General features: G+C 42.1%; 5 protein-coding genes across 11 annotated transcripts in view; 4 read left to right on the top strand and 1 right to left on the bottom strand.

The window, feature by feature from the left end:
* Nucleotides 1-6,098, top strand: part of cyyr1 (cysteine/tyrosine-rich 1) — a 6,276-nt gene extending 178 nt beyond the window's left edge. Inside the window, exons 2-4 of one of the 2 annotated variants that reach the window (XR_014568861.1) lie at nt 1,221-1,381; nt 4,908-5,712; nt 6,049-6,098. Coding sequence is in view for 1 of the 2 variants with exons in the window: in XM_083758630.1 (XP_083614756.1) it covers nt 1,221-1,381; nt 4,908-5,044 (298 nt within the window). In the remaining variant the exon portion in view is untranslated. Of the gene's footprint in view, nt 1-1,220; nt 1,382-4,907; nt 5,714-6,048 lie in introns of those variants that run through there. The other variant, XM_083758630.1, reaches the window with a different exon arrangement.
* A 3,038-nt stretch (nt 6,099-9,136) lies between these two features.
* Nucleotides 9,137-64,095, top strand: LOC310854268 (amyloid-beta A4 protein-like). Of its 4 annotated transcripts, none has more exons than XM_083758858.1 (18): nt 9,139-9,426; nt 37,140-37,307; nt 40,289-40,418; nt 41,346-41,458; nt 41,640-41,830; nt 42,571-42,676; nt 43,419-43,710; nt 44,176-44,343; nt 50,691-50,824; nt 52,779-52,853; nt 53,929-54,087; nt 55,150-55,278; nt 57,185-57,284; nt 59,279-59,512; nt 60,237-60,290; nt 60,906-61,000; nt 61,846-61,992; nt 62,155-64,095. In XM_083758858.1, exons 1-18 carry the CDS (start codon nt 9,361-9,363, stop codon nt 62,254-62,256), a joined length of 2,463 nt encoding a protein of 820 aa, XP_083614984.1. In that variant the 5' UTR covers nt 9,139-9,360; the 3' UTR covers nt 62,257-64,095. The 4 variants fall into 4 exon arrangements, with proteins under 4 accessions (XP_083614987.1, XP_083614984.1, XP_083614985.1 ...); XM_083758859.1 differs by having other exon boundaries at nt 43,422-43,710; XM_083758860.1 differs by having other exon boundaries at nt 43,425-43,710.
* Nucleotides 64,096-70,086: 5,991 nt separating this feature from the next.
* LOC310854180 (ATP synthase-coupling factor 6, mitochondrial-like) lies at nt 70,087-73,613 on the top strand. Of its 2 annotated transcripts, none has more exons than XM_083758714.1 (4): nt 70,087-70,186; nt 71,394-71,577; nt 72,529-72,653; nt 73,509-73,613. In XM_083758714.1, exons 2-4 carry the CDS (start codon nt 71,396-71,398, stop codon nt 73,532-73,534), a joined length of 333 nt encoding a protein of 110 aa, XP_083614840.1. In that variant the 5' UTR covers nt 70,087-70,186; nt 71,394-71,395; the 3' UTR covers nt 73,535-73,613. The 2 variants fall into 2 exon arrangements, with proteins under 2 accessions (XP_083614840.1, XP_083614841.1); XM_083758715.1 differs by lacking the exon at nt 70,087-70,186 and adding an exon at nt 70,323-70,355 and having other exon boundaries at nt 71,392-71,577.
* Nucleotides 73,614-105,158: 31,545 nt separating this feature from the next.
* On the bottom strand, nt 105,159-119,888 carry LOC310854204 (UDP-N-acetylhexosamine pyrophosphorylase-like). 2 transcript variants are annotated; one of them, XM_083758745.1, is made up of 7 exons: nt 118,240-119,888; nt 117,771-117,934; nt 114,641-114,807; nt 109,240-109,321; nt 107,952-108,161; nt 107,501-107,636; nt 105,159-106,369 (listed from the first exon to the last, which is right to left on the bottom strand). In XM_083758745.1, exons 1-6 carry the CDS (start codon nt 119,630-119,632, stop codon nt 107,520-107,522), a joined length of 2,133 nt encoding a protein of 710 aa, XP_083614871.1. In that variant the 5' UTR covers nt 119,633-119,888; the 3' UTR covers nt 105,159-106,369; nt 107,501-107,519. The 2 variants fall into 2 exon arrangements, with proteins under 2 accessions (XP_083614871.1, XP_083614870.1); XM_083758744.1 differs by having other exon boundaries at nt 105,161-106,557; nt 118,240-119,884.
* An 11,461-nt stretch (nt 119,889-131,349) lies between these two features.
* Nucleotides 131,350-135,283, top strand: LOC310853878 (uncharacterized protein; the record flags this gene model as incomplete). The annotated part of the gene is made up of 4 exons (XM_083758352.1): nt 131,350-131,376; nt 132,171-132,333; nt 132,949-133,077; nt 135,111-135,283. The coding sequence occupies 4 exons, from the start codon at nt 131,350-131,352 to the stop codon at nt 135,281-135,283; spliced, it is 492 nt and encodes a 163-aa protein (XP_083614478.1).
* Between the last annotated feature and the right edge of the window lie 6,496 nt (nt 135,284-141,779).

Below are 141,779 nucleotides of genomic sequence, written 5' to 3' on the forward strand. Positions count from 1 at the left end.
CTTTGAAGCCTGTTTTTCTGCAACCCGGAAAATGACTGCTATTGACCACAATAAGAACTCAACTCAGTAGAATAGAACCAGCAGAAGCGCCATATCTTCAATTAGAAATGAATGGTCCCCATTATCTACAAAAAACACTTGTTATTGAACGAAGACTTTATGTATCATTTTATGTATTAGTTTGTGTTTCTGGCAGAAAGTTGTGTTTCTGGCAGAAAGGAGCTTTCTGACAGACACTTTCTGTCTCTCACTCACACACACACATACACACACACACACACACACACACACACTTGCACAAGCTCAGCATTCATCTAGAAACGCTGACAAACACACACCAGCTGTTGGGTCACTTGGTTGTCTCATCACCTTTGACCTGTGCATGTCACCCTTTCAGAAAGCTGTTCTGATCACTTTCTTACAATACACCTTGTCTGGACTCTGGAGTTAACAGCTTCTTTTTTTGTACACCTTTTTCTCCTCAATTTAGAGTCGTTATGCCAATTGATTACCTTCCTCCACACATTTGTGTGTTGTCACTGCAGTTATAACCTACTGATTTGAGGACCTGCCAGTGAGGACCGAGGCACCGAGTGCCACGCTACGAGCTTGTAGATCTGCATTTTTCAAAATGTGGCGCAAATCTTTGAATATATATTCTTTCAGAGCAAACGTTTTTAACTCAAATCTTTGCTTCTGGGGGGTCCCTGAAACAACATATTTTCAGATGGGGGTCCGCGGCCAAATACAGATAATTCTGAGGGTCCTTGACATGAAAAATGTTGAGCACCACTGACATAGAAACATAGGTTTTTCAACTGTTAGGATTTAGAAGACATTTTGTAGAATCGGCCTCAGGTCTAAATGGGTTAACGTTGAATAGTGGAATTAAACTGTTGTTTATTTTGGTGCCATTGCGCTGGGGGGTTCCTGCACTCCTCCCCTCTCTCTCTCTCACACACACACACACACTCACACACAGTCTAACATTATTAGCACGGGTGTCGATCAATTGATTGTTTGTTCAAAGGAGACGCAATGCCACACCATTGACGTGTACAGGAAACAAACTAGTTCACAGGAAATTGGTATGAGACAAGACACAATCAATCCCATTTTCGGTGCTTATAGACAGACAGACAGACAGACAGATTCCTGTTGGGGAAATATATATATATATATATATATAATTTATGTGTGTGTGTGTGTGCACGTTGCAGGGGGACTGCCATCTCGGGCATTGTCTTCGGCGTGGTGTTCCTCATGGGGGCAGTAGCGGCCTTGTTCCTGTGTGTGTGTATGTGCATGAAGAACGGGCGCGGCGCTCGCGTGGGCGTGTTCAACAGCTCCTACATCAACACTGTGACCCAAGGCTACCCAGGTAGTGTCACACACACACACACACACACACACACACACACACACACACACACACACACACACACACACACACACACACACACACACACACACGTTTGTATAACTATACTTGTGAGAACCTCAACATTATTGTACAGCAATTTTATGAATTATGTTTTTGGGCTACCAAAACAAACAGTGAAAACACCAAAATACAGCGAGAGGGCAAGCAGGGTAAAGTTACTAAAACCATAACTACCATAGCCTTTTCATGCATATTTCTTAGCCATTTATCCAAGGCTGCCAGAAGATGAAAACAGCCTTTGCTTTAGTCTTATTGTCGGCTGCAAATAATAATAAGCAATTAATAAGTCAATAATTTAACAATGAAACCTAGCAAGGAACGATTCAATAAATGAACATGAATAACGCAGATGAAATACATTCTGATTATCTGGGATGAGTCGAACAATAATGGTTGTTTTGCTCAACTCAATAGCCCATTCTGATCAACTGGTAGCTCAAAATTGGTTGTTTCCCCAATCCCCACCCCCTGGGAAACAACCTATCATTCTAAATACTTATCAAAATAATATAGATAGGTCACAAGAGCCCTAACTTCCGTGTTCACAGCCATCTACTTTGCTGGGGGACCGGTTGGCGTTTACCGTCATGGACACGGCGACCCGCATGCCGCGCAGAGCGCTCCTGCATGGAGATGCACCACGGAGGCCCCTGTGCATCTATTCCGTGTTTGACGTGACAGCAGAGCTGGAAAACATGGTTGAATGATTGTTGATTGGAAATCGCATTTGATTCGATAGAGCTCCCATACGCGTGCGTCCTGCAGAGACATACCTTGCATGTGTCTTTTAGCACGCACGCACACATGCACGCAAGCACACAGTGGTGACTGGTCCAGGCTCTTTGAAACCTTAGTCGTAGTCCTCAGGCGATCCTGTAGCAGACATCTTTTGAGAACATGGACAGATGTAACACAGTAACAATATCTCTTTGGCCTCCAGCGTCAACCGCTGTTCTTTCTGTTCTGACTGGGATTTCAGCTGTAAACATTCTGAAAGACCTTGTGAAAAGAAAAACTAAACGGCATTGAGAAGTTTATGAGAACGATTAAAAACCGCAATTTAAAAAAGGGTGTGAACGTAAAGAGTGGTGCTTAAATATTATGCAAAAAAACCATTAAAACCTGAGGCTGATTCTACAATTCATCTGTCGGGAAGAAACCTCATCCTCATCCGTTACTTTTCAGGATTCATCTAACTATAAATGCACCAACTCGAGAACCTTTCGTCCCACCGACTTCAAATTCGACACACGCGTTCTACCCCACCAGAGGGAGTGCAGTGCCCAGTGTCGAGTCGGTCGGACCCACGGTTGTCCAGAACTGCCCCAAAAAGGCCTCTGCCCGGGCTCTGGGTGTCCATATATGGAGCTGGCTTGTTCTGATGAGTTCTGAAACTGAAATCATTCTGACGTCTGCATAGACTCCATATTTGGGCATGCCTGACAAATAACTCCATATATGGGCATAAAAGGGACACAGACATAATATCTGGGTGGGGCATGCATTTCCAACTTGCATCGTTCCAAGTCCCAATGGGCACCGCTATAGTATTCCAAAAACGGCAAAAGTATCAAATCGTCAAGCTCAATACGCGTAGCTTTACGCCACGTTTTGAGACCCCTGGGGGTCCCCGGACCCCACTTTGGGAACCATTGTACTAACTAGGGCATCCATTTACCAATTTTCTTTACAAAATAAAGAATAGAAGAATATGGAGATAAGGGGTTTCTGCTCGGCGGCAACGAAATGCCTTCTAAATCCTCCTGCACTTCTTTCAGTTGAACACTCGAAGCCATGCTGAACGGCTAGAATAGATTGAATGGTGTTTCCTTAGGCGTCAGGTCTCCATTTCAAATGACTGTGCTGAGGGTCCTCATGTTAAATGTTCACTATGCTCGATACATTTTTTTTAAATTAAAGTGTATTTTTTATGAGTTTGATTACACAGAGTAATAGATAAAGATCTGATACTATAGATGGGTATAGATTAAATACTGGCAGAATAGTGACATTTATTTGGAGACTGGTGAGAGACTATATTTGCTCTGTGCTGCCGGCCACATGCAGTTGCCCTGGCGCTACACTCTGCACTCACCCACCGGGACAAGGGGGGGAAGATTTAATTAAACTACCGGTACTCATTTGTCTGAGGGGCCTCAGAATCCCCCCAAAGGGGGGGTTCCCAGGAATACCATTGCATTTAGGCTACATGCCGGTACGTTTTCAATAATTGTGAAATGCCTGCTTAGACTAGTTTTCTGCAACGCTGTCAATAAAACTGCCGTTATTGCCCTCATCTTCATTGTGCTCATCACTGTGTAGTTCACCAATTCAACCACTAGAGGACGCAGCGTTCCTATCAAAGTTGTAAAATGGAGACAAGAAGCTTATTAAAAGTGAATACCGTCAATTTGTGTGTGTGTGTGTGTGTGTGTGTGTGGTGTGGTGTGGTGTGTGTGTGTGTGTGTGTGTGTGTGTGTGTGTGTGTGTGTGTGTGTGTGTATATATATATATATATATATATATATATATATATATATATAATGCATGCAAACAGCTGTGTATCTTGGAGTAAAAGTGGCACTAAACAATGAAAACAATGTACTGTATGTACAATGAAATGGGAATACTGAGGTCATTCCTTGTAAACGGTGCAGGAATACACACCAATGATTAGTAATCTTTAAGGTGGTTGAATCCCGTTAGATATCCTTCTACTGTCACAGCTGCTCACAAATCCTGCTGCTGTGGTTGCACATTGTTGTACTTCCTGTAACCGGACCGCTCACTCCAAAACACATGCTTGCTCTGCTCGTATTCTTCTTGTTTTTGTTTTACTGAGGTTATAAGGTTACAAATAAGGTTAGGTTTAGCTGGTTAGGCGCTTTACAGAGATTGTGCATTACATTCACCCATTCACGCACACATTCACACACCAATGCCGGAGGAAACCATGCAAGGCACCAACCTGCACATTGGGAGCAATTAGGGGTTAGGGATAGCGGATAGGGCATTCACTTCTAGTCATTTTTACTAGTTGACTAGTTGTCTAGTTTAACTACCTATTATGTAAAATAAAATAAAAAATTGTACATTTAAAAACTGTGTACGTTGGTGACTATAACTATAATCTACCTGATCTTGAGGCCTACAAAATCGAGAAAATGTTTTACTTTTTTTTCTTCTTATCAACTAGTTAACTAGTCGACTAGTTGAATAGTCGACTAGTTTCTTAATGCCCTAGTTCAGGACACTCCGAAACTTTAGAACATGGGAACCTTGAGGTTCCCAGCAGGTCACTCTACCCCTGAGCCACTCCGCCCCAAGGTTAGGTTATAGGCATACTGTAGTTTTAGCTACAGCTACAGTGTGTTTTGGGGGCGAGCGTTCTTGGATTCATACTCAGTTTTTTTTGTCATGAGTCTCAAAATCTCCTCTCTCGCTCTCTCTCTCTCTCTTGCAGGACCACCTCCTCCCTACGCCTACAACTATGAGATGTTCCCCTCCCCCCTGCACCCCCCACCCTACACCCCCACTCAACCCAGGGCAGACAGCTACTCCCCTCCACCGCCTTACCCTGGAGGCTGCGCTAACAAGTGACCGCCCTGCCGGGGGTGTTGTTGAATTTGGGTCAATTTTCAACCCCCTCGGTTACATTTAGAGGCATACAAATGCAATGGTTTAACGTTTTAGCAAAACAACATAACTGTGAAAGGCGTTTTCTTCCCCAGTGTGGGGTGTTTCACCCTCGGATTACAATGCTGTGCACATCAAAGTATGTGACGTGCTTTGATCAAGGTGAAGATGTAATTTGACTCAACACGTCGTGGACGTTTTTCTTTTCTTCCCCCCATTTTATTTAAGGGCAAAATACTTTTGAGGACAGAGAACATGGACTCCATGTCCCATGAGACACAGCAGAATGGATTTTGTTTTTGTCCTACTTGTTTTTTTTACGTTGTGTTTCAGGTCATTGATATCACTTGAAAGAGAACAAACCTGTTTAAACTTGAGTATTATTCTTGCCTACTGTACGGAGGACTTAATGATGATGAGGTGTGCTCATTGTTTTAACTGAGTCTACACAGTCAAATTATCAGTGTGAATTTAACTTTGAGAGTGTAAAAATGAAGAAAAATCACACCCGTGTGAAGTGAGTGGTGCAACTCTGTGTGGGGGTCCCCGGGGGGTCCCAGGAACGTCCAGACCCACAGTAATGCGCCCAGGGTGCGAGCCCAGTTCCGGCAAGCCGTCTCACGTCCGAAATGGTCGAGAAATGACATAGTTACCGTGTGGGGGTCCCTGGGTGGTCCCCGGAACATCCAGACCCCCTGGAACGTGCCCAGGGGGCCGGGCCGGTTCCGGTGGGGGTCCCCAGGTACTGTCACTGTACTGTACTGTCACACCTCAAATCATCATTACATACAGTGTGTGTGTGTGTGTGTGTGTGTGTGTGTGTGTGTGTGTGTGTGTGTGTCTGTGTGTGTGTGTGTGTGTGTGTGTGTGTGTGTGTGTGTGTGTGTGTGTGTGTGGCTGCGCAACAGTGACACTTGGTTGTGAAAACCAACCAAATGCTATTTTCGTGCTCGGACAGACCCAGCCAGGGACAGACCCAGCCAGCTCCATAATGGAGTCGTTGCACCACTCTTTTTTTACTGTTTTCATTGTTAATTATACACAGAGTTAGATGAACACTGACTGAAGCTTTTACTGGCCGATGGTGGATTATTGGCCTTTTTCTGACTTTACTTGAAACCAAGGATCATTGTAATAAGAACGGATAGTTGGAGTCGACTACATGAACCCATAAGGGACTACCTTTTTTGCGGATCCTGGGTTTCGATGGGCGCTGATGGGACGCTTGTTTTACAGCGCCAGCTAGGGGCGGGGTTATATAACCTCACAATAACTATGCCTAAACCTAACCCTAACCTCAGTAAAACTATGCCTAAACCTAACCCTAACTTGTAAAACACGTGTCCATCCATCGCGATCATCGATTCCCAGGCTCCGCAAACAAGACTTTTCACCTGAGGCCGATTCTACAGTTTTCTGTGAAAAATACTAAATAAAACACGTTTTATTTAAGGACCACCAACGATTATATGTTTTTGGCCGCCGACCCCCATCTAAAAATATTTCGTACCAGGGACCACCCAGAAGCAAACATTTGAGTTCAAACTATTTTACATTTTCACTTCAAACTATTAAAAAAACAGCACATCTACAAGCTCACAGCGTGGCAAAATGACAAGGATGCTTTCACCCTTTTTAATGGGTTAATCCAGTGGTTTTCAACCAGTGGCCCGGGGACCACCAGTGGTCCTTGAGGGGGTTCCAGGTGGTCCCCAGCTAAATGATGGAGTTGTTAACCAAATGGACCCTTATAGATATTTAACTCTTGACAGTGTAAAATGAAACCAAATGCACACGTACGGGTCCATTCGAGAATGTAGAATAATTGTTATTTTGATCAACGCCAAAACAAAATATTCTTTCGTTTTGGGTTGAAAAACCACTGGGTTAATCCACAAAGCGTTTTTTCTTCTTCCCATCAATAAAGCGTATCAGCCCGTCATCCTAGTTTTATGGAAAAGTAACATTTATGAAGAGACTTGTGTTGCACAAACATACAAAACAACTCTTGAACAGCTCTCAAAGCATTTGATGAATGCTAGAGTTACTCAGCTTTATTAACTGAAGGCTCACAGCCTCAGCCTGACGACTTCAAAACTCTAATATCCCCCCTGAGTCATTGGCAACTATAAATTGCCCTTGACTTGTCTTAGTGGTTAAGATGTTGGCTTTCCATGTGGGAGACCAGGGTTCGATTTCCGGCTGTTACACTCACATACAAAAGAAGACCTCAACAGCGCTAAGAAACATCTGATTCTGTGTTATTTTAACTTTACTAACTGTCTGACTGATGGTGCAGTGGTCTAATGATCAGGCTTTCAGTACAGACATTCCATGTTCAAGTCCCATTCCTCCTACAGCTCAATGCTGCAGTAATTTGAACTTTTCAAGGCTTGGATAAAAAAGAAAAACTCAAAAGCACCAGGAGACATCTGCTGTGTGCCCAAAGGTGCAATGGCTCAATGGTGTGGTGTGCTTGATCGGTTTCCTCTGCTACAGACAGTTGGCAGGTTCAAGTCCCATTGTCATCAAGGTGCTGGAGGACCATCGGGAGGGGTGCTCTCTCCCCCTGTTTCCTGAGAAGTAACGGTTGGGGCTTATGTCTGAAAGAACCCTGTCCAGCTAAACTTTCACCATGAAAATGTCCAATTTAACATACTCTTACCACCTCTCAGTGTGCCCTTGTCCAACTGGCCTGGAAGCCAGACATAAAAGAGAGACTTTCCCACCAAGTTTTGGGGCATCAATCAGTATGCAAATACACAGACTTTTCTGTCAGATGATGGGCGAAAACCATAATATGTAGTTTTTTCATCATTTTCACATTTTTTAAATCGTCGCAAAAAACAAGAACTAAAAAAACTACACACTATAGTAAAATCACACCCGTGTGAAAGTGGTGCAACTCCCCCCCCCCCCCCCCCTCTCCTCTCTCTCTCTCATTAGCAGGCAACAGTGCAGCACTATCTCTCTCTGTTTCTGACACAGCGACTCAAAAATCAAGGAGAATGACATACTCTAGTATGCCATTGTCGACGATTATAATCCGGGCCGGGTATGCAAATACATAGACTATTCTGTCAGATGATGGGCTAAAATGCATTGCTATTTTTGAGTGGTGCAACCACTCCAAGGAACAGCAATGTCCGTGTTCACCATATGTGTTCACCTACCTATGTGGCCATGAGCACCAGTATGACCAGTACCAGTAGGGGCGCTGTTGTGCCAGAAACAGAGAGAGAGAGAGAGAGATAGTATTAGTGCTGCACTGTTGCCTGCTAATGAGAGAGGGGGAGAGGGGAGTTGCACCACTCAGTTCACACTGGTGTGATTTTTTTTTAAACGTTTGACCTAATTCTGTAATCTGTAAAATGTTAGCTGGACTAAGTTCTTTCAGACATAAGCCCCAACTGTTACTTCTCAGGAAACAGGGGGAGAGAGCACCCTCCCGATGGTCCTCCAGCACCTTGATGACATGGGACTTGCCAACTGTCTGTAGCAGAGGCAACCGATCAAGCTCACTGTTTGTTCCACTCACATACAAAAGAAGACCTCAACAGGCTTGATCCAAAGAGAATGAATTCAGTTTTTCCCAGGTGTAAAGATAGTTTGTTATCAGCGAGCCAGGTACTCTGTTGCTGAGTTCAGAGCTGAGGGCCTTTTCAACCTGCAGTTTATTGTTCCTGGCCTGTGTAGTGCCGAGTCATCTGCGAACAGGAACAAGTTGCAGTCACAAGAGCTATCATGTCGTATGGAATGGATACGTTACGTCCATATGGAGGTTAATTTATATTGTGTAATGAAACACCAATATAATGTAGTCCTGAAAATGCGGAATGAATGAATGAAGCCTCCCATGGCTACATCCAGCTACCCACTATGATTACAATACAGCCACATACTGAGTCATCACACCTGTGTGTGTGTGTGTGTGTGTGTGTGTGTGTGTATGTGTGTGTGTATGTGCGTGCGCGCGCGCGCGTTTTGTGCACTCCCGCGTGCGTAAATCCTGCTCCGGTCAGGTGATCCCAGGCGGGCGGCTGACGGAGAAAGCAGCTGGTGTGGGATATGTGTCTATGGTTCAGCCCACCATCAAACGACACGCACAGGCACAGCACACTGACTGACTGACACATAACACACGCACATTAGACGTTAGACTGTTTCACCGGGATCCATTGGAACCAAGTCCCCAGGACCTCAAGATATCCCACTAATACTGCGTTTTTTGGGGGGGGACGTATTTCTTTTTCGGGGGGGATACAGTCACACAGAGCGGCATGGGGGGACACCGGAGCGTGGCGTTATTGTTGCTGGTGGCTGTAGCGGCTTGTTCCGCCGTGGAGGTAAGAGAGAGAGAAGACCCTGATTGTGATATAGATGTGGATGGATGGATCTCTGACTGTGTGACAGGTCCTGGATCGGTAGTGGGTACGTGTCGCCCCCCGACAATCAAGCGATTTGCGTGGTCGGCGGGCGACACCGATCCGTAGCCTACGTGATCACTGGTCGGAGCAACAATGGCTTTTTCTTTTAATATATTGCCTCAGCTCAGCTGTTGAACGTTTTCCAAAACATGCATAGGCCTACTATATAGTCTGCTTTATTCATAGATACCGTCTACGTTAATTTGAGGGGATCTTGTAGCCCGTACAAGATCAAATGACAAGATCCTTGTAACTGTTATTGTTTTTTCGGCGATCATGGAATTTGAGGCATTTGACGTTTTTGTTCTTTTAGAAAGAAGCTGCAAACACGACCCCCCCCCCCCTCGAACCCCTCTAATGTTGATGGATAAACACGCTTTTAAAACGTGCATACAAATAATGTATCTTGACGACAAATACTCCGCCGTCCCCCAACGACAAAATAAATAAATAAAATAGAATTTGACAGAAAACATGCATATTTCGGGGGGCAGCGGACGGTGCATGTCATTGTCTGCGCCATGGTTATTCTTCTAACAATGTTTATTATGAAAAGGAAAGGCATGCCCCCGTCTTATTTTTCCGTATCCCGAGGGGTAATTTAACCGGAGCGGGGCGTGTTGACTATAACACAGCTCCATTACTTGGACATTTTATCCGTCCTAGAATAAGCATTATAACGCCAGTCAATGTGTCTTAAAACTAAATGAATACGACGTCTATTTAGTTGTGGTGGTGTCGTGTCTGAGATGCGGAGGCTTTATTGTTTATGTATTGTGCTGGTGTTGTGCACATTAGAGGAGACGTACTGTGTTAAGATGGCGGCGGTGGGTGCACTGCAGACTGCAGCATTCCAACATGAGATGAGAGAGACAGAGAGCTCAGCTGAGCCATATGCATCCAACAGGCTCACTATAGTGCTCTATTATGACCAGTGGTTCCCAAACATGTCAAGGACCCCCAAATTGACACTAATTAGCCCGCGGACCCCCCCATTTGAAAAGATAACGCCAAGGACCCCCATATATGAGTGATTCTCAACCCGTATAATTTCAAGGACCCCCTGCAGTTTGACATGCATTACGGACCTCCATTTAATGGCATTTCTATCTCTGGGACCCTCAATTTATATTGTAAAATCAATGTTAATTTAACTCAAAGTGTACAAATATGGAACCCATTTGTACACTCAGAGTTACAGTCCCATTTAAGGGTCCATTTGGTTCCAAACTGTCAGTCTCAGTCTCAAGGACCCCTGGGGGTCCCCGGACCCCACTTTGGGAACCACTTCTCTATCATACACAGTGGTTCAATCTCAACCTTAAGCTACTGCGCCCCTTTTTTATTGTAGCCTATAGTTTGTTGATTACTTTTGATGCAATACTGGTCGTTTATTTTATATTTTTATATATTACTATTATTATTATTATTATTATTATAATGATTAGGTAGCCTATTCAAAAAGCTCCTTATGTCACTTCACTGTACATTCCATTACTCCCCCCCCCCCCCCCCCTCCTCATGTGAGGACCCCCGTGGGGGTCCCGACCCACAGGTTGAGAACCACTGAACTACAGCTGGCTGTGGGTTCTCAGTGAACCCGTTTGTTACATTTAAAGACGGTCTGTCCCTGAAAGAGCAACATGGGAGCCTAAACTGAGATAATTTCACACAATCACTGCCCATTCATTTTTTTCCAGCCGTGTTATCATAGGCTGCACTGTAAAAACATTATGGGAGGGTTAGACTACCCTCTCCGAGATAAGGAGTGGACCTGTGAGGAGCCTTTTGGTTAAATTAGAACTGTGTGTGTGTGCGTGTGCGTGTGCGCAGAGAGAGAATGTGTGGCCCTTGTCTGTTGTGAGAAAAATACACTGCGGTGTTGTGTAACCACCAAGTGGCCACATTGTTGCAGATATAATCCTACAATCGGCCCTTTGGCCGCTGCAGCCTTTTAATTATAGTGTCTTACAGTCTTGTTGTGTGGGAATGGTGGTTTGCGTCCCCATGACAAAACGTAACCACCACGACGACAACCCACAGACCCAAAGGTGCTGCTTGTAGCACGGCCATGGCACTGTGGTTGTAGTGTCGAACAATAGCCCTTACGCACCTGTCTTAGAGCAGCGGTTCTCAAACCCACAGGATTTCTTATGTGCAACATAACATTGTTTTCTCACAGTAAACAAAACAAACCAGAAAGTGTAGCCTATGCACATTTATATAAAGTAACAATTTCGATACGGTAGCATATCGAAGTCGGCCATATCGGCCATAAATATGCCATATCACTATCGAAGCAATCTCAAAATAATAATTATTTTCACCGATATTGATGACTCAATGATAATCAATGGCTTTTGGTACTCGCAGCCTACCTGTCTCTTTAAGAGCATCAGCTGTTGATGGCGAGGGCGGCTTACCATCTACCAGCAAATAAATTAGTTCAATATAAATATTATAAAATATGTAAAATATCGGTATTTGCTCGATATGAAATATAGCCGGAGATCGGATATCGTTCATAATTTCAATATCGTGCATCTCTACTTTTAAGACCTTTTTGATATCTGTAAAATTAAGAAATTGGAACATTTTGGTCAAAAGTGATCAAGAAAATCTACAAAAGAAATGGCCAAACATTGGGCAAATTGTCAAAATTCTAAGAGAGCGAGAGCGTTGTGATCTTGTATATCGGCTATTTTCACAATATGGATCTGTGGAACCGAGGCAAACAAATGTAATGCCTCAAAACTCCAATTCCTACGAAGTGCTTTATTTGTCAGGGTGCGGGTCCCAGTTCAAATGTGATTTATTTGGCACACTCATGGCCTGAAAGATTGAGAACCACTGACCTAGAGCAGTGATTATCAAACATTTTCATGTCAAGGACCCCCAACTTGATGTGTATCTTTTGGCCACGGACCCCCGTCTCAAAATACATGTGCCAGGGAGGGACCCCCATGCAACAAAGCAACCCATTTTGGTATTCACAAGAGAAACTGTGAAAAGATTCTCCTCATATCTTATTTCTCAAATTCTGCTATATTTGTGAGGACATTTGACCCTAACAAGTACGGTAATACTAGTGCACACACCATTCCCTCCAGCGCCAGCATGGCCTTGACCTGGCAGCGGGGGCTTTAGGAAGCTAGGTTTCCAGGCTAGGACCCACCCACCCACCCACCCCACTGCCCTGGATGATGTTAAGTCTCTGCTGAGCGTGGGAGCTGCATGCCAGCCTTTGTGCGTTTCCCTGTCCTTGGGAAACCAGGGGGGGGTGTCTTGGATGGGCGTAAAGGAGGTCTTGTTTGTGTGCAAAACTGTGCATAGTGCATACTGCAGTGTTTCAGCCTTCGGGGGGGGGGGGGGGGGGGGTTCAGCCCTCTCTCCCTCCCTCGATTAGTGTGCATTAATACCATTATGCCTCTTGCCGTTTTTTTTTTTCTTTCTTTTTCCTGTGGGTTTGTGCCTGGCACCTTATACTGCAGATCTGTCTTTGTGAGAGGCTGGGTTCTTCTTCTCTGTGTGTGTGTGTGTGTGTGTGTGTGTGTGTGTGTGTGTGTGTGGGGGGGGGGGCATTTCAATAAACAGTGGGGGTTGAAGATATCCCGAGGAGGCAGGAATGTGGATTATCTCTCTCTGTCTTAGAACATTCTGTCATCTCGGTTATGACAACACTGACTCCCACTTAAAATCTCATCATGATGTAGCGTCCCCTTATTCCATGGCGAATATTCAGTGAAAGTAGCACACAAAGGCTCCGAAATGCGTTGCACTGAGCTTGACGAGGTCAATGCACAGAAGGAAGGACTGGTAGGAAAATGCTAACAGACCTAGAGTCGAGCCCTGGGGCATCCCTTTCAACTGGGTGTATGTGGTTAAAGGACCACCTTTCAACCTGTCTTCACCTGTCTTCACTAATGTTCATGATAAAATAGCACCATTTCTTTTTCTACTCAGTGACCGTCTGTGTCTCATAAAAGGGCTGTGGGCAGTTCACAAACCGGTCCACCAGTGACATCATCGTTAGTCAATTGCTTTTAAACGATATTTTGATTTGTATTATCGTGAGAACAGAACAATGGCTTCCATCTTTGCATCGTAACTTTTCAGGAATAGAAAGCCTGCAGTTTCTTTTAGCTTGGATTCCCCCATCGATGATGTCACTGGTGGACGGGTTTCTGAACTGCCCACAGTCCTCCTATGAGATGCAGACGGAGTAGAAATTAAAACCAATGTGCTATTTTATCATGATCATTAGTGAGGATTGTAGATGTCGATGTAGATGGGTTGAAAAGTGGTGAAGTGGTCCTTTAATGTCACCCTTGACCCCACCCGTTCGTTCGTTCGTTCTTTCTTTCTTTCTTTCTTTCTTTCTTTCTTTCTTTCTTTCTTTCTTTCCTTCCAATTGATTCCCACACACACATTCCTTGTTGCCAGTGCTGTCGTATCCCACTGACTCACCCGCCAGTGAGGAATCCCCTCCGGGAGGACGTCCTACTCCTCCCGCCCAACACAGGCCGCCCCCAGCCCGTAAGACTATATGTTCAGTGACGCGTATCAACCCTCCAGCCTGGCTTTCCTCCCACAAACACGGGCCACTTGTGTTCACCACAACCCCACAGTCGTGGGCAGGCACTTTTCCAATTCCTGACCTTTTCCTGAGAGTAATTCGTTGTCGTGGTCGGTCCGTTGTCATGGCCGTAGGCTCTGTGGAACTGGGTCTTGACGCTCCATTTCACTGCTTCCATCCGAGTAGTGATCGCCTCAAGCCATGCGTAACTTCTCCCCCCCCCCCCCCCCCCATGTCACTTGACCTTGTGGATGTAATGGAAGTCAACTGCTCCCGTGCGCTTTCCTTTCCCTCAGGGAGGTGACAAACATGTGTGTGTGTGTGTGTGTGTGTGTGTGTATCCCCCTTTTCATTCAGTAGATCCTGTGATCATGTGTGGCCAAATGTAATTTCCTCTGGTCTAGTAGGACTATAGTAAACAATAATAAAGAAATCGCCATAACATTTTGTAAAAATATATGTATTTAACCCCATCTTCGAATGCCCCCCTGTCAGAAATAGCTAAAATCGCTAAAACGATAGAAAGCGGCAAATGAAAAAATAAATAATAACACTCATCTTTTACTTTCTCTAATAACCGTCCTAAAACATGAAACTTGGTTTAAAAAACTTGTTACCCCCGTGAAGGTTGCAATCTATTCTCTAGTAGGCCTGTCACCTCACTCGCCCGTTGAATGATATCAGAGGTTTAAAAGAGATAAGGCCAGAGCTCAGCTTGTGAATGAAACACTGTGTGGCCGGTTGATGGCCATGATTTCTCTGGGACCCGCCGAGCATCTCCCTGGCGTCGGTCGGCAGCACTCTGCAGCCCTCAGCTCAGAGGTGCTGCAGTGCCGTTACTCAACCAGGCTTCAATGTCTTCTAAATCCTGACAGTATGTTTTAACAGCGGGAGACCTTAGAGACGCCCTATCGTCGCCTAAAAGATGAATTATTTGTATCTTTTCGCCCAACGTTCCTCCGCCCACTTTTCGACCATTGCCTGTTCGCCTGCTATCGCCGGTAGTCGCCTGGTCCCATTGACAAATAATGCACTTCCGGAAAATTCGTCTGGCTGTCGCCCACTGTTAAAACGTACTGTGACAGTTTTCTGAAAAACCCATGTTTCTATGTCTGTGGTTCTCAAACATTTTCATGTCAAGGACCCCCAAAAATATGACATTGGCCGCCGATGCCCATCTGTAAATATGTAGTTCCAGGGACCCCCCCAGAAGCATAGATTTGCACCACATTTTCACGTTTTTTCAAAAATAGCAGACCTACAAGTTCTTGCACTTGGTGCCGCGCTATGAGCTTGTAGATCTGCCATTTTTAAATAGCTAAAGTATAACATAATGCTTAAAACACAAAGGGATTCCCGCCCAGAATGGGTTAAAGTCGCCTTTAGGGTTGGGATCTGGAAGCGGATCTAGCGTGTCTGACAAAAGTAGTGAAAATAGCAGATCTACAAGCTCTCAACGTGTGGTGATGCCAGTTTGTAGAGGCTTTTAACTTTTCTGATACAAAATTAACAGTCTTGGAGATGCAAGGTTTCCACCTGACAGCATCGAGATATTCTGTACCCGACAGGTTGACTTGGAGCTGGTTCATATTTGATGTGTCTGAAGGGAGGAGGGGGGGTTCCAGGGGGAAAGAGAGGAGGGGGTTACACATCATAGTTGTCGGACAGAAACCCTGTATCTCCATATTTCATCTTTTGTTTGTTGGTTATTTTCCCTACAAATCAATCAAGAGCGACAAATTAGCCGTCAAGTAAAACTTCAATAATGCGACGCGACAGCGTGGAACACTTCCTGTGAAAATAAACAGTCCTGCATGGACATCGGAGGTTTACGCCCGGCCGGCGGCGATGACATATGGGTGCGTTCCGATCTGGGAGCAGCTCCACTGGAGCAGATGGTGATTTAAATGCCTTTTGTGAAGGTCACATTTTGATGGGATGCCAAAGGATGCGGCGTGGAAGATGCTCCCAGATACTGGGCTGTAGTAGTTTGAGATTTTATCAAAAAACCTTTTTAATAAAACATAAATTTTGCTCGGCTGTATTAATAGGAACAAATACTGGACATCATCTATACTACAGGATAGTACTGGACCTATCATATTCTACTTGTAACTGAATGTTGATACCCACCTCCAACCCTCTCCGGATAGTTTTATCTAGGGATGCACATTTTTGGAAAAAAGCCAGAGCCTTGCTGTCTAGCCTTCGGGGCTTCAGAGTAACCCGCAAAACCACAACATTCCGTTGCATACGGGGGCTCTTTAGACGGATACAATTGCGGCCTCCTGACAATGAAGCAATGATCGTGGCGTGGCGTGGTATGTGACTCAGTTTCCTGGGTCGGCGGTGGCTGTCATGGGATTCGCCAGGTCAATGTCACTGCTGTTGTGACTTACTGTGTGAAATCCACAAGACTCCACAAAATATTTTGGCCAGCGACATCGTCCTTGTCATATTGTGTCATAGATAACAGCCTTTTGCTCAATCTGTGTCTCGGTTATCTCAATGCTTTCGTTGTCTGTCTTTGTCCTTGCCCTTTTTTTTAATCTGCGTCTGCCCTTCATATTTGACAAAATGTGCAACAGATGATATGCTTCTCAGGGTCCATTTATCAGGAGGAGGTTATGACATTTATTATTAATATTATATTAGTATTTATTATCAGGAGGAGGTTATGACATTTAGAACCCAACTGATGTATCACTGTTCTTTATTTATCAGGAGGAGGTTATGACATTTCGAACTGATGTATCACTATTCTTTTCTTTTCTGACAACACAATTATTGGCATCTATGCAGACAATATTTCCTGATTTTTATCTTTACCAATTTCAACCTGCCGTCCCCGTTTTGGAAATGTCATTATAGGTGAAAATTCTCTAACATTTTAAAATGCTTAGGGTTTTATTATAACATGGTACCATTTCTGTCTACTCATTTGTGTCTGAGAGGAGGGCTGTGGACAGTTCAGAGACCTGCCTGCTAGTGACATACCGGTAGGCTGGTTTGGTCATTTCAAACTTTCAATTTAAAAAAGAATGTTCTTCTATTTCAGCATGCTAACTTTCCAAGAAGTGAAAGGCTGCAGTTTCTATCATCTTGGAATCCCAATTGATGATGTAAGATAGGATAAGAGGAGACCTTGATTGACCCTGCGACGGGAATTCAGATGCCATTTGCCAAAGGCAGCAAATGACTTGGGATACAGATTTATATTGGCAAACTATACAACAAAACAAAATATACAACACCGACCATACACCACGTGCATGCATAGGTAAATGCTGGAGAACGTGCACAGTAAACATACATCTTCATAGCTAGGGGCACCAAAGACTGTCTAAGTCTATTGCTTGTCCCCTTTGGGAAGACTAATCTTATCACCCCTCCTGCTAGACCTTCCCACAATCTCCAGGTGGAGGGGGTTGAGGGGTCATTGGAGCGAAGGTTCCTGGACTGTCCTTATTCCATTAGCCCACCATTTGAGACACGGTGCGAGTAGACAGAAATGGTGCCATCTTATAATGGCACCATAATTGGCAATAATTAGATTGCAATGAGTTTTACTGCTATGCCCAGGATGAGTGCTCTATAGGAGTATGGGGAGGGGGAGTTGGGATTTGTTTGAGGAGAAAATATGCGACTCCCTTCCTCCCCTTAACCTGGGTGCAATCACATTTCCACACTTTGCTTGTCGTCACTGGGTGGTTTTTTTGTCCGTCTGTGCATATCAGCACTGCTCTGTGTAAGATGGAGAGCGCGGCGTTCTCTCCACTGCTGACCACGCAGCTGGCTGAGAGTGAGAGTAATCAGGCCAGCTGAGCTATCGCAGGCCTCCGCTCCGTCGCAATTACTCAGCAGCACCGAGAGCATGCACTGCACTCCCAGTGCCCGTTGCATTTAGCCAGGAAATAGCCTACGCACGTCTTATTGGTAGGGATGCAACAACTGATCAAAGTAATTGATTTTGAATCGATTAGCAAAACAAAATGATGCGATAAAATAGTTGATTAACTATATAACATAACTATCGATCAATATTCTCATCATATCATGGCTTCCCTCTCTCTCTCTCGCTCTCTCTCTCTCTCTCTCTCTCTCTCTCGCAGGCAACAGTGCAGCACTCTCTCTCTGTTTCTCGCACAACAGCGCCCCTACTGGTACTAGTCATACTCGTGCTCATTAACGTCACACGGACACATAGGTGAACAACGCATAGATAGGCGGACACGGACATTGCTGTTCCTTGGAGTGGTTGCACCACTCAAAAACAATGGCAGAAAATGTAAATGTAGTGAAAGTAACCTATCTACCGGTACAACCTTGTAAACTTGTAGATTTGCTATTTCTGATTGTTTATTCTGATTAACACACTTGAGAGCAGTTCTGTAGAAAATGTCTTGAAGTTTTCTGAAAAACCTCAAATTTGTATTCAACATTTTAAAATGAAGAATAATGTTGCTATACTGTAGCAACAACTATTCGCAGAGGTATGTTCCCGGCTTGAAAGGTATAACAACATACACCCAGAACAACATATAGGTTGTGTTCCAGGTTAAAATAATCGACAGAATAATCGCTGACTAAATAATCAGTAGTGGACTGGATGCATGTTTGGCCGTGTGCATGCATGACTGCATGCATGCATGCTGCATGACTGACTGCATGCATGCATGCATGCATGCGCGTGCAGTCCTGCATGCGTTGGCGTCGATGCTGCACGTCGGCACTCTCTTACATTTTTAATCTTTTGTGTCAGCGCTGCGGTCATTGCGTCACGGGGTCATGCACGTGGCATTGCTGCACACGTGTGCATTCATACATGTGATCTTTTTGCACACACACACACACACACACACACACACACACACACACACAGAGCCAGAGGTTTATAATCGACACACACACACACACACACACACACACACACACACACACACACACACACACACACACACACACACACACACACACACACACACACACACACACACACAGCCAGAGGTTTTATAATCGGACTAGAGGCGGTTCAATCAAGATTTCAATCAGTGTGGGGCCAGAAAGAGTGTGTGGCGGTGTGTGTGTGTGACTGTGTGTCTGTGCAGGCAACAGTGTTAAAGTCATTCAGCCATGTCATGGCAGTGTACACACACACACACACACACACACACACACACACACACACACATTTCGCATGATGCTGCAGCTGTAATATGAAATAAAAAAAACAGCGAATGCACTGTCAAGCAAAAGATGGCAATCGTAACAGCCACAGTCGTGTGCGAGCTTGTAGATCTGCTATTTTCCGGCATGCGGGGAGGCATCTGCAAGCCACGCTGCATTGTGGCGGTGCTGTCACAAACACCGTGGCTGCCACAGGGCTGTCGCAATAAACTGCAACATCGCAATACCCAGCGCTCTGTTGACAAGACCAGGCAACCCATCAGGGGCTTGTGGCAAACGCAGACGCTATCCTCAGCATTACTCTAAAACCCATTCAGGACGGGAACCCCTTTGGGGGTTTTAAGCATTATGTTATTCTTTAGCTGTTGAAAAATAGCAGATCTACAAGCTCATACGAGCTTGTAGAGCCACAGATAATTCTGGGGGTCCTTAACATGATAAAGGTTGAGCACCACTGACAGACACATAGGTTTTTCAGAAAACTGTCAGGATTTAGAAGCCATTTTCTTTTTAGAATCGACCTCGGCTCTAAATGGGTTAACCCATTCAGGACGGGAAGTCGGAAACCCCTTTTGGTGTTTTAAGCATTACGTTATATTTTAGCTATTGAAAAATAGCAGATCTATAAGCTCAGTGCGGCGCAGATTTTTGAAAAATCGTGAAAATATATATTCTTTCAGTGCGAACGTTTTTAACTCAAATCTTTGCTTCTGGGACACACACACGCAACATATTTTCAGATGGAGGTCTGAGGCCAAATGCATATCATTTTTGGGGTCCTTGACTGAAAAACTTTGAGCACCACTGACATAGAAACCGCCATGATTTAGAAGTCATTTTGTAGAATCTGTTCTCAGGTCTAAATGGTACAAAGTATACTACTGTATATACCGGTGTGTGTGTGTGTGTGTGTGTATATATTTTTTGAAGATATTATTTGGGGCTTTTTTATGCCTTTATTGATAGGCACACAGTAGTGTGACAGGAAATGGGGAGTGAGATGGGGGGGTGACACGCAGCAACCGAACGGTCATCGTGATCGGGACTCGAACCTGCGACAGTAATCGGGGCCCAGGCCACAAAGTACATTTAATGCTTAAAAGCAAGTACGAGTATAAATTTGACAGGCAACCGAGCAACTTTAACTTGCAGTGGAGTAACATTTGACCAGGAAAGTATAGATCTGTACTTTGATCAAGTACTGGAGTTGAGCACTTAATTTGTCCAACACACTGCAGTCAGTGCACAAAAAATAACTGTCTGTCTTTTTTTTCTTTTTTTTACACTTACATTAACACAGAGGACTTTTCCGCTGTGTATAGGCTTTTCATCCCACCCTCAATTTCCAGCACAGCGTGTTGCCGTCGTTTTATTTAACGTATTCTGACCTGAGATCAGATTCTAGAAATGTCTATTACATCCTGACAGTGTCATTATGAATCCATTCTGACCTGAGATCAGATTCTAAAAGTGTCTTCGATTCTTAAAAAATAGCAGACCTACAAGCTCATATCGCGCCACTCGGTGGCGCGATATGAGCTTGTAGATCTGCTATTTTTCAATAGCTAAAGCACGACATGATGCTGACACCAAAATGGGTGCCCGGTCAGAATGGGTTAATGTATTTTTCATCAAACGGATCGACCCCCCCACCCCCCAGACGGCGGACTCGTGTGAGTAATTGTCAACCTGACTCGCGGCGCTGCGAGTGACGACACTGCGTCATTATGTTTAAAGCCGGCGATGATCTCATTCTCTGTTAATCAGTTTTTTATTTTTTTGCCTTTCTGTGAATTATCTAGTGGCTGCCGACACGCGCGCAAACACGTGCACAGTGCACACACAAACACACACACTGGCGTTGGTATGGTATTACTATACCTGTGAAGACAATAAGACATCCATTTTGTAGGGCAGCAATTTTTACTATTTATTTTTCTTTTGTTGCTGTTTTTCAAACACTAAAGCCTACTCGCTTGTGTGCCGGTGTCGTGCACCAAAAAGAGGATCTACAAGTTCACAATGCATTGTGTTTCGATGTGCTGCGAGCTTATAGATCAGCCATTTAGAAACACAGAAATTGGGCCTCTTCCTTACTAGGTCTTACCAATGATGCAAATTATGGTTGTGTTCCATTCTGTGTTCCATACAGAGTCGAGGGTGCTGCTACTGTGCATGTCGGCTCACTGGAAACACTCTGCTACACCAGTGGGTCTCAAAGTGAGGGGGTTTCAATGGCCCCTTGAGGGGGTTTCAAATGGCCCCTTGAGGGGGTTTCAAATGGCCCCTTGAGGGGGTTTCAAATGGGCCCTTTAGGAGGTTTCAATGGCCCCTTGAGGGGGTTTCAAATGGGCCCTTTAGGGGGTTTCAATGGCCCCTTGAGGGGGTTTCAAATGGGCCCTTGAGGGGGTTTCAATGGCCCCTTGAGGGGGTTTCAAATGGGCCCTTGAGGGGGTTTCAAATGGGCCCTTTAGGGGGTTTCAATGGCCCCTTGAGGGGGTTTCAAATGGCTCCTTGAGGGGGTTTCAAATGGCTCCTTGAGGGGGTTTCAAATGGCCCCTTGAGGGGGTTTCAATGGCCCCTTGAGGGGGTTTCAAATGGCTCCTTGAGGGGGTTTCAAATGGCCCCTTGAGGGGGTTTCAAATGGCCCCTTGAGGGGGTTTCAAATGGGCCCTTGAGGGGGTTTCAAATGGGCCCTTTAGGGGGTTTCAATGGCCCCTTGAGGGGGTTTCAAATGGCTCCTTGAGGGGGTTTCAAATGGCCCCTTGAGGGGGTTTCAATGGCCCCTTGAGGGGGTTTCAAATGGGCCCCTTGAGGGGGTTTCAAATGGGCCCTTTAGGGGGTTTCAATGGCCCCTTGAGGGGGTTTCAATGGCCCCTTGAGGGGGTTTCAAACTCTTGAGAGTGTACAACAACATGGGCCTAAATGATACAAACCAACAGACAACTACACAACCCTTTGTAGAGGGTTTAATTGTCACTCACTGATACAGGTACAGTGAAATTATCATGATGGCACTGGCAGAATGGCAGCACGCCCGGACCTTTCCTGGTGGCCTGCCGCCTATTGGCCTGCCTGTCAAAAAATAAAAATAAATAAATAAAATTGCGGCCCACCGGGAAAATGCCCGGTGGCCAGTCCAGCCCTGATTGGTGTCATTGGCAACACCTGTGACGGAAGTAAGGAAGAAGCCCAATTTTCTTTCCGATATGGCTGCTGGGCATTATAGCCTATATTGTCCTCACACTGTCTACTATTCTTGCAGGGCCCAGCGTATGCACAGACACACACACAGTGCGGGGGAGGGGTTTCTTGTTTTCCGTGCTTGTTATCACAGTCTCATGTGATGTCTGTCCCACACACCTCCCTGGGTGTCCGTGGTTGACATGGTGTCTTCCCATGGTGCGCTGCTTGGCTCTGTGGTTATAATTAGGCCGTCATGCAGGCGATATTCCTGTTCTTTTCCTCCTTCCCCAATATGAAATATATAATAATGTTTCTGTCTTTTTCCAGGATCGAGACCAGTGCTTCCCAAATGAAACAAAAAATAAAAACCTTTGAAGAAATGGTGAAAATAGCAGATCATGCAGCATACAACGCATCATGGCAAGGCGTTCAGCGTCTTCAGTCCAGTCGCAACTGGGTTTGATCCAGAACATTGAGGAACCTGAATCGGTTCCAGTACACTTGGCACATTTTCCGGAACCCGTTCCATTTGTGTACACTCAGAGTTACAGACCTGTAAGGGTCAATTTGTTTCCATTTGTACGCTCTTAGAGTTACAGACCTCTAAGGGTCCATTTGGTTCCATTTGTACACTCTCAGAGTTACAGACCTCTAAGGGTCCATTTGGAATCAGATCATTGACTCGTTAAGGAACCAGAATCGCTCAAATCTGAAAGGATACCAACCCTACCAGCCGCTTTGGTATTTTACGGAGTCGCTTACTTCCTGTATTATTTGTGTTGGGTGTTGGGTTATTGGAGCAGGGATGTGGGGGGGGGGTGGCTTTTCTTTTCTTGGAAATTGAAGTGTGAAATTGAAACACTTGTTTGAAATGTCAAGCGTGTGTGTGTGTGTGTGTGTGTGTGTGTGTGTGTGTGGGTGTGTGAAGGAGAGAAACGTGAGAGGGGTTGTGTGTGTGTGTTCCAGACCGTTCCCTGCTATTTCTGGGTGTATGTTTCCGGTCTGGTCCGCTTGCCGTTGTCGAGACGGACATCCTGCGATTGTACTGCGCCAGCAGGAATACGTGTGTGTGTGATATGGGGAAGTGACAGCATACTGCGGTTGTTGTGACAGGTGATGGCGCCTTGAGTTGACTCACATGACTGTATGATTACTATGATATACTGTATTTGTGGACTTAATTTATTTGGCATTTGTACTTAGTTTTCTCTCTCTACGTTGTACTATAACAGAAGTCACTGGGTGCTCAAAATCGACATGAAATATATCACCTAACCTCGTCAGCCAATCTCTATTCAAAACTATCACTGCTTCTGCTGCTGCAGAATCAAGACTTGGGCAGAACTGCTGGAGAATATTGGTTCACCGATCTGAGCCCCCACCCCTGCCCCCCTCCGCCCCTCCCCTCCCTGGTAGAAATCAGCGGAGGAAAGCGCTCTGCCCTCTGCACTGTAGTTCACTCCCACTCCTACTCTCCTAGACCAGGAAATGTGTCATGTTTCCCCAGGTTTTCATTTTTTTAGCTGAACGCGAACTAAAATAATAGCCTGGGTACCGAGGCTAGCTAGTATCGTGGAGGTTCAATCACTACGGAACAGAATTCAGTGCACTGGTAAAGTTGTTATGGTGTCATTTTGTCCTTATAGCCAAACAAAGTTTGTGTTTGGGTGAAGTGCTCTGCAAGCTTTGTAATCCACACTGCGCAGTATGTTTTCAAATAGGATGGAGACCCTTATTGGCAGAAGGGCAGCAGAATGAATCCTCAACCAATAGTTATGGGTTAAAATCCCAAAATGTACTGGAATTAATGTTCATCTTTTCTTAGTTGGTTTTCTCTTTGTCACTTTAAGGTGTCTCCAACAGTAAAATGGTTTAGGAGCTACTCAATCTGTCACAGAGAGCTTTTATACTCCACAGTGTTAAATTAACTGGGGGATAAACGGGACCCCAAGGCGGCGTTTGTTCATTTAACACCGATTGTAACTCGGGAGTGTTCACAGTCAGGACTTTAGTACGTACTAGTCCCAGAGGGGGGGGGGGGGGGGGGGGGGTGTGTGTGCAGGCCATCGGAGCACCATCTGTGCGTCGGAGGTGGTCCGTGGTGTCGCGGCTCCCAGCTGATTCCCAGAGACAGGTCAGCGCCAGTTTATCAGGCCAGCAGTGCGGGAGAGAGGAATAACACGTTATTTCTTCTCATTTTGTCGTTCCTCCTCCCCACACACAGATATGTGTCACTGCTGTTGTATCCTACTGACTAGGGATGCTCCGATCAGGTTTTTTGGGACCGATCACCGATTGTTTTTCTCATGATCGGCCGATATATATATATTTTTTTTAATGTTTTTTGTGGCTTTCACCTTTATTTTATACTTTTTATGGAGGGATAGATAGTAGGCTGACAGGAAATGGGGGAGAGAGATGGGGGGGTGACATGCAGTAAAGGCTGTCGGGATCGGGAGTCGAACCCGCGGCACACTGCCAGACTGGATTACCAGCCAAGGTGCCTGGACCGCTGAGCCACGGCCCAGGCCATGATCGGCCGATATTGATACCGATCGTGTGCGTAAAGGGGCAAATTTCCAAAATTGTTATATGTCAAAACTCACGTCAAAACTCTTCCTGGGTGTGGCGAGGAAGGGGGGAATGTTTAGGCCTGTCACAAAGATGCAAAGTTATATTATGCTATACTGTATATCTGATGGTGTAAAAGATCAGTTTCTCCAGATAGAGTAAAGAGCAGATCCTTTTTTCCCCGGAGCATCTATACTAGTACTACTGACTCAAAGATTTGAGTAAAAAATGTTCACTCTGAAATAATATATATATATTAAAAGATTTGCGCCACATTTTAACGATTTTTCAAAAATAGCAGATCTATAAGCTTGTAGCGCGGCACTCAGTGCCACGCTATGACCTCGTAGATCTGCTATTTTTCAATAGCTAAAGTATAGCATAATGCTATAAACACCAAAAGGGGTTCCCGTCCTGAATAATAATCTACAGGGGAAGAACAGTGTCACGTGATATTGACAGTGCTAGCCGTGTGATGGCCTTATTGTTCATAACAGAAAGTGTTGGTGTGGGAAGTCTGATGATCTTGGAAGCAATACGGGTAATACTGAAACGTTTGTTTCTGTTAGGCATGGACAGTATGTTGTAGAAACATGCAGAACAGTACAACAGAACAGGTTGAATAATGCTTTGGTACAATAATAATAGAAGATGAGGAGCAACAGATAATGATCTTAACTTGCGGATTACATGAAGTCTTTGCTGAAATCGTGACTGGATAGATGTAATATGTTGATCAAACATAAACAAACCAAGTCTATTGTCCAGGGTGAGTCCAAGATATGTGGAACTGGCAACCTGTTCTACTGACTTACAATTAATGAGGAGTGGGTTAAGTCCAGTCACAGTGTGGGTTGTTTCAATGACCGTTCTTTTGTTTTGTCCACATTCAACTCTAAATAGTTTTCAATGCACCAATGTGTAAAATGGGAAATGGATAGACCGTAATAGAGTTATTGTCATGGAGCAGTCAGAGAATGGCAGTGTCATCAGAGTATTTAAAGTATGCAATGTTGCTGGGTGAAGGGCTAATAGTCATTTGTGTATAGTGTGTAGAGGAAAGGACTGAGGACACAGCCTTGGGGGGGCCCCTGGGTTGGTAATAACAGTTGATGAGAATGATGTACTGTACCTACTTTAACTCTTTGTGGTCTGTTACTAAGGAAGTTGTGAGTGCAGTGGAGGGATGTTGAGGAGGTGCAGTTTCTTGATAATATGATGGCATTGAATAGTGTTGAAAGCAGAACTGAAATCAACAAAAAATATAGTGGCAAAATTGTCCGAAGATGAGTCCAGGTGTTGGAGAAGGGAATGAAGGAAGTATGCCACAGCACCCTCTGTCCCCCTCTTTGCCCTATACGCAAACTGGAAAGGGTCCAGCTCTGACCTGACAGCTGGCAGAATGATGTTTAGAATCAGTCTTTCCAGGCATTTCATCATTATTGATGTTAATGCTACGGGTCTATAGTGGTTAGGTTCTGAGGGGCGGGGATTCTTGGGTACCGGTACGATGGTGGATGTTTTTCAGAGGGTGGGTACGGATGCTGTCCTGTAGGATTCCCAGAAGATGGAGTGAAGGATGGGGGAGGGCTCCATGGCACAGAGCCTGAGCACCTTTGCCGAGATGCCATCCGGCCCTGGCGCCTTACCAGGCGTACACCTGGCCAACAGCAGGGACATGCTCCTCGGTGAAAGAGTGATGCGACGGCTCCTGAAAGGGGAGGGCTCCCGAGTCCCAACAGTTCCTCACAGGCAGCAGAGTAATCATGATTCATGACTGTCAAAACCGTTTGTAAAAAAGTGTTTGCAAAAAGTATTTGCAAAGGTGGTAGGATCTGGAGTTGTGCAGTTCTTTTGTCTTGTCTCACCACCAGTTAGGAATGGGTAATATCGGTTCCCCTGTTTCACATTTTAGTTCTTGTCGCCGATTTTCGTAAATGATTGGCCTACTTCATCATACAGGACTGTCATACTAAAGAGGCTTTGTGTGCTTGTAGATCTGTTACTTTCACTATTTGAAATCATTTAAAAAAAATCATATGTATGTTTTGGACATGCAACGTTTTCCACATGCGACGCACAAAGCACATCCAGCGGTGCCCATTCGTGCACACTGTCCCCTGATGACATCGCTACTCTCAGGTGACGTGGGGGGGAGGGGGGTTGCTATGGTGACGATGGAGAGGGGCTTATGACAGACAGGCCAGCACCTCCAGGGATGCCAAGGCTCTGTGCCGTAGCGCCACGGCCCACAGCGATTATCACCGTAGAGACCAAACGCCCCACCTCTTCTTCTTGTGGAGATATAGACAGACATTCAGTGGGCTAAAGCAGTGGTTTTCAACCCTTTTTTGTGGACCACCAAAACTTTGAATATTTTGTTGTCTGATAAGATTTTGTCCACAATTCCATGGTGTTGGTAAGATAGGAGAGATAACAGGCAAATGTTGATCAAAATAACGATTATTCTACATTCTCTAATTGTGTATACTTCTTGTAAACTCTCAAGAGTTAAAGATCTGTGTGGGGTTTGAAAATGCGTTGATTTGCAGGGATTATCTTGTTGACCAAATCTGCGAATAGGCCTTTGTTTGCTGCGGTTTATTATCCTACTTTATCCAAGACTCGATGTGAAAGATTCCATTGTGAAATCTTTAATAGCAGGCGGTAACTAGCGGAGGTCAGTCTACAAAAAAACCACACCATTTCTGTTAGATGCTCATTTCCTATAAGATATGAAACTGATTATGAAATGGCAAATTGTGACGATCCCAGCATCCCCCGAGATCCCGTTAAATCATGTTGAAGACGAAGGAAGTATATAACTCGGGTTTCATGACATTCATTAAGGGACCAAGAAGTCACAAAATGAACTTATTGTTTGTGGGGTTTTTTTCTTCTTCTTTTCCTTCCGCCAAAAATAGCAGTTCTGACTGAACCGTGCAGACGGTTTTCGCAAAACGCGGTATACTGGTAGAGGGCAATGCCAAACGGTGACTATGTGCAGCCCATGATGCCAAATGGTGGAGCTATATAACTTTGAACATTCAGTGGATTTTCTGTGGTCTGAGTTTTCTCTGTGTGTTCTGAAGCCTTTGGAGCTGCAATGAAAACAGACAAACAGGCCTCAACAGTGACATCTGCTGGCAAATACCATTGTTATATATGGGATTTGTGGACTCTTTGTTTGAGCCAGAAAACTTCAGACCACAGAAAATCTACTGAATGTTATTTAGTTGTTTTACTTGTTCTGCATTTTTTTTATAGTACTGTCGAGAGTCATGGAACAAGGAGAGACATACTCTCGACCTCAGCTGGTAAAAGCTATCCCAGAAGAGGTGGGTCTTACTCTTGACTGAGGTTTTGAAGGAGATTGAGTGAGGGGGCTGAGTATATGGTTGGGGAGTGCATTCCAGAGGGAGGGGCCAGCAATAGGAAGCCCTGTATCTATCCCCCCCCCAGGTATGGTAGCGGTGGGCAGCCTACTTGGACGGGGTTGGCTTCACTGGACCTGAGGGAACGGGAGGGGCCATAATGGTGGAGAAGATCAGAGAGGTAGGGCGTAGCCAGATTATTGAGTGCCTCGGTAGGAATTTGTAGTGCATTCTGTGTTTGATGTTGGACGCTAAAGGAATAGCTTAAGTTGACTATCAATTATTCACCCTGTGAAGCCTTGAATTCATTCATTCATTCAGTATTTTTGGTTGTTTTGTCGCATTCCTGAGCCAATAAGTCAATATTTGATGACATCACAGGCTTCACAGCAGTAGGAGACCATGGCAAAACCATATCAGAAGAACCATATCTAAACTCCCAAACAACACTCCGTGTACTCACTGAAGAGGCCTGCTGATGATCCCAGATCAAAGAGAATGTTATAAATATGTTTTTTTTTGTTGCTCTGGTTAACTTAAATTAGTCCAATATTAGATTATTGGCTCTGGAATGCAACAAAAACAAAACGATCTCCATGAACGCAAGGCTTCATATGGTGAGTAATTGATAGGAAGGCATTTGAAAAAGCAATGCTTATTCCAAAAGTAACTGCTCAATACCGATTAAGGCTAACTCTGATATGTTTACCGATGAATTGCCCATCCCTAATAAATAAAAAACGCACCGGTGCAAACTGAGCAGTGGAACTTTACTTTTATTGTTATAGTTGCTGTGTGTTCTAGTTACATAGTGACTGTGTGTCATAATACCCGTGTTATAGTGTGTGTGGTGCCTTTGAGTGCCTTGGAGCCAAGCACAGTTGTTGACTTAAGAAGCTGCAGGGTCACTAGGTCCTACTCAGGCGGACATACGGACGGACAGACATTGCTGTGCATAGAAAATATGCAAAGGAGAGAGGCTGTGTTTTTGCTGCGGTTGGCCTTGTTGGTTGCATGTTCTTTCATCAGGCTGTGCTGTACGGGCCACGGCTCTGTAATTGGAATTTTGGCAAGCGGGTGTGTGTGTGTGTGTGTGTGTGTGTGTGTGAGTGGGGGAGAGAGAGAGAGGAGGGCCTGGATGCCCTCTAATCAGTGGAACACACCCCCCATTGGATCAGCTCCCAGACACACATCAAACACACATACCAGCAAAAACACACATGCGCACACGCTCACAAAATGCCAACACACACACACCAGGCGAGCATGACGGGTGATTTACACTTTGTTGCGCACCGAAAATAGCCGATGTACAAGGCCGCAATCCGTTGGCAGTGTGTCGCGTTGTGGGCTTGCAGATCGGCTGCTTGCGCGGGCATCACATTACGTTACGTGCATGCCCCTGGAAGTTGGCTCGATTTACCGCGCACGCATCCTTTTTGATCGTCAAAGACGATCAAAGGGTTTTGAGTTACAGTCCAGCGTTCCAAGTGATTTGTGTATCATCTGTGTGTGTGTGTGTGTGTGTTGGCTGCGTGCGTGGATGTCTAGCATTCTGTCGCCGTGCCAGCCTTGTATAATTCAATCATCGCTCGGCCCAACAAACAAAACCACAGCGCTTCCCACGGCCCCCGCATCCTATAAACAACCTGCCGTGAACGCAGACCGAGGCGTCTATTCCACTTTCTTTCATTTGAAACATTGGACTGAATACTGAACTCATGGCTCTCTTATGCTTAAGAAAGAATAAGTCTGCACACCATTTTGAAAGCTCCCCAAAAACTTTATTTACCAAGGCGGAAAAAAACACGGCCTCTGTTTCGGCCTCTGTGGCCTTCGTCAGGTATACTGGATAGCAGCGCATATAGGACAGTTATATAGAGGTATAAATGGGAAGAAACAAATCAACGATAAGCAATCACGCCTTTGGGACACAGTCCCATTTTGGAATTGAACACAAAGAATGAAGCCATTGTCCCTGTGTGGCCACCAGGGGAAGAAATCATCACATATACAAACATATGCTTGCCGTTTGTCTTTGTTTTAGTGGGGGGGGGGGGGGGGGGGAAAGATGTTTACATATCTTGTTAATAAACTGTTATTAACAACATTTGGTGGTCCAATTTGACACTCTTGTCTTTGCAGCACTGTAAGGGTCCATTTGGTTTGTACCCGATAGCCGGTGTACTGCCTGCACAGGTGATTTGCATTGGTGTACAAGACAATTGACCACATTGTTTGGCAAGAAGCAACAATCTCGATGTACTGTACTTGGGGGAGGGGGTTAGGCCTACTATATTGTGCTATTGGAAACGGGAGATATTTTGCATGCTAGGCCATGCGGTGCTGGACTGCATATTATATTCTCTGGATCTATGGAGGAGCTATGTTTAACACGTTGACTGCGTTTTAAATTCATCTCTAACTCTCTTTTCCCTGCCAGTGTTTTGACTAACCTTTTGAAGAATCACGCCGTTGCAATTGTACCATCCATTTCATGAAAATCCACCTGTTTGTGTTTGAGTTGAAAAATCACAGAACAGAGCAAGATGGATGCAGCCTTTCAGTATTTTAGCTGTGACGTGAGCGCCTCCTCCAGAGATACTTCCGGGTCCTACTTTTGTGTCGCTTTTGTGTCCCCATGGAGTTATACTGTGTCCCTCCGTCTGACTAAATCTGAGACTAAACCAACCACGAAAGTCTAATTTTGCCGCTTTCCTTTCAACAACAAATCTATACGAGTCTCCCAAATCTGGCTGTGACAGGCCGTCTGCCCCACACTGAATACTATCGCCATTTTATTTCATTGTGTCTAAATCCTCCATTGAGATCGTATTAATGCAAACTAGAGTCAACATACCGGTACTCAACCCTGCACACATTCTAAATATGGCCCCGAAATATTGTACTGAGCAAATGGACCACCTTCAATAATAGTCTTTATTGTCTCCACATCATATATTTTCTTTGTCATGGACACTTGTACAGAACATTAATAATTCTACTCCAGTTGGAACTTGGAAGCATTAAGACCCATTTTAAAATATGAAATTAGAGGTTTATGCCTGATCGTGACGACATGGAAAGCATTATTTTCCAGGAGGACTGTTCATATTGTAACATGGACAGGTGGTGTGTTTGTGAGTGTCTGTCTGTTATCAGTCAGGCTTTGCATGCGTGTCCCAGTTATCTGTGGTTACAGGACTCATAATGGGGTGAACGCACAAAAAAGGGGGATGTGTGTGTGTGTGTGTGTGTGTGCGTGTGCACATCTAGGCTACTTATGCAAAGTATGTGTGTACTTGATGTGTGTGCGTGCGTGTGTGTCCAGGGCTCTGGCATGGCTTCCATCAGCTCTCAGTGTCAGGCCTGGACTGCTCAGATAAGACGCACAATTAATAACGCAGCAGGAGGCAGGAGCAGGCCCTGCCTACTCTGTGTGTGTGTGTGTGTGTGTGTGTGTGTGTGTGTGTGTGTGTGTATCAGCCAGTACGAGAGGGAAGTGAGGAGGACATGACTCATATATTTATGCATGCGTGTGTGTGTGCGCACTGCACTAACCACATGAAACGCCACTGTCCCAAATTCTTGGACATAATGAACGCATTCTGCAAACGTCTAAGGAAAGCAGACGATCTATAACCACTCCAATTGTAGTTTCATTGCTGCCACTTATACATTTTTGGAGCTTGCCCTCTTCTTCAGACTTGATCAGGATTTTTCTAAGTTGCAATAGAATTCTATAGGATTGTATAGGAAGTTAGGAACTTTGGGAAATTTCCAAAGTTCCAAGTTCCCTTTGTACCACAAGTTCATCGGTTCAACTGCAAACCCGGGCACGGCCAACTCTGTAATGAGTGTGAGTAGCACAGCTTTCGGTGCTGTGTGTGTGCGCGTGTGCATGCGTGCGTGTGTGTGTGTGTGTGTGTGTGTGTGTGTGTGTGGGGGGGGGGGGGGGGGGGGGGGGTGAGTCGATCTCTCCAAATTGGTTTGGTTTGTGTTTGACTCCATTGTGTCTGCATGTCTACATAATCACACTGATGTGGCTGGTTTCTCTTATCTTACCAAAACACACACACGCACACACACACACACACACACACACGCGCACATGCACAGGCAGAGGACACACAGTCACACCCGGCCTCACGAGAACAGTATTGCTTTGAAAAGGCAAAGAAACCTACTATTCATTTGCAATGGAAGCCAGCGACATGAAGATGCAAAGATACCGCCAACGTTTGTAGCTGCTACGAAGCTACAAAAAAGTTAGTTGAGCTGGTTTCAACTTCCGCTACAAAGATACAAAGCTACAAATACGCTGTGTAGGTTTGTATCTTTCGCATTTGCCAGTGTGAACGCAGCATTACACAGAGTGAGATGTCAGCTTCTCGCGTTAACGAGCTAACGTGTCCACCTGGCTTCGGTACACAGACTGCGTGTCCAAGTAATTAACATTCTGCTGTATATGCTGACGATTGACTTGGTCAGTGGTTCATTTTTTGCCTTTTATTGATAGTATCAAGTGAAGACTAGCCTCGGAAACCCAGACGTTTTTATTTCCAGTGAGAAAAAAAAAAGCTCCAGGGCCGAGTCCACTTCAATTCGTTATACAGTAGCGCAAACGTCGCTCACTCTCTGCTGATTTCTGATCGTCTGCACCTTTGTTAAATTGACGCACACACGTACACACACACTCCTCTCTCTCTCTCTCTGTCGCTCTGATTAATTCGTCTCATGTCGCGCAGCTGCGTCTAGTTTCTCCCGGCGGATCCTGCTGGGAGCTGAAAACCTTTTTGTTTTTGTTTTTTTTGTTTTTTTTAGCTTGTGTTCAGCTTATAAAGGGCATTAAACAGTGTTTCTCAAATTGGGGTACGCAGAGGTACTACAGGCCTCCTTTACTGTTATGTTTAATGATAAAACATTGACAAAATGTATGAACGTGCTGGCTCTGTAAAGCTTTAAACCAAATAAATGAGAATTGACTAGTAGCACAATGAATAGACGACAATTAATCTGGTCACTTTTATTTGAACATATTGACTACAATGAAACTTTTGAGGTCAGTATTTTCTAATCAAAATGTTTTAAAGATTAAAGGGGCACTTGGATTCAGCAGTCAGGAAAAGGGAGTTAAAGAGTACTGAAGCCCAAACAGAGGGGGAAGTACTGGTTTCCAAACAAGGGAATACAAGTTGAGAAATGATGAGATGGGGAAGAACTTTGATTTGACAGTGCACGAGTGCGTGCATCTAGTTCTTGTGCGTGCATCCAGCCAACAAATCCCCTTAATCATGTTGCAAACCTCTTCATTATTGGGTTATGCCATTAGATTATGTCTGCTATGTGTGTGTTATGCTGTTGCATAACGTGGTTTATACTTTCATCCATTTCCCTCTTGGGAGGCAGAGTTCTAGTACGAGTATGAGCAGCTTTGTTACGCCTCCTTTTGAACTAGCATTCATAGTGATTTTATTCACGATTATTGCATTTAATTTATAGCTAACCATCCACTTTTTACAACCTGCATCTGTTAGTGGACTATATATGAACGCTTTTAGTAGACTATTGGGTGTGTTTGGAAATGCACTGATTATCTGTTCCGATTTCCGAGTGCTCTGATATCGTCTAATTTATGAATCGGAGGAGATGCTTGTTAACTAACCTTATCTTTAAAACTCAATGTATCCCATGTATAAACATGAGTATTACGTGTTTTGTGTATACTGTACTGTAAGATGCATGTTGAATACTGTCTACTAGGGCAGTCTTAGTGGCCATAATTCTTTGTGCTCTTTACTGTGACCGTTCTTTCAGTAAAAGAGTCAATCAAAGATTGTCAGTGGAATTGAGCTGCCATCGGGAACAGGAGCTCCAGGCTAACATCTGTCCCCCCCAACAAGGCCCCCCTCCCCAACGGTTCCATTCTGTCATGACTATCATGGAGGATTGAGACCCAGAGGGATGCCTATTCATCCTGGCCGCCTTAATCCTCAGTACCCAGATTACACTGTTCCCCTTCCTGGAGAGGGAGAGTGTAGGTGTGTGTGTGTTTGTGTGTGTGTGTTATTTTTTAAATGACTCGTGAGGTGACGCGTGGGGAGCTTGTGATAGATGGTGCATTTTTGTGTGGACAGGGCTTTTGTATTTACAAAATGTAGGTCAAAGCATCGGTAAGGTACAAGTAGAACTCTCAAGGCAGCATTGTCAGCCAGCGGGACACTAAAATCTGGCATCGGTCGGGCTTCACTTCCCGCCATCCGAGATTATTGACAAAGATAAATTCTCTTCTCTTCTTCTACTATATCTCCATCCTGTAGAGACAGCATTAGAGATGGAGAGATGGAGAGAGTGATACATTACATACTTATATACATACACACACACACACACACACACACACACACACACACACACACACACACACACACACACACACTGAGGGTGTGGGGAAATTATTTGCCAGTCAAAGAGGACGACATATAGAGGTAATTTGAATGTAGAGCGAGCGGTTGGAACACATTTGCCTTATCTAAGCCTCAGACGGACAGGGACCTGATTGATGATCCCGGCTAAGGCCCAGCCCGAGTATGGCTGGCTGTCACGTTTGTATTTTTTTTGTATTCATTTTTTTATTGCGTTGAACATTGGAACGTTACATTTTGACCAGCTGCGAAGCAGGCTGGTCTACAATCTATCATGTTGGTAGTGGCAACTTATGGTATGGTGAAAGATGCTGGTGGCATCGGTTGTGTTAGCCAGACCACCAAATTAAAAATAATATTGAATTGTCGGAGGAAAAATCTGCTTGCCTGCCATGCCCCTAAAAAAGGAAAACCTAAAAAAAGAAGAAAAAAAAAGCTTTAACAAGATTGGGGGGGGGGGGGGCACACAATGGCATGGTGTGGTGCCTCCCTCTGTCCCTCGCTAGCCTGCTCCCACTCCCCTAGTCCCTCCTGTATTGTTGGAACTCGTTTACCAGTACAATGCTGTTATTCGTGTGTGTGTGTTCTCCTGAGGGAACTGGATGTACACACACTTATGCACGCGCGCACAGTCGCACACACACCGTCTGTCTCTCAATCGCTCTCTCTTATTATGCCTGCATATGTTTTGTATCAAACGGGCATCAATATGTACTATTACGCAATGCGTATTATTTTGTGTGTGTGTGTGTATGTGTGTGTGTGTGTGTGTGTGTGTGCGTGTGCGAGCGAGCTACATGAGAGCTGAGCATTATGTCTCCTTGCCAACCTTACATAACCCACTCTCACAATGTACTCTCTGCTGTCCAGAAACAAAAACGCCACAGTGTGCATGTTTTCTCCCATAAATAGACAAGTTAAGACAACTCTGTTTAACTCAATCCAATGATTAGATTGGTGTGTGTGGGGCGCCTACAGTCAAGTCAGTGGTGTAAAGCAGTGGTTCCCAAACCTTTTCACGTTAAGGACCCCAATTTGAAAAGATACCAGGGACCCCCCCATAAGAAGATGTTTACGGCTCAGTGATTCTCAACCCATTTAATTTCAAGGACCCCCAGTTTGACATGAATTAGTCTATGGACCCCCATTTAATGGCATTTCTATCTCCATTTTGTTCCATTTGTACACTCTCAGCGTTACAGACCCATAAGGGTCCATTCGGTTCTAAACTATAATTTAGCTGGGGACCCCCTGGAACTCCACCAAGGACCCCTGGGGGTCCCCGGACCCCACTTTGGGAACCACTGGTGTAAAGTAACTATTAAGTACAATTTCTCATGTTCACTACTTTTACTACTACTCAACTACACCCCAAAGGAAAATAATATACTTATTACTCTATTATTTGAAAACGTTTGTAGTTACTCTGTATATTTTGATTATTATTATTACAAAATCACTTCAGCCCTATTATCTACTTTGTACAATCTACAAGCTAAGTGACATGTTGTGAGCTTGTAGATCGGCTTCAAATTGCCAAAATTGCCAAGACAAACACTTGGTAGTGTAAGAAATTGCAGCTATCTCACGGTTCTGATGAATTTAATTTTAATGATTTTTTTCCCCTTCCTTACGGTTCGTTTTGGGGGTCCTCAAAATAAATGACGCCGCTGCATCCGCCGGAGTCGATGGTGGCAATCAATGAGTTAAATCGTCAACCGCGATTATTTGTGTGGCTACTTATCGTCTACCTCAAATTCTAATGGTGGCAGCCCTGATCCCTCTCTCCCCTCATTCCTGTCCCCCCTCATCCATTTGTTCTTCACTGCTGTCATTTTTATGACTCCTCCTGCCCCTCCCAATGAAGCCTGTCAGCCTGTCTTTTCTCCCCACCTCGTATGCTAATCTCCATCTTTCTTTTCTCTCTCGCTCCTCGAGGTCTCCCGCTTTTTGAAAGATTAATTGCTGCCATACGGCGTCTTTCCACGGTGGACGAGCCAAACCCACTTCAGCCCTACGGTCTTTGTTTCTATGTCAAAATAGACAACCTAAAACCTGAAAATCGGCTGTTTTCACCTGCCTCTGTCTGTCTGTCTTTGCTATTCGCTTTCTCTGTTCTGTCTGTGTTACAAAGTCATTTTCAAGTTTCGTCCCTTCAGAGCACAACTATTGTTTGAACAAAATGAACATGTCAAAATGGAGGATTTCAATACGGAGTTATTGTAGCCTGTGGCAACTTGCGTTAATGTAGGAAATGCTTTGGTGTGAATAATTCCTTAAAATCTCTCTCTCTCTCTCTCTCTCACATATCAGGTGCCTACAGACGTGTCCATGGGTCTTTTGGCTGAGCCCCAGGTGGCCATGTTCTGTGGGAAGCTCAACATGCACATCAACGTGCAGAGCGGCAAGTGGGAGTCCGACCCCTCGGGCACCAAGAGCTGCATCGGCACCAAAGAGGGAATCCTGCAGTACTGCCAGGAGGTGAGGATGAGTGGGACAGGCGTCACTGTGGTTGGTAACTCTGAGGGGGGCGAAACATGGAACCAAATGGAGCCGGACGAGTCCGTTTGGTTAGATTTTTGCCCTCTCAGAGTTATCATAACCTTCGTTTCAACTCGGTGTACAGTTGATGGGGCAGGCCTTCATTTTCAATGTTGCCGATATACAGAACACAAAATAAACAGGAATATGCATTATTATACAGTAATATTAAATATATGAATCAGAAAACAGAAAATTAGGGGTGCGATATTGTCGATTTTAATTTCAAGAATTAAAATCGAACATTGACTATGTATCGTATCGTTTTGCAATGCAAATCGGTATTGAATCGTTTTGCTATGCAAATAATCGATTGCATCAATACTACATTTTTGTGCGTGGTATTTAGCATTTTTTTGAAGAAAAAAGAAAGAGGGGTTTAATTAGGCTACTTAGTTTAAAATAATGTCAATGTATTTAAAATAGTTACTGTATCGATTTCAAATCATTGAATCGTATCATATCGGATCGCCATAATGAACCAATATTATCCATGTATCGAATCGTCAACCATGTATCATGTTACGTATCGTATCGCTGTTAAAATGTATCGTTACACCCCTACAGAAAATACTCTATTCAAAGAATTAAAACGGATAACTAAAACAGACCGAAAACAAAAGTGTTAGAAACCATTTTCCCTGAAAGGACTTCTGGAGCTTGTTCCAATCAAATGGGGCGCTGACAGAAAATGCTACCTTGTGTGAGAAAATGGATCCTTGAGGGACAGAAAGTCACTCGAACGAGTCTGATGGGGACTTGGATTCTGATCCAACATAGAGCATATATAAGGGGGAGGGGCATTCCTGAGATGGCTTTAAAAAATAAACGGACACCAGTGCGCGCCTCTCAGACAGAGAGGATAAGAATCTCTGGGAATATGTGGCCTAATGCATATGAAAATGGAGGGTCCTTAACAATGAAAAGGTTTGGGAATCACTGCACCAAGGTCCCCCCCAAGCACTCTTCGTTATAGTTCTCTATAGTTATTATAACCTAATTTACAACATTTAGGCATTTAGTAGACAAGGTAATCATTTACTTAGATTGCAGAGAGTAGCAATGGGACAATAATCGCTTACCAAAAAGCAAAAATAAATTCCATAAAGTAGAAAACAAATGTAAATGTGTACATGTAGGTGAATATGAAAATAGCCGATTTGTAGATATGCTATTTTTACTAGTTTGGGTCCCGGGGAGACATCGAATTTCTCTTTTGGGTCACGGGCTAAAATGTTTTGGAACCACTGCTCTAAATGTCACCATCCTTTAAAAAAAACAATATAGATAACTGGAACCAGGACGTGAATTGAATTCCACTGGCTCCCTTGTCCTGTCTCCCCCGTCAAACAGTTTTTCCTGTTGTGTTTCAGTGTAGAAACATAACATGGGAAGTGGCCTCGTTTGTTCAGATTCGTCTAATGTTTGTGTGATGAAGATTTGGCCTCGTTTCTGAGCGTAAGTTGCTTGTTTTGGGGTGGCTTCCAAATGTTTTGATTATTGTTTAAACGAGTGGTTCTCAAACATTGTCAGGTCAAGGACCCCCAAATGAATGTATATTGCACACGGACCCCACATCTGGAATTATAATTTGTGCCAGGGACCCCCCTGTACCAGAGTTTTGTTCGTGTAGATTGCCTATTTTCAAATGGCCAATATACTGTACATAGGCTTAAAGTGGTCATTTGACTAGTCGCTTCTCTTGTGCTTATAGGGGTGTTATAGTGAACTGTGCGAGGGAAGACGTATTTGATGTAGCGAGTCAACATTTTTTATCAAGGGGAAATTTGCTTCCAAAATAACTAAATGTGAAATAATCCTTTGGTCCCCAACTCGCTTAGGGTATTTCTTTTTTTCACAGCACATTTGCACATGCTGAACATTCAATGTTTTCGCTGCATTTACCCAGCGATAAGGGGTAATAGACTGCATTTACCCAGCGATAAGGGGTAATAGACTGCATTTACCCAGCGATAAGGGGTAATAGACTGCATTTACCCAGCGATAAGGGGTAATGGACATCATTTACCCAGCGATAAGGTGTAATATACTGCATTTACCCAGCGATAAGGGGTAATAGACTGCATTTACCCAGCGATAAGGGGTAATGGACTGCATTTACCCAGCGATAAGGGGTAATAGACCGCATTTACCCAGCGATAAGGGGTAATATACTGCATTTACCCAGCGATAAGGGGTAATACACTGCATTTACCCAGCGATAAGGGGTACTAGACTGCATTTACCCAGCGATAAGGGGTAATAGACTGCATTTACCCAGCGATAAGGGGTAATAGACTGCATTTACCCAGCGATAAGGGGTAATAGACTGACCTTACCTCTTATCCCTAAACATCTTTGGCTATTTTAACTATTCATACATGGGCAACTTGCGGCCAGGGGCCACATGCGGCCCTCACCATCACTTGTCACGTTTGCCACGAATGCCACGTTTTTTTTTTCTTTCGACACCGCCGGTATCGTCCTACTTTGGGGATCACGGAAGCATATCAGGGCCGTATGTTAGATCCATGTGTTGTGATCACAACAGCTGAAACGGTCCCGTGAGGTCGCCATAACTTCCTCCAAAAACATGGATTATGTTTTGTATGATCACCTCAATTCCAATACAAAGAGTTTTTTGGATCGCGTCTAGCCCAGGACCCGATGATGGAAAATAATAGATGACATCGCGGAAGCGAAGGGTTGCCTCGCGACGATGATGCCAAGAGCCATTATTAAACCCTTATCTTGTCCAGTCTCGCCCTAGGCCATCTGTGATCATTAATTTATCTCGCCCTAGGCCGGGGAATGAGTTAACAGCCATTTACAAACTATTAACCGGGGGGGACCTTCTGATTCCCTGAGTGTCTCCTATAGGCCTGAGCAAAACATAATACAACTTGAAACTGTGTGTGCAGGTTTACCCAGAGCTCCAGATCACCAATGTGGTCGAAGCCAACCAGCCAATCAGCATCCAGAACTGGTGCAAGAAGGGACGCAAGCAATGCCGCAGTCACATGCACATCGTCGTGCCCTACCGCTGTCTGGGTAAGAGACCGTAAGCCTGGGTGTGTTTGTGTGTGTGTGTGTGTGTGTGTGTGTGGCACGTAGCAAGCAGTGGTTCCAAAACCCCCAAACTGACACTAATTAGCCTGCGGACCCCCATTTGAAAAGATATGCCAGGGACCCCCACAAGAGAAGGTTTTTACGGCTCTAGCAGTGATTCTCAACCCATTTAATTTCTAGGACCCCTCAGTTTGACATATCTATCTCCGGAACCCTCAATTTATATTGTAAAATCAATGTTAATTTAACTGGGAGTGTACAAATGGAACGATTCCATTTGTACACTCTCATAGTTAACAGACCCATAAGGGCCCACTTGGTTCCAAACTATCATTTAGCTGAGGACCCCCTGGAACTCCCTCAAGGACCCCTGGGGGTCTCTGGGAATCACTGACATAAAGAAAACGGCATGCTGCTTCTCCACATTTGAAATGTACATTGTAAAATATGATTAATTGACAGGGGACAGCGCTGAGTGTACGGCATTTATCCTGGAATGAATATGAGATGACCTGTGGTAGGTTAAAGGAGTAGTTAGAGTACTTATTTTGTAACAATTTCACACCACCATGAAGCCTCGATCAGTTTGCACTTTTTACACATTCTCATCTCCACAGACATTTACCACTGCACAAGGACTTAGACAGACAGTTCAAACATTTACCACTGCACAAGGACTTAGACAGACAGTTAAAACATTTACCACTGCACAAGGACTTAGACAGACAGTTCAAACGGATGCTATGACAATGGATATAACGGGTATTGCATACTAGGGTGGGGTATGTATTTCCGATTTTCATTGTTTTCAACTTGTACCGTTCCCAAGGAGGCCGGTACCGACCAACCTTAATCAATATAAAACATTAAGTGTGTGTGTGTGCGTGTGCGTGTGTGTGTGCGCTGCAGTCGGGGAGTTTGTGAGCGACGCCTTGCTGGTTCCCGACAAGTGTAAGTTCCTGCACCAGGAGCGTATGGACCAATGTGAGAGTCACCTGCACTGGCACACTGTGGCTAAAGAGGTACGTGCGCATTGTCCATTTAACTCGGAGAGTATAAAAACTCACTCTCAATATGCACACTCAACTCAAGTATAGAGGCTCTCGTAAAGCCTTTTCCTGTGGGAACCCCACAACCTCTGTTAAAATGCCAAATCTCTCTCTCTCTCTTCCCCCCCCCCCTTCCCCCCCCCGGTCGCTCCAGTCGTGCGGGGACCGCACCATGAACCTCCACGACTACGGGATGCTGCTGCCGTGCGCCATCGACCGCTTCCGCGGCGTGGAGTTTGTGTGCTGCCCCGCGGAGGCGGAGCATGATGCCGACAGCGCAGAACAGGATGACGACGACTCTGACGTGTGGTGGGGTGGCGCCGAGACAGACTACTCGGACAACAGGTACGTGTGTGCACACACACACACACACACAAGTTCCTCTACAAGCTGACAACGTTGTGAGCTTGTAGATCTGCTATTATTGGTGAGGATACTTGGTGTACCGTAGGTTGAAAAAGAACAGGTACAGTGGGTCCCCAAATAATAGTGAAGTGATTTTTTGTTTTACTTTTAAGACCTTTTTTATTACCTAAAACAAAAAAGGAATGCATCAAAAGTAATCAACAAGCTACATACTATAAAAACTGGTAAAAGAAAGCCAATCTAGAAGCTTAGCTATCTTGTAGATCAGCTATTTTCACAATGTAAGAACCGAGTGAAACTTAATGTAATGCCTCCACTCCTACAACAAGTGCTTGTCAGGACGGGGGGTCCCCAGTTCAAATAATGAATGATTAACACAATCTGTGCTGGCACGAGAAAATCTCGTGAATAGCTACTGTACCCAGCTGTCCATCCATGAGATTACGATTACCTCAAAATAAATAATTATCTTTTAGTGGCAGGGCGAGGTGTTGGACTGTACATCAAAGATGATCCCTTTGAAACTTCTCAAAGGAACTTTCACTGCCAGTTTTAGTCTGGACCTGTAGGTCGTTCCACGACCAGGGGCCAAAGAAGGCCAGACATTTTTTCCAATTTACTTTTCGTATTTTTGCCATTTCATTAGAATCTTGGCAGCGCTATGCTATGCGTCCATACTGCGTGTCATCCCCCTGCGCTGTGTTCTCTCTCCTCCTCAGCATGGTGAGAGAGCCAGAGCCAGCCGATCAGCAGGTGGAGGAGGAGGTGGAGGACATCAGGACGGCTGCTCCTCCTGCCGTGGTGCTGGAACAGCAGCAGCAGCAGGTAAGCCTGTCAGAACGAGCGCATAACGCGCCTAATCACAATCATTCAAGATGATCGCCGTTATGTTGCATTGTTGAGGTCAGCCCGTTGCTCTCCCCAGGTTTGGCAGAGGGAGTCAACAACCCAATTTTCAGATGGGGGGGGGGGGGGGGGGGGGGTCGGTGGCCATATCATTTTTGGGGTCCTTGACATGAAATAGTTTGAGAACCACATAGAAACATAGAAAACTGTCATGATTTAGAAGACATTTGTAGAATCTGGACAGCCAATGATCAAAAATGGTTTGACTAGTTGCAGCCACAGAATAATATACTGTAGAGAAGCTAGCTCTTCAAGCAAGCTCGTTCTTTTTTTTTTTGACAATTCAAGCATCATCAACCAAGGGAGGACAATAACAATACACGTTCAAAGCATGAGCAGGTCATCTCAAGGTGAGAAGAGAGGACAGCTCTGTTTTTTAAACAATTGAAAACAATGATTGACCGAATGCATGAACAGCAAGGGCGAAATCCAAAAGAGATCGGACGGGCGGTCGGTAAGTGGTCGGTCGATTTGCCAGTCTTTTTTCCCGACCAATGGCAAAGCTTCTAGGAAAATCTTTGAATGCAGATTGTGGCCCCTAGAGGTAGCGTTTTACCCATTGCTGGCTGAAAAAAGAAAATAAAGGTCATTCAAATTTTGACATTATTGCTTATAGCTACTTTAAGTTAAAAAAAAATTCCTCCACTCCGTCTCTCTACAGGAGGAGGAGGCTGAGGAGGAGGTGGAGGAGGCGCTGGACAACGACCGGGACGGAGACGGTGCGGAGGACGAGGAGGATGAAGAGGACGATGATGACGAGGAGGCGGGAGGCGTTGAGGAGGAGGAGGAGGACGTCGTCGACACGCTCGACGACGCCGCCGCCGACGATGACGACGACGACGATGAAGACGACGAGGAGGACGACGGCGGCGAGCCCACCACCAACGCAGTCGCCATGACTACGACCACCACCACCACCACCACCACCGAGTCTGTGGAGGAGGTGGTCAGAGGTGAGGCCGCGCGTTTTTTATTTTCTATGGTTATTTTTTGTGCCTAATTTCAGCTGTTTAATTTATTCATTTTCATTTTTAGTGCTACCTTACACTTAAAAAAAAAACCCCAGCTGAAAACAGTAATTGGCAATTTTTTTATATATATTTTTTATATTTATTTAATCGTAAATTTGTAATTTGTTAGAAATGTATTTTGTAATAATATAAATGTATTTATTTAGTTATTCACGTTTGCACATAAATGTCCAAAATATGGATGCCGGGCTGAATTCAACGGCATTCAATTTAAGTTTAAGTCTAAACAAGAGTCTTCGAAACCCCGGTGGTCATGTGGGGTTTTTTGCACAGTCTCCTCCAGTCCCGTCATTAAGGACACACTTAACTGTCCCGTGGCAAAGCCGCATGCGGGAGGTAACGGGACAGTAACGACACTGTGTGTGTGCCCCTCCCTCTCCCTCGCAGAGGTGTGCCGCGCCAGCGCGGAGACTGGGCCGTGCCGTGCCATGCTGCCGCGCTGGTTCTTTGACCGGCAGGAGGGCCGCTGTGCCCAGTTTATCTACGGCGGCTGCGGCGGCAACCGGAATAACTTTGAGTCGGAGGAGTACTGCCTGTCTGTGTGCAGCAGTGTCAGTAAGTCCTGTTCGCAAAGGCCTCGGCTAGCCGCTAACCGCTATAGCCGCTAGTGCCAGTGGCTCTCAATCTTTCAAAGTTCAAGGACCCCCCCTCCCCCCCTTAACTCTGACAGTATACAAATGGAACCAAGAGTTACAGACTTGTAAGGGTCCATTTGGAGTGTCCCTGGGCTGGACCCCCACTTTGAGAACCACTGCACCACTAGCGGACTGCCAGCTTTCTCCTGGTCCGTCCCTAATCCTTACTTTTCTAGGCAATGTTATTATAGTGACCTTTTCATCATTATTTGTATTTTTTATTTTTATTAGTTTAGTTTGGGTTAGTAGTAGTAAACCCTTTTATTATTTTATAATTATTATTTTGCTTACCTTTAGTTTATTTTTAATAGACAATAATTAGTTCTAGTTGTTTTTATCGAAATGTGGGATTTAGATGATTTTGGACAAATTCTACAACTATGGCAGTTTTACATCTATAATTTTAGTTTGTTTCAGTAGTTTTGTTTTAAAGAGGCCTACACAACAGTTTTTATTTTAATTTCAGTTAACTGAATATTTTTTTGTCAATTCTAGTTTTTGTTATTTTGCAACTTTTAGCTCACTATAATAACACCTGCTTTTAAGTAACCTGTAAGTTTGCAGTCTTCTACCCTTCCGTCCTATGGACCGTTTCCCTCTAACCCCTAACTTGCTTTGAGTGTGCTCAATCTTTTAACCACTTCAACCCTATTATGCATTGACCGGAGTCCCTCATGGCTCTGTCCTCTTTTCAGAAAATGACCGTTGTGAGCTTGTGGGACGGTTATTTTGGCCAAATGTTTGACCCATAAATAGGGATGCTGGTGTTGATTCATGTGGTTATGTAATGCAGGCAACCACAGAAGAGAAATTTGATGTCGCCCTGGGACCCAAACTAATAAAACGGGTCGCGAAGCATTGTGAGCTTGTAGATCAGCTCGTTTTTTAACTTTATTTCCTTTTTTACGGTACAGTTCATTTAGGAAATGACAAAATGGATTTATTTAGTGACTCCTGAGTGACTCATATAAATAGGTCTGTGACCCACTGGGTGGGAAACACTGATGTAATGGATGGTTTTAGGGATCTGTTTCTGGGGGCCAGGCCTCTCCAGGAATAATGCCCCGTGCACACAAATGTTTAGAATGCTGTGATTTATGAACTAAAACATCTGCCGCGCTAAGGTCTGCCTTATATCGTGTCCCGGTCATTTCTATTGTTCCATTCTATTGTTTCTATTGACTGGATCATTGAGTCAGAAACTGAACTCAATGGATGGAAATGGATTTTGCCGACCATGTTGAGATTACATAGTAATATTTGTCGGGTGAAAGGAGCTCTGTCCTGTGCGTTGTGTTCTTGTATCTGTTGTATTAGTATTATTTTTAGTATGTATGTTTCTGTGTCACTACCTCGCAGCAGTTGTTTTCGTTCGTTTGCGACGTTCTGTTCGTGGTTCAATGACTGTGTGTTGTTGTGGCTGGCTGGCTGCGGTGGGGCGCGGAATGTGGAAATCAGCCCTTCCACGGAGCGGACCCGGCGGTGTATGCATGGATACCCGGCATGCAGTTGCTCGCTATCCCGTTGCCCAGAGGTGCGTGTGTGTGTGTGTGTGTGTGTGTGTGTGTGTGTGTGTGTGTGTGTGTGTGTGTGTGTGTGTGTGTGTGTGTGTGTGTGTGTGTGTGTGTGTGTGTGTGTGTGTGTGTGTGTGTGTGTGTGTGTGTGTGTGTGTGTGTGTGTGTGTGTGTGTGTGTGTGTGTGTGTGTGTGTGTGTGTGTGTGTGCATGGACGCCGTGTCCTATTGGCCAGAGGAGGCAGACGAGGCAGCCCGTCAGGCTAAGCCGTCGGTATGACTATAGGGCTAGAACAGGTCAAAGTTTTCAGGAGCTTTTCATTAGTCAGGTGGTTTCACCTGACACAAAAAAGGGCAAAAGTAATAAGCAGGAAGTCTAAAGGTTTTGCTCTGGTGGTGATTTTAATGCTGTGCAAGGTTCATTGACCTTGTGCGCGCACCCAGCAGTGCTTCAGTGTTCGTAGCACAATGTTAAGCCTTGCAGTAAACCGCAATAATGTGATCGCCCTCTCCCCGTATTGCCCCCTACTACTTGTGTGTGTGTGTGGGGGTGTGGGTGTGGGTGTGTGTGTGTGTGGGGGGGGGGGGGGTGTACTACCGTCTGTGCGGGTGTGCGATTTCTGCTCTGCTGAGCATGCCTGCTGCAACATGGGAATGAGAATGCACTGTTTTTCACCCGCTGTGCCCACACACGGCCCCTTTTCTCACACACCTATTTGTATTCCTATACTCGTGAGGACAGTGATTTTATGGATTTTAGCCCGATTAGTCGATCGATGTACAAGTTGACAGCGGGACACATTTTGAGCTTGTAGATCTGACATTTGTAAGCTTGTAGAGCTGACATTTCGGATTCACGACGCTGGCATATATGCAGTAACTAAGTATAAATGAGCCAAAACTATGAACGCAAAGTTCGCAATCGCAAACCCCTTTATTTAAACCAGGAAACAAGTATTGCTCTTGTCGGGACCAGGGAAACACAATTTCTGTTTCTCACATGCTGCTATACTTGTGGGGACATTTGGTCCTGGCAGTAGTGCGTGCACACACACACACACACGCACACACACACACACACACTCACACTCACACTCACACTCACACTCACACTCACACTCACACTCACACTCACACTCACACTGAAGCGGCAGTGGGTTGGCGGTGGCTCAGGGGTAGAGTGACCGGGCTCCCCAGAGTTGATGTCGGAAGTGTCCTTGAGCAAGACTCTGAACCCCTAGTTGCTGGTGCCTTGCATGGTTTCCTCTGGCATCGGTGTGTGAATGTAATTCACAATCTCTGTAAAGCGATTGGATAGAGGCACTATATAATGTAAATGCACCATTTACCATTTACCTCACTCACTCGTGGTTAGAGCCTGGTCGATCAGCCATCAATGCCGGGGTCAGCGCTGTTGAGGGCCAGTGTTTGACATCCGATCCAAACTCGGCATGGCTGTGAGTCACGGATGGGCGGCCAAGCCATGTTGTTCTGGCCCGTTTGGTGACAAGCAAATCACTGGATCGAGTTGAGACAAAAAAAAACACTGACTTCAACCCGCTTAAACCGTATTGTCACTGCCTGGCAGAAAGATCCTATCTCCATATATTTGGTGTTTTTTTACTTTGTAAATTGTTTAACACCCTACTTGATCATACTACAGAGTCACACAAAAGCATCAAAAGCAGAACATCCACAAGTTCGAAACGCGTTATTGTGAGCTAGTCGATCTTTAGCTTTTTTGTTATTTGAATCCTGAAAAGGAAAAGTAACAGTTTTGGACATAATGAGGTTTCTACCAGACCATATACTTTTCTGTATGTCAAATAGTGAAAACGTTGAATTATTACAGTAACGGTACTCGAGTTACTTGGATTACAGACCTGCATACAATGCATTGTGAGCTTGTAAATCGACTATTTTTGGTGGATGTTACCCTAGTATGACATGTCCAGAATAAGGACACTATGGGGTTAAATTAGAAAAGCTGGCATGTTTTCGTGAGTCTGTGAAATCAGGCGTTCTCTTTAGACATAACCAGTTTCACATGTCTCTAGTCTAGCACGCTCACATCAACAGAACAGACTAAACACTCACACACACAAAGCAACCACTTTCACTGCTACAGGTGAAGGACATGGGCACAAGCGTATACACACGCACACTCCTCAGTGTTTGTGTTGCGACCAAGGACTTATTTGAATCAATGAAAGGTTATTTTAGCCAATGTGTAATGCTAATACAATATATCTGCATGGTAGAGCATGTCAATGCAGTATAACTAGTACATCTGTATGGTAGGTGTATTTCTCGCTGCCTTTAGCCCTTGCCACGTCTTTTCAGAGCAAGGTCATATTTTTTGAAGACCAAAAATGTGCCGGCCGTAAGGAAAAAACGGCTGTGTAACATGTTCGCACTCTTATTTTAATTCACCCCGAAACAAACCTTTTGTAACGACGCTTTGGTTATGAGTCGTGAATAAAGCTTGTTTTGATCAAAACGCAATTTGGGAAAATAATCAGATGAATAATCAGGATTCAAAACATTCCGTTAACATTTAAGTGGACGGACGCAGACCTTTTCACTTCAGGTTCATTTGCTGTTTATCGATATAAAGCAACCGAGAGCTATACGGTGCTATACGGTGGTGAAGAGCGCAATCTAACTTAATCAATAAAAATCCCCCAAAAGACGACTTTGACAACTATTGGGTTTTTTTATTGATTCCGTTTGAGATCGCTGATCGCCACCATCTGTTTAGCTCTCCATTGTTAGTCAACGCTCGGCCAGTGAAAAGGATACCAGGTATCAGATATCTGGCTTGGAGACCTTGGCAGGGTAGGGGGACTACAGACGGAAACAATTCTAGCAGTAAATGAGGTAAATTAATCGTTGTCACGGAATAATGTTTATAAATATTCTACTGTGTTTTATTAGACATGATAAGCAGTGTAATCTGTGCTCTTGGCTGAATTCCAGCGGCAGAATGACTGTTGGCGCTAAATGAAGCTCTGAATAAAGTAACAGATGAGAAGGGTTTTTGTCTGTGTCACACAATTATCTGTGGGTCATCTGAGGAGGAGTCGCCTTGAATTCTGGCTTTGAGCAAACCTCTTTTATAAGTGCCTTTGGTTTGTTTTTTGTCTGTAATATATTGGTAGAAGGTTGCGTTTTTCATTGTTTAGTTATTTTGGGGGAGGGGGCTTGTTTCTAAAGTGTAGTTGCTTATTTGGGATGTTGTTTAAACCAGTGGTTCTCAAACAATTTCATGTCAAGGACCGTCGGGGGGGGGGGCACGGTGGCACAGTCGGTAGTGCTGTCGCCTCACAGCTAGAAGGTCCTGGGTTCGATTCCCGCTGGGGACACTCAGCGTCCGCGTCATCAGCGCCCATACCCGAGGCGGGGTTGGCAAAAGGGCCCTTCTGTGTGGAGTTTGCATGTTCTCCCCGTGTCCCCTAGGATAGGTACCCTCACAAAAAACATGCAGTAATCCAGGTCTCTAAACTACCTCCCCCTGGCCAGCCGGGCGCCCGATGGAGGGAACCGGTTGGACACGCCATGTCCGGCCGGGGAAACTAACCCCCTGTCAGGTGAAACAAGCAGCTGGGACTCCTCATGCATAGAAGGAAGCATGAGGTCCGTCTGCTACCCCCCCCCAGGTTGGCAGAGGAAGTGATTTAAGAATTTAAGAATAAAAAAAGGACCCTCAGATTACTATGCAATTGTTCCTGTATCACCATCTGAAAACATGTTATGCCAGGGCAGGGACACCCGTACCAGTTCTGTGTTGTTAAAATATTGGGTAAAGAATATTACACATTTTTAACTTGGGCCTATTTTGTTTTAAATGCGATGCGTTGTGAGCTGCTATTTTCAAATGGCCGATGCGTATAGGTTTAAAGTGCTCATGTGGCCTACTTCTTTTGGGCTAGTTTTCATAGACCTGCTTGCTTATTTCTCTCGATAATTTCTGGCTACTACCTTCGTTTCTCTCTTGCTGGGTTGCATGCTAACGACATTAACTCCTGTTGAGATATTTGTGGTGTTGTTTTGTGTGTGTGTGTGTGTGTGTGTGTGTGTGTGTGTGTGTGTGTGTGTGTGTGTGTGTGTGCGCACATGTGTGGCCACTCGGCATATCCCAAATAAACGGGTGCAAGACGTTGGAATTGAAGTGCTGTTCTGACATCAAGCGCGATTCAGGGGCCATGTCCACAGAAATTGTTCCAGCGTGTTCTCTCATGCATTTCTATGGTAAAGACGCGCTAGAGTTGCTCCACTTCACCCCAAAGCACCAAACTTGTTTTATTGTCCATGGCTGTGTATGATAACCTGGTGATTTCTTTTCACTCCATGATATCGGACATGATACCCCCCCCCCCCCCCCCCCCCCCCCACCCCCCCCCTTTCTGTGGACATGGCCCCTTATACTTCATTGTACAACGTTGTCCCTCACCGAAAATAGCCTAGTCTATAAGTTCACAGTGCGCACTGTGAGATTTTTCTGTATTTTCGGTATGCGTCGACTCGTACCACGACAACGTTTGAAATGAGTCATAACCCAGGTCTGGTCTCCTTGCTACTCCTCAACTCTTAACCTCCTGTGTATTTTCTCTCTCTCTTTCGCTCTCGCTCTCTCTCTCTCTCTCTCCCTCGCTCTCGCTCGCTCTCCCCCCCCCCCCCCCCCCCCTCCCCCCCCCGGTCATCCGCGGCATCGTTTGCCATGTCGTCAACCCCCTCCCCCATACACATCTCAGTGCCCACAGCCACGCCGAGCATCCCCGACGCGGTGGACCACTACCTGGAGACGCCTGGCGATGAGAACGAGCACGCCCACTTCCAGAAGGCCAAGGAGAGCCTGGAGGCCAAGCACCGCGAACGCATGTCCCAGGTATACCCAGTTCCCCACCACTGATATGGTCGCTCACATATAAAAGACAGGGTGCTGACTCTCGCTGTCCTGGGGGGAGAGGGGGGGAAGAGCAGCTCGCAATTCATTTCTAATGGGAGTCACGTGGTTTTGACGAGACAAATGCTTGCTCCATGGCTGTCTTCTGCCCTCCTCCCACCCCCCATGGAGCAAGCAGGGAGCAAGCTGGTCTCGTCGAAACCAAGCGACACCCATTGAAAATGGGTGTGGAAGATGTGTGACTAAACATTCCAGGGAGGAAGTAGGTTTGTGAGATGGGGAAGGTCAGGATATGATTAGGAGGCTTTAGTAAGCAAAGAGATTTGAATCAGACGATGGAAGGTTTGGAAAGGAAGGTGACTCTATAAATAAACAACATGACATGCCAAGTGTTTACAGCAGTTGTTCATACCTTTCCAGGCCGCTGCCCCCCCAAAATAATTATAGTTGAACTGGGGACACCCACCCTGACAAGCACTTGTAATTCTAAGAGTTAGGAGTTTAGTTTGACTTTGTTCCGCACAAATACATATTAGATAGCTGATCTGCAACTAGTTCACAAACTAAGCCATTTAACATTTTTCTCTTTCTTATATTATTTGACAATTAGGACATTGTTTTACCGTAGCAGCCCAAGAGTGTTTCCCTAATTTAAAGCAGGAACCTGGGCTATGGGAATCACGCAGGTGAATTCATTCAGGTGTGTGTGTGTGTGTGTGTGTGTGTGTGTGTGTGTGTGTATGGGCGGGCTTATCTATGTCAAAATCCAACCCTGAAAATGATATAAAGAGAGACATAAACCTCACAAACCTGGAAAACATCGCTCTTGCATTTTCACGACACCTTGCTGATGCCTGTGGGGGGATAAAATTGCTTAGCAGACCGTTTTGCATGCGGTGTAGTCCCTAGTATACAGCTTACACACAGACACAGAGAGAGAGGGTGGGGGGGGGGGGGGTTGAGAATGAGAGCTAAGTTGGCATAAATGGAGGAAGAGCGAGAGAGGAAAGGCGTGGCGATTTAAGCAGAACAATGGGTGTGTTTTTCCTTGTTTTATTGTTTGCTTTACAATCTCTGTCTGCTGCATAGCCACGGCTGCGATGGTTCAAGCACACTAATTGCATTCCTAAATCAAGTATAGCTCCCTGTGCGGTCAGCAGTGCATGCTCAGGATTTCGCAGCTCGGAAAAGCGAGAGCGAAGACAAACTGCACACTCATGCACGCACGCACAAGGACGCAAATGGACAAAGGCTCCATTTGGTTCCATTTGTACGCTCTCAGAGTGACAGCCCTGTAAAGGTACAAATGTACCTTTACCCCGTCACTGAACTATTTTGTGAACCAGTGTATTATCGAAGAGTCAAGTCTAGCTATATATCTCGTGTTGTGTTTATATAGCAGACTCAAATGTGCACTTGCAGTTTAAACAACTGGAAAGCAAACTCCACATGCCCCAACATTTTATTTACCTGCCATAGTGTCAACCCCTTACCCCTGTGTCGGATCGGTGGTTAGATTGGCATATTTACCGATATGACAAATAAGGGCCGATCCGACAGTATCGGGACATCTCTACTTTTTATTCAAAGCGCTTTACATAGATTGTATTGGTCTGACGAAACGTTTCAGTCATGAGATCTCATTTGTTTGTTTTTAACCTGTTTTTTCTGGATTGGAACGTCTTTTAAAAAAAAAAAAAATCTTGAAAATGTGGCGCAAATCTTTGAATATATATTTCTTTCAACTCACTTGGGGGGGACGACGACACATATTTTCAGATGGGGGTCTGCGGCCAAATACAGATAATTCTGGGGGTTCTTGACATGAAAAAGGTTGAGCACCACTGACATAGAAACAGGTTTTTCAGAAAACCTTTTTTTAATCGGCCTCAGTCCTAAATGGGTTAATCCCTGCGCGTTTGTTAATTGTCTCCAGGTGATGCGAGAGTGGGAGGAGGCAGAGAGGAAGGCCAAGAGTTTACCACGAGCTGATAAGAAGGCTGTTATCCAGGTCAGACACACACACACACCAGGCACGTGCAGAGGGGGAGGGCTAGTGGGCCTTGAGCCCCTGCCATTTTTCCTCAGATTTCCCTAAAATATATATATATATATTGACCACATAAGGGCATGTGGGGGGGCAATAAGGGCTTATGTGGGGGGCCAATAAGGGCTTATGGGGGGGGGGGGGCAATACGAGCTTATGTGGGGGGCCAATAAGGGCCATTGGCCATTCAAGACGAACATTTGACAAGTAATGATAATTCCAGTATCATAAATAATTATACTTTTAATGTGCTAGCTGCCATCAGTCAGTTTTAGTTTCAGACTAATAAGAACTTTCTGGGGACATAATTGACAAAAAACAGTAAGTCCAAATTTCATTCTGACCCCTCCACGAAAAGGCCTCGTTGTCCTGAACCCTTATCTATCATTTATGCATTATGGATCAATAGTGTGGACTTAGACTGTTTTTCGTCTGTGGCATTCAATTCACCTTAAGAGAGTGGGTGGGGGTTTTGGGGTAAAACAAGGAAATGGGGGTGTGTGTTGTGCTTGTTGTGTTGTGAGTACGACGGAGTGTATGGAATAAAGAGACGTGTGGTTCTGCACGACCAAAGAGAGAAATGGCAATTCGTCATTTCTTGCTATTCCTACAACGTATTACTTATTTTACTGTCCAATGACATGAAATGGCACAAGGGACGGACCACACAAAAACACCACCCCCAAAAATCGGCACATGCTACGTGCACACACATGTACCCTTTTCTGGGGTTTGAGCCCCTGCCCCCTTAGTGCTCTCTGCACGGCCCTGACACACACACACACACACACACACACACACACACACACACACACACACACACACACACATTCAATTCAATGGAGCTTTATTGGCACGATAAAACATACATTTACATTGCCAAAGCCAGTGTCAAAATACAATAAAAACCGTTGAAAATTGGGGAAAGTATACACAGTTATGGATATACTGCAATATATAAATACTCTATCTATTGCAAGTAATAGTCCGGAATTCAGAGTGTACTGAAGGTGCAGAATGTCCCATTTCACGCGCGCAGCGTTTCCAGGAGAAGGTGGAGTCGTTGGAGCAGGAGGCGGCCAGTGAGCGGCAGCAGCTGGTGGAGACGCACATGGCGCGCGTCGAGGCTCTGCTCAACGACCGCCGCCGGCTGGCCCTGGAGAGCTACCTGACCGCTCTACAGCAAGACCCCCCCAGGGTACGTACACACACACACACACACACACACACAGGCCCTGGAGAGCTACTTGACCGCACTAAAGCAGGACCCCCCCCCCCCCCCCAGGGTGTGCGCGCAAACTCAGCTAGGGATGTCACGATTTCAGAATTTTAATTGTCACACAGATTATTACGATTTTTTTTACATTGAATATTGAAACATGGATACATGAAACAAATATTTCCGGTTTGCCTTTTGGGCTTCGTAATGAAAAATTCCACAGTGCACATACGTATGATTCAGACATAATTTCTTTTTTAATATTTGCAAGATTGCTGATGTGCAATCTTGCAACACGTCACGGTGCGACGTTTTGTAGATCTGTTATTGTATGGAAAATGTTTGAAAATGGATTGCGAATTCTGCAATTATCTCAAATAATTGCAAGGCAATCGTGTAATGTATAAATGGAGCTAGAAGTATCTGAGATCTATTGATGTGTACTTTATGGTGACATAAAATCATTCAACGAATTATTTTTTAAAACAACCAAATTGCCGTAAAAGACTTTTACGGTGTTCCTTCATATTTGGATCAGGATTGGCTTTCATAGCAGTAGATGCAGGTCTTAAAAAATCTGTCTAATATTTAGCATGTACCTACTTTCAACTACCCAGTGCAGACGTGTTTGGCTACGAGCCTTCATCATAGGGATGGGTCCGATTAATCGATTAATCGATTATCGTTGATAGGACCCGAAATCGATTATGAAAATTAATAATCGATAATCGTTTTTTTTTTTTTTTTTTTTTTTAATGAAAATCTGTTGGAAAGGCAATATTGTCATCCAAACAGGACAGGGCTATAGGCCTACCAAAGTGTGCCTGGGATGTGTCTGTGTAGCTGCATGACTGAGAGGAGTGAGTGGAGATTGATTCCAATCAAGATACCGTATTTTAAATTATATTGTCTGTGCTTTCCTCAGACTTGTAATCTCGGCACCGCTGTGAAAGAGGGTCTCAGCCCTCTGTGTGTTTTTCCGAGAATTCGATAAAGGTTGAAATTTAATAAAATGTGTCTGTCTGTCTCTCTGTCCCACAGCCGCGCCACGTGTTCAGCCTGCTGAAGAAGTACGTGCGTGCCGAGCAGAAGGATCGGCAGCACACGCTAAAGCACTTTGAGCACGTCCGCATGGTGGACCCCAAGAAGGCTGCCCAGATCAGACCTCAGGTAAAGCCCTCGCAGCACCCCCTGGCGCGCATGTTAATACCGACAGTTAATACCGTCAATCGACCCAGTGGCGGATGCGGAACATGTCTACAGCAGGTGTGATGTGTCCAGGATGTGGGAGTCAGAGGTTCTTCTCTATTTTCACCCCCCCTACCCTGTCAAGCACTTGGGTTCCAATGTTTGGCCAATATGTTTGACCATGCAGTGTTTATAAAGAATCTCTGTGAATTCAAGGCTTGTCATTGAGAAGCATTGTTTTGGGTGAACCATCCCTTCAACATTGTTCTCTCACTCAACAGTAAGAAACCACCATACAATATAAATATATACAGGGCATCTGCACATTTCTAAAGTGTGTGTGTGTGTGTGTGTGTGTGTGTGTGTGTGTGTGTATATGTATATGTATATGTATATGTATATGTATATGTATATGTATATATATATATATATATATATATATATATATATATATATTAGAGCTGGGACTCGATTAAAAAAATTAATCTAATTAATCAGAGGCTTTGCGATTAATTAATCTAGATTAATCGCATTTTAATCGCATATCATTCTTTGACCCGAGAACAGTGAGAAAGCAATTTTTTCAAATGGATTTTGGTATACTAGTGAATCAATGAATAGTGAATACATAAGTTTAAGCAATAAAACATTGTTTTTGTAGTAATAGGGGTAATAATTCTTTATTGAATAATTGCACACAACTGTGCTGTAATCCACGCTACCATCGGATAGCCTTTTAAATCCTATTTCCAATCCACGGGGACAAGCAAAGTGATCTCAGCGGCTTCCCCCAGTCTGGTGAACTGTCTGCGGTTTCTGGTGGTGTTATTGTCTGAAGAGGACACGGACACTTGGTGCGCAGGTCCGTCTGAAAACTGTCCAGTGACAACGTTCCGCGGTGAAAAAGATTGTGCGATTAAAATGCGTTAATTTTTTTAATGCATTAATTTTTCTGTAGTTAATTAATCGTAATTAATCGCAATTAGTCCCGGCCCTAATATATATATATATATATATATATATATATATATATATATATATATATATATATATATATATATAATTTAGAGTTTAATACCTCTAAAATATATGAAGTTTGATCTAGGTCTTGTGGAGGGTGAACTTGATCTAATCTCACACAACACTGAACAGAGTGCTGCAACACTGCTGTCGGAGACAGACCACACACACACACACTCCCTACAGCGAACTTAAATGGCTGACAAAAATGAGGAACTGCAATCCGCCGAGCGAATCAATAAAGCTTTCACTTAATCACGTCCCATACCCCCAATGAAATGAAATGCAATGCCACCCTGTGATCAAAGAACCAACGGGGAGGGCAGCGTCACAACAGCCAAAATCTTTACAGCATGAGTATTAGGGCTGTGAATCTTTGGGTGTCCCACGATTCGATTCGATTTCGATTATTGGGGTCACGATTCGATTCAAAATAGTTTTTTTTTTCTTTTTCTCGATTCAACTCTATTCTCGATCCAAAAAACGATTGGATACATTTCAGCACGATCTACTCAAGTCTTCTGGCATGAAAGCAGAGTACATTTAAAGCTTTTATAATTGTAAAGGTTTTAAGGTAAATCCAAGACAACATGTAAAAAACGTTAGAACTTATCTGACTGAGTCTGACACTCGGTTACCAGAACAATACATTCAAGTAAAAACTGCTGTAAAATAAATATAATTGGTAGGCTTAGGCTAGCTGGTAGTACAAATGCACACATGCACGGTATGCAGAAACCCATAATGTATTACACAGGTACTTTTGAACTTGCTAACAGAGTATGCATCTCTGTGCGTGCGGGCGTAAAATGTTGACGTCCTCACAAGCATGGAACTACAAACCTGTGTGTGTGTGTGTTCTCCCTAGGTTCTGACCCACCTGCGTGTGATTGAGGAGCGCATGAACCAGTCCCTGGGTCTGCTCTACAAAGTGCCCGGTGTCGCTGACGATATTCAGGACCAAGTCGGTGAGTCTCTCTCAACGCATCACCAGCTTCTTTCCAACTGTTCATTTAATCACAAGTTCACGGACGTTTGACAGGCAAGTCACACAGAGAGGTCACAACGTGCTTCAGCAGCCAAGTTGTGGCTAGAAGGGTTCGCTGCTCAACAGTAGGATGATGATATGACATTAAAAAGAAAGTTACTTCAAAATAGACTACCCAAATAAATTGACTATAGCCTGCATGTTTTGTAAATTTCCATTCCAGTCCTGTGGGTCTGGAAGTTCCGGGGACCCCCTGGGGACCCCCACACAGAGTTGCACCACTCACTTCACACGGGTGTGATGTATTAATGTCCAGGTGTGGTATGTAGGAACTGGAGGAACTCCAGTACTGAAATACATTATCAGACCTTTCTTTTGTACGTACAAGGTTGTCAGTGTAATTTAGCTTAGTTTACTTTAGCTTTTAGTTCATTTTAGTTGTTCGTGGTGGCGCAGGGGTAAAGTTCCTAGCCACCACCTTTGAGACTAGAAATGAAACCAAATGGACTCACAAGGGTCCATTTGGTTCCATTTGTATGTTCTCAGTGTTATGGCATTCCTTGAAATTAAAATGTTTTAGAACCATATTGCACTAAGGCAGTTGACTTTGTCAACAACTAAATTCTTCGGTTTTCTGAGCAATTGACAACCTTTTCCTGTGGGAGCCCCACACCCTCTGTTGAAATGGTAACCCCCCCCCTCTCTCTCTCTCATCTCGTCTCTGCCTCTTATTTTAAATTGTGAGCTCTGTGCGGGTTAACCGGGTTTGACAGTTTATTGGAGTCGTGTGCATCACTCAGGCATCTGACTGTCCACCCAAACTTGCTTGCACAATGTAGACTGCACACACACACACACACACTGTTCAAGCCTTTGAGTATGACGTCTGTCCAACGTCATGGTGTGTGTTGATCCTATGCTGTGGTTTCTCAATTCACACTCAAACCTAAAAACACTGCAGAGATGCAAGCTCCCTCTATCCCTCACGTACAACTGACAATTTGACTGTTTTTTTATTTTAATTGTACTCTGACATTTATACACTCTCAGAGTTTAAGGGACCCTCAGAGTTTAAGACCCATTCAGTAATTGGGTCTTATCAAAATAAGAACGTTATTGGTGTGTAAAACAGAAAATCAAAGATTTTCCATGGACAAGACCAAGTCTTTGCCACAGACACATTTTTCTGTGTATGGACAAATGTGTCTGTTACCCCTGCTCAAGGTTGTACATCAAAATTGGTGAAGGCAGCTGATCTACAAGCTCACAATGGGTTGCAACATTTGCACATTGGCTAGACATGACCAGCATCCAGATGCAGCTAGGGTTGACATTGTCAATGAGATTATTAAATGACCATTTTAACAAAGCATGTCATTTGGGAATCATTTAATGAGTTCCTACTGCTTTAGAAGGCTTTTGTAGGCCTCAGTTCTTAAGCCATTTCGAGTCTCCGTCTCATCAGCACAGCTGATTTTTATGTTTTGATGAGGTGTGAGGTCATGCTCGTTTGCTTCCTTGAGTCTACCTGTTGTAATGTATAATGGGTTTTAACCCATTCAGGACAGGGAACCCCTTTTGGTGTTTAATGTTATACTATTGAAAAATAGCAGATCTAAGAGCTCATAGTGCGTCACTCGGTGCCGCCCTATGAGCTTGTAGATCTGCTATTTTTTTTATCGTGGAAATGTGGCACACATCTTTGAATATATATATATATATTCTTTCAGAGAGAACGTTTTGAACTCAAATCTTTGCGCCTGGGTGGGTCTCTGGAACAACATATTTTCAGATGGGGGTCGACGGCCAATTACATATATTTGTGGGGGTCCTTGACATGAAAATGCTTGAGAACGACTGACTCAGAAAACTGTCTGAGAAGACATTAGAAGACATTTGTAGAATCAGTCCTCGGGTCTAAATGGGTTTTAATGAGCCTCTCTCTCCCCTCTTGTCCCCCCCCCCCTGTTGCAGAGCTGCTGCAGAGGGAGCAGTCAGAAATGGCCCAGCAGCTGGCCAACCTGCAGACGGACTCCTCCCGGGTGAGCTACGGCAATGATGCCCTAATGCCCGACCAGGAGGCCGGAGACGGCCAGGCCGCCGCCGGCCCGTCGGACCTCCTGCCCCAGGAGGACACCCTGAGCCTGGGCGGCGGCGTGGGCTTCATCCACCCCGAGAGCTTCAACCAGGCCAACACTCAGAACCAGGGTGAGTGGAGCCAGGGAGAGAGTGTTAGAGAGGCAGAGGCTGACATCCTGTGAGTGGGCACTTTTTAGACAAAAATAGCAGATCTGTGCGACGTGTTGAGAGCTTGTAGATCAACTATTGTCGGGGCGCAACCCAGCACTCTTTAGCTATAGTGGAGAAGCGTTGTACGACCTGGATTTCTAAACAAATTTGTTCAACGCAAAATTGCTCAAGTTCAGGAGACTTCGGGGGAAAAAAGGAATTCTCCTGAATGCTGCCTTCCGTCATGGCATGGAAAGGAGTGGCATTTGCATTTCTTTCACCATGTAGTAAATGCTGCATTCTTGGTCTGGAGAGGGCAGTTGTTTTACAGACGGGTAAATGGGCAGGGGCTGAAGCCCCCTTTGATGTCTATGTGTGCACGTAGAACCAGACGTATACGCATGGAGGGTACTATACAAATGTATTATCATATTACTAAACAAGGTTTCATTCCAAAGCTAATTTCACGGTTTCACGAGGCAGCTAATGTGTGAAAAGTGCACACTAAAATCTGGATTATTAACTTAACGTTATCGTTCTTAAAGTGTAAAAGAAACTCTCAACTTTCAGATGGAATTCAATCCAGAATGCATCATGAACATTTATAGTGCATTCATAGTCTGACTTGACTGACACATTTTCCCTACTCTCTCTCTCTCTCTCTCTCTCTCTCTCTCTCTCTCGTGTATTTATCCATCTATAGTTGAACCTGTGGACTCTCGCCCCAATCCTGAGCGAGGCCTTCCCACAAGACCAGGTGTGTACTTGTTGTGGTTTTGAATTTAGGAGTGAGGGTTGGACTCATGCCTGATTTATACTTAACAACCAGTCGCATCGTTGATTGATTGGGGGGATTTTTGGGGCTTTTTTTGTAACTCGGGAAGCTGTTTTACAATGAATTAATGAATGGGCGGGAAAGTATTAATGTGACTTTGACTTGTTTGATTGACATCAAAAGGGCACGTCAGTTCAAACGCACAAAGCAATATTGTTGCACACAGGCATCAGTATTACAAAGTTGTATACAAAAAAAACCCTACCAATTCCATTTTTCATTCCATGTGCATTTGTCTTATATGTAATTTCCCCTCAGGTACATTTTAAACTATTTTCAGCAATGGAATAATATTATTTTTTTGCTGGGTAGATCTTCTTGAGCTGGTAATTTTGAAAGTGTGGGCACCCCTGCAATATTTTCAAAATATCGCAAATAGATGCCCATGGCTGGTTTCAATTGTACTCTAACGTGACACATATTTTCTGAATTAGGTTTGGCGTTAATAATGACCCAAAAATTAATCAATTGCATTCATAAAATCACTGTACTGAAATTATTGATGAACTCATGAATCATTGTCCATGCTCTTCCCAGTGACAGGAGTGAAGATGGAAGCTCTCCCGGAGCTGCGAATGATGGAGCCAGACGACAGGCACAGCACTGAATATGAAGTCCACCACCAGAAACTGGTACGTACTCTACACGCACGCACACACACACACACACACACACACACTGTAATCACAATACCAGTAAGACACCGTCAGAACAGGTCAGCTCCATATACTGTATGGAGATCTAAGAGCGGGGATAATCTCTTAGAGTGTACATGGTTTGATTAGGGCCGGGTCTTAATTTTCAGGCCTGTTGAGAACTCTAGTTTGAATGGACAGGTATCAGTCAAAAGGGAGACATCGAAGAGGAAGGATGGATGGGGAAGGATCAACATATGGAATGTCAGAACAGGTTCTGTCATATATCCATATATGGAGATCTAAGGGTTTGAGGTCAGATATGGAGTTGCTGGCCAATATTGATGACATCAGGGATCTCCATATACATTATGGGCTTAATTGCGACAGCAGATCTCATTTACATCAGAGGTCATAGTGATGTCACGAGACCTGGGCACCATATATGGGGGCTTTCCCATGTATGGGGATTTTGAGTGGTACACTGACGGGAATTGCACGTTTTCATAGTAAATGCGAGCTTCGGTCGCATGCAACAATTGCTGTATGTACCAGTGAGTGAAGTCTTTTACAGACTTAACTCATACATAGCTAAATGGCAGTAGAAATAGTTCAGCACAGGCTAACATAGATTTGTTCTATTTTTTTAGAAAGAGTTGTAATAATAAAAAAAGTAAATAGCCTGGATGGCTATTTGTTAAAAGAAGTCAAAAACGTATTTGGCCTAGAATGAACACATTGTGTGCCCACACAACTATTGTATGTCATGATGATGTACGATGATAACCGTCACTTCACTCGGGTGTGATTCTTTTTTTTTTTATCCATTTGATTTGCTGCAGGTGTTCTTCGCCGAGGACGTTGGCTCCAACAGGGGCGCCATCATCGGCCTGATGGTGGGGGGCGTCGTCATAGCAACCGTCATCGTCATCACCCTGGTCATGCTGAGGAAGAAGCAATACACCTCCATCCACCACGGAGTCATCGAGGTGTGTGTGTGTGTGTGTGTGCATGCGTCCGTGTGTGCGTCTATGTATGCATGTATTTCTTTGCTTGTGTGCACATATTTACTGTGTGTGTGTGTGTGTGTGTGTGTGTGTGTGTGTGTGTGTGTGTGTGTGTGTGTGTGCGCGCGCGCGTGTGTTCTCCAGGTGGATGCTGCTGTCACCCCTGAAGAGCGCCACCTGTCCAAGATGCAGCAGAACGGCTATGAGAACCCCACCTACAAGTTCTTTGAGCAGATGCACAACTGAAAAGAACACTCACTCACACACACACACTGACACTAGTCTTGTCGCACATCCCACTAAACCCCACTACACCCTCGATGCCACCACCCACGTATCTCCACCCGTCCCACCCCACCCTGATCGATCCCACACCCACCCATTCCCCTGACAGCCACAAGGGCACGGAGCGAGGTTTTGTTTTATGAGCCTGGGTGGGGTGTGCCTGACCGCACGCCATTCAATACACACACACACGCACACGCACAAAAACACATCTAATTGGGTGGTGTTTATTTAAAAATAATTCTCCTATTCACTCTGTATGGGCCTGCTGACTGAGTTATGCTGTATAAAACGAAACAAAGAAAAACACACACGCACAAAAGCAAATCCCCGCTCAGATCATCAAAACAAACCCACCCATAGGGGAGAGAGAGTCAGACTGTCCTCCGTGTACTCGCTAAGTCGAGGTCAGTCGATTGCATTTTGCTTTTCCGGTATGTGATGGATTAGATGTGGACTCTTATAGAGGAAATCTGACCTATCAGTATTTCAGGGGACGATCTCTCTCTCTATCACTTTCTCTCACTCTCACTCTCACACTTTCTCTCTCTCTATCACTTTCTCTCTACCTCTCTCTCTACTGCTGAGCCTCACAAAATTGCTTCCTCTCGAGGCCAACATCAAGGTGTGATTTTCTTTCACAACAACGCAACATGTTGTGAGCTTGCAGATCTGATGTTTTACACCAAATCTTTACCCATTATGGCATGGCCAGAAATAGAGACGCCCAGGCTTTATGTAGTTAAATTGATCTGCGTATCCCTTTACAGATCTGCAGCTCTGAGAGCGTTCAAATGGAACCAAAAATGGTCTCAGAGTTGGGGGTCCTTGAAAGTAAAACATTTGCTGGTCTAGAAGAGGAGATCGCCACGTTATGTTTAATTCGAGGCTCAGCAGCTGCCCAGTGCCCACCTCCTCGCATCCACTACTGACCCCTACAGTCCACACTGGAGTATAGGTGATTCCCCCCCCCCCCACACACACACATACATATCTCACTTCCCCTCCTCTCTCTCTCTCTCCCCCCCCCCCCCTACTTTGTGCATTCTCATGACAGCCGTGGCTGGGTTGACTCACTGTCTCTCTGCGTAATGGTCCGGGGACCACCCACCAGGGGTCCAAATGGACCCCCCCTTTTATGGGTCTGTAACTCAAGAGTTCTCTAGACCCCCGTAAGGGTCTGTTTGTTTTCATTATTTTGTAACACTCGCCGAGTTACTGACCCGCAAGAGTCTGTTTTGACCCCGGGTTGGTCCCCAAACCCGATGTTGAGAACCAGGGCGTTGGACTCACACAAGGATTTGTAAATGATCAAGATATCAAATATATCAAGAGGCTGCCGATGATGATGATGATGGTAACCATGTATTCCGAATGAGCTTTTTTTGTTGTTGTTTTCTTTTCTTTTTTAAGCATTTACGGTTACCCAGTTTAGTTTTTACGTTACATTTACGGTTACCCAGTTTAGTTTTTTTCAAAAAATAACAAAATAAATCTAACAAAAATCGAGTGGAGAAACGGGAAAAAAAAACGACAAAACAAAAAAAAGCTAAAAACTATGTAAAGTCCTTTTTTAAAAACAATTTGCGTGTGTTGTAATGCCGATCTTAGCTGTTCGTATGTAGTGCATGATGACAAAAACGATGACAGGATTTGACGAAGAAGAAAAAAAATAAAGAAAAACTAACCGAAAATCTTTAACGCTGCTCTTGAGAATCCTTTCTCACGTATCGACCTGTCGTCCTAGCAACGATTGTACATTTTAGTATCTTCTCGTGACCACGTGACTTCAAACGACCATGGAAAAAAAAAGAAAAATCTAAAAAACGTATATTAAATCTACATAGATGAATGGGCTCCGCTTTGATATGTTAAAAAAAACACTCAAATTCATGCTTTTGGGGGGGATTTAAAAGTGTGTTCCTTTTTTTTTTATATATATATTTTTTGTTTCTTTTGGTTCCCGAATCTACAGTGGTGGGGTGGGGGGAGGGGTCGACTAAGACCCATGTTGTGTATATTATTATTATTCTGTGAACTTTACTGTGTTTAAAAATCCTTCTCTGATCACAGGATCTTTTTGTGTAGAGGGGCTCTTTGAGATCATTCTATTTAAAATTTTAGTTTGTTTATTTTTATTTTTATTTTATTTTAAATTCACATTGTGTTCTTTTCTTTATTTTTCTTTTAAGGGCCATATATAGGCTGGGGGAAGTATGCCATGTCTCGTCTATCCTGCTACGTTATGCGTTTCAGTCCAGCCGCCGCTCCTCTCCTCTTTGGGTCCGTTTGACATTTCAGAAATACAATAACGTTTGCTCTTTGTGTACTTAAGACAACCCTTCTCTGTTTACTCGATATCTTTATGCCCCCCGCCCCCGTCAATCTCTCCCTCTACTCTCGCGCTCCAATCGTTCCGTGTTTTTGAGGAGAGAACAGGTGCCGGCGAGGGGGGAATGATTGGATTGGAGGTGTGTGTGTGTGCGTGTGCGTGCGTGTGTGTGTGTGTGTGTGCGCGCGTGTGCGGGGGGTGAGTAGGGAGAGGAAATGACTTGCAGTTCCAGATGGCTAGCCAGCCAAGCAGTCCGTATATAATGGATTCTCACTCCCCTCCCTTCCCCTCAGCTACCCTCTCCTCCAGGCATGCTGATCAGTGCACTGTATACGTACAGCAGCTCCGCTTCGTGGCAGATCACTGTAGTGTTTTTACATCATTGACCCGATCTCTACTGTAAAGATGGGGTTTCTAGCAGCTGAGCTGTTGGCATCATGTCCAATCCATGGCATGGCGGCGCAAGTGACATTGGAAGCAAAATAACTGTCTGGTTTCCCTTTGAAATATTTGTCCCCTGATAGTACTGATACCGAAAATGGCCGATTTATAATCTCACAGACATTTCTGAGCTCATATTGTCTGTGTGTGACACGCAACTAAGTATAAATCAAGCTTTAACCCAATTCTCGCCCACCAACCCGCAGACAGTCAGCTTTATATCGCTGGGTCATGGGGTTTGAATTTGCCAGACACTATCTCAGCACAAGGTTAAAAGAGAAATCTTGTGATCTACAAACTACCTGGCTGCCTGTCTGTGTGCTTGTGCTACATCTCATGAATAATGCAGTTTGCAGTGAATCCATGTCCATCGACTGAGACCGCAGTGGGCTGGGTCATAATCATGCCTTGGTTTTTCAGAGGGTGTTGTTTCTTATCAGCCCAATAGAGGGCAGCAAAGTTGAGGAGGTAGCTAGGTTTGGTTTTTTTTTTTGGGGGGGGGGGGGGGGGAGTGGGTAAGGGGGACTTTTCTTTCTGTGGCTTTTCTTTTTTCCACTGTGTAATATTTTGCGGGCCATTTGCATTGGCTGGGAAAAATACGCTTTCTACACTGTATTCCATAATAAAGGTTTGAATGTACATACGGATACTGTGCCTTTGCCCCAGTGTTGTTTTTGGCAGCAAATTTTAGTTTTAGTCACATAGTCTCTTGAATAGTTTTCATTTAGTTTCAGTCACATTTTTGTCACCTGTAATGTTTTAGTGTTAGTCTAGTTTTAGTCGACTAAATATCATAAGACTTTAGTCGACTAAATCTACAGCTTAGTCGACTAAAATTTATTTTGGTGGGCCTTGATGCCGTCGTAATGACTGTTTTTACACTTGCTGAAAATAGCCGATCTACAAGCTCACAACCTTTTTTCGTCTTAGTTTTAGTCAACGTAATCAACACTGCTTTGCCCTTTGATTTATGAGTTCCAGGGTTACTAGAAGCCTTTGCAGAATAAACAGATTTTCTGCAGGTCCTTAAGACGTTTCAAAAAGTCTAAAATGCAATGATCTGAATTTCAGGCCTTGAAAGGAGTAGTTCACCCAAAACATTACTTATTTAAGTTATTTTATATCAATCGCACACCCCATGAGGCCAATCAATTGGTATAATTATTGGCCATGAATGAAAATGAAATAGAAAATTATGTTTTTATCTGAACTACTGGAGTACCAGCTGGTACTCCAGGTCTTTAATATAGTTTAATAAATTACAATGAATGAATTGCAAGTAAATCTGGATTTTCCTTCAAATCCTTTCTATAGCTAGTCTTAAAATGCATTGATTCATATTTCTTTAATGGTTGGGCTAAGTCGGGTCAAGAGCACATTATATGGTTGGTGAAATTGCATTAATATGTATGTCCACCTACACTACTGTATATGGTGGCCTTCACAAATTGATAAATGATGCATAGATGTATATACCACCTTTCTCCAAAGTGATTTACAGTGTGCATTACATTCACACACCAGTGACGGAGCAAACCATTCAATGCACTAGCCTGCTTATGCAGTTGAGGGTAGGGGATGTTAATAGTTCATCGTTATTCGATTAATCACCATTAAGAAATTAGTTGGTTAAACTTAACAGTTAACTAATCAAATTAATCGAAACGTCACTGCTTTTGCATGTGATGTGACAGACTAGTGCACTTTTCATTTGATTCTATTTCTCATAGAAAGATGCCATTGCCTGGCCCTGTATCGCAAATGGTCAAATTACTATTTAATTCAGGAATATAATATGCCTTTTGTGTTCTTTCTGCAGCAAAGTGTAGATTTTTATGTTATACATTGAGGGAAATTAAGATTATCAAAAGAAAATTAAAACTGCTTATCAACTAACCGGTTATTAATGCATTTGTAGTGCCTAAACCCCATTATTACTGGTTGCCAACAACCAGGATTGAAGTTACGTGTGCTCAAGAATGTCCATTATTCAGTTGAAGAAGTATATGTATTGACTGCCAAAGCCCATACTTTTACATAATAAATAAGTCAGAAGAATATACCAGTAGACATGAGTCCTACTGGTATATTCTCTAAAAACTGTCAGCAACACCTGCACCTGATTAGGGCCAGGGTTAAATACCCCTCCTTTGTAACCATGGCAACCATGGCCTTGATTGACAAATTGACAATGCCAGCACTAAATAGATACATGGCTCAAATGGCTCTTACAGTATTCATTGATAATTCCCATCCCTATTTGAGGGGTCCAGTGTCTCGCTCAGTGACACGTCAACATGAAGCTGACATGAGGCTCGAACCGGGAACCTTGTGATTCCAACACTACTGCCCTAAACATTAATTTAGTTTGATCATGGACATATGGATACCCCATACTGTCCAATGACATTGGGCAAGTTATTGTGGAACATCTACATTAGCATAAAACATCCAATGTAGTACTACAATTCTGATGTGAAATGGCATGAGGGACTCCCACAAAAAGACACTCCCAACAATCGGTGTGCGCAGGCAGCCCAGCAGTTAGTTACACGGATACAAAGTACACTACAGCAATAGAATCGTAAGAAATAACAATAAGAAGCACCATCGTCCATTGATAAAGAGCAACGGTATACAAAAGTGTACAACTATCCTGCAGTATGCAGAAAAACATAAATACCATTTGACAGTCACTGTGTAGGCTACACTGTGTGCTCATACAAACGAAACGGTGTCAAATCAGGCAACCAGTACAATCAGTGCTAATCAATATGCGAACAAAAGTGACAGTGTCCACGCAGTGCAATTACATACACTGTCAAGAGTCATATTTTATTCCTGACAGAGCGACCAGCGTTGTATACTGTAGCCATCAACATTATACAGTGTCATAATAGAAATGAATCTTGCACCACTACTTCAAGAGATGAAAAACAATTTGGAAAGGTGGAAAATAATTAATCTTATTTTATGGGGCAAAGTTAATACTATTAAGATGGTTATAGCGCCACAATTTAATTATGTATCAATGATGCTACCACTGACTATTCCTAGTGGGATATACAAACAATATAATCAGATGGTGAGAGATTATTTGTAGAATGGGAAAAAGCCAAGGATTAATATTAAAAAGATGTGTTCCCCTAGGGAATGTGGTGGCTTGGCTCTTCCGAATGTAGAAATGTATAATCTGTCTTTTGAATTGTCTAAACTAGCGAGGCAACTGGACTGGGTAAAGATAGAAACGTCTATGGTAGCTCCTTTCAAACCCATACAGGTTCTCTCTCAGGTTAAAATGGTAGAAGGGGGGAAGAGTCCCATTTTGAAACATTCCCGATGGGTATGGACTTCGAGGTCCATAGGCTGATGGGGAAATCCCAATATAAACAGGGATATTCTTCTATATGGGATAATCCACGCATCTTGATAGGTAAATATTCATTTTGCTGGGAGCCTTGGCAAAGAAATGGCATAGGTGTAATTGATTATTTATATATGGATACAACTTTTAAGTCATATCAGGAGTTGGAGAATCAATTTAATGTGATGGGTAGGGGTGAATTTCGGAAATATCTTCAACTAAGAAGTAGTGTTGGAAGTGTGTTCAACCTTAATAGGGGTATAGAGGAACCTAATATGTTGAAAACAATTTTTGACTGGCCACCGACAATGCATAGGGCTTCAATAATTTACAAAAATATAATGGAATTACAAAGTGCAAAGACTGAAAATCTTAGATTAATATGGCAAAGGGATTTAGGATGTGAAATAAGTGAAGAGACATGGTCAAATATAATTTCCAAAGTTGGGTGGGCCACTAGGGATATTAAAAGCAAATTTACACATTAAAAAATTATACATAGATTCTACTATACCCCTGTGAAACTGTTTAGGATGGGCTTGGTGGAAGACAAACGGTGTTGGAAATGTAAAGGGGAAAATGGTACATTTTTACATGCCTTTTGGGAATGTCCTGTGGTTGTGCTTTTCTGGAAAGAGGTAGGCCTACTGGGGAAACTTGGAGACTGGATGGGGCTGATACTACCAGAATGCCCAAGGTTATTGTCAATGGCGTTTTTAAAACAAACATTGAACTAAAAACAAACATTAAACCAGGAGGGGCTCGCGCCCCTCAAAAACAAACAGGAAATCATCATATAAGGATGTAAAAAGGGAAAGAATATACAGTATTCATATACCGTAAGGGGAAAACCAGACCCATTGCAAGATGCTGTACTCTGTCAACCCTAAGTCATTCCAGCCTGTCAAAGTGGGCAGGGGTGAGGTGGGTTTGGGGAGTGAGGCCTGTAGTCTGACCTGTTTTGGCCTTGTTTTAAGGGCCTTTGAGGTACTGTGGTACCAGGAGGTGCAAGCATAGTCGAAGAAACCTTGTACGAGGGCTCCTGTTAGGGTCTTCAAGGTGTTTTTGTTGAGCAGTGAGGAGATCCTGTTTAGGAATCTTTGGTTGACTTTTTTTATTACGTTGGTGGCCATTTTATCACGGGAAAGTGATATAAATAAACATTATCATGCATGGCATGGGCAATGGGCATACAGTGTGCCAGAGTTTGTGGCCTCAAGGCTGTAGCCTATGTAATTTAAAATTACATCTTAATATGCTAGTCTATTGCATAATAATGACTATAGCCTATTCAGTGCTGTGTAATCTAAATAATGTTAAAGTATAACATCAACCACTCAGTCAATAAATAAACTGACAAATCAATTTGATCCAATAATAATAATAATAACAATAATAACAACAACAACAATAATAATAATAATAATAATAATAATAATAATAATAATAATATTATTATTTTTTTATTTTTTTAAATGTCAGCGCAAATCAGAGTTGACAGAACGTTATTGTGTCTAGCCTTCATCCTACTGCGCATAGAGGGAGCCCGACCTCAACTCGCTCCGAAAACAGCCGATCTACGAGCTCTCAACGGGTCGCGCGCGCGACGCGTTGAGAGCTTGTAAATCGGCTGTCTTTTTTGCGCGTGCGGCACCGTCGTACACCGAAGTAAGAATCCAGGGTTTATAATTTACCCACAATCCACCGCGCTCCGTCATCATCAACTCTGCTCTGTTAGCTGTGTCAAATCCAAGGTGAGTTGCTTTTCATAATGTTTATAATGTTTTATAACATTTAGTCTTATTTTAAAATATTATTATATTGTTATATATTTTAAATCTGCTGGTTTATTTCACTACGACATGACAGTAATTTAGGAGGATAAGCAGTTGGCACAGACATACTAGCAAAGCAGGTCATCTGAGTTTAGCATGCTAGTTAGCATTAGCAGCTGTATGGGTGATCTTAGTATAATCAACAGCACTACAATAACGGGGGTTTAATGCCTACCTATCATGCTTTGCTTGATTGATTGATTGGAAAATGATGTATTAACAGTTTGCAGACTTCATGGGTTTGATTGATTGAAGTATGTACAACTCTATGTACAAAACTGTGGACGACACCATAAAGCATTACACTGACATTAGAGCACTTCTTTACATCAGGGTCCTCCGTTTTCAATTCATAAGAACATTTAAAGGCAAATATACACTTTTATGCAAAAGAAAAGAGAGCTGAAAGAAAGCATCATATACAAGGTTTTGCTTAAAAAAAGGTAAAACGTGTACAGTATAGAAATATAGAGGGGGGGACACCACACATACAAGCGTAATGAAATTCCCAATGTATATTTTTATCCTGGGTTTAAGTTCTATTGTGATTTGTTTCTGGGGACACTGCAAAGTAGAAATGATAGTGTACTTCTGTTGGTAGCCTTGCCCTTGGATCGAGAGTGTAATTTGATTTATTTTATCGATACAGTTATACACAGATGTCAGAACTCAGAATCGATCATAGTCTTGATCAGAGGCTATTATCTTTTAGACCTAAATGCCAACTACACGGAGCAATGCATAGCTGAACTACTTTGAAAGCTATGTCATTCTGAAAGTACAAACTAATTCCAGTTCCAACACAAAACTTGTATCTGGCACAATCAAATATATTGGGGTGTCCTTGACCTGAAAAAGAGAAAAGTTGATACTGTTGTCAAGACGTCTATAACACTATGACTGTGTGTGATTGAACCCATTTAGACCTGAGGTCGATTCTAAAAACGCCTTCTAAAACCTAACCGTCCAAACTCTTATTACAAAAATATTCTTTGTCGCTATATGAGACACAGAGGTGGCTCACTGCATGAAAGGGATAACAACGTATATGTTTAAACCAGGTCTAAATACATGGGTTAATGTGATGATGATAACCCATGAATGTAACGTTTTACCAATTTGACAGCAATGGCGCTTCACCGGTTATTCCATCTGTCGTCGCTGTTCCGTTCGGCCGTGGCCTTAACGCTGCGCAGGAACATCGGCATCTCCGCTGTCCTCTTCACCAAGGCCAGCAATGTCAGCAATGTCATGGACCCCATCCAGAAACTGTTCCTGGACAAGATCCGTGACTACACCACCAAGAGCAAGTCAGTAGCGGTGTTCATTTCGTCAACTAAAGGCCTGCGCATACTACACATAATAGTTCTAGGTGATAACGTGACCACTACTGTGGTTGGGAAAGCTACAACATCATCACGCTGCGATGATGAGCACCAACCACTGTTTTGGTGGTCACCACCTTGTGACCTAAAACTGGAGTATGCATGGGTCTTAAAGCTATGACGGAAAATGTTTGGCCAGCGACTACCTTTTTTTCACTGACAATCTAAATATTTAAATAAAAATAAGCTATGATAGCTTAGTTTTAGCCATCATGACTAAATATATTGACAATGTTGTCAACTAATAAAAACTAGATTCAAATTTGGGGGAGGGACTAGTGGAGAAGAGTAGTTCCAGTGGAACTAAGATAAGATTATTTTTGTTTGGTGGTGAGCAGGTGTCGCACTCAGAAAATAGCAGATCTTCAAGCTCACAGCTCATTGAGCTTGTAGATTGCTATTTTCAGCAGTTTACGGCCCGTCAAAATACATTTTAGTCAATCAACTGTAGATTTAGTTGACTAAAATAGTAATATATGCTGGAGAACGCACGGAAGGAATATATATGTTCCCCACTGCTTTAAACCTGTGATGATTGAGATACAAAATATTGTAAAACTCTTGTAGTAGTGCCAGCTTCACTCTATACATAATAAATTCACATCTTTACACCTATAAAACTGTGCTGTTGATTCTGATGAGCTTAAAATAAGTGGGTGACTTTTTTTCTGGAAGAGAAAATGAAAATAAGCGGGGACCAGGAGAACAGACAGAGCTTGTACCAGCAGGTAGCATTTCGGTACGTCCACATTAGCAGCAGGTATGTACATGAGATTAGGCGTTAAGGTGCGAAAGAGCCTACTACCTATAGTTGCTAACCACCTACTGTGTCCAGTGCTGTGGGTGTAATTGTCTGTCTCATGAATCATCTTTCAGGGCTACAGGAGGCATTGTGGATGCGGGCCCTTCCTACCAGAAGAGCCTGGGTGATGAAGTTACCAAACTACAGAGACTATATGGAACAGGAGACCTCACCAAGTTCCCCAACTTCAAATTCACCGGTAAGCCTTGATTCATTGGCCAGTAAACGGCTCAGTGGTCCCGTGGTTACTGGTTAGAGTGTCGGGTCGGGGTTCGATCAAATAATTAGAAAATGGACCCAGTGCGTCCTTGCTTGGCATTGGGGCTAAGTAAATGCGACAATACCACTTGTCATGTGATGCAGCAATGAGGATGTGCATTTGGCACATAAGCCACAATGACCTCAGTCGAGACACAAAAAGTTCTTACAGAATGGAAATGATGAAACAAATTAAATTAGTTTTTTGGTTGCTTGTCAAGAACTCTTGCGTTACTATTTCTAAGCGAGAAAACTTCAAGTCCGACCTCCAAGCTTGAGTTTGTCATGTAGTATTGAGAAGGAATAAATTAGTAATCAGAGGATTGTGTTCCATTGTATGGTTTTGAAGGCAACTTCCATTCACTCATGTTTATTCCAGAGTTATAGTAGTGAGGCTTTACAAAATACGATAACTAACTCAAACTGTATTGTGTTCTTACACAACTAACTAAAACTACCAATCATAGGGGAAATAGCCTTTAGTTTTAGGGCCCTATTTTCGCCAGTGCCTTCCCTTTTTTTACTGTTTTTTTTTTTAAAACATTTTAAAATACTTCAAATAGCTGATCTACATCGACACATTGTGAGCTTGTAGATCGGCTATTTTTGCTTTTTCTGAGCTTTTTTAATCTCTTCCCTGTCTACCCCATATGAATAAAAAAATACGAAAAGCTTTTCACACAAGCTTTCCCAAAATGTGCAAACCTGCCTAAAAAAAAGGTGATAATAGTTTGAAAGTAATAAAAATGGAAAACCATAATGTAATAACTTTTCTTTCCTTCTGCTTCTCTTTCAGCTCCCCAACTTGAGGAGACCAAGTGAACCGCTACTTTGTGCATGTTGTACACCTGTCCTACTTAATGAAAATAAGTTGTATTTAATAAAGTGATAATGGGTTGAACCTTCATGTACAGCTTGCCAGTTAATTTACACTGATATGAGGTAAGGTCGGTTACGTATATAAGTTAAGATACAACATCATGAGTTCGAGGTAGTTTGACGCATTCAGGACGAGAACCCCTTTTGGTGTTTTAAGCATTATGTTATACTTTACCTATTGCAAAATAGCAGATCTACAAGCTTAAAGCGCAGCACTGCCACTACAAGCTTTAAAGATTTGGAGTGACACGGACACAGTCGAAAGGAGCCCCCCCAAAACTGCTAAGAAAGTATCAAAGCCCTGTTACTGAACATTGTAACGATTCGATAATGAAATGCAGTGATGCATGACCCTTTATTAAATGTTAGCCGGTGTCTGTCATTACACATTTAAAGTTTCAAAGTTTATTTAATCAAGGCGTATTTCAGGAGTAGTAGGGTTTTGAAGGGTTCATTTTTACCACATATAAAATATCAGACAGAACATGCACCTGTTTTGTACTTTTCTGTCTTTTTCTTTTTTTTTAAGTCCTTTGTCACTTCACTGTCATTTGAATCAGATTTGCAGATTGAGGAACACTGCCTTTATAATAGCTGTCGTGTTATATTAGCAGTTCATTGCTGGAATTTGAAATTAAACTACAAAGGGACAACTCATTGATTGGTTGCCTCTGCTACACATGACGGGTTCAAGTCTCATTCCTTGGGGTGGACATGTCCCTTACCTGTTTCCTGACTGAGGTAAACCTGGGGGGGGGGGGGGTTATGCCTGAAAAAAACAGCTGAAATTTTACCAAATCTAAATTAATGAAGTCCAACCATTAGCACAGAGAGAAAGAAATGCGCAGATAACCTGTCCTGGATACACATGTATGTTGAAGTCTCATATGAATAACACATTTCTTAAAGGCTAATAAATTAGAATTCTACAGTGGTTCTCAAAGTGAGGACCAGAGATCACCAGGGGGTAATTCCTAGGAAAGTTAGTTAATATAACATCAAATGTATCGATCTACAAGCTCACAACGCATTGCATAGCAATGTTTTGTGATCTTACAGTAGATTATTACTATTAAGCTAGGGAAAGAAGTGATCACATTTAAATAGTTTTGAAACATTTGAAAAACATTGTATGGGGGTCCTCCATGGCCACTTGACCAGATATATTAATTTGGGCTATGAAAACCACTAATACACTACACTAGGCTATATCACAAAAAGTACACTTATCAGTGGGGAAAAGGTATAGCCTACAGTGAGGAAATGTCACTATACTACATTACTACATTAATACAAATATCCCATGAACATTGTGTTGTCACTGCAGTGCTGTTTAAAGTTACATGTAAAGTGTCATGACTCAGACAATTTGTGATTTGGATTGAATGAAAATGATATGTAGTTTTTCATGGATTTTGACGATGAAAATCATGCTTTTCAATGACGTAGTAGGCCTATGTCGTTCATGGTCTTCTACGATTAAAAATATAAGGAAAATCATGCTTTTCAGTCAGAACATTTTAAAACCATTGGGATCAAACTAAGAACCTTGGGCATACAAACCACAGACGCATGGCCGATGCTATAGCAGCTTGGAAGGGGCTGGTGCTGACAACAAACACTATAATGATTCAGTGATTATATTTGGATTACTGTGTGACATAATTGGTAAAAATTGAATTGTATTAGCTACTTGTGACACACACTTCATTAGAGTCCAGTCCACTTCAACCGGAACTAATAAAAGGGTGCGTATACCCGAGTATATATGAAACAAAAAGGAGGAAGGATGCCGGTCTGAGAGTGAGAAATGGATGAAAACAGAGATTAATTATAATGATATAAATTATATGATTATAAATGCAGTTAAATGTCACCAAACCGGAACTTATAAAAGGGGTGCGTATACCCGAAGGGAACTCTTTTGCCCGAACACTACACACCACACTCGCACTCTATGCTCAGGCCCTTTCTGAAACCAGTCCCTTGACTTGAAGATGTCAAACAACTCCAATTTAATTTTCAACAAAAATGTATACTGACTCAAAAGCCTTCTCAACTGCATTACCCATGTCAGTGTGGCTCAGGAGAGGGTTCAATTCTCATTTTTCACTGACGCTGTCCATTCTGAAAGGTGAGTGAAGTAAGACGTTCTCAACTTCATCACGTATGCCAGTGTAGCTCAGGCGATAAGCCTGGGGTTTATAAACAGAACATTCTGGGTTCAAGTCCCCTGAAGAACATTTTCACTGTCCATTCTTTATTCTGAAAGGCTGGTTAAATATAAGTTCCCGATTATACCTTACATGCCCGAGTGGCTCAATAGATAAAAACTAGGCTTCATAAACCAAACGTCATAGGTTCAAACCTCAAAGAAAACTAATACTCAACCAAAAAGTCAAACAAAAACAAAAACAAAAAAAAAGAAATCAACTGAAACAAAACAGCTGAAATAAAGTGTCATAAAAAAACTCAAATATCTCAATAAAAAACTAAAAATAAACTGGTTCAAAAACTCAAACAAAACTAAAAGAAACTCAATCTAAACTAATACTCAAACAAAACTCAAACAAAACTAACAATCAACAAAAAACTCAAAAAATATTCAATATAAAAACTGAAACAACAAATCAAACAATTAGAGGTTCAAGCCTCTTGAATAATCTTCACTGTCCTTCTGAAAGGTGCAGTGTTTGAACCTCCTAAAGTGTGCATTGTTTTTTAACCTCCTAATGAAACTCCTAAAGAACCTCTATATTCTGAAAGGTGGGTTAAGTCAGACATTCTCAACTGCAACACTTATGCCTGTGTGGCTCATGAGTAAAATCCAGTGTTTGTACACCAAAGGTTGCGAGTTCGAACCTGCCACAGGACATTTTCAGTCCATTCTTTATTCTGACAGGCTGGTTAAATATAAGTTCCCGATTGCACCTTACATGCCAGTGTGGCGCAGGTGATAAGCCTGGGGTTTATAAACAGAACATTCTGGGTTCAAATCCCCTGAAGAACATTTTCACTGTCCATTCTTTATTCTGAAAGGCTGGTTAAATATAAGTTCCCGATTATACCTTACATGCCAGAGTGGCTCAATAGATAAAAACTAGGCTTCATAAACCAAACGTCATAGGTTCAAACCTCAAAGAAAACCAATACTCAACTAAAAGGTCAAACAAAAACAAAAACCAAAAAAAAAAAAAAAAATCAAACAAAACAGCTGAAATAAACTGTCATAAAAAAACTCAAATATCTCAATAAAAACTAAAAATAAAGTGGTTCAATCAAATTAATGTGAAAAGTACAAAAATCACTTTGCTTAATATGTACATTTCTTAAGCTCCGCCCCCAGGAGGCAGGCTCATAAAGAAAATCCCGCCCCAGAGGCGGGTTCCCAAAAAAGATCCTCCCCCTCCCACCGGAGCCAAAAGAGGGCGTGAGGAGCGAGGCGGCCTGCCTCGGCACTTTGGCCTTAAAAAGCCAGAAAATGAAGGTTTGCTCTGAGCAAGATTCAAACCCACCACCTTCAGCTTGTGAGACCTATGCTTTCCTCTTGCGCCACTAGGCATTTCACACTAATAAGAATTTGGAGGTTGTATTTAAGGTTGAAGGCAGAGGTGACCGGTCAAGGGATGAAAATCATTTTCAGACACCTCTACCCCTTGCCAGAATGATTGAATCTAAAAGTGATGATCAGGGTTCATGACGACTCAACTGAGATTTAGGTTATTGTTTAAAACCATCTGTGGGAACAATTTTACTCTGTTTCCCACATTGACTCTTTCATTGAGCAAACAAGATGTTTAGTTTGCCATAATGTAATTACATTGCATACCAGTTATTGTCATCTCTTAGTCTTAGTTTTAGATGACCAAAACTTTTGCACTTTGAATCAACCAGAAATATAATTGTTTTGTTTAATACATTACTTTTGCTGTTCTCACTCCAGACTTTATTTAAACAATTAAGTTGGATATAAAGTTTTCAAGTAGTTTCTCAGCACTTCTTTGATAAAAAAAGTGAGAACAAATGCACTATAGCCTGTTTATCAAAACCTAAAGTGTTTTGTGATTAGTATATATATTTCTACACATTTTTGTTAAAGAACATTTGCTGTTCTCACTTTAGACTGTTAAACGTCTTTAAAGTTTTCAACTCAAACAGTGCTGTTATGACCACAGCTCATCTTAGAATAGCTTATTTCATTTAAAAGAAATACCACTTTATACACTCATGGCATGCAGCATGTCAATCAAATCAATTATAGGCTGAGCTCCATACTTGTGAACTGCATTCTGTTTTGAGCTAGTGACTCAAGGATACCTTTTTTAAATTGAATCCAACAAATTCCATTTCATGTATTTATTGCAACAAACACCAAACAATTAAATACAAAAACAAACAACAATTTGGGGTAAGAACAGGACTATGGAAATTGTATACATGCGACCATGGCAGAGTAAGAACAGCTCAGTAAATTCAACTTGATGGTATTCCATCTTGGGAATCCATTAAAAGTGCTAAGGTGACCACACTGTTAATAGTTCCACAATGGCAAGAGTAGACAAGCCTATAAGTAGAACTCTGTTAGAACCACAATTGGCGAGAGTAGACAAGTCTATAAGTAGAACTCTGTTAGAACCACAATATGAAGGTACAGATCACAAAGGCAACATTTCTGCACATTTGGTCATCAACACTGATGTGTAGAGAAGGGAGGCCTGCGAAACATACATTAGGACCACCAAGTCCAAAAAGAATCAATGGCCTAAACTCAAAAAGTGCTAAAGCAATTACAAGCAGTTTCCTACTTTGCTCAGTCAGTGCAAACAAAGAAAGACCAAACAGGAAAGCTAGCATGGCCAGTAGGCTTTATAGGGGAGGGGCTAATCAGTGACTACTTACACCTGGGTAATTGGGGGAAAGGTTAAGTGTATGGTTATCAGAGGCATCTTCCATGCCTTTGTGGCATAAGTATAAAAACAAAGGTATATAAACCAAAAGTGATAGGTTCAAAACTCAAACATGACTCAATATTAAAACTAAAAGAAACAATACCATTGAAGATGTCAAACAACTCCAATTTATGAGTAAAATAATTTTCAACAAAAACGTACTGACTCAAAATTTATGTAATGTTCTCAACTGCATTTCTCATGCATATGTGGCTGAAGAGTAAAATCCAGAGTTCATTTCTGCGACAGAACATTTTCACTGTCCATCTAAATTCTAAAAGGTGGGTTAAATATAAGTCCCAGATTGTACCTTACAGCCCAGCGTGGCTCAAAAGATAAATCTGAGGTTTACAACCCAAAGGTTAATGGTTCAATACTCAAACAAAACAAACTCAAACAAAACTAATAATCAACAAAAAACTCAAACAAAACAAAAAGAAACTCAAACAAAACTAATAATCAACAAAAAACTCAAACAAAACAAAAAGAAACTCAATCAAAAATAATACTCAAACAAAACTAAAAGAAACTCAATCAACAAAAAACTCAAAAAATATTCAATATACAAACTGAAACAACAAATCAAAGCCTCTTGAATAACATTGTCCTTCTGAAAGGTGCAGTGTTTGAACCTCCTAAAGTGTGCATTGTTTTTTAACATCCTAATGGAACTCCTAAAGAACCTCTATATTCTGAAAGGTGGGTTAAGTCAGACATTCTCAACTGCATCACTTATGCCTGTGTGGCTCATGAGTAAAATCCAGTGTTTGTACACCAAAGGTTGCGAGTTCGAACCTGCCACAGGACATTTTCAGTCCATTCTTTATTCTGACAGGCTGGTTAAATATAAGTTCCCGATCATACCTTACATGCCTGTGTGGCGCAGGTGATAAGCCGGGGGTTTATAAACAGAACATTCTGGGTTCAAGTCCCCTGAAGTACATTTTCACTGTCCTTCTAAATTCTAAAAGGCTGGTTAAATATAAGTTCCCGATTATACCTTACATGCCTGTGTGGCGCAGGTGATAAGCCTGGGGTTTATAAACAGAACATTCTGGGTTCAAATCCCCTGAAGAACATTTTCACTGTCCATTCTTTATTCTGAAAGGCGGGTTAAATATAAGTTCCCGATTATACCTTACATGCCAGAGTGGCTCAATAGATAAAAACTAGGCTTCATAAACCAAACGTCATAGGTTCAAACCTCAAAGAAAACCAATACTCAACCAAAAGGTCAAACAAAAACAAAAACCAAAAAAAAAATCAAACAAAACAGCTGAAATAAACTGTCATAAAAAAACTCAAATATCTCAATAAAAACTAAAAATAAAGTGGTTCAATCAAATTAATGTGAAAAGTACAAAAATCACTTTGCTTAATATGTACATTTCTTAAGCTCCGCCCCCAGGAGGCAGGCTCATAAAGAAAATCCCGCCCCAGAGGCGGGTTCCCAAAAAAGATCCTCCCCCTCCCACCGGAGCCAAAAGAGGGCGTGAGGAGCGAGGCGGCCTGCCTCGGCACTTTGGCCTTAAAAAGCCAGAAAATGAAGGTTTGCTCTGAGCAAGATTCAAACCCACCACCTTCAGCTTGTGAGACCTATGCTTTCCTCTTGCGCCACTAGGCATTTCACACTAATAAGAATTTGGAGGTTGTATTTAAGGTTGAAGGCAGAGGTGACCGGTCAAGGGATGAAAATCATTTTCAGACACCTCTACCCCTTGCCAGAATGATTGAATCTAAAAGTGATGATCAGGGTTCATGACGACTCAACTGAGATTTAGGTTATTGTTTAAAACCATCTGTGGGAACAATTTTACTCTGTTTCCCACATTGACTCTTTCATTGAGCAAACAAGATGTTTAGTTTGCCATAATGTAATTACATTGCATACCAGTTATTGTCATCTCTTAGTCTTAGTTTTAGATGACCAAAACTTTTGCACTTTGAATCAACCAGAAATATAATTGTTTTGTTTAATACATTACTTTTGCTGTTCTCACTCCAGACTTTATTTAAACAATTAAGTTGGATATAAAGTTTTCAAGTAGTTTCTCAGCACTTCTTTGATAAAAAAAGTGAGAACAAATGCACTATAGCCTGTTTATCAAAACCTAAAGTGTTTTGTGATTAGTATATATATTTCTACACATTTTTGTTAAAGAACATTTGCTGTTCTCACTTTAGACTGTTAAACGTCTTTAAAGTTTTCAACTCAAACAGTGCTGTTATGACCACAGCTCATCTTAGAATAGCTTATTTCATTTAAAAGAAATACCACTTTATACACTCATGGCATGCAGCATGTCAATCAAATCAATTATAGGCTGAGCTCCATACTTGTGAACTGCATTCTGTTTTGAGCTAGTGACTCAAGGATACCTTTTTTAAATTGAATCCAACAAATTCCATTTCATGTATTTATTGCAACAAACACCAAACAATTAAATACAAAAACAAACAACAATTTGGGGTAAGAACAGGACTATGGAAATTGTATACATGCGACCATGGCAGAGTAAGAACAGCTCAGTAAATTCAACTTGATGGTATTCCATCTTGGGAATCCATTAAAAGTGCTAAGGTGACCACACTGTTAATAGTTCCACAATGGCAAGAGTAGACAAGCCTATAAGTAGAACTCTGTTAGAACCACAATTGGCGAGAGTAGACAAGTCTATAAGTAGAACTCTGTTAGAACCACAATATGAAGGTACAGATCACAAAGGCAACATTTCTGCACATTTGGTCATCAACACTGATGTGTAGAGAAGGGAGGCCTGCGAAACATACATTAGGACCACCAAGTCCAAAAAGAATCAATGGCCTAAACTCAAAAAGTGCTAAAGCAATTACAAGCAGTTTCCTACTTTGCTCAGTCAGTGCAAACAAAGAAAGACCAAACAGGAAAGCTAGCATGGCCAGTAGGCTTTATAGGGGAGGGGCTAATCAGTGACTACTTACACCTGGGTAATTGGGGGAAAGGTTAAGTGTATGGTTATCAGAGGCATCTTCCATGCCTTTGTGGCATAAGTATAAAAACAAAGGTATATAAACCAAAAGTGATAGGTTCAAAACTCAAACATGACTCAATATTAAAACTAAAAGAAACAATACCATTGAAGATGTCAAACAACTCCAATTTATGAGTAAAATAATTTTCAACAAAAACGTACTGACTCAAAATTTATGTAATGTTCTCAACTGCATTTCTCATGCATATGTGGCTGAAGAGTAAAATCCAGAGTTCATTTCTGCGACAGAACATTTTCACTGTCCATCTAAATTCTAAAAGGTGGGTTAAATATAAGTCCCAGATTGTACCTTACAGCCCAGCGTGGCTCAAAAGATAAATCTGAGGTTTACAACCCAAAGGTTAATGGTTCAATACTCAAACAAAACAAACTCAAACAAAACTAATAATCAACAAAAAACTCAAACAAAACAAAAAGAAACTCAAACAAAACTAATAATCAACAAAAAACTCAAACAAAACAAAAAGAAACTCAATCAAAAATAATACTCAAACAAAACTAAAAGAAACTCAATCAACAAAAAACTCAAAAAATATTCAATATACAAACTGAAACAACAAATCAAAGCCTCTTGAATAACATTGTCCTTCTGAAAGGTGCAGTGTTTGAACCTCCTAAAGTGTGCATTGTTTTTTAACATCCTAATGGAACTCCTAAAGAACCTCTATATTCTGAAAGGTGGGTTAAGTCAGACATTCTCAACTGCATCACTTATGCCTGTGTGGCTCATGAGTAAAATCCAGTGTTTGTACACCAAAGGTTGCGAGTTCGAACCTGCCACAGGACATTTTCAGTCCATTCTTTATTCTGACAGGCTGGTTAAATATAAGTTCCCGATCATACCTTACATGCCTGTGTGGCGCAGGTGATAAGCCGGGGGTTTATAAACAGAACATTCTGGGTTCAAGTCCCCTGAAGTACATTTTCACTGTCCTTCTAAATTCTAAAAGGCTGGTTAAATATAAGTTCCCGATTATACCTTACATGCCTGTGTGGCGCAGGTGATAAGCCTGGGGTTTATAAACAGAACATTCTGGGTTCAAATCCCCTGAAGAACATTTTCACTGTCCATTCTTTATTCTGAAAGGCGGGTTAAATATAAGTTCCCGATTATACCTTACATGCCAGAGTGGCTCAATAGATAAAAACTAGGCTTCATAAACCAAACGTCATAGGTTCAAACCTCAAAGAAAACCAATACTCAACCAAAAGGTCAAACAAAAACAAAAACCAAAAAAAAAATCAAACAAAACAGCTGAAATAAACTGTCATAAAAAAACTCAAATATCTCAATAAAAACTAAAAATAAAGTGGTTCAATCAAATTAATGTGAAAAGTACAAAAATCACTTTGCTTAATATGTACATTTCTTAAGCTCCGCCCCCAGGAGGCAGGCTCATAAAGAAAATCCCGCCCCAGAGGCGGGTTCCCAAAAAAGATCCTCCCCCTCCCACCGGAGCCAAAAGAGGGCGTGAGGAGCGAGGCGGCCTGCCTCGGCACTTTGGCCTTAAAAAGCCAGAAAATGAAGGTTTGCTCTGAGCAAGATTCAAACCCACCACCTTCAGCTTGTGAGACCTATGCTTTCCTCTTGCGCCACTAGGCATTTCACACTAATAAGAATTTGGAGGTTGTATTTAAGGTTGAAGGCAGAGGTGACCGGTCAAGGGATGAAAATCATTTTCAGACACCTCTACCCCTTGCCAGAATGATTGAATCTAAAAGTGATGATCAGGGTTCATGACGACTCAACTGAGATTTAGGTTATTGTTTAAAACCATCTGTGGGAACAATTTTACTCTGTTTCCCACATTGACTCTTTCATTGAGCAAACAAGATGTTTAGTTTGCCATAATGTAATTACATTGCATACCAGTTATTGTCATCTCTTAGTCTTAGTTTTAGATGACCAAAACTTTTGCACTTTGAATCAACCAGAAATATAATTGTTTTGTTTAATACATTACTTTTGCTGTTCTCACTCCAGACTTTATTTAAACAATTAAGTTGGATATAAAGTTTTCAAGTAGTTTCTCAGCACTTCTTTGATAAAAAAAGTGAGAACAAATGCACTATAGCCTGTTTATCAAAACCTAAAGTGTTTTGTGATTAGTATATATATTTCTACACATTTTTGTTAAAGAACATTTGCTGTTCTCACTTTAGACTGTTAAACGTCTTTAAAGTTTTCAACTCAAACAGTGCTGTTATGACCACAGCTCATCTTAGAATAGCTTATTTCATTTAAAAGAAATACCACTTTATACACTCATGGCATGCAGCATGTCAATCAAATCAATTATAGGCTGAGCTCCATACTTGTGAACTGCATTCTGTTTTGAGCTAGTGACTCAAGGATACCTTTTTTAAATTGAATCCAACAAATTCCATTTCATGTATTTATTGCAACAAACACCAAACAATTAAATACAAAAACAAACAACAATTTGGGGTAAGAACAGGACTATGGAAATTGTATACATGCGACCATGGCAGAGTAAGAACAGCTCAGTAAATTCAACTTGATGGTATTCCATCTTGGGAATCCATTAAAAGTGCTAAGGTGACCACACTGTTAATAGTTCCACAATGGCAAGAGTAGACAAGCCTATAAGTAGAACTCTGTTAGAACCACAATTGGCGAGAGTAGACAAGTCTATAAGTAGAACTCTGTTAGAACCACAATATGAAGGTACAGATCACAAAGGCAACATTTCTGCACATTTGGTCATCAACACTGATGTGTAGAGAAGGGAGGCCTGCGAAACATACATTAGGACCACCAAGTCCAAAAAGAATCAATGGCCTAAACTCAAAAAGTGCTAAAGCAATTACAAGCAGTTTCCTACTTTGCTCAGTCAGTGCAAACAAAGAAAGACCAAACAGGAAAGCTAGCATGGCCAGTAGGCTTTATAGGGGAGGGGCTAATCAGTGACTACTTACACCTGGGTAATTGGGGGAAAGGTTAAGTGTATGGTTATCAGAGGCATCTTCCATGCCTTTGTGGCATAAGTATAAAAACAAAGGTATATAAACCAAAAGTGATAGGTTCAAAACTCAAACATGACTCAATATTAAAACTAAAAGAAACAATACCATTGAAGATGTCAAACAACTCCAATTTATGAGTAAAATAATTTTCAACAAAAACGTACTGACTCAAAATTTATGTAATGTTCTCAACTGCATTTCTCATGCATATGTGGCTGAAGAGTAAAATCCAGAGTTCATTTCTGCGACAGAACATTTTCACTGTCCATCTAAATTCTAAAAGGTGGGTTAAATATAAGTCCCAGATTGTACCTTACAGCCCAGCGTGGCTCAAAAGATAAATCTGAGGTTTACAACCCAAAGGTTAATGGTTCAATACTCAAACAAAACAAACTCAAACAAAACTAATAATCAACAAAAAACTCAAACAAAACAAAAAGAAACTCAAACAAAACTAATAATCAACAAAAAACTCAAACAAAACAAAAAGAAACTCAATCAAAAATAATACTAAAAGAAACTCAATCAACAAAAAACTCAAAAAATATTCAATATACAAACTGAAACAACAAATCAAAGCCTCTTGAATAACATTGTCCTTCTGAAAGGTGCAGTGTTTGAACCTCCTAAAGTGTGCATTGTTTTTTAACATCCTAATGGAACTCCTAAAGAACCTCTATATTCTGAAAGGTGGGTTAAGTCAGACATTCTCAACTGCATCACTTATGCCTGTGTGGCTCATGAGTAAAATCCAGTGTTTGTACACCAAAGGTTGCGAGTTCGAACCTGCCACAGGACATTTTCAGTCCATTCTTTATTCTGACAGGCTGGTTAAATATAAGTTCCCGATCATACCTTACATGCCTGTGTGGCGCAGGTGATAAGCCTGGGGTTTATAAACAGAACATTCTGGGTTCAAATCCCCTGAAGAACATTTTCACTGTCCATTCTTTATTCTGAAAGGCGGGTTAAATATAAGTTCCCGATTATACCTTACATGCCAGAGTGGCTCAATAGATAAAAACTAGGCTTCATAAACCAAACGTCATAGGTTCAAACCTCAAAGAAAACCAATACTCAACCAAAAGGTCAAACAAAAACAAAAACCAAAAAAAAAAAAAAAAATCAAACAAAACAGCTGAAATAAACTGTCATAAAAAAACTCAAATATCTCAATAAAAACTAAAAATAAAGTGGTTCAATCAAATTAATGTGAAAAGTACAAAAATCACTTTGCTTAATATGTACATTTCTTAAGCTCCGCCCCCAGGAGGCAGGCTCATAAAGAAAATCCCGCCCCAGAGGCGGGTTCCCAAAAAAGATCCTCCCCCTCCCACCGGAGCCAAAAGAGGGCGTGAGGAGCGAGGCGGCCTGCCTCGGCACTTTGGCCTTAAAAAGCCAGAAAATGAAGGTTTGCTCTGAGCAAGATTCAAACCCACCACCTTCAGCTTGTGAGACCTATGCTTTCCTCTTGCGCCACTAGGCATTTCACACTAATAAGAATTTGGAGGTTGTATTTAAGGTTGAAGGCAGAGGTGACCGGTCAAGGGATGAAAATCATTTTCAGACACCTCTACCCCTTGCCAGAATGATTGAATCTAAAAGTGATGATCAGGGTTCGTGACGACTCAACTGAGATTTAGGTTATTGTTTAAAACCATCTGTGGGAACAATTTTACTCTGTTTCCCACATTGACTCTTTCATTGAGCAAACAAGATGTTTAGTTTGCCATAATGTAATTACATTGCATACCAGTTATTGTCATCTCTTAGTCTTAGTTTTAGATGACCAAAACTTTTGCACTTTGAATCAACCAGAAATATAATTGTTTTGTTTAATACATTACTTTTGCTGTTCTCACTCCAGACTTTATTTAAACAATTAAGTTGGATATAAAGTTTTCAAGTAGTTTCTCAGCACTTCTTTGATAAAAAAAGTGAGAACAAATGCACTATAGCCTGTTTATCAAAACCTAAAGTGTTTTGTGATTAGTATATATATTTCTACACATTTTTGTTAAAGAACATTTGCTGTTCTCACTTTAGACTGTTAAACGTCTTTAAAGTTTTCAACTCAAACAGTGCTGTTATGACCACAGCTCATCTTAGAATAGCTTATTTCATTTAAAAGAAATACCACTTTATACACTCATGGCATGCAGCATGTCAATCAAATCAATTATAGGCTGAGCTCCATACTTGTGAACTGCATTCTGTTTTGAGCTAGTGACTCAAGGATACCTTTTTTAAATTGAATCCAACAAATTCCATTTCATGTATTTATTGCAACAAACACCAAACAATTAAATACAAAAACAAACAACAATTTGGGGTAAGAACAGGACTATGGAAATTGTATACATGCGACCATGGCAGAGTAAGAACAGCTCAGTAAATTCAACTTGATGGTATTCCATCTTGGGAATCCATTAAAAGTGCTAAGGTGACCACACTGTTAATAGTTCCACAATGGCAAGAGTAGACAAGCCTATAAGTAGAACTCTGTTAGAACCACAATTGGCGAGAGTAGACAAGTCTATAAGTAGAACTCTGTTAGAACCACAATATGAAGGTACAGATCACAAAGGCAACATTTCTGCACATTTGGTCATCAACACTGATGTGTAGAGAAGGGAGGCCTGCGAAACATACATTAGGACCACCAAGTCCAAAAAGAATCAATGGCCTAAACTCAAAAAGTGCTAAAGCAATTACAAGCAGTTTCCTACTTTGCTCAGTCAGTGCAAACAAAGAAAGACCAAACAGGAAAGCTAGCATGGCCAGTAGGCTTTATAGGGGAGGGGCTAATCAGTGACTACTTACACCTGGGTAATTGGGGGAAAGGTTAAGTGTATGGTTATCAGAGGCATCTTCCATGCCTTTGTGGCATAAGTATAAAAACAAAGGTATATAAACCAAAAGTGATAGGTTCAAAACTCAAACATGACTCAATATTAAAACTAAAAGAAACAATACCATTGAAGATGTCAAACAACTCCAATTTATGAGTAAAATAATTTTCAACAAAAACGTACTGACTCAAAATTTATGTAATGTTCTCAACTGCATTTCTCATGCATATGTGGCTGAAGAGTAAAATCCAGAGTTCATTTCTGCGACAGAACATTTTCAGTCCATCTAAATTCTAAAAGGTGGGTTAAATATAAGTCCCAGATTGTACCTTACAGCCCAGCGTGGCTCAAAAGATAAATCTGAGGTTTACAACCCAAAGGTTAATGGTTCAATACTCAAACAAAACAAACTCAAACAAAACTAATAATCAACAAAAAACTCAAACAAAACAAAAAGAAACTCAAACAAAACTAATAATCAACAAAAAACTCAAACAAAACAAAAAGAAACTCAATCAAAAATAATACTCAAACTAAACTAAAAGAAACTCAATCAACAAAAAACTCAAAAAATATTCAATATACAAACTGAAACAACAAATCAAAGCCTCTTGAATAACATTGTCCTTCTGAAAGGTGCAGTGTTTGAACCTCCTAAAGTGTGCATTGTTTTTTAACATCCTAATGGAACTCCTAAAGAACCTCTATATTCTGAAAGGTGGGTTAAGTCAGACATTCTCAACTGCATCACTTATGCCTGTGTGGCTCATGAGTAAAATCCAGTGTTTGTACACCAAAGGTTGCGAGTTCGAACCTGCCACAGGACATTTTCAGTCCATTCTTTATTCTGACAGGCTGGTTAAATATAAGTTCCCGATCATACCTTACATGCCTGTGTGGCGCAGGTGATAAGCCGGGGGTTTATAAACAGAACATTCTGGGTTCAAGTCCCCTGAAGTACATTTTCACTGTCCTTCTAAATTCTAAAAGGCTGGTTAAATATAAGTTCCCGATTATACCTTACATGCCTGTGTGGCGCAGGTGATAAGCCTGGGGTTTATAAACAGAACATTCTGGGTTCAAATCCCCTGAAGAACATTTTCACTGTCCATTCTTTATTCTGAAAGGCGGGTTAAATATAAGTTCCCGATTATACCTTACATGCCAGAGTGGCTCAATAGATAAAAACTAGGCTTCATAAACCAAACGTCATAGGTTCAAACCTCAAAGAAAACCAATACTCAACCAAAAGGTCAAACAAAAACAAAAACCAAAAAAAAAAAAAAAAATCAAACAAAACAGCTGAAATAAACTGTCATAAAAAAACTCAAATATCTCAATAAAAACTAAAAATAAAGTGGTTCAATCAAATTAATGTGAAAAGTACAAAAATCACTTTGCTTAATATGTACATTTCTTAAGCTCCGCCCCCAGGAGGCAGGCTCATAAAGAAAATCCCGCCCCAGAGGCGGGTTCCCAAAAAAGATCCTCCCCCTCCCACCGGAGCCAAAAGAGGGCGTGAGGAGCGAGGCGGCCTGCCTCGGCACTTTGGCCTTAAAAAGCCAGAAAATGAAGGTTTGCTCTGAGCAAGATTCAAACCCACCACCTTCAGCTTGTGAGACCTATGCTTTCCTCTTGCGCCACTAGGCATTTCACACTAATAAGAATTTGGAGGTTGTATTTAAGGTTGAAGGCAGAGGTGACCGGTCAAGGGATGAAAATCATTTTCAGACACCTCTACCCCTTGCCAGAATGATTGAATCTAAAAGTGATGATCAGGGTTCATGACGACTCAACTGAGATTTAGGTTATTGTTTAAAACCATCTGTGGGAACAATTTTACTCTGTTTCCCACATTGACTCTTTCATTGAGCAAACAAGATGTTTAGTTTGCCATAATGTAATTACATTGCATACCAGTTATTGTCATCTCTTAGTCTTAGTTTTAGATGACCAAAACTTTTGCACTTTGAATCAACCAGAAATATAATTGTTTTGTTTAATACATTACTTTTGCTGTTCTCACTCCAGACTTTATTTAAACAATTAAGTTGGATATAAAGTTTTCAAGTAGTTTCTCAGCACTTCTTTGATAAAAAAAGTGAGAACAAATGCACTATAGCCTGTTTATCAAAACCTAAAGTGTTTTGTGATTAGTATATATATTTCTACACATTTTTGTTAAAGAACATTTGCTGTTCTCACTTTAGACTGTTAAACGTCTTTAAAGTTTTCAACTCAAACAGTGCTGTTATGACCACAGCTCATCTTAGAATAGCTTATTTCATTTAAAAGAAATACCACTTTATACACTCATGGCATGCAGCATGTCAATCAAATCAATTATAGGCTGAGCTCCATACTTGTGAACTGCATTCTGTTTTGAGCTAGTGACTCAAGGATACCTTTTTTAAATTGAATCCAACAAATTCCATTTCATGTATTTATTGCAACAAACACCAAACAATTAAATACAAAAACAAACAACAATTTGGGGTAAGAACAGGACTATGGAAATTGTATACATGCGACCATGGCAGAGTAAGAACAGCTCAGTAAATTCAACTTGATGGTATTCCATCTTGGGAATCCATTAAAAGTGCTAAGGTGACCACACTGTTAATAGTTCCACAATGGCAAGAGTAGACAAGCCTATAAGTAGAACTCTGTTAGAACCACAATTGGCGAGAGTAGACAAGTCTATAAGTAGAACTCTGTTAGAACCACAATATGAAGGTACAGATCACAAAGGCAACATTTCTGCACATTTGGTCATCAACACTGATGTGTAGAGAAGGGAGGCCTGCGAAACATACATTAGGACCACCAAGTCCAAAAAGAATCAATGGCCTAAACTCAAAAAGTGCTAAAGCAATTACAAGCAGTTTCCTACTTTGCTCAGTCAGTGCAAACAAAGAAAGACCAAACAGGAAAGCTAGCATGGCCAGTAGGCTTTATAGGGGAGGGGCTAATCAGTGACTACTTACACCTGGGTAATTGGGGGAAAGGTTAAGTGTATGGTTATCAGAGGCATCTTCCATGCCTTTGTGGCATAAGTATAAAAACAAAGGTATATAAACCAAAAGTGATAGGTTCAAAACTCAAACATGACTCAATATTAAAACTAAAAGAAACAATACCATTGAAGATGTCAAACAACTCCAATTTATGAGTAAAATAATTTTCAACAAAAACGTACTGACTCAAAATTTATGTAATGTTCTCAACTGCATTTCTCATGCATATGTGGCTGAAGAGTAAAATCCAGAGTTCATTTCTGCGACAGAACATTTTCACTGTCCATCTAAATTCTAAAAGGTGGGTTAAATATAAGTCCCAGATTGTACCTTACAGCCCAGCGTGGCTCAAAAGATAAATCTGAGGTTTACAACCCAAAGGTTAATGGTTCAATACTCAAACAAAACAAACTCAAACAAAACTAATAATCAACAAAAAACTCAAACAAAACAAAAAGAAACTCAAACAAAACTAATAATCAACAAAAAACTCAAACAAAACAAAAAGAAACTCAATCAAAAATAATACTCAAACAAAACTAAAAGAAACTCAATCAACAAAAAACTCAAAAAATATTCAATATACAAACTGAAACAACAAATCAAAGCCTCTTGAATAACATTGTCCTTCTGAAAGGTGCAGTGTTTGAACCTCCTAAAGTGTGCATTGTTTTTTAACATCCTAATGGAACTCCTAAAGAACCTCTATATTCTGAAAGGTGGGTTAAGTCAGACATTCTCAACTGCATCACTTATGCCTGTGTGGCTCATGAGTAAAATCCAGTGTTTGTACACCAAAGGTTGCGAGTTCGAACCTGCCACAGGACATTTTCAGTCCATTCTTTATTCTGACAGGCTGGTTAAATATAAGTTCCCGATCATACCTTACATGCCTGTGTGGCGCAGGTGATAAGCCGGGGGTTTATAAACAGAACATTCTGGGTTCAAGTGCCCTGAAGTACATTTTCACTGTCCTTCTAAATTCTAAAAGGCTGGTTAAATATAAGTTCCCGATTATACCTTACATGCCTGTGTGGCGCAGGTGATAAGCCTGGGGTTTATAAACAGAACATTCTGGGTTCAAATCCCCTGAAGAACATTTTCACTGTCCATTCTTTATTCTGAAAGGCGGGTTAAATATAAGTTCCCGATTATACCTTACATGCCAGAGTGGCTCAATAGATAAAAACTAGGCTTCATAAACCAAACGTCATAGGTTCAAACCTCAAAGAAAACCAATACTCAACCAAAAGGTCAAACAAAAACAAAAACCAAAAAAAAAATCAAACAAAACAGCTGAAATAAACTGTCATAAAAAAACTCAAATATCTCAATAAAAACTAAAAATAAAGTGGTTCAATCAAATTAATGTGAAAAGTACAAAAATCACTTTGCTTAATATGTACATTTCTTAAGCTCCGCCCCCAGGAGGCAGGCTCATAAAGAAAATCCCGCCCCAGAGGCGGGTTCCCAAAAAAGATCCTCCCCCTCCCACCGGAGCCAAAAGAGGGCGTGAGGAGCGAGGCGGCCTGCCTCGGCACTTTGGCCTTAAAAAGCCAGAAAATGAAGGTTTGCTCTGAGCAAGATTCAAACCCACCACCTTCAGCTTGTGAGACCTATGCTTTCCTCTTGCGCCACTAGGCATTTCACACTAATAAGAATTTGGAGGTTGTATTTAAGGTTGAAGGCAGAGGTGACCGGTCAAGGGATGAAAATCATTTTCAGACACCTCTACCCCTTGCCAGAATGATTGAATCTAAAAGTGATGATCAGGGTTCATGACGACTCAACTGAGATTTAGGTTATTGTTTAAAACCATCTGTGGGAACAATTTTACTCTGTTTCCCACATTGACTCTTTCATTGAGCAAACAAGATGTTTAGTTTGCCATAATGTAATTACATTGCATACCAGTTATTGTCATCTCTTACTCTTAGTCTTAGTTTTAGATGACCAAAACTTTTGCACTTTGAATCAACCAGAAATATAATTGTTTTGTTTAATACATTACTTTTGCTGTTCTCACTCCAGACTTTATTTAAACAATTAAGTTGGATATAAAGTTTTCAACTAGTTTCTCAAACAGTGCTGTGACCACAGCACTTCTTTGATAAGCTGAATAAAAAATAAAAAATAAACTACTTTAAAGTGAGAACAAATGCACTATAGCCTGTTTATCAAAACCTAAAGTGTTTGTGATTAGTATATATTTTTTTTACACTTACACATTTTTGTTAAAGAACATTTGCTGTTCTCACTTTAGACTGTTAAACGTCTTTAAAGTTTTCAACTCAAACAGTGCTGTTATGACCACAGCTCATCTTAGAATAGCTTATTTAATTTAAAAAGAAATACCACTTTATACACTCATGGCATGCAGCATGTCAATCAAATCAATTATAGGCTGAGCTCCATACTTGTGAACTGCATTCTGTTTTGAGCTAGTGACGCAAGGATACCTTTTTTAAATTGAATCCAACAAATTCCATTTCATGTATTTATTGCAACAAACACCAAACAATTAAATACAAAAACAAACAACAATTTGGGGAAAGAACAGGACTATGGAAATTGTATACATGTGACCATGGCAGAGTAAGAACAGCTCAGTAAATTCAACTTGATGGTATTCCATCTTGGGAATCCATTAAAAGTGCTAAGGTAACCACACTGTTGATGTGTTGGTTCCACAATGGCAAGAGTAGACAAGCCTATAAGTAGAACTCTGTTAGAACCACAGGCAACATTTCTGCACATTTGGTCATCAACACTGATGTGTAGAGAAGGGATGCCTGTGAAACATACATTAGGACCACCAAGTCCAAAAAAATCAATGGCCTAAACTCAAAAAGTGCTAAAGCAATTACAAGCAGTTTCCTACTTTGCTCAGTCAGTGCAAACAAAGACCAAACAGGAAAGCTAGCATGTCCACCAGGCTTTATAGGGGAGGGGCTAATCAGTGACTACTTACACCTGGGTAATTGGGGGCATGGAGACAGAACTCTGCACCATGCATCTCACATGCCTTTGTGGCATAAACATAAAGACAAGGATTTATAAACCAAACGTTGTAGTTTAAAAAAATGAGTCAATATAAAAACTGAAACAACAAATCAAACTAAACATGTCAAATAACAAAACAAAAGAAATATGCAGAAAACATCATCAACCAAAACAATCAAAATACCTAACCAAAAAACAAAGCAAACTTATATCATACAACCTCTAATCATTAGGGTTCATTATGACAACAAATGAGATTTAGCTTGGAACTACTTTATTCTGTACTCACATTTAATATTTCAATGAGCAGTGTTTAGTGACCTTCATAATGTCACTAAAATGCATCTGTGCTTGAAACAAACATTTCTGAGCCTGCATGTTCTCAATCAACCTAATTACATCCTGCTCTTTCTGGAGTTGTCATGTGACCGGCTGTGATTTTGGACTTTATTTGAACCTAAACCAACCACAGAAATACAATTCAATGTACAGCATAAATAACCGGGTAGCGGTGGCTCAGGGGTAGAGTGGCTGGATGGAAACCGCAAGGTTGCCAGTTCAAACCCGGGCTTCCCCAGAGTTGGTGTCAAAGTGTCCTTGAGCAAGACACTGAGGTTCAAACCCAACATGAGCATTTTTCTCTTTGCATCTTCATCCAATCTATCACTGCAGAGCATGCAATAGCATCAAATCTGCATGAGCTATGGTGGTGCAATGGTTACAATTCAGGCCTTGCAAATAGAAGGTTCTGGGTTCAAGTCCAGCACGGGAATTTTCCTCTTTGCCTCTTTATCCAATCTTTCACTGTAGAGTGTGCAATAGCATAAATTCTGTATGAGTCATGGTGGTGAACTGGTTAGGACACTGGCCCTGCAACCAGAAGGTTCCTGCTTCAAATACAGTGATGACATTTTTCCAATTATTATCTTGTCTTGCATCTTTGTCCAATCTTTCACTGTAGAGCATGCAATAGCATCAATTCTGCATGAGCTATGGTGGTGCAATGGTTAAAATGCAGGCCTTGCAAACAGAAGGTTCTGGGTTCAAGTTGACGCATTTTCCTCTTTGCATCTTTATCCAATCTTTCACTGTAGAGTGTGCAATAGCATCAACTCTGCATCAGTCATGGTGGTGCACTGGTTAAGACACAGGCCCTTCAACCAGAAGGTTCCTGGTTCAAATACAGCATGGGCATTTTTCCAATTATTATCTTGTCTTGCATCTTTATCCAATCTTTCACTGTAGAGTGTGCCATAGCATCAACTCTGCATGAGTCATGGTGGTGCACTGGTTAAGACACTGGCCTTGCAACCAGAAGGTTCCTGGTTCAAATACAGTGATGACCTTTTTCCAAGTTTGTACTCTTGTACCTGTATCTCTAACCTTACAGTGCGCAAAAGAACAGGTTAAGTATGAACCACTGTGGTACAGTGGTTAAGGTAAGCAGACCGTTACGCAAAGACTGTGAGTTCAAACCTCAAAGATGGAAAAGAAAACTCCTTGGCACGGAGGCAGTGGCAAATCGAAAGATGATAAAAGGGAATAAATAAAAACGAAAGATGATAAAAGGGAACGAATGCAGTGGCAGAAATGAAAGAGAGAGTTCGAAGATGGTGGAAGGGACCACCTGGAGCGATGCGAGGAGGCCGAGATGTGAGGAGGCCGAGGTGTCCGAGATGCGAGGAGGCCGAGGTGTCCGAGATGCGAGGAGGCCGAGGTGTCCGAGATGCGAGGAGGCCGAGTGTCCGAGATGCGAGGAGGCCGAGTGTCCGAGATGAGAGGAGGCCGAGTGTCCGAGATGAGAGGAGGCCGAGAGTCCGAGATGCGAGGAGGCCGAGTGTCTGAGATGAAAGGAGGCACAGAGTTGAATAAGAAAACAGGTAAAAAGCATTTTAAATATTTTTTTAATTAAAATTTAAGCCCCTACCTCTAAAACTTGAGGAATGCGGGCTAAAAACACCCTTATGAACCAAAAAACTAAAATTGCTACAGCCAGGATTCAAACCCCCAACCTTCTGCACATTAATCCTGTGCTTTACCTTAATGCCACCAGGCCTTTCACATTAAATACACATTATTGCTCATATTTGAGGTTGAAGGAAAAGCTCAAGTCAAAATATACAAATATTCAATATTTAAGTATTATAGCATATTTGTGGTGTTTTTCATCATATTTAAGAAATTACATTATTAGTTTTAGACCATCTAACACATTAGCTGTTTATTTGTATTTATTTCCTTTTACATTTAAGTCTTTACATTAAAATAAGCTGAGCCACATCAACTGCATTCTGTTTTTTAACAGATTTTAGACAGCACTCTGCCTGTTTGATCTGAAATGTACATTGAATTGATTCCAACCACTTCCGTTTCATGTAATAGGACACTAGGGGCTATATCTTGCCCATACCCCTTATCTCGAAACATATTTTCCAGTTTTTACTATAAAAAAAAAAAAACTTTTAAAATAGTTCAACTAGCCGATCTACAAGCTCACAACGTGTCGCTGTTTATCGGCTAAAGTTAAATTATTTGAAAAGGTTTTTCAAAATAGTAAAACAAAAACAAATACATGTAGGGATAAGGGGTAAGGTGTGGCACAAGATAGGGCCCTCAGTATCCCATGAAAACATCCTGTAATATAATACTGTAAAAAACACTTATGTTGTCAAAAACCATGAAAAGATGGGTTTTGATTTAAAAACATCTTTATTGACACAAATGCATAACGATTTCCATTGTGCGTGCGACGTGCGTGCGTGCGTCCGTTGGGAGGAGAGCAGATATAATTATTACAGAAAAACGAAATAAAAAATACATTTATTAGGCCTAATACAATTTCCAATTAACCATACAACTAAAATAACAATTGCGTGTATAGAACCAGTTTTTAATCCTGAATAGTGTCATTTTGTGGTGTTAGTGTCTTGTCCTTTGCACTCAGACACACAGATTGTGGTGTTATGGTTAAATTATTACCCTCAGGCAGGGTGTGGTGTTTTTCTTAAGGTTACATTCTTACCCTCTGGTAACACTATAGAAGGTGGATCCTCTGCATCAGGATCCTGATCCACTCCCTCATCAATGGATCCACTGAGGTCAAACACAAAGGTCATAGGTCACAAAGCGAAGCACACAGTTATATTTATAATCCATTCAGTTCAACAGTAGAAGAATGACCAGTTTGACCACATCCTATAGATATAGACAGAGCGCTCACACTGGGGCCTGGGGATGGTGGGCAATGTTGTTATCATACTTTAATTCAGTCAATGTCTGTCTGTCAGAAACACCGCTGTATATCCTCATTGCCTGCACCAATCACTCCCACTTTTCACACAGGCATTGACCATATGAATATGGAGGTCTTAACGAAGCCCTTTTTTCGATTTGACACATTAATGATTAATAATGAATTTATTAGTGAATTAACCTCGCACCCTCACACACCTCCGCCCCTTAGCGACACCTGCATCACAGGCCACCGTTCTCACCGTTACCCCACTGGCATGCTTCCTCTAGCTACCGCCGCAACACAACAAAGAGTGCCCTATACAATTTGGCGCCGCTGACTGTGTGTGTGTGTGTGTGTTGCATCCTTTGGCCGTCTTCTCCTACTAAACTACACTGTTACCAGAAGCGGGTGAATCTTTGGGGAAGCATCGCGGCCAACACAGAGGTTGCGTGGCAGACAGGCACCTGAAAGCCAGCTCTGACAGTTGGACAGGGGCATGCTAACGTGGACCCACGCGCTGATTCGAGACCACATTGTTCGTTCCCGAGACCACCACCTCCTTCGCCGTGCCATACAAATAGGCTACATGCAGGCTGAAAGCCTGGACACTGACATCGACAGGTTACAGCCCTGCACGCACCCAGCGTCACACACTGAACAGCACAATCACACGGAATGCTTATCTGTATAAATGGAGACGTTTTGTTAACCGCCTACCAACAGGGTTTAAGTCCACCCGGACGGGGAAGTAGCAACAGCTACATTATTGAATTGTTGAATCATAACATATCAATAATCCACCACTCGACGGAAGGGGAAGACAGATCCCGTGCCGTCGGAACAACACAATGACATAATACATACAGACAGATGCAATGACCAGCGCTGGCTCAATAGCTCAGGAACGACACATTCCTAAATCACAAAAAAACATCTCATTCTTAACCTGATTAGTTAAAGAACAAACTACAACTTGCTTTGAAGCCCCAAAAGCCAACCTCAGAGTTTAATACCAGTAGCTTATATGGATCTCTAAAACGTTTAATTTATATAGGCCTACATTTATTATTTTTCCCATTGACTTCAGGAAAACCAAACACTCCATTTCAGGTACTTTTCCCTCGGAATTCGCTTTTGTTTTTATTTGCACGGTTCACCAGTAGCCATTAGGGTTATCGCTTGGACACCAGCAACATATCCATCCATCCATCTCTATTAGCCTACTTTTGTGCCCAACCCAACTTCCCAAGACCATCTGTAAACAATTCCCCACACTGAACATAGTTTGCTGTTCATATATTCAGAACGGGTAAGGACTAGTTATTATAATTTAGCGCCCATGTTGGGTCTGTTGGGTCAAGAGCGCTCTTTGTGGGTGATTCAGATTGCACCTCTAAAGTATGTGTTCAAAGAAGCTAACAACTCACATTAAATTATAATCAGTGTTTTGCTGCCATTTGACACAATGATTACAGACCAATAGCACTCATCTCATCATCTGTTATCATGAAAGCTCTGGAAAAGATTATGGTTCATCATGCACGAATGGAAACAAATGTACCCTTACGAGTCCATTTGGTACCATTTGTACACACTCAGATGTATGGGGGTCCTTGAAAATAAAAAAGTTAGACAACCACTGTCCTAGTGGACTCATAATGTGCCGTAGTGTCGTAGTAAATCAGCGTCAAAACATATTATGAAGAAATCCTGGAGACTGACATTCAGTAATTGGGTCTTAGATCAAAATAAGAACATTATAATGGTGTGTAAAACAGAAAATCTAACATTTTGCCATACAATTTGTCCGTGTACGGACATATTGATGATGACCTCTGGTAAAATTTAGAAAATACACATTAAAATAATAAATCCAACACAACTTTCTGTGGAGCCATCTATGAAATCTTGGCAGAAGTTTGATCTGCGACACAATTGTATCTGTACATTGATATACCAGGTAATCAATGAACCTTAAGTAGCAACTTGGCAAGATATCTAAATTACATTTTTAACATAATCCATTCATTATGTGGCTAGCCCCAATTAATGCATGGCTTTTGAAGATTAGTCATGTCACAAGTGGCACCCAAGTCTATGGACCTTTTAATGTTAGTTTAGAACACTAATGACGTAAATCATTTGCCAGCCAACTCTATGAACTTTAATGTTGGCAAACGTACATCGTTTGCCAACAGTGAGATCCACGACTTACCAGGAAGAAGAGAAGCTCAGTCTTGGTCAGGGTTCAGCTTGAGGTGGTGAGAAGACAAGACAGTCTTCTCCAGTGTGAGATGTCAGCCAGATGTGCAGTAACTCTTCTCCAGTGTGAGATGTCAGCCAGATGTGCAGTGACTCTTCTCCAGTGTGAGATGTCAGCCAGATGTGCAGTGACTCTTCTCCAGTGTGAGATGTCAGCCAGATGTGCAGTGATGGGCTGTTCAACCTGAGTGGCAGAGAAGTGGAGAGAGCAAAACTGTTTTAACAATCAACCAATAGGAAGGGGTATTAGACCTGACTGCACAACAGATTGTTGTATGTCTGGTGTTATTGACTGATGCAAGCTCGCAATTCATTTCCAATGGGAGTCACATGGTTTGACACAACATTTTTGTTGTATGAGGGGGAGGGGGAGGGGGGCAGTCGAAACACAGCCGAAAGCCGTACAACAAAAATGTTGTGTCAAACCATGTGACTTCCATTGGAAATGCATTGGGAGCTTGCATCAGTAAACAAGTCTCATACATCTAGCATGCATCAATGTTGTATGCTAGATCGAAAGGTGTGCGATCAGATCTTAGATCTGTGTGTGTGTGTGTGTGTGTGTGTGTGTGTGTGTGCATGCCGAAGGCCGAGGCAAGTGGGCGGGCGGTCCTGGTTGAAAAATAAATCACATAGAGACATAGAGACAGTGTATTGTCTCAGTTAACTAGCTAGGATCAAAGGTAAACCAATAACATAACATCAGTCTAAAGTTCTCTAGTCTAAACCACATGTCTTCAACAGGGGGTTAAGGACCAACTAACCATCCTTATTCTGGTTGGAACATTCGCTGAAAATAGCCGATCTACAAGCTCACAATGCGGTGCAACGATTTGGTTTAGATTAGATTGATTTTTTATTTATTTTTGTCCAACGTTAAACACGTGTTAAAAAGGCGTTAATGGCGTTGTTGGCAGTCTGGGAGATCAAAAAAAATAAGTTAAATAAGTCCTCGGCATACATTGAGTTAACATTCAGGGGTCATCGCCATGTCAGGCTTGTGGTGGACATTTTTGTCAAAGTTCCATTTTTGCCACAGACATACAAATGAGCGGACAATGGAACCAAATGGACCCGTAATTAAGGGTTCCATTTGTACACACTCAAACTTGTTCTGAAGAAATGCTGGATACTGACATTCAGTAATTGGGTCTTAAAATCAAAATAAGAACATTATAATGGTGTGTAAAAGAGAAAATCTAACATTTGCCACGGACAAGACCAAGTCTTGCCATGGACACATTTGTCCGTGGTAACATTTAGAATATACACATTAAGATGAATCCAACACAACTGTTAAAAAAGTCTGTGGAGCATCTATGAAATCTATGCAGAAGTTTGATCTGCGAGTGCGACACAATTGTACATTGAAATACCAGTTAAACTAAACACCAATGATCACGTCGAAGTATTATCTGTACATTGAAATACCAGGTAACCAATGATTCTGTCCAAGTAAGTAGCATGATATCTAAATTACATTTTTAACATACCGGTAATCCATTAATTATTTGGCTAGCCCCCCAATGCATGGCTTTTGGAGATTACGTCATGTGTCAGTCAAGTCTATGGACTTTGTAATGCTTGTTTAGAGCACTTATGAGTTATGACGTACATCGTTTGCCAACAGTGAGATCCTGCGTGGAGGCAGGTCTGCTGCGACATACTAAATCCAACACGGGTTGTGGTTCTGGTCATCGCGGCATTCAGCCGCATGGGTGGAGCTTAATTTCCATCCACCAGCTGTCTAAAAACCCGGAAAAGACTGAGAGAGGCTCTGAGCGGAAAACGGCCACACCTACACGCTCAAGTCTGGCAACAGCTAGAATATGTCGATGCGCTGTTCAGAGGAGTTGGCAGAGGAGTGGAGAGAGAAAAACAGTTGAATGTTTAATTGTTACAATCAACCAATAGGAAGGAGTATATAAGGATCAGATCCTAGATCAGTGTCACCATCATGACATTTCACTTGACAATTAATTGTCAATTCATAGTGATTAACAATTATTGCGATTAACAATTGAATTGCATTTTTCCTTTGAACATTGGAATACATAAATTGAATATCTGTCTAGCTTTTATAAAAAAATCATGGAGAAATATATCTAAAATTTAAAAAAAATAACAAAGTAGAGGAAATAGCTGATCAACAAGCTTACAATGTGTCACATTGCGATGAATTGTGAGCCTGTATCAGGGGTGCCCAAAAGGTAGATTGCGATCTACCAGAACAGTAGATCACAAAGCCTGTGCAGGTGGATCGCATGACATATGATGTCTCTAAAACATATATAATTTAAATTCATAGTGATTAACAATTATTGCGATTAACAATTTAATTGCATTTTTCCTTTGAACATTGGAATACATAAATTGAATATCTGTCTAGCTTTTATAAAAAAATCATGGAGAAATATATCTAAAATTAAAAAAAAATAACAAAGTAGAGGAAATAGCTGATCAACAAGCTTACAATGTGTCACATTGCGATGAATTGTGAGCCTGTATCAGGGGTGCCCAAAAGGTAGATTGCGATCTACCAGAACAGTAGATCACAAAGCCTGTGCAGGTGGATCGCATGACATATGATGTCTCTAAAACATATATAATTTAAATAATATATATATATAATTTATTCATTTGGCATCTGACACTTGAATTAAGGTGACTTGATTGATTGACATAAAAAATGGCCTGTTAAGCCACAATGGAATACTTTGTTTAAAAGATTGTTTTGCACAAACATCAGTAGCATTACAAAGTTACACAAACTATTTCCATTTTCCCCCTTTTATTTCCCATTCCAAGTGTGTTTCTCATGTTGTGTAACGCCAGAGCCGCTATTCCAAAGCCCCTCTAACTATTTTCAGCAATGAGATCATGTTTTTTTGGTCATTTTGAAAGTAGCTCTCAAGTCAAAAAAGTCTGGTCACCTAGGCTCTGCTGGAGATCAACCATTTCCACTATTTTTGGAAACATTTTTGCGACATGGAAACGATTTTGATGGCGATTACAGTATGTCATAATTGTGACAGACAGGCCTATCAGTGACATGTCAATCAATCAATAGTAACAAAACTAACATCTAACTCAGAGGTTCTCAACATGTGGTTCGGGACCCCCAGAGGGGTCCCCACATGCTTTTAGGGGGTCCCCAGATGACAGTAAAGTGACAATTTAAGGACTTTTAATAACTTATTATTGCATCAGAAGTAATCAACAAACAATATACCGGTAGTATTTAAAAAAAACTGTTTAATTATTTGTAAATGGTCAAATAATTAAATAGAAGAAAGAGGTAAAACATGTAGGAAATAGCTGATCTACAAGCTCCCAACAGCTCGCAACACGAGGCGTTGTGATCTTGTAGATCAGCAGCTATTTTCACAATACTTATCTATGGAACTGAGTCAAACAAAATGTAATAGGCGTAGCCTACTAGTTAACGCCTACATTTGCTTGTCAGAGTGTGTGGTCACGGCCTGAAAGAGTGGTCTAATTTTAAGATTAATTTAAGATTAAAGCTGCGTGCCTGCGTCACAGATGAAAAAGAGAAGAAAACAGTGAATCCCTCTGCTTTTGTTTCTAAATCATTGTCTGTGTGCCCCTTTCGGCACCCTTGGTTACCTTTTCTGAATTTTGGACACAAAGATACAGTAACTGAGGGTCCCGAAAGGGGCTAGTGTGCACCTGGATCCTATCCTGCACATGGAACACTATTAAAGGTTCTAGCCCTAGAATGGCTCAGATATTACATACTAACACATGCCCTCGATCCTGTGTTGGTGAAGTGTATGCAATATGACAGCATTCTAGGGCTATAAAGGTCCTAGACAGACAGTACATTAACTAAATGTCCTATTACACTTCTCAGATAGCATCCATACTCACTCAGAAACTTGTTGAAATGTCTCTCACAAGTTCACCAGCCACAGTCCATCTTGTTGTTATTAATGTCTTGTCAGCTGGTTTTGGTAGAAATACTCAGTGAAAACCCAGCTTCAAACGCACTGATATTAATCGCTGGCTCTTCATTTGGTGACAACATTTACCAGATAATTTAATTTATAAACAGAGCTGTTTCCAGTTCCACAGATCTCTCTCTCACTCTCTCAGACTGTTTTCCTTCCTGTTATCTTTTTTTAGTCCCACCCCCTGTCAAACCTGCAAAATGTTGACTAGAGTTGATTGACAGCTGTCCTGTGTGGCCATTGCCCAATGACATTGCTTTGTTTGGGAACGATCTGCACTATGCGTAATACATGTTGTTTTCCGTTGTGTCCAACAGGTGTCAGTGTTGCGTTGTGTTGTGTTTGTGAACTTTGGTCAGCTCTGCTCCAGGTTGTTTTACACTCATTTTACTAAGCAGAGCTTAATGTAAACACAAAACAGTGTGACTCTATATACTGTAGCTCGCCCCGCTTCCTAAGGTGTGTTTAATTAACTGATTAATGAATTATCTTCTAGGGCAGGGTTTCTCAAAGTGGGTTCACACAGGGCCAGGGTGCCACAGAATACTTTGATATTTGGAATTCATCAACATCACTGCAGGTTAACCACTTCAATCAATGTACTGTACTCTTCTCTAAGATACAGACCGAAACCTTGTTTCCCATTTAAACGCAAAAGTACTGTGTCTGTGTGTGGTGGGAGTATTTATCTTTTTCAGTGATTGACATATTTGAACTTGGGACCACCCTGTCCTAAGTCTAAGTGTTGGAGTTTGGAAGCCTCAGTCCTACTCCTCCCAGCCAACACCCCCCACTGACAGCTAGTTACCCCCCCTTTTGAGACACAAGAATGCAATGTATTTTATTGTTTTAAAGTAAGTCAATGATATTCTCTACCTGCTCCTTCTTCACTTTGTCCTCTTCCAGCTCCATTTGCACTTGGCAGACGGCACGATGAATCCCAGTCCTGTGCATCTCGATGCCATACAGGGGTTCTGTCACAGCTGTGCATTCTGGGAACAACACAGACACAAAGTTGATTCAGTTGCGCTCAGACAAATTGCAGTCAGTTCCTATAAGACCCATGGCTATGCTTGAAGTCAGTTCCTATAAGACCCATGGCTATGCTTGATACTGTTTTTAAATTACGTATATAATTACAACAAAGTTTGTCTTGCTCTCCCTCTCCTTGCCCCCTCTATTGATTAGAACACATCTACACATCTCAGGTCCTCAGACAAAGCCCTCCTTGAGACCCCCACAACCCATCTATCTTATCACAAAAGGTGGCAGGGCATTTGCAATCCAGGCTCCCAACCTATGGAACGCCCTACCTTAAGACTTGCAAAATCTGTTGTCATGTTTTAAATCCCTTCTAAAAACCCACCTTTACGTTAAGGCTTTCTCTTAATTTTCCTTTTGCATACCGTATTCTATTTTTGTGTGTATGCTTTTATGTTGACCTTGCTGTCATTTATTGATATCTTGTTGTAGCTGTGACTACGTTGTTGTTTTTTTACCCTGTTATGTAAAGCACTTTGTGAAATGTGTCTTGAAATGTGCTATATAAATAAATTCATTATCATTACCAGTTAAATCATAGCAACCGCCTTATGGCACCCAATCAGATTTTTTCTAAACTACTTTTAGTATAACAGAAAATTTACTCAGATCTCTTTTTCCCCACACTCTTTACATTTGAGCACAAATTGTATTCATACTGAGCATGTTGTCTGTATTGCTTTCAGTGAGTACAGGGTTTCACAAGGATTCAATTACATTTTTCCATTACATTTTGAAGCAATTGCAGAAATATTAGACCATATTGTCAAATATTCTTATAGGCATACCTTTTATAGGCTACCTTACATTACAATTCTCCCTATTATAATAATTATTATTATTATTTGAGTGTTGGCGATTTTTTCTTTTTTAGGTTTGAGGGTTTTTGTTTTTAGTTGGCATTTTAGTTTTGTTTGAGGTTTGAACCTATGATCTTAGGTTAACCTTTAGTTAAACTTATAATTAAGGATTTATGATTGTCAATTATTGTAACTGAATCAGGCCTGCAAAGGGCTTAATTTAGAATGGTTAGCTTAGGATGTTTCACCAAAACGTCAGTAGGTGGCAGTATACACCAACTTGAGATTCATTTAGGATTAAAACTGTACCTGACTTTCTATACCAGTGTGTATGTTATTTCAGTACCCACAGAATGGTCTCTGCCTTTCTCTATATTAACTGTTTTCACATACAAAAACAAAACTTCTGACAACTTTATTCAACACAATGTGCCATACAACAGTCATCACACATTAATACAGAGACGTGAGTTAATTAATACCTTGATATGTCAAAGTGCACTTGATTTCACTCAAACAAACATACAGAAAGGGCTAACTTTACACAAACACCACAAAGACAAAGTGCAATTTACTATTGCATTGAGACTTAGAGAGCAAGAGATGGACACACACACACACACACACACACACACACACACACACACACACACACACACACACACACACACACACACCCTTGTACAGCATTTCACCAACATCTAATCAGAGCTTTCATTAATAATTACAATGATGACAAAGTCCAATTGTGAAGTTGCCAGTCATGGTAACCCCGATAAAAAGGTAGGTTTATAGTATACTCTATAATAGCTTTCATAAATTCATAAACAAAACGTCATATTCTCTCAAGGTCTTTCCTCTGTGATATACTGTAGCTTCGGGGGAAAGATTTGCATATTTACGTACCGTAATATGTCATAAGATTCTAAAGATTATGTCATTCAGGGGTGCCGTGGATGAAAAAGTTATTTACAGCGTGCCATGAGTAAAAAAATACTTTGAGGACCACTGGGGTAGAGCATCCGGCTGCGATGCCTTCAACGGGTCTGAAGTGTGGATTTCAACATCGATAACATTTGACCAGGTGTTAACCATTATGAGTCAGGAGCACAGCACCATGGTTGGTAGACATTTAGCTTGTTGTTTTCTGACATTGAAGCAAATGCGCCAATGTCAGTCCAACAAACTACACACCAGAAAGAAACGGCACTGCCATGCATCCGACGGCTCGTCGGCATGCGTTGGCTACAACGCTTTCTGGCGCAGATGTTTGACCTGTGTGCCCAGTGTCACGGGTGTGCCAATGTGCAAGCATAGTACATAGTAGGTTGACAGTAGTCAGCCTAAATCTAAAATACCCATTGTTCATTTTATAAGCTGCAGCTGTGTGTTGCTTCCATCACAGTGTACTATAAGGTCAGTCTCATGCAGCCTGTCGTGTTTTCAGCCTTATGAAGTTTTTAACCCAACTACGAAATCAGCCTATGGTTTCATGATGGTTGTTTGATGTTGATATCAGGTGGAACGTATACGTATACGTAAAGCTCAACCAGAGTGTTCATTAACTTATGAACAGAAAAAATTATAAATGAACACTGATGATTTTACTGTGTAGTGCAGCTGGCTACCTGTAAAAAAAACACAAGTTTTACACATTTACAGTGCAGGGGTAGTTTCTTGTGTGCACCACTCCACTTAAAGTATAAAGTGAACTTCCGTGGTGTCGGCGACAACCAGTTGATTTCATTTTATTTCTAAAACAAATACCCTTCGTGTCTTCTTGTTCTACAGGTTTTGACAGCTGATGAGGCAGAGCCTGCAAAAAGTATAGAACGTGAAATGAAATTGATTACTCTCATGACAAGACAAGTTCAGAAACTTCACCGAAAATCTGGCCAAAGATCTTTATTGGTACACATAACACTTTTGATTATCCTTTTACATAAAAGAGAATAAAATGTTCAATCATTTGGCCTTTTTATATAATTAATGTCCTATGTGTGTTGTGTGCATCACCAAGAGATGTGTAAAATGATTTAAACTGAAATCTGTACATTGTATGTCCTACACAAGATTCAAACCCAAACGTGAGAGCCCAAACATCTATTGTTCAGCCAGGATAGAATCCCCACTTGGCCTGAGGGGATGCTAGTAACAGTATGTTGTATTAACATGCTCTACCATACAGATAATTTTATTCACTAAAATAAGTTACAGATTGCAGCATTAATGCTGCTTAATGGAAGTGACTCTTGATTGTGATCCTAAACCGGTTAGAAATAGATAACGGCGTGGATTAAAGCTAAATTAAATATCCAGACTGAAAATGTTTGTATGACCAAGTCCTAATGTGTGATTTGTGACACAGTGTGAAAGGAGCCCCTCACAGGCTCACACTAGTGCTGATTCCTAAACAATTTACACAATAATTTAAGATTATGGTTTTTTTAGCCTAATATTGTACCTGTTGTTCTACAAGGTGCAGAAATCACAGTTTGAGGCTTTAACCTTTGTTTTTATATGACATATGTGAGACTATTAAGATTTTATGAAAGCACATTTTGCTAGTTTGAACACAGAGCTATTTTCGCTGCACAACATGCTTCCATAAGACATGCTGGCTTCTCAGTTCTCAGTCATCGCGACCGAGAACTTTAATTACAATTTAAGCATTTAATCCAGAGCAATTTACAGTAAGCAAGAACAAAAACATTGTAATCTATACTAATCTATACTATGACGTGGCCTATAGTAGTTACCATGTGTAGGTTGACTGGTTCATCCTCTGGGTATGAAACGCAGGTTGATGGGTTGTGCTGGGATGAGCAGGGTCCTGGTCTTGGCCTCTACACTAGGGGCGCCCTCCTCTGGATGAACCTCATAGTGCTGCATCATCTGAAGAAGAAGAATGATCAGAACGCTAGAACTTAAGTGATGTCACTATTGCTACTTATCTGGAGCACCTGAAGTCTAGATAAAAAAACTGCCTTGAGATGTTTCGCTGAATTGAGACTCACAATTATATGAACTTGGGACTGGAGCCATACTGTTAACTAATTTTCCTTTCCCCTCTCCTCTTTATTCATCTTCCCTTTCATCTGATCACTTTCTTGGTCCATCACTCTCTCGCAGTTACCGTTGTTGCAAACACTGTGTGTGTGTGTGTGTGTGTGTGTGTGTATTTTCCCTCCATTCCGATCACCGACTCACCCTGGAGAGAGCAAAGTACATCTCCATCTCGGCCACCCTCTTGCCCACACAAGCACGCACACCGACCCCGAAGGGAATGAAGCTGTAGGGGTGGTGCTGGAAGCCACCGGGCCCCCCGTCACGTAGCCAGCGCTCTGGGATGAAGCTCCCTGCGTTGGGGAACTCTTCCTCGTCGTGACTGGCAGCGTAGTGGCACAGGTGGAACTGGGTCTGAGTGTTCATACATGTAGGAGACAGAGGGAAAGGAGGGAAGGGGACGAGGAGTCGGGGCGATGGAGAAAAGTCAAGGGAGAGAAGTAGACAGAAACACAAATGGAGGTAAATGGAGGTGACAACACTTTTGTGTCGTCACTTTTGCGATGTGAAACTTCCCATAGTGCAGGTTTACAGTACAAACACCAGAGGGATACTAGTCTGACAAGTTACAACACAGAAGTCTACTTTATTGCAAGTTTGTCCTTCCAGCAATTAAACTTTTATGTTTGTTTTGTTTTACAATGATGTAGATGTTTGCTGTAGATAAATGTATGAATGATAGATGTCTGCCAGTTCTGTCTGTGATTCTCTGGTCCTGTGTCAGCCGTACGACCATAAACCATGTCACACAAGTACATTTCAGTTTCCAGCCAAACACCACCAGATGATTTCACAGCTGCCTGCACCAACATCTCTTGTGCCATGTCTCTCTCTGTTCCTGAGATGACATTATTTTCTTGTCTTAATTGTGGCCTTGACCTTTGAAACACTAGTGAAAATATCTTTCATGATTTTGGAAGTATTTGGACATTTTCACCTGTAATGACATGCCTCAAATAGAGGTTCACGGTGGTCAGATCAACACATGGAATGAATTCTAATCTGTACTGGCCATATATGGAGCGTGTCTTGAGTGTACAGGGTTTGATGAGTTCAGATCAACATAAGGTGATGATCCAGTCTTCTCCACGGTTAGACGAGGTCAGTGTCGTGATCTTCATCTATGTAGATGACCATATATGGTGGTGTGATATATGGAGACATGATGTCACAAGGCATTGGACAATCTGTTTTTGGGGTTTAGCGAAGGGCTAATTTTGTCTTTGGGACAGCCTTCTCCTTATTTGTTTCATCAGGTTTCTTGACAATAGGCCCATCTGTTCTTGAGTTTGAACTTGTTTGTGACCTATTATTTATGTATCTGCCCGTTAAATCAGCTGGTGTTTGTTTGGACTGAAACCCTGCATGCACTCGGACCGTCATGTCCCTTGATCACACACCACTGGACATGTGAGTGAGTGAAAATACCTACCTTCTTTGGGAACCAGTAGTTGTCCACAACCACTTCATTTTCCACTGACAAACGGCCATTTCCAGGAACCACAGGATACAAGCTGGTAGAATAGAATATATATGACATTATAGTATTTTAGACAGCAAAGCTCAGCAGCAGAGATTATGTTCTGTCATATGGGAAAAAAGAAACATAGTCTGCATAAACAGCTTTCATTTCATTAGGTGATGAAGGTCAGTCATGGCCGAAACGTTGTGGACTGAGACACTACAGGTGAAATCATGATTTTTTCTTTTGCTATTTTGCTTCCTAAACATGTTTTCTTTCAAACTAAAGCAAAATAAACATAACAAATACAGATTTAGATAGTTTATTTTAGCCAATAAAATCCACCATCTCTATTTTCATGATTGGTTGTTGGTACAAAGCCATATTTGGATCAGACCACAGTCAGCTCGAGGTCCAGACCTTTCCAATGATATATGCCATTATATGTTGTTGCCAAGGTTTGGATGAGATACTTTGGGCTGTATTTTGCGTGTCTTAAGTACCAGGTCTTATTCCCTAATTTGAGTAAACTAAAGACCTGGAGGCGTGGTCAATGCCATTTGGCTATTCTGAGTGGCCAAAGAGCATTGACCACGCCTCCAGGTCTTTAGTTTACTCAAGTTAGGGAATAAGACCTGGTACTTAAGACACGCAAAATACAGCCCTTTGTCTCAAAATAGTGGCTTCAAATAAAACGTTTTGGAATTTTACAATACAAATCTTTAAAGGCCGTTTTCGCAAAATGAGTTTTCCTCATACCTGGGACAAAGAATCTCCACTTCAGTTGAACTCACATACACCAAACGTTCCAGTCTTATTCATAACTATATTCCGCAGAAATTTACAGAGGGATTTGTTGATATATCATTCACAGCCTGATTTACATCACATTTTATACCTAAAAACATGCCGAAAATTGGGTTTTTTATGCCTGTTGACACTATTTTCTGATTTGTGGAGTGATAATTAGAGATATCTAAAATCCCATCTGTCTCTAATGTGTCAACAAAATGAAATGATAATTTTGAACCTGGCTTTATCCGATCTTCAGATTTATCGTCCCGAAATGTATGCAAATTAGCACATATGCATAATTTGCATATTTAAACATAATTTCAGAAAACTTGTAATACAAGAAATCTTAGTTTTAATATAAGTAATCAACTGGAGAAGTTTCATTGTGATAGCTATCATTTAACTTTTTTCCCTATACACCTGTAGTGTCTCACCTTAATCTAATAAAAACACTGGAGCAGTAGCTGTTTGTGCGGACTTCCTTTTTTTCCCACTGTATCTACCTTTAGTCCAACACCAGCGAGGAACTGGATGTGCGCAACTACTGTTTTTTTAAATAAATATGGACATAACATAACACATAAGTTCTATCGTATGGACTATGTTGAGTCAAACACCATTTGCAAAAAAGATGGCAATGTGGCTGTTCACAGGTTTCTCTATATACGTTATTCATTGACTTTTCTCCCAGCAGCATCCATGCGGCTGCTGAAAATGAGACATATTGTACTGTATTTGTATGAATGTGTGGATACCGGTATGTCTGTGTGAGTGCGCATGTTCACCCCTGTGTGTCTGCAATGCATCTGTGTTTTTAGGCATGAACAAACCTATTCAACATCTAAGCACGTTCCACATCATGTCTGCTGGTATGCAAAAACAACAACAGTGAAATCTGATTTGGAGAACAGAACAGTCCTGCAGGTTCTTGCATTGCACTGCATTTCCCTTCACCCTATGCCTGGGGAAAAGGAGCGAGTGAGTGAGTGAGTGAGTGAGTGAGTGTTTGTTCACACATAGTCAAATTCTGCAGTCACAAAAGTCACTGTGCACAATGTGTGTGTTACACTAACATTGTGTAAAGGCACAAAGCCAAAAACAGTGCTCTGTTTTGAGAATGTGGTGCATTTTACACCGTTCTGCAAATTAACCTTCCTGTGCTGGAAGGAATGTGTGCATTTCCTGACTATATATCCATGTCCTTACATAACCCTGCCTGCACACAGCCCTGAAACGGTTGTCCCTCCCATACTGCTGTACCTTATCTACTGCATCAGTCACAATCACTTTCATCATGCTCTCTCTGAGGAGACTCTCTGAGGAGACTTCCGTGTAAGTCAAAACCAAACTTTCTGTAAGACAGTGGTTTTCAACGTTTTGGTGCCCAGGCAAGTCAAGATCTCAAGGTGCACCTGTATTCATAGCGAAAACAGACGATCTACAAGCTCCCAACGCATCAGGATGTGACATTCTGTGAGCTAATACTGTACTGTAGATCGGGTGTATATGGCAATTTATGGCTTGAAGATTTTCCAAAAAATATTAATTTAACAGATGTTTTTGTTAAATAGCTTTATATATCGGCTAGTAATCTTTGCTATAGTGTGTTTGTTCAATAACAGGGGTCTCCCGTCGCTTCAGTAAACAGAAAATAAAGTTCCGACTGGATACCGAGAGATAAGGCCAACCAAACATACTATAAGACAACCAAACAAACTGTAAAACATTTGACTTTGAAAGTAGGGCCATTGACAGTACATATATTGCACATTGGAGCAATAGGACCTTATGTAACATTACATTGAGACATCAGACTTGGACTTAATTGCAGACATAAGCACAGACCCACAGCTTAATATTTTGACATTAACCACAGAGAACGCACTGCTTAATATTTTGAAACCGGAACTCTGATGTTCTCAGAGTATAGACACAGAGCAAGTAGCAGTGTTACTTAATACTTATTAGGTTACTAATTACAATAACGTGCAGGTAAGTCATCTGCAACTGACTACATTTTAAATCAAATATTACCAACCCACCAAGTTGCTATGATGGACTGCAAGATATGAATTGTGGGTTTATTAAGTGCAAACAATTACTACTCTATTTACCTCTGTCATGAAGGAGAAAATTATCCTGTGTTTCACATGACTAAACAATGCACCATTTCTCTCGGTTCTTAACCCTGTAAGTCCCAATGTTGCAATAATACAACATATTTTAATTAATTACGGTAATTAATACTTTTTTTGTATGTTATTTTTTCACCTAAACGTCATCATTGATGTTCATTGCAATTCCATTGCTCATTATATTGCCATATAAATACAAATAAATACATACTTTTTTTTAACCTTTGACCCTGATAAAAGTAAGTAAAATAACTGTAATATATGTTTTTTTGTGATCATTAGAATGTCTAGAACAGGGGTGTCCATACTATATCTCCTGACATAATGTAGTGACATACTAGTCTATAACAAAGTCACATAATGTAGCGTCGGACTAGTCTATAACAAAGTCACATACATGTGCATTGCATTTAAACGATTCTATTGAACTCATCATATCATCATCATCAATATTTCATATCAATGGTCTTTTGTCGGGTGTGTGCTGTGAACAAAAAGTGTCTCTCAGCCTTTTTTCAGCCATATGTCACATTACCAAATGTAACCAGAGGAGCAACGTAAAAATAATAATACAAGGAAGAAGGAACAAGGAACATATATATATATATATATATATATATATATATATATATATATATATATATATTCTGGGAAAATGTCATACGGCCCGGCTGCGGGCCGTATGACATTTATCCCAGGGCCACACTTTGGACACCCCTGGTCTAGAACATGTTTTATTCATTATTGTGAAAGATATCCCCCAAATGTAAATTAATAATTTATTATTATTTTAATTATTATTATTAATGTGCATACAATTGGCATAAAACCTTTTTTTGTTGTTATACATAATTTCCTCTGATAAGTCCTAGTAGTAAAAAGTAGTAGTAAGGTTGAAATCTCTTTTTTGCAAGCAGAAATTCATCCAGGTGTTACAGGGTTAAGGAGACCTTGAAACAATGAAAGAGCTCTTGTTCTAAAAAGGAGTAATGATCCTCCAAGTGCCACATTCAAGGATGGTGCCTGCACAAAATGATTACACAAGCGTTTCAATCTGCAACATTTGACTACACACATTCCAGTAGTCATACCACACACACATCTATTTATTAACCTATATAGAAATATAATTGTACATAAGGTGGTTGATTGCATGTTCCCATTCCTAAATTAGCCATTGATTGTATTCTGGCACACTTGGGAAAGGCTCGCTCAACCCGAGTACAGACTAGTGACCACGGGGGCAATCGAAACAAGAATAAAGTCTGGAAAGGTTATAAGAATATACTGGGTGCAGATTCAGATAAAACGCAAAAAGGTATTACAATCCACACTCCCTGCAGAGGTCTTAGGAGAATGTTCATGATAAGTAGCAGCAGTCTAACAAACAGACACATTCGTGGCAACAGGTACGGTCGCCCCTTTTCCGAGATTTAGTGCCTTCCTTTAAAGGATGACTTGATCATCCATTGTGTGGGCATGTTGAGAGGTAGGTTCAAAGTTGTCTCCGATTTCTTGCGTCACTACGGTTAGATTATTTAGTGATTCTCTGGGCGTGTCCTTATGTGTAATCTGTGACTCCTTGCTGCATTCCCTGTCATTTCCAGGCTTCACAAGCTTCTTTTAGAATACCAAACCTGTGCTAATTAGCACATGCCTTTCAGTCAATCACACGTATCACATCTGTGAGTGCAATGGGCTCTATGCACATAGAATAACCAAGGGGCCAGTGAGGCACTCCAACGTTGAAGCGCTGGGCCCTAGTGGTAAGAGGAAGGACTGAAGGCGCGGACCCGTGGATTCATGACGAGGAAACCCTGTGCAGCTGGGCTTTAACATTGAGTGCTCGGTTGCACTTCCGCATTGGACCACCAATGCGGAAATGCGCCCAAAAAGGCGGAAATAGACGGTCCTTCGGGCTGCTTCAAAACGCCACTGAGCAACTTCCACTGACATGAAAAGCGGAGGGGGCGGAGCTTCGCGCCAGATCAGTCTCTATCCTTTTAATACTCTATGAGAATAACTCTTCCTATTTCCGGGTCCCTTCTCTACTTCCTTCACAGGTGTTACCGATGATACTAATTAAGGCTCTGTTCCATTTAGTGTACAGTGGTTCTCAAACTGTTTAATTTCAAGGACCCCCATGACTCTGAGAGGGGTCCATTTGGTCTTACAGACCCGTATGGATCCATTTAGAACTCAAGGACACTGTGAGACCCACTGGTGTAGCAGTGTTTACAGTGAGCCAACATACAGTAGCACAATAGCATCACACTGACTGACCTCTGTTTGACCAGAATGTAACAGAGCCTTCATTAGTATAATCGGTAACACCTGTGAAAGTCAAGGAAGAAGAGAAGGGTTCCAAGTTCTTTCAAAAACGGTGTGCGTTCATAGAGCCCATTACGTAGGGTTTTTCACGAAGGTGGCGGTGGTCTCACCGTAGTGTCTCCTTTATCACGGCCTTCATGTACGGCATCCTGGCCAGGTCTTCTGATGTGGGCTCCCGCCGGCCAGGACACACCGCCTGGACCTCACTGTGGAGGGCCGTCTGGACCCGCACGTCCCTGGACAGGTGGTACAGCGTCCAGGACAGCGTGTTAGACGTCTGGGCCCGGGTGTTGGACAGGAAAGAAGAGGGTTGGGTTGACAGAGGGAGAGAAGGGGAAAGACAGTCGGAACAAGCGAATGATGAGAAGGGAGGAGGAGGAACAAGGCGGGGAAGAGAAGTCAAGGGAGATGGAGAGAGACAAAGAAAGAGAGGGTTGAAAACCAGTTAAGGCCTCTTAACCACATATACTTACGGTAATTGACCGGGATACCCCAGGTTTCTATACTGTACTTGGTCCACTCCTTTTTCCCTTCTACACTGGAAATCGATGATCTTTAGAGTACAATCTCCCGTTTGTGAGCTTGTAGATCTGCTATTTCTGCCAAATGTTCAGCCCAGCCAGAATACACTGTGGGCTCATGTGGTTCAAGGACCAAACCACCATCCATACACGATCCACCATCTATTCACAGCTTCAGCCATATATCATACAGTGTTTGGTGAATATTTCCAACATGAATGTTAAATGTTGGCTTGTGCTGTAATAAGTCATGGAAGTTTGAGTTAGCAAATCAATCCTTTCTGCAGGTGACACCAAAAATAACAGCGCAATTTATTACTGTTGGATACCTATCTCGACTCGAGCAAGTTACACAAGTCCCTGCAAGTTGAAGTTAAATTTCAAATGCTGATGATTGAAAAGGTACATGGAGGTGTTATTATTATAGATTTTATGTGTACTCAATAGCTTCGTTAGCTTGTTAGCTCATCTAGACATATTATAAAGCTGTCACTGAATCTCCAAGGGAGAACACATGATAATAAATAGCGTGCACCACAACAAACCTAGACCACACCAGGGAATGCAGCCTGACTGGCTGAAGTATGTCATTTTAAGTCTGCACATGCGTGCATGTGTGCATGTGCGTGTGCGTGTGTGTGTGTGTGTGTGATAAAGAGAGATAGAGAACATATTGTACACTGTGACCCCTTTTCCACCGGTTGGTTCCCAATGGGAACCGGTTCAGTTCTTTTTGGTTTTTAGTCCATGAGCCAGAGCTCCAAAATTGGTGGGCAAACTATACCCTATATTAAATTGTTTATAGGATCAATACAAGTAAATTAATACATGATAACCCTTCCACAGTAGTAGCTTTTTCATGTTTTTGATTATTTTGCATATTTTCCTACATAATTCCTCATTTGCATATTTAAAAACTGTAAAATTTGTAATACAATAAATCATTGTCTTCGTGTAAGTACTCAATTGGGAGAGTTTAATGGTGATAACAATCTAATATAGGTATGGTTTTGCCCACTCAATTCATAATTCACGTTTCAATTTTGGAGCTCTGGCTCATGGACTAAAAACCAAAAATAACTGAACCGGTTCCCACTGGGAACCAACCGGTGGAAAAGGGGCCTGTGTGGAAACATGTACCCTCAAGAAACAACAAATCAACTACACAACGAGGAAGGGAAGCCATGTGTGCCCTGCAGCTGTAAAACTATTGTAACAGCATGTCTATACTTCCACAAGTAATTTATCAGAGCACTGAGCACATCTTATATTCTCACTCCCATCTAGAACTTATGTTAGTGAACAGTTTGTGGATTCAAGGACAGTTGGAAAGGACAGGCTGTTGCTGGGATAAAACTCAACATTTTGGCAGGCAGACAGGTTCTCTGAAGAAAAATGCACCTGAGGGGTTGGAGAACCCTCCCACATTTTGTTGAGACCAAAATATCCATGTCTGACATTAACCTTTGATTGATAAGCCCCCAAAATATCTAAAATATATATATAATAATATAAACTATCTCTTCGGGGCAGCCTACTGGTGATTCCTACAAAGTTTCATGAAAGTCCAGTCGTCCATTTATGGACAGGACAATACCCTGAGACATGTTGCTGCAGGCAGAGTACTAAGAGGTGTAAAGTGTAGACATTTTGAAGCGTAGAAAACCAGACCGCTGCTAATATCTACCTGCCAAGTGTGACTCTGCTGCCCTGCCAAGAACTACAATCTGCCCTTCAGCTGAATTGAACTGCTAGTTGTATGCCAAGGGGCATGCTGTAGCATCTGATATTTAATTAATTTATTATGGAAATAAAAAGGTATGCAACACAAGCCAAGACTTGACACACATCATGTGTATCGAGACTTGGCTCATCTCTTGGGGGACATTGTTGATTTGAGTTTGACAGCAAAACGTGATTTAGTTTCTGTCATCTGATTACTTGCGCAAGCAGAGCGCGCAAGTAATGTTTTCGCCCGGTCTCCTTCGTCGTGACAGCTGTTCTTTTTTTTAGTTTTAGTCTAGTTTACCTAAAATCTCATGCTATGATTTGTGTTAGATCGGTTATTTTCAGCATGCAACCAAGCATAAAATGAGTTTTAGTCCCTCCCTAACATCAGTGGTGGAAAAAGTACTCAATTGTTTTACTTAAGTAAAAGTACCAATACTGCAATTTAGACCTACTTCGTTACAAGTAGAAGTACGGAATTGAAAATGTACTTGAGTAAAAGTACAAAAGTATCGGCATCAAAATGTACTTAAAGTACTAAAAGTAAAAGTATTCATATCGCAGAATGTCCCATTTCACAAGTTCAAAATGTGTAGGAAATGCAACGCATTGTGAGCTTGTAGATCGGTTATTTTCAATAGATTTTGAAATTGTGAAATGGCTATTTTCAAATGGCCAAAATGTATAGGGTTGAAGTGGTTATGTTTTTTTTAATCAAAATTAAAATCTCCAAAGTAACTAAAGTTTTCAAATAATTGTAGTAGTACAAATTTTGTAGTACTTGAAATTGGAAATACTCAAGTAAAGTACAAATACCTCAAAATTGTACTTAAGTACAGTGCCTAAGTAAAAGCACTTAGTTACTTTCCACCACTGCCTAACATTTTAGACTACCGTATGTGACACAAATGAGTCTTGAAAAATGGGGGTCGTCTTATATTCGGCATGATTACGGTATTTTGATTGTATTTTGTTATTCGGGGCCTCTTACCGTGTCGACTCCGCCCAGCAGCAGTTCGGTGAGGCTGATGTAGACCTCGGGCAGGGAGATCTTGTCCGAGGACAGCAGGTAGGTGAGGTACATGCCCTCTGCTGGCCGGCCCTGCTTCACCTGGGCCTCTATCTCTGCCATCTTCCTGTTGATGAGGCGGTTGGCTGCCATGCACGCACAATCGCACATGCACGCACGCGCACGCACACACACACACACACACACACACACACACACACACACAAAGTCTTGTTCTCTAGGGATTTGTTTTATAATAATGATATTAATATTTGAATACATTCGATATTCGGGCCAATATTGTAAGACCAATATTCAAATTGAATTTCTAAGAAATGTTCACAGCTCTAGTAGAATTAAGTCTCCACTATTTATTGTTTATTATACGTTATTCTCCCCAGACCCTCTTCCAGACCCTCCCCTCCGTATGACACCAGTGGGGAGATCTCACATGTCACCAGCAGATCCGTTCCATCCCTCAGGCCGGGCGCGACGGTCACGCGGGTGCCGTTCTCGTCGACGAATCGTCCCACGGCGTCGAGAACCCAGCGGCGGTGCAGTGACATGAGGGCGTGTCTGGCCGTCGTGGGCGTGTCCTTACCGTCCGGACTGTCCGCGTTCTTGACGGGAGAGAACTCGTCCTCCCTCGGCACCTCGTACACCACAAACGTCTCGGCGAACTGGAAGCAGTCGAAGACGAACTTCTCCATTTTGATCCCGTTCGGCCCGTCCGGTTCGACCGTCCGCCCCCGCGCGTCCACATAGGGGATCTTCTTGTGGGCCGCGTGGTGCCGCAGCCGAGGCTCGTGCTTCCGCACGACGTCCTTGAGGAAGGGCAGGGCGAAAACGTGACTGGCGGTGTTGCCGGCGTTGAACAGCAGGCGCCCGTCGGCGCGGCGCTTCTGGGCGGTGGCCGGGCTGATCTCGCTGTACTCCACCACCCGGTGACGCCCGTCCACCTTACAGACCACGCCCACCGCCTCCGCGGGGTCGGTCTTCTCCACGACCTTGACCCCGCAGTCGGCGCCCTTCTGCATGCACAGGCCGACGAAGGCCGGGTCGGCCACTTTGACCAGGATGTTGTCCACGCAGTACACGTGGACGTACTCGATCCCCCTGCGGACCATGTCGTCCACGATGCCCTGGCTCCCCAGCGCCCTGTACAAGCCTCCGTTACCGTCGGGCGCCATGGACACCTTTCCTTTGCTCTCCAGAATGATCTTTCCGTCGTAGTCCATGGCCGGCAGCGTTCCCTGCTGGAAGATGATGACCTCATTCTCGTTCAGGCCAAAGTAGTCGTGGCGGGAGAAAAAGTCTCGCGTGGATTCCGTCGTCCCGTCGCTGGTCATGATGTACCAGGGAATGCGACAGTTAGTCTTGTGCGTCCGCTCGGCCAGCCGCTGCAGCTTCAGAATGCGCTCGGCCTGGAGCTGGAAGAGGGTCTTGCGGGAGGGCAGACCCACGTCGTACATGCCCTTGGGATAAGGAACACCCAGCCTGGTTCCCTGGCCCCCGGCCAGGAGCAAGGCGGCGACCGCGTTCCGGGCGATGCAGTGCTTACCTTGGGCCTCCCAGTGTTCCAGGCACCCTTCGTCTCGCGTTGCGCTGCCGAGCATGTCTCTGGGCACGGGTTCCATGCGAGAGTCCAACGTCTGCTCGTTGGCACTGGACATCGCCATGGCGTTCTTGAAGAATCCATTGATCTCCTGGAAGTCCATCGCCTCCAGGTCAGCGGTCATGGCATGCTGCTCCTCTGGGCTCAGCTCTTTCCAGAATCGCAGGAGGTGACACTGGCCAGCTTCGGCCAGCCTGTGGGCTAGTTTCTCCCCGTTGCTTGGGTCCATGATTAGACTTAAGACTGTTTTTTTTGGTTATCTCTCTTCCATCTTGTAAAGGTTAGCCAGTACTAGAGAGTTGCGTCGATGAGGGGCCAGAAAACAGCACCAGCCACGCGGTTCATGTAACTCAAAATAGTGACAAGCGCTCATAGACTCATAGACAGTGCATTCCGTAAAAACATCCAGATCAGGGCTTTGTCACTGTTCACCAATAGAGGTTTATGTTGAGGTGCCATACTGGCCTTGGTGAACAGAGGTGAATAGAAGGTTCTGGCAAGTATTTGTGGAGGCTGGTGTATGTCATCTATGAAATCAGTGACGTCACCCTATATCTTCATATTTAGACATACAGTATCAAGAGACATACATAGGCATAAATGTATGTGGATGTATGTACAGTATGTGTGCATCGGGTGGAAATGTTACTGCCAAGCATGTCATATTACGTCACATCAAATCCAACCCTTGACTGCCAAGCACGCAATATTGCGTCTTATCTTTTCAGTAAACATTCAGTAACATATGAATGATACTAGGTTGCTAGGAGACGGATGCAACCGGAAATGAACATTTCGCCTGCCGTTCGCCACCACGTATTATCAGATTTAGAAAATCTTTTCCCAGATTGCGTTTCTGGTCAAAACAAACTATATTCAATGTAAAGAAGTAAAGAACCAATGATCGTGTTTACGAAATGTGCTAGTCCACCCCTCCAGACAGCCTTTGTTTACGCGTCGTGGGTCCCGTGGGTCGACAAAATAAGGTAAAAACACAAGAAGAATGAATTAATGAATACCTGGCAATCTTAATAAAAATGAACAATGAGAACAATGCACTTGTCATGTCTCATCATGTTTATCTTGATAATGAGAGCTGTTGCGTATTATAAATGATAAGAGATTAAAGTGAGGGTAAGTTTCCATATGTAATTTAATTAATTTGGTGCATCAGGCAGCCTGTTCATAAGATAAGATAAACTTTTACTGGTCCCCAGAGGGAAATCCAGGTGTCATAGCAGCAACTTTTGCTTTAGTCATAGTATTTTTAATACAATTTAATTGAGTCTTAGTCATATTTTAGTAATCTGAAATGTTTAGGTTAGTCTAGTTTTAGTCTACAGTTGACTTTGTCGACTATTTTGTCAGGACCTTGATGGCGTCGTAAATGCCTGATTTTACACGTGGTTGCATGCTGAGAATAGACGATTTTCAAAGCGAGCGCAAACCAAAATGACTCTACTTACTGTATGGAATGAAGGGTGTATTATAAAGATCTCAAAGTCTGCCAAAAGGGCCCTCTCGTGCGATTGGCAATTTGACATTGGGACAGCCCTAAGCCATTGAGCAGGGAATTGCGTCTCAAAGTCCATGAGTGTGTGTGTACACTGGAATCGGGCCACCATCACTGGAGCGGTACAGGGTGTCCTCGGCTGGCCTGCAATCAAATCCCAGCGCTGAAGCACAGACTACACCAAAGTACTCTCATAAGAGCTAACTGTTGGGTATTTTCTTAATTATGATTTAATTGTTTCATATTTTATGTTCACATCATATTACTATGTTAAAAAAGACCTAGCTAACTCTGTACCATCATTTAAAATCTCCTCTCAAAGCTCTCCTTTCACTAGTTTATTTGTGTCGAAAAGTTCCAAATCATGGAACCAAATGTGAAGGCCTTTTATGTGATAGGCCTGTCTAGTCACCATAATAAAGGCTTTTTTAATCTATCCTTGCTCAAGAGTGTGCTTGAGGCCCGTCCCAATGGGACACCTCCTCAATATAAACTAGTTTTAACCCATTCTGGGGGAGGCATACTGTGGTCCCACATATCATTGGTTCGAAGGAGCATTAAGTCCGACTCGGGAGAGGGTTGGGGTTAGGTTTAGGTGTGCTGCCCCGTGCTTGCGGTTATGGTTAGAGTGAGGGTTTGGGGTAGGTAGTCGATCGGACCAATGGTATGTCGAAGTATAGTAACCATTCTGGGCGGGAACCCCTTTTGGTGTTTTCACTAAGCATTATGTTATACTTTAGCTATTGAAAAATAGCAGATCTACAAGCTCATAGCGCGCCACCGAGTGGTGCGCTACAAGCTTGTAGGTCTGCTATTTTTTTTTTATCGTGAAAATGCGGCACAAATCTTTGAATATATATTCTTTCAGATATATATATATATTTTTTTTTTAACTTTGAGCACCTCATCAGTACAAAGACTCAGTGGAGTCATCACCTTTTTGAGGTAGCCTACTGTATGTCAATCATATTGACGTGTCTACATGACACAGTAGTTGGTACAGTAGCTGCAGCAGCAGGAAAGTAAACAACCCCTGCGAACGACAACAGTGTTAACGAACGTCTGATTCATTAGATTCAACACTTTTTAGAAACCCCTCACGATTGTGTCGGATGTGTAGGTCATGTCTTCGCTTGCTTTCAAGAATAGAAGATGATTTTCCAATTTTAAGGCGATAGGACATACAATTGCAACAGGCGCTTCTCGATGGCGTCACACCCGTTCTCGCCAAGATCCCGCCTGTAGCTGACGCCGATTCGTTCGTCCAACGCCAATCCCGAGCGATCCCAGACTATCCAAGCCCCCATCTGGCGTAGTCAGGATATTCGTCCATGGGTGTGGCCTGAAAAGGTCGAGGACCACTGTGCTCTGTCTCTCTCTCTCACCTACCTACGTCGTAGAGGTCGTCCCAGGCCTGGACGAAGCGGTCCCAGTGGGGCAGGAAGGCGCGGGTCCAGCGGGGCATGAACAGGACCGTCTCGGACAGCGTCAGCATGGAGTTGACGGCGGAGATGAAGCGCAGGGTGTCCTCCGGGATGTCCTCCAGGAGACAGCCCAGGCGCGTCTCGAACAGGATGGATGAGATCCCTGCATGCGAGCAGGGAGGACGCAAAAGATTACAATTAGTTTTGTATTTTTCCATTTTTAGTTTAGTTTTAGTTAGTTTAAATTAGTTTCTAAAGCGGGTTTTAGTTTAGTTAGTTTTGGTTTTCTTTTATACTTTGGGTTATTTGTCACTTGACAAAAGATATAGCATTTAAAAATGTATTCAGTCACAGATGAACCGACAACCACTAAGATAGTTTTGTTTTTGATGTCCCGGGACTTTCCCCAACTAGCGGTACTCTGGGGGACGAGGGTTTACTATTCTGTGCCTCTGTTGCAACTCCAACGGGGCTGAGTCGGCTCAAGCGAACTTCGCAATGTTCCACACAGCAACTTGCGCGCTTTAGCACGCTCGGTGGAGTCTCTCGTGGCTTCCGCGGTTGATAAATAGTAGTGGCAGTGGGATTTGATCTCAGGAGGTGTGGGTTGAGAGTCTAATGACTAACTATTAAGTTGCTTAATAGTTTCACACGGAAGGGAGCATATTCTATCGCCTCCATTTTACCCCCCACATGGGGGAGGGGTGGTCCAATGCAGAGGAAATGCAGCTATTCGTTCCAGCCAAGCTCCACAATGGTTTAAATTAGCTTTTTCAAATCGGGATGTCATTTCATTTTATAAGCTCCTTTTTGAAAAAAGATTAAATGCTTCCATCAAAGTTGCATCCCGGTATAACTAGCACAGGAATTCATTGACATATTCTGCTATTGCATCCCTAGGGCAACATTTTATAATGTCCTTGACCAACCGAGATTGAAATGGCCCACGTAGTTTACATGGTTTTAGGCCCGATTCCCCCACCTTCAAACCCAAATCTGTAGAGTTCGGCGGGCAGGTCTGAGATGGTGGCCCCGTCTGGGCTGCGTAGGCGGAGCACCTCGATGCGCTGGAGCAGGTCGCTGACCACCTGGTGGATGACGGGGGCGTAGGCCGACACCTCACGCAGTTTCAGCATCTTGGGGTTGAGGGCGCTGCGGATACGGTACCACTCTGGACCCGTGCTGAAATGGAGGGATGGTGGGATGGTAGACAAGGGAATACCATTCATTTTCAACATTGAACTATGTCATTAATATACCTTTAGAGTTGTTGTGTGAAAATAAGTGAAAAGAATAATCCCCCCCCCCCCCTGTTTAGCCTAGAAGTGGAGGTCTACAACTTGGGGTCATGTGATCAGTGACATAGGGAAGGTGTACTCTGCAGGCTAAAGAGTACACCTACAAGCCTACAATCTCACGCGTGTCACAGTGCGACACTTCGTGAGCTTGTAGATTGAAAGAGTAGTATTGAGAGAGTAAAATCAGCCATTACGACCTGCCAAGGCCTGCCAAAAAAAAAAAAAAAAGTCGACTAACTCAACTGTAGAGCTAGTCGACTACAACTAGACTAAAAGCAAAACCTTTCAGATGACTAAAACTTAAAAGAATTTTATTCTTTTGACTGCATGACCGTCCAAAACTAAGTCAAAATGTTGCTGTCAAAATCAACACTGCCACCCACTCACTCACTCCACATGCAGTCCGTAGGCCTGTCCTCGGAGGTCCCGGTACTCCCTCCAGTGAGGGAGGTCGGTGCGGACGGGGTAGCGACCCTCCTGTCTGATCACCTGGGCTATGAGCTCCGGAGACGCCACGTTGATCACCTCCAGCGCTCCGAACTTGGACCGCCAGATCGGCCCGTAAATGCGCTTGTGTTCGACCTACGATGAACGAAACATAAATAAATGTAAGCGAGAATGCGTGGGATTCCATATCCAACGGCATATACGTACATACGGATATGCGCACCGGGAGCGCACTTACGTATTAGTTTGCAACTTTGCATTGCACAGTGCGTGAGATAGATAGATAGATAGATAGATAGATAGATAGATAGATAGATAGATAGATAGATAGATAGATAGATAGATAGATAGATAGATAGATAGATAGATAGATAGATAGATAGATAGATAGATAGATAGATAGATAGATATTTTAATAAACTGATGGCATCATCAAAGACATAATGTTTAGAACATAAATAAACTATAGGGGCAACAGTAAAAGATTATGTATTGACCTAATGAGATTTTCCAAACAAACTAGTGCAGGCGGTAGTGCCAGTACAAGATACAACCAACGCAAATGTTTTGGTTGATGAAGGCAATAGCCGTTTTAGAGCCTTCAATGTCACTATATGTAACTGGATAGTGCCAATTCAATTATTTTGCACAATAAACTAGAAATCCTATTGACCTATATAGTAAGAGAAATCTATGAAAATCTGGGAACTAAATCGTTACCAAGAAATTTCTTCACCAATGTGTTTCTAAAGGTGTCTAATAACATGTACTAAAAGTTTGAAATTCAACTCCTGTGGGAAATTGAGTTATTAGCATAATATGTGACCATACCCATAACATCCTATATAAGGCCAAAAAGTCAAAATTTCATCATTCTTTAAGTAGCATGTGACATATGAAACTAGGGTTTTTTCATGATTCTGAATCCATTCCAAGCATTAGTTTTGCACAAAGAACACTCCTTGGGCTAAATTAGGCTATATCCACTTGACCTAATGTGCTGACCTCATCACGTTTGTGATGACGGCTATGGCCGTTTTCCTCCCAAGGAGTGTTTTTTGTGCAAAACTAATGCTTGGAATGGATTCAGAATCATTCAAACCCCCTAGTTTCATATGTCACATGCTACTGAAAGAATGATGAAATGTGGACATTTTTTCTTTATATAGGATGTTATGGGTATGGTCACATATTATGCTAATAATTCAATTTCCCCCGGGAGTTGAATTTCAAACTTTTAGTACATGTTATTAGACACCTTTAGAAACACATTGGTGAAGAAATTTCTTGGTAACGATTTAGTTCCCAGATTGGTCAAATACCTGATAAAATGCCCTTACTAATAGCCCTAAGCCCTAAGGTGACCAACAGGCTACACTGGGCTACACATAGCCTACTACAATACAACACGAGTTGGAAGGAGAAGAAAGTCAACATTGGAGAACAAATAAAGCACAATAAAGCACAGTGGTGGAAAAAGTAGGCCATTACTTGACCCCCTCCCTCAAAAAATCCAGATCACTTACATATTTTAAAACAGGCCTGAAGATCCACCTTTCAGCAGGCCCAAGGTAGAGGAAATGATCCTCCCCCCTTTAAAAGGTCACTTTTCCTCACTCTGTACATAGTACATACTTTTTTCCCCTTTTTTTGTTATAGATGATAGTTGTTATTCTTCATGTCATGTCTATGAATTGATTGCATAGGGCCTTAATGGAAACAAGACCACAAGGACTTTTTTTGGTGCTATCCCTTTTGAACTTGACTGTACTCTGTTGCTGTTTTTACACTTATGTTCAATAAACTATTCAATTGAATCAATCAACATTAATACTGCAATGTAAAAATACTGTTACAAGTAAAGTCCAGAATTCCAAATTTACTTGAGTAAAAGTATTCGTATCAAAATGTTCTAAAATTACTCCTTGTGCAGAATGTCTCATTTAAAGTTTTCAAATATTTTGAAAATAACACAGTGCATAGCAAAGCTTGTAGAAGTGGTTAATGTGTGTTGTAAGAATAATCAAAATCTACAAACTGTTTTCAAATAAATGTATACAATAGTTGGATCTGAGATGTAGTGGAGTAGGTAACGTAAGTAGTAAGTATAAAAAAATACGTTATCAAAGTAGCCAACAGTAAGTTTATAGAATATTCCACCACCGCAGAGGGGGCAATAGGCCTAAGCCTAATTATAATGTGAAAAAAGTGACATTACTTGCATGTGGTGGGTCCTAGTGGCGTATCCCTTCACAAACAACCCATACACCGTGGTAGCCACACTTGGTCCTGGCAGGTCTTTAATGCTTTTATATGCCCCCGGGACGGTGTTGGTGCTGGTGGGGACACAGCTGGTATTGATGGTCGTGGCAGTAGCAGCAGCATCGGCGGCGGCGGTGGTGGTTGCAGCCTGTCCATTCAGGTGTCTACAACATGGAGACAGTCGGAGATGATGATCAGAACCACCACGGCCACCGCCGCCTCGGAGGGCTGTGAGCAGCGGCCTGAGCGCAGCGCCAGCCGGGGTTCCCATGGTGCGCGTCCCGTCCGTCGCGCGTCAAGAAAGAGAGGCGAGCGCACCTGGGAGAAGATCTGTGGTGGTTGTTTTGTTAAAACAAATTCACTGTGTAGGGTGGGCTGGGCTGGGGACGCCCATTCAGCACGGCAGCACGCCCATACTATACTGCTTCCGTGATGTCTGTGTTGTGTGTCAATCCTGCAAAACTTGTTATGTGTTACTGATAAATGCAACAGAAATCTGACTGTGTTTACGTTGATGTCACTGTGTGCCACCACGGGGGATCGAATGAGGTCAAGTTCATTCCATTGAACTCTATTGACCTAATCTGTAGTGCGAGTCTGCGAGATGCTGGGACCAATTATAGTTACTTCAAACCACCCTAGCGTCCTTTCAATTGTGGAAAACATATTTAATATGGGGATTAAAAGTGAAAACCAATTGCCAATTGCTAGCATAATGACGTTTTGGATCGGCCACTTTGCCAATAAAATAAACAAAATAAATGCCTCATTTGACGTTTAACAAACACGGAGTTTGTGTTCTAATGCTGCCATCTAGTGGTGGTAGTGCGCTTATGAACATTCATTAATAGGGCATACTAGGGTCATTTCGTTTTCGGATGGTTTGGCTAATTGGCTTGATCATAATTAAACTCTTGGCATTCACAATACTGGATCCAAAAATCTGAAGACAGGAGAATTTTGAAGTGTCTAAGAGGGCTAGCAGAGAATGAATGGTTTAGGACAGGGATGCTGAGAGGGAAATGAAGCAGGGACCCCTTATTACATTACATGATACAATTGTTCCAATCTGCAGATTAAACCATTTTTTTATAGATTTCATAATTAGTTCCATAGACTAGTTTGACAGCACAATCACCAGTGTATGTTTAATTCATGTTAATGTGTATCATCAGACTTTCATCAATACTAAGTCAACTTGACATTCTTTTACTATGGAATCTAGCATTTCCTGTCAGTGTGTTGGTTGGTTGGTCACCCCAGGCAAGCCCCCAGGTCATCGTGACATCACGTGACGTCATCAGGGATGGAGCATGTGACATCATGTGACATCATCAGGAATGGAGATCCCTCATGTCATAAATTTTAAGCCTATGGAGATCCCTGATGTCTTCAATTTTGGCCAGCAACCCCACATCTGACCTCAAAACTCAAACCCTTAGATCTCCATATAAGGAGCTGACCTGTTCTGTTCTGTTAATCCTTCCCCATCCTTCCTTCCTCTTCGATGTCTCCCTTTTGACTGATACCTGTCCATTTAAACTCAGACGGGCCTGCCCCATAAGTTATTAGTGCAGCTGCGTACAGAAAGACGGCGAAAACTAAAGTTCTTAACAGGCCCGAAAATTAAGATCTTACCCCCCATGCCAAAGCACCAGCGCTCGCACAGCAGTCTGCCGTTACCCATTCAGATATGTTGATCTGACCCCCCCCCATTTCCAAAGCGCCAGCACTCGCCCAGCAGTCTCATGCGACCTCGCCCTTTGGGGCGACATCGCTTCTCACCCTCAGGCGTCTTACTGTTTTTTAATTACACCAAAACTTACACCAAATAATAACAAAACTTCTTTGCCGAAAATACAAGCTGAGCTTGTAGCTCTGCTATTTTTGGCTCAGGTTTTCCACAGAATAGGGATGCTAGGGTTCAAGATTAGGTGCCCTCCTTGTGGAGTTATTCATACCATTTAATGCTTTTGCTATATGTTGTATGCATGGAATTGCATGGCACCCTATGGAGCAGGGAGTTCCCCATTTTAGCTGGCCACCAACCGACCCCCTGGGTAGGTCAGGTCCGCCTCTCTGGGTGAAAAAGCAAGAAAGAACTGTTTTCTCTCTCTTTTCTTCAAAACAACCTACTGAGTAGACATCCTAGTGATTGAGACCAAGCTTTAGATAGGCCTTGCAACTAAGAATTGAGCCGTGTAAACACATGATCTAACATCTAAATGGACTAACGGTATGTTCATTCTATTTCTGTAATAACAATGTATCATCGCATATAGTATACCAGTTAAATAGCTGTAAACATAATGTACTATTTGTGTTTCTTTGTTTCCATACAGGTTTTAATTACCTATCTGATAACTATCTGATATCCACTGATCTACCTGATCACCACTGATCTGATTTAATTATTACTGTCTTGTTTAATCTTGCTATTCTCGCAATCTAGAGATTAGGCCAACAGGCAAACTGAATCCATTTGTAAATACTACCAATCTGTACTTTGATTATGTGTAATAAATAATGTAAAAGAGATTGGTTTGGATTATTTAAACAAACACTGGAATAACAGTTTCAAGCTTTAGCAACAGTATATATATTTCTGAGTAATACCTCAATTGTGCACGATTGAACAAATCAATTAAGTAGGCAGCAATAAAGGTGAAAATATTAGATTCCGGGACACTCCTCTATAGTAACTATAGGGGTCCCGGACCCCCTGTTGAAGACCCCTAGGGTTTAGGAGGTTAACTAGCTATGGTCAACTCACTCACAGCACATACACTTTTGTTCTTGTTGTGGTCAGAGTTGTACACATGAAGATATAGGCAGACAGAGCTGCACCAGTGGTTGACAGGAAGCTGCATCGACCACACAACAGCAGCGTGCCCGCCCGCCCGGTTTGATTCCGTTCAGAGACCTGTGTGTGTATTGCACGTCTCTGCCTTCAGCTTCCTGTCTCTTTTCTTTTCAAGAACAAAGTACGCAACAAAGTGGTCAATGTGTGATCACTCATGCATGTTCTGAAACTTTCTTCTGCTGCCACATGCTTTTCTCTCTCTCTCTGTGTGTGTGTGTGTGTGTGTGTGTGTGTGTGTGTGTGTGTGTGTGTGTGTGTGTGTGTGTGTGTGTGTGTGTGTGTGTGTGTGTGTGTGTGTGTGTGTGTGTGTGTGTGTGTGTGTGTGTGTGTGTGTGTCCGTCTCTGTTTCAAAGTGGAAAAATAGATTGTTGTACAAAAACAAGGCATTTACTTTCTTTCATCAGTAAAAGATGATTCCGAATTAATTCAGGATGTGGTATAAAACTATCATTATCATTTCTTTGACGTGTAAAGGTTTTTGTTGCAGGACAGTGAGAAGGCCTTTCAGAGTTGCTGCTCTGTGTTTGGGGATGCTGTGTTTTGCTGCTGGTTGTACCTGTAAGTATTTCCATGTCACAAAACTATACTACTACATCACTCACTCAGGGACTATGTTGCCTGCCACGTTCTATCTGTACCAACTACTGTAGGTTCCTGCAACACTTCACTAACACACACAGGGCATCTGTCTGTCCCTTCCCTACTACAACACCCTGGCCCTCACTTCCAAGTGTCCTACGGTAGGACTCCTACCCATAGAATCCTCTCCTCTCCCTGTGTAATGATGTCCATCCCAGTCAAGGCATGCTGACTATCTCGCCAGTCTGAAAACTCATCTCCACATAACCCCCTGGGTTTTCAACAGGTGGTCCGTGGACCACTGGTGGTCCGTGAAGGTATTGCATGTGGTCCCTGACCATGCATTTAGTTACAGTAATGTAAGAAAGATTTGTAGATATTTAAAAATGTCTTTCCACTAGTTGAGAAACAGTGAACTGAATGACCCGGTGACCTATTATGACCGTCCATGTAGTCATTTACTGACAAGTTGGAGGTCAAGAAATTCAACAGAATTCAAAAGGGAGTTAGAATCTCAAGAGGGGGAACTAGTGCACCAGATTGTCTGGTTGAGTCATTATTATTAGTAGTCAATGGACCATTGGTTGAGAAACAGTGGGATGTATAGCATAATATAGCAAGTGTTACAAAAACACTAATCTTAGCCCATATCCCTGTTTTTGTTTTTATAGGCATACTGTACTATCGTTGCTAATTCATGTTGGCTGTTTGACTAAAGGCAAATAATATATACCAATACCAACAGCACTGCTACATTTGCTGCGTGAAATATAGCAGACAGGATGAGGGGGGCTGTGTTTTTAACCACAAACTGGCATCACACATTGTTAGTTATCCTTATTACAGTCTAATCACATTGTCACCAGAATTAATTTGAGGCAGGTGGTACTACTGTAGGTAGGTGAAGAGAACTGTTCAGTGGTCACTTCATCACCTCAAGTGTACTATGTTTTGCATGAACGCACAGTCAAGTGTCTCTGAAACTACTTGCTTTGGTTTGACAGTGTTGAAGTCAGACTAGAACAGCAGACAGCTCAGACTATACTGCCACAGTGAAGACTATGTAGGACAACACGGATATTGACAAAGAGAGTAAGATATCCTTTAAACATTATTTTGAAATATAGTGCATTATATTGTACGGTAGTCACTTAATGCATAATATTAAAATGCACATTAACCAATACTTTTACCAATTATCTTTCTGAATACTGAAGTAACATACTATACAGCATATGCTTACTCTTATAATAGGCCTACTTAATTTTGCAACAAAATAAATAAATAATATATTTAACAATCAAACAGCACTGGCGTTTTGTTGCACGATATATAATAGCAGACAGGAAGGGGGGAGCTGTAACTGTTTCCTGCTAGAGAAAGAATGTCACTCATGACTATAGTGCCGTTGTACCACAAAGCCTACCCATGATGTTCAGAGTCATTATTTGTAACATAAATTTACATAATACATTAATAGTTATTATTAATACCACAGTCGCAGTGTCACCACTATATGAACACTACTAAAATTGAACGCTTTTTATTTATTCAGTCAGAATGACTTTACTGGCCAATTGTATGAGGGTACATCGACAGCAGGGGTTGGGGGAGAGTTTCATTCACTTTGCCCGCCCTGCAGGGTTTCACAGAATTCAACCATCTGAAAGCCAAACTGTTTGTTACAGTACGTTAACAACGCATACATTTTGCGGTCAAGACTTGGTTATTCTGTTGGTTGGTGCATGCATCACATGTGTGTCTGAAACGATTTGTTTGGTTCAGTGTCAACTCTGCGATAACGAATCCCAATGTAGGACAACGTAGATAACAAAGTGAGTAAGATAACATTTACACTATATTATAATGTCCTTTATTGTAATCACTTAAAGGTAGGGTAAAAGTGAGGTTACAATAAGTGTTAAGCTCTATATTGTGATAGTAGTCTACTCATTCCTATAGAGTGTTTGTTCACTAGTAACAGGAGTCTGGAGATGTCTCTCCAGCTTTTTATTAAACAGAAAATGCATTTTCAGGTTGGGATACCAATTTTATCCAATCAGGATTGAGAACTCGGTCAGGATACAGATTGAACAAGTGGAATTGTAAGTGATGGAACACTTAAAATAAAGCTGATGAATGGCTACTTTCTCCCGATTGGCGGAAATTTCATCACCTACCTGACAATGAATTATCTGTTTATTAAAGTGCTGGAGAGACAGGGAGACACCTGTTACTTAACAAACACTCTATAGCAATGATTACTATTAGAATATAGTGATTTAACAAAAGTCGTTTTGTTTTAACCAAAACATATCACTTCACTAATGCATATGTACACTATTAACATTTACTAATTCTCTTTTTCATCCTTCCTTCAGATGTCTGTAGATATTTCTGAGCAGCCAGGCACATCGAGGCGTGTGAGGCGCGGTGGAGGAGCCAGGGAGCAGAGGCAGGAGGAGAACAGAGTGGAGGAGGAGACAGTGGTGCGCGTCGATGGAGGAGCCGACCGTGGCTCACAGGGGGTTACAGCACATCCAGGTACAGTGCAAGGACTATTAAAAGAGGAAAGGAAGCGAAGACCGTACGGTGGACTCCATGTTGCTCCCTGGAAGGAAAGAAACATGCGCAATGGGCTATATGCAGCCAACACTTCCTCGTTTAGCTTCCCTTTCTTTCCTTCAACATGGAGTCCGCCGTACGGTCTTCGCTTCCTAACCTTATTTAATTAACCTTGATACAGTACACTCTCTTCTCACATCGCCCAATATTTGAAGTAGTATTTACCAAATGCTAACAAGGCATATGCCACCATGTTGCATGGATGACATTCTAAATTGGTATTAAATGCCTGCTCCTGTTTCTCCTCTCATTTCATTGTGTGACATTTTAGATAAATTTGCCTTTTTTATCAGGCATATTAAGTTCCCTGAAGAAATTGAAGATGAATGAGTTTAGTGCACCCCGCACGTGCACACACACACACACACACACACACACACACACACACACACACACACACACACACACACACAGACACACACACACACACACACACACACACACACACACACCCCCTCTGTTCTTTGAAATGAAACATTGAAGTGAGCATTGAATCACATTAAAGTTGAACTCTATTGTACTACTGTTCTCCAGCTGTCCGGAGAGAAGTCATCGTCCAGAGACAGCTCGACATCCAGATAAACATCGTCGGACTGTGTGCAGTGATTCTCATGCTGCTGTTTGCTATTTTCACACTGAGAACCGTAGACATAGTCGTGCACTGTGAGTATCAGAAGGTCAAAGGTCAATTTCATGCAGTGAACAAAAATAAAATTACCCTTATTTCGCACACAAGAACCCTATACCAACTGTGCTTCACTTTCAATTGTGTGGATTCACTAGTACTTCATTCTATATGTTAATAATTCATTACAAAATGCCTGATGAGGATGGTTGACTTTTCTTCTCCTCAAAAATACATTTCCACACAGCGGCTTGACCTCATCGTGAACAGTGGCGACTAGCGACAGTTTGTGTTGATCACAGTGGTAGAAAGTAACTGAGTACACATCATGTACTTAGTTACTTTCTACCACTGTGTATAAAGCTACCAGCAGACTAATGGCCATGGATGCCGTTCCGAAAGCTGCCACTAGGTGTCGTTGGCCGTCGTTGGCCTAGGGCCTGCAGGCACCTTCCCGCAGGCTGCAGCCGTTGTTACGTTCTCACAGGACGTCCTTACGACGTCCATACGACGTCCATACGACGTCACACAGACCTCTCTGTAAAGCGCCAAACCCCAAAACGTACAGTCGCCGTCTCAGCCAGAGTCCGTCCATACGACGTCCATACAACGTCGTCGATACGACCTGTCAAACTCACGATACGACCAGGATACGTTGCAAGCAAAAAGACGTCCATATGACGTCCATACGACGTTGACAGGACCTGCTTGCATTTGGCATTCCCCTTAGCCAAACGAACCTGCAGCAAAGCAGCCCCTTCTCACAGGACGTTCATACGACGTCCATACAACGTCACACACAGACCTCTCTGTAAACCACCAAAGCCCACGTCCTAGTCGCCGTCCCAGCCAGACGTCCATACGACGTCCATACAACGTCGTCGATACGACCTGACAGTCAAACTCAGGATACGACCAGGATACGTTGCAAAAAGACGTCCACACGACGTTGACAGGACCTGCTTGCATTTGGCATTCCCCCTTAGCCAAATGCTCTCTCTCTCACTCACACACACACACACACACACACACACACACACACACACACACACACACACACACACACACACACACACACACACACACACACACACACACACACACACACACACACACACACACACACACACACACACACACACACACACACACACACAATTCTACAGACTACATTCATGTTTTCAAGTAACTTGAAGCCTAAGACGTTTGAAGTTTAAGTGGACAGTTAGTGAAGTTCAAGCTGTCATTGTAACTACTTTTTATGTATGTGATATATTGCCAATATTTTTAGTTCTTGCTTAATGTAAATCGCTCTGGATTAAGAGCGTCTGCTAAATGCCAGATTGTAAATTGTCATGACGTCACTACCCCCCTCCCCGCAAAATACATCATTAATAAAAGTCCCCAGACTTTTGAGAGCCTGACGGCGCCCCTGGTAACCACTGCTCTGCATGATTCATTTGTGAGTTAGTGATCAGAAAGTACACCTTTATGACCTACTTCAGGTCACGGATGAGGTCCTTAGTGATGATGCAGACTTTGTTTGGTTGACTCCTCTGAGAAGGAGCAGAATGGGCCTTGGACAAATTTGAGGATTTTTTTTAACTTGCTGGAGTATTTCCATTTTTCTATACTTTTACTTCTACTCCACTACATCTCAGAGGCAAATATTGTACTTTTACTCCACTACAATTATTTGAAAACTTTAGTTACTAGTTCTTAATTGTATTATTAATTAAGTACTATTTCAACTCGCCATTTGAAAATAGCAGATCTACAAGCTCACAATGCGTCAAGCTAGTAGATTTGCTGTTTTCAATGTACTTTTATACATTTGAAAACATGTGAAAAGGAACATTATTCATAATGAGTAGTTTCTACTGTAGTTTCGTACTTTTGGAAATTAAACTTTAAGTACATTTTGATACTAAATAGTATCATATGCACTTTTACTCAAGTAAATATTGAATTCCTGTAATTCTTGTAACCGAGTATTTCTACATTGCGGTATTGATATTTTTACTTAAGCAAAACTTTTGAGTACTTTTTCCACCACTGTGTTTATCATCAGATAAATCAGCCAACGTGACCCTGGAGAAAGAGGAGCTCCAGGCCAGATATGACAACCTGACACTGAACTTCCAGATGATGAACGACGCCCTGACTCAGGAGATAAAACAGTTAGCAGAAAGAGCAGAAAGCTCATGTGATGAAGGTGAGAGAGGCCGTGTTCATTTTGCCTAACTAGGATGAAAAAAAAAAAAATCACTGACAAAAACACAACAGAAACTAAGCTATGATCACCAAAACTAAGACTAAATATATTGACAATTGCCTAAAATGTTAGGGAGGGACTTCACTGAACACCAAAAGGGAGTTTTATGCCTATTCAGATGGTGCCGGCCTATATCTGCTGCTCAAGAAAAAAAAAAAAAAAAAAAGTGCCTGCCCTCTTTTTCTTCTTTCTAATTATTTGTTCGGGCCCAATTTTTTTTGTTTATTGTCATGAGTTCCGAGTTGGCTTTGTCCGAGGCTTACAAGTCTTTAAATAAATACTTTCTGAAACATCTATGGGAAAAATGAATTCGAAATTCTCTTCCCGGGCCTGTCGTCGGGCGGGACTGCGACACTCGATAGGGCTACCTTTATTTCAGGTCACATGTTCAAGAGCATTTAAGTTTGACATACAGTACATATTTTCTAAAAGAGGTGCAGAAACACCATCTGAATAGGCTTACTTACCATCCACTACATCCCTCCCTGACTAATGGGTATCACAACTAAACTATATGTGCGAGAAATGATCAGTGCATTGATAATCCATCCATAACTAAAACTCCCTTTTGGCGTTTAGTGAATTGTCCCGAAGGATGGAGGGCGTTTGGATGCAGATGTTATTTCATATCTACTGATCTGAAAACTTGGGAGGACAGCAGAGAATTATGTCTGAAGGCAGGAGGACATCTGTTGGTCATCAACAGTCCAGCAGAAGAGGTTAGTGTATCTGTCACTCCGTGTGTGTGTGTGTGTGTGTGTGTGTGTGTGTGTGTGTCTCTTGCTCGCTAACTCTCAATGCAATAGTAAATTGCACTTTGTCTTTGTGGTGTTTGTGTAAAGTGTGTGCGCACCGTTGGGCCAGGTGGGTGTCCATCATCAATCCCATTGTCATGCAATTCTTTGAATATAGTGAAGATCTAAATGAAGTAGATCAAAATAATTATGGTTAATATTGTTGACAAATCATCAGAAATTCATCAGAAGATTGAGGGGAGGAAGGTCATGGCTTGGACTGACAAGGATCATGGATAATAAGACATGGATATGGGAGAATGGAACACCATTGGAAAAAAGCCAAGAGTAAGACACGTTTTTCTACTGTAATTCTATCAAAGTCACTGTCTGTGAGTGACTGAGTCAATGTGGTTAGTTAAATACATCATGATGTTCTTTATCGTTTACTCTGCAGGAACTGGGGAGTCGAAAAGAAAGAATACATGGAGTGGAACTGTGCAGATTACAAACACAGCGACGGAAAATGGTCTGATAATTTATGTAAACCGCGTAGTGATGATCAATCAGTCACAAAGTTAAACATCTGGATCTGTGAGAAGTGCCGTTCCTCTTAAACAGAAAAGCCGTAGGCCACATTTACTATGAAAACCTGCATCTCCCGATCATATATGGTCACACCTTGTGACATCTCATGACATCATGGAGACCCTTAGACTTCATATCTGCATATATGGAGCCGACCTGCAACTCTACATCTCCATATATGGAGTTGACCTGTTCTGACATTCCATATGTTGATCCTTCCCCACCCGTCCTTCCTGTTCTGATCCTTCCATGTTGATCTGACCTCATCAAACCCTGTATACTCAAGACACGCTCCATATATGGCCAGTACATAATTAATTCCATACATTGATCTGATCAAACCCTGGATAGATAGCTATACATGGAGATGACTGGATCATCACCTATATCTGCATATATGCAACTCTACATCTGACCTCAAACTTCAAACCCTTAGATCTCCATATATGGAGCTGACCTGTTCTGACATTGCATATGTTGATCCTACCCCACCCATCCTTCCTCTTCAATGTCTTCCTTTTGACTGATCTCTAGACGGGATCCAAAAGCTATTAGTGCAGCCAGCGAAGACTAGAGTTCTCATCAGGCCTGAAAATTAAGGCCCGGCCCTACCTGGGCCCTCATCAAACCCTGTACACTCAATACACTGCCCCTGCTGGCACCCTTAGATCTCCATATATGGAGCTGACCTGTTCTGACATTCCATATGTTATCTGACCCCCCATGCCAAAGCACCAGTGCTTGCCCAGCAGTCTGCTGTCACCTAGGCGGAAGCGTGCACGCAATCTCTCTTTTCTTTTTTTTGGCTTTCGCTTTTATTAAAAAATGTATGGAGGGACAGACAGTAGGCAGACAGGAAAGGAAATGGGGAGAGAGATGGGGGGAAGACATGCAGTAAAGGCCGTCGGGATCAGAGACCAAGGATTCAACTCCGCTCTGTGCAACTGAATTCTCAACTTTATGACAGACAAACCTGCAGGTCAAAATGTACAACTCTGTTTACCATTCACTTTTGTTTTGTTATATTTTGCATGCCGTTTGTAAAACATTTCGCTGTTCTATTTTGCTTTTATTTTATGGCCTTTTGAACGTCTTCTTACCATTGCAGTGATTCCTTTATGATGTATTCTATTGTTACTTAGTAGTAAACAGTGCAATTTCAATAAAATATTTTAGTCAATTTGATTTTATTTTGACTTTTTTACCTTCTGCTTTAAGTACAACAATTCCACTTCCTGCAGTGTTTGCCAAAGAAGTAATGAAAGATTATTTGAAAAACTGTTAATACAATTTTCAATCAATCAATATACCATTGCAGTGATTTCTAAATAATGTATTGTAACTTGTAAACACTGCAGTGTGAAATTATCTAAATCAATTTGCATGTTCTTTTATACAATATAATTACGACAACAGCAGGGGTTTCTACTCAGAAATTATAACACTATCCTCAGCCTCAGGTGCTTCTTTCTACTGTGGTCCTTCAAACTACTATTACTTATTATAGTATTTCCATTGTTTTCATACTTTACATGCACTTACACTCCACCACATCTCAGAGACAAATATTGTCCATTATACTCCTACAATTGATAGCTTTGCTAGATTTAGATTATAAATCCAGAACATACTGTACATACAACTGATTAATGATTATTAGAGGTTATACCACCCAGCAACACACAGCGCAATTAAAACCAGCTCCACCCAAATAAAATGCTATTGAAGTGATTGACACATGAATGCATTACTAAGTACAGTCCTGGCTATACTACACAATGAGTACCTTTATGTTTGGCACTGTAAAAGAAAAAGCAACTGTGGGAGGAGAGGTTCCCCCCCATGCGCCGCTGGGACCACACCGCCACCCTCATAGGGCGTACCGTCTACATCTGGGGGGGGGGGGTCAATTGGGGCGACGAGCTCAGCGACGTGCTGTACGCGTTCAAAATCGACACGCGCGGGTGGTTCAAGCCTGGGATCTCCGGGACACTTCCGGACGGAAGATTCGGCCACTCGGCCTGCGCGTCAGGCAACGACATGTATGTCTTCGGAGGATTCAACATGGAGGCCAGATGCACTAACGACATCTACAAGTTGGATGCCGCCGCAATGCTCTGGTCGCTGATAAACACCCGAGGCACTCCGGCACTCGATCTACATCATCACACTGCCAAGATCATAGGGAAGAATATGTTTGTATTCGGGGGTTTCAGCGTCAACTTGAACCGGATCCACTACAACAACATCAGGGTGTTCGACACAGACTCAGCCTTCGCCCACAATGGAGAGCTCTACATATTCGGCGGCGACAACTCGGACGGGACGTTCGACGACCTGTGGAAGTTCACTCCGGAGACGTCCTCCTGGAAGGCGATCAAGGCCAAGGGGGAAGGCCCGTGTTCGTTCATGTACAGGATGTGCTGTTGCACGGTGTGGGATCGCGTCGTCCTCTTCGGTGGAGAAATCACGACCGACGAGCTGTACATCTTAGACTTAAGCCCTTGTCTGAAGACGCTGTGCAAGCTGTCGGTCATTCAGTACGGCTTGGAGCAGTCGGGAGTCGGGACTCCTGCGAGACAGCCGGTGGGAACTTGAAACAATGACTACTGCCAACAGCAACTGAAATGTTCGCATGAGTATGCTCCCTGCCAGAGAGACCCCCAAAAACGCGTATCACTCCGTGAAAATGAGACGAGGAACTATTGTACACAGCATCATACCAGCAAATAGGGAACTCGACTACCAACTGAACTGCATGCACCAGGGCAAACATGGCTGCAAAGGGGATCTGTTAGAACTAAGAATAGATACCGTACGTACACCCAGTTGATCTCCATCAAGGAATGAATGTAGAAACAAATAAATCATCTTGGGCAAAGGCACGGACAAGAGGATGATTTGATGATGAAAGTAGATGATTTGAAAAGGATAACTGGGAGTGGGAAGGGAGATGCAAAGGTGGAGACCTTTGTGCGTGTGTGTGTTGTTTTTGTGATATCGTCAGTCTAACAGTAGAAGATCTGTACATTGAAACTATAAACACTATAGGATCCGTCTTAGCTTAGCTTTTATGTAGCTTTCATCAGTTAATAAAGGTAGTCGAACATTTTCTGTCATAGTTTTAGTCAACGAAATACCCTATGCATGGGCATGTCATAATAGGTGAACATTCCGTGAATATAGAAAGACAGCGGTCAGCGGACCAGAGCTGTTAGAAGACATTTGGTGTAGAGGGGAAAAGAGGAGGGGCCCTGCATGGGGACCTCGGTCAACTTAAGTACATCGTTGCGGTCTGGCAAACTAAAACTTTGCCGGTGACAAAAATGTGGATAAAACTAAACTGGAATTGTATTCAAGACAGACTGAAACTAAATCGGAAATTGCTGTTAAAATCACTGCAAAGCATAGTGAACTTTGGTTATTTTCAGCATACGACAAGTGTAAAATAAGCCATTACGATGTCACCAATTAAAGGCCTGCAAAAATACATCTTTGAGTTTGCTAACAAAATTGCCTGCAGATTTAGCAGACTAAAATGTAATCAAAATCTGCTGTCAAATTTAGTTTTCCTTTCTGGGGTTGGGGTGGGGGGTGGGTGGGGGGGGTTTGTTTTTACTGTTTTTTGTCTTTTCTTTTTGAGTTTGTCTTGTCTTGTTTAAAAAAAAGAAAAAAGAAATCATGATTCTGTAACTTGTTGTTAATATCTGCATTTTCAATAAATAAATCTTAAAAAAAAAAAAATCTGCTGTCAAATTCAACACTGGCATAGGAAGGGACACTATAGCATTGGTGTGGTTAAAAAAAAAAGTATTATATATAATTATATATACTGTATATATATATATATATATAAATCACACAGACAGTCACCCACGAGGGCCATGAAATAAATATCTTTTTATTGATTTCATCATCATAGTCATAATTGTCGTCGTAATCATGAACACAGAGCGTCCCCTCCGTTGCGACACACCAGTCTTGCCAAAAAATAAAAACAGCAACCATGTTGTCGCCACTGCTGTGTCTCTCAGGACCCAACCATGCATAAAATCTCCCATATGTTTCACTTTTGTCATAAAAAAAAGAAAAGGAAAATAAAAAATATATATTAAAAAATTATACGTACCACTGATATACAGATCTGATATAAACAGACTCATTGGTCACAAACCAATCTGAATTATAAACATGGCTTCTTTTACAATACACCGACCAAAACATGAGGGTTACGAGTACATTTTCTTTTCTTTTTTTTAAAGGGTACATTTTCTTTTTCCTTTTATACATTTGTACATGATTTTATGTTAATCTTTTTTAATTGTTTTTTCCAATTTCTTAACTTTCTTTTCTTCCTAGTCAGAATGCACAAGGCATTTTAGGGAACGCAGTGTCCCCCTGAGCACGAACTGCAGTAAATGCACGTGCACGACACGCAAACAAACACACTAAAACACGCACGTCGCATACATCTTAACTCTATCACACACACACACACACACACACACACACACACACACACACACACACACACACACACACACAGCAGTGGCAGCAGTGGCTATAGACACAAAAACCTTGTAAAACTATTTTATTTTTTTAGGGACTGCAAACACAGTCTCTTTACCAGCAACCTAAGAGTTAACTCGCAATGGTGAATTAGACCAATGGTTCTCAACCTTTTTGGGTCGTGACCCCCAAAATAATCATCATATTTGAACCAGGGATCCCTCCCCCCCAGCCTGACAAGCACTCGGAATAGAGGCAAAGTGAGTGACATCATTGTACTCGGAATAGAGGCAAAGTGAGTGACATCATTGTACCTGGATGTTATGCAGTTTTGTTATGCAGTTATGCAGTTTTGCAGTGGCAAAAAAACATTGACAACCCATCCATCCAAACAGAAAAGTCATATCGGATTGTATTAAACGACGTTAAACTCACCGACATTGCAGCTGTATGGAAAAATTGAATTATCCTCTATCTGCAATGTACGTGTTCGTTTCATAAGAATCCACCATAGACAAGATTATAGTGTCAGAGTTTGGAAGCCTTCTGCATTATGTGCAATTTTGAAACAGGTGGTACGAATGACCATTGAGTGATTTCCAAGGAGCACTTCCAACCTCCAATGCTCCATGCT

Source organism: Protomyctophum parallelum (genome assembly GCF_964188405.1).
Source record: "Protomyctophum parallelum genome assembly, chromosome: 23".
NCBI lineage: Eukaryota > Metazoa > Chordata > Actinopteri > Myctophiformes > Myctophidae > Protomyctophum > Protomyctophum parallelum.

Bases quoted from the DNA above. Each gene is read 5' to 3' on its own strand.
- LOC310854268 (XM_083758858.1), top strand. From the start codon at position 9,361: ATGGGGGGACACCGGAGCGTGGCGTTATTGTTGCTGGTGGCTGTAGCG. The intron at 41,459-41,639 runs GTACGTGCGCAT...CGGTCGCTCCAG, and splicing joins GGCACACTGTGGCTAAAGAG to TCGTGCGGGGACCGCACCAT. The intron at 60,291-60,905 runs GTGTGTACTTGT...TGCTCTTCCCAG, and splicing joins AGGCCTTCCCACAAGACCAG to TGACAGGAGTGAAGATGGAA.
- LOC310854180 (XM_083758714.1), top strand. From the start codon at position 71,396: ATGGCGCTTCACCGGTTATTCCATCTGTCGTCGCTGTTCCGTTCGGCC. The intron at 71,578-72,528 runs GTCAGTAGCGGT...ATCATCTTTCAG, and splicing joins GACTACACCACCAAGAGCAA to GGCTACAGGAGGCATTGTGG. The intron at 72,654-73,508 runs GTAAGCCTTGAT...CTTCTCTTTCAG, and splicing joins CCCCAACTTCAAATTCACCG to CTCCCCAACTTGAGGAGACC.
- LOC310854204 (XM_083758745.1), bottom strand. From the start codon at position 119,632: ATGGACCCAAGCAACGGGGAGAAACTAGCCCACAGGCTGGCCGAAGCT. The intron at 114,808-117,770 runs GTAAGAGGCCCC...ACCCGGGCCCAG, and splicing joins TGCTGGGCGGAGTCGACACG to ACGTCTAACACGCTGTCCTG. The intron at 109,322-114,640 runs GTGAGACCACCG...CTATTCTACCAG, and splicing joins GTGATAAAGGAGACACTACG to CTTGTATCCTGTGGTTCCTG.